This window comes from Rhopalosiphum maidis, chromosome 4 (assembly GCF_003676215.2).
Source record: "Rhopalosiphum maidis isolate BTI-1 chromosome 4, ASM367621v3, whole genome shotgun sequence".
NCBI classification, from domain to species: domain Eukaryota; kingdom Metazoa; phylum Arthropoda; class Insecta; order Hemiptera; family Aphididae; genus Rhopalosiphum; species Rhopalosiphum maidis.
In genome coordinates this window covers 15,557,573-15,665,643 of record NC_040880.1, presented here as the reverse complement: position 1 = coordinate 15,665,643, position 108,071 = coordinate 15,557,573, and the positions used below count along the sequence as shown (strand labels likewise).

Genomic DNA, 108,071 nt, shown 5'->3' with positions numbered 1-108,071 from the left:
TTGATTCAATTCAGATGTATACTTGAAATGAATATTTTTTCGTTCAGTATTTTTAAATAGCAACACTATGGTAGATACATTGTCAGTGTTAAATTATTCCAATATTCAGATGTACCTAAACTTAACTATACACACGTTCGAGGTCTCGAGGATTATAATATAGTTGGTTATCCGGAGAAAAAACACATTTACCTATAACCTACTATAAGTCCATGGATGGTTTTAGGTTTAGAGCAGAGCGATAAATGAACTAGATTTACTAGGCAGATATTGAGGCATGTGTTGGTTTATTTGTGTTAACCTTCACTTTTTGAAGTAGTAAAATTGCTTCAATATTATTTCTGGTACTTAGCAGATTAAATTTAGTTTATATTTTAGGGTGGAATGGAAATTTAAAATGAAAAATTTTAATCCTTTTTTTGACGATTGAAGAAAACTAAAAAAAAATCACGGAAACAGAAAAATGTATGTAATTTACAATTGTTGACAAAAACTTATACAATATTTTTTTGTGATTTAAAAACGAATAACTGTGGATACTTTTGCTTGAAGTTTTGACAAAAGTGGATACCTACATGGCACACGAAAAATAATGATTACCACTCAACAATCTATTTTTGATATTTTAATTTGATTTAAACAGTATTATGAAAGTCATGAAAATATTCCACCATAATTTAAATTATTATTTCCTATGTACACAATGAAATGTTCAAAATTTTAGAACCAATGTCTAATTTAAAGCTGTTTATAAGCATTTTAAATGTTGAAATATTTTTAACTCAGTAAAAAAACTTAAAAATTAACAAACAAGATCCCATATAACTTTTTCTTTTAGCAGCTTAAAAATATTGGCGATACATTGGCACATTTTTTTTTGAATACCTATTTATTGAAATGTAAATTGTATTATATAATATTGTATATACTGTTAACTCTGGCCTGCAGTCTTCAATAATTTTTTTTGCTATCTCCAGTAAAAAATCCTCCCAACAACACCACTGGATTATAAGCAATACAAATAGACACACACATACACGACTACATGACATACATATTATACGTATATACAACAATTCAATAATATTTCTATATTAGTATTGGTTGCATTGCAAACACTACGTTTAAAAAATAAATATTATAATTAATATTATTATTGTAGTCTGTAACAATATATAATGGAAATAAGTTATTCATATTGCAATATCGTATTATCGTTTCTATTACGTGATCGAATATACTCAATAGCTGTAGGTCATTTACCTACCCATTAAATATTATTGATTATATATTTTATAATAACTATTACCGCCCCATATATCAATATATAAATATAATTATTCATTAATTACCATAATTATATCTATTGGGTTTTAATTGTTTATTTATAATATTTTATAATAATTATTAAAATTGCATTATATATTGTTTGAGCAGTATGATTTTATCTCGAGTAGGTATAAAATATTACTATAATAGGTATACTTCTTATTACCATCAGCTAATCTTACTATCACCGCGGGAATATTTATTTAATACCACAATAGTACGGTGTGCGTAGGTAATTTTTTGTCGTCCGCAGATACATACGAAGCTCAAACTTGCTTGGCTCAAACCTTAACCTCTTCGATATAAAATCATCGTACCGTCTATAACAAATAATACTTTATACATCTATATTATTTATTTAATCGAATTTAAAAGTACAAAAGTAATAACAATAATTCAATAATATGTCTGTCAATGCAACAATAAACAGTGGAGATTCGCGGTTAGATTCGCCGGAGTCCGATTTGATTTGTCTGGATCGTGTCAAAACCGAAATACCTGTGATCGGCTTGGGTTGCGAATACTTCACGAGGCTCATTGCCAGTCTCAAGGTGAGTTTAACACGGCTGTGGTTACATTTTATTATAATATGATATTAGTCGTATCTCGTATGTATCTAATATCGTCTTTCAGTTAGGTGAATTTTCGAGGGTGGTTATGGAGAATCCCGGAGTGTTCCGATAGAAATCACGGAGATCTTTTTGAAACCCACATTTTGGTTACAAAATAATATATAGATCGTATACATATTATATTATCATTTTATTCATATTTTTATTTTATCGCTGATTATTTAGGAATAATAATTTTTTTTGTTAGTTTTTAAAATTATACATGTAGACTTGAGAAAAGGAATTTATTATTATTAATGATATTTTTATCTATGCAATTTTGTATGATACCAAGTCGTGACTCGCGGCACAATTTTATTTTGAGATTCGGAGAACATTCTCCGGTTCTTGCAGCTAACATATTTATAAGCGAACTTTTGGTGATTTATGAGTGAAGACTGATAGTAGTGATTTAAACCAATCATCACTACGTGTCTTTGTCTTCTATACAGTTTTTATATATTGGAGATTAAAAAAGATAGTAAGCTTATGAGTTATGACATAAATTGGATTTTTTAGCAGAACTATTTTCCATCCATATGGGATTGAGAATTGTAAAATAAAAATACTTTTTATACTCCCATATTCTATACTCAGCTATTGTTCTCGATGGCGAATGATGAAAATTCTTATTAAAGAGGGAAGTTAGAAGATTAAAGGATTTTGCATGTTGAGCAGCTCCTTGAAAAAGTCATTATGTGCAGAGCTATTATGACAATTGTCGTATCAATGTATCATACTATATTATATACTTAAATTATATAATCGCTATGGTTTTATGTTATGTGTTATCCGACTACCGTATTGCAGGAGTCCTCCGCTGTTGTCGAATGGAGTTTGAACAAAGCCACCATTGGCGTGGATAATGTTGTCAAATTTCCGTACGTCAAAGACCAATTGTTGGCCATCGACCGGTTGCTGTGTTCGTCGTTGGACTTAACCGAACTTTCATTACCCGTGTTGACTAGAACGCCACAAGAAGTATTATACCTATTTCGATTCAATATATTATTTTATTAATCAATAACCTATGTGTTTCTTAATTACATTTTTAGATAAATTCAATTTCAAATCATGGATTTTTATTATTTTTATATTTTATTTTTAACCCACATTCATCGATTGTTACATAATACCACTTTTGTATAACCTACATAAATTATCAAAAGAAATCGATAAAAATATATGGCAAGATAAAAATGACAACGCGTGCCTTTGAGTAATTAATAAAAATAAATTTGTTTGAAAAACGCATGTCTAATATCTAATAAGTAAATTTAAATAGGTATAGTAGCTTTTGTTAACAATTAAAATTAAATGAAAAGTAAATATTTCATAGTGTTTGCTTGTGGTATACTATACCTACTTTAGTTAATTAAAGTTGTGTTAAAAATAAAACGCCACCACTTAGGTATCCGTGATTACTAATCATTATAGTCATCTGATTATAAAAATAATTAAAAATAACATAGGTGTAACGAATCGTTAAAGTTTTTATGAATTAAGTATACAATTTGAAATTTTATATAGATAATAGATATTTATTTATGAAATATAGATTGTGCATACTTAAAATACTTCAAGTCTGATTTTATAGATTTAATATAAAATCTAATCTTGATGTGAAACTGTAACTAAATATGGCTTTCGATACCAATACCTATTAATTATTGTATGCGAGTGAAAAGTATAAAATGTATTCTTTAAATAATGTACATTATTATACATGGTATTAAATATATCATATATTTATGTATTTGTTGCATTTAAAAATAAGAGTTAAAAAAAATTAATTAAAATAATAGTGATTGATTATTAAATTATAATATTTGTAAATACAAATTTCAGATATATGATGACAGTATAGAATACGTGATTGGAATAGTAACACCGATTACCAACTGGGTTGACTCGGAGCTTCTGCCATCAGCAGAGTATTATGTCAATCAATATTTGCCGGAATTGGATCCTGATCAAAAAATAAGTAAATGTTTGATAATCATTTTAAGTAAAATATTGTCTTTGCAGTTTGCATGTAAATACATATAATTAACAGATAAAAAACAATTAAAATATAAATCTTTATGTTTAAAAATTATAGTTAGGCATTCAAAATACCTTTTTAAAACAATTCTGAAGTGTTTATTATATGAAAAGGTAATGCCTAAGATATATACATTCCATCAGTCATTAAAATATACCTATTTTGTTTAAAATATGAATAATAATTTACTTATAGGTATTAGGTACCTATATATATACATATATGTGTGTATTGTTTATATGCCATGTAGATCGATCGTAGAGCACGTGTTGGAGCATATAAAATCGGTAATGATTGATGTAACAGAATTTATTTTTCATGCTTAAAAGACATTAGTACAACCGTGAAACAAGGTTGTAAATTGATTTTATGTGGCCCTAGGCGCAAATCGGATAGGTACAATACTATATAATTAATTAATATCTAGTCGATATTGTATACATTGTCTACTGCAAGATAATATTTTTTACCAATTTCGTACCTAACCTAAAGATATATTCATAATAATATTAATAATATTTAATTATCTAAAACCGGATTAAGGTTCTAAAATAAAGTCATTTGTCATTTACGAGAATGTAATAATTTTTATCAAAAAATGAATATCCATTTTAGCCAGTAAAATTATTTTTACTTGTATTAGCGATATATATAGAGTTATGTTTTGTAGTAATTTTATTTATTAATTATTGACTGTATCAATATCTTTTTAAAATTAATGTTTATTTTTAATTATTGATTATGTAAGTATATTATATATGATTTTATTTTATTATTTAAATTAATACTGTACAATGTATATTACTATAAAATATATAAATTAATTTGTCTATACGGATATACCTAAACCTATTCTAACTTATTCACCCCTAAACTATATTTTTGGTAAAATAAACACTCGCCCAAACGTTATTTATAACTATTCAACCAAAAAGATCACATTTGGATCGATTTAGCTAAATAGTTTATGCCCAAAATATTTATAGGAAAATAAGAACATTTGAAATTCACATTTAATGCCTATAAGGCTTTATTATATTTTTTAAAAATACGTAGGCTCATTAGGTTACAAATTTATTTAAATGTTAATAGAGTAATATCCTATATTCCTATAAGGCTATAAAACTGTCTTGTTTATATTACAATTTATAACTTGTAGAAATGTAGATAGTAATGTTTTATAATGGAATTTCGAGATTTATATGATTTTTAAATTATTGTAATTACTTAGATTATTTCTCTCTGTTTATGTGTTTTAGTTTACTTATTATAATATTGCAATTTTTTTTTAGTTCTTTGTTTTTGAAATATAACAGCCAAAATAACAAGTAAAATAGTGTAAAAAATAAAATAATTGATGCAATTATGTTGTTTTTATTAGTTTAAAAAATGTCATTTAAAATTTATTAAATTTTTGAAATAAATATTTTGGCGTCATAGAATTAATGCTTATTTTGTCTCCTCTTTAATCTGACCTGGTAGCAAGCACCTAATAAAATAATGGTTAATTTATACAAGCTAACACTATACATATTTTTATATCTCTTACGTTTATTTTTATTTTATCGAATACTAATTGAAGTGTATAAATGTCTTTAGAGCTTATGAATAGTGAAAAGGGCCCAAGAGCATGTCAATTACCCGCGAAGCTTGCTCGTCGCATCAAACAACACGCTTACGCCGAACCAAAATATTTGGGGAGCCTAATGTACAGTTTATATGGAGAATCAATTTTGCTGGCGAAAATAGTAAGTAAAATATTAGTTAGTAGTAGGCAATACCAAACTATTTCTTCATAACGACATTGAAAGATGTTTCATTGGTTATTATTCTAAAATTTTAATTATACCTATTATGTTTCAAACTCTTATTTAATGAAATAAATATAATAGATACCTATAGAATATACATTTATTATGAAACTAACTCATATTAATATCACATATTAACTACACTGTTAATAAAAGTAGAAGTAAAAAATTGATTAAATAAAAAACATTGTTGATAATCGAGGAATAGTTATATTAGACGATGGATTGTATTGTATTTTTAAGCTAAAGTCTTATAAGTTATAAGTAATAGGTGAACGGTTTCAAACACTAGAATAAAAAGTTTAATATGATCGAATGTTTAGGCAAAACAATAGACAAAGAATTTAATGTTTGTGCGATTTTACTATCTGCCTAAGCGTTTACCTAAATGTCAAATGCCTATTTTAAGTTCTAACTATTTATTATTTTATATTTTTTATAAACTGTTCATACTCAACCCAAATTTCATAGTTTGTTTTTGAACCAAAGTTGTTGCCAAAGACGTTTTGTCAGATCTGGAAGAAACTCGGCGATGGCGTGACACCAGTTGAGGTAGCTAATAGCTTATTGTTGGTGGAAATGGGCTGTTTACGACTTAGAGAAGGTGCATCTTTACTTATCAAGATGGTAGAAATCACTGAGCAAATGGCCAAGTATTACATTGAAATGTTTATACGATATGTGTACGAAAAAAAAATTGTAAGTATGAATAATATATAATAATAATATTATGTAATACTATATAAGGTAAAACTCTCCCGATTTTTAAAAATAGTAAACTCTCTCGATGGTAAACTCTCACGGATCAACATTATGATTAGCGGTAGAAAATATGTTATATTATTCTATATTTTTGAATTAGTATTCATAAATCCAAATGCAGTTGGAAACGTTTATGTATTCACATTAGCTGCAATAATGCCTCCACAAAATAAAAAATGTGAAGAATTTGCTTCGTACTTAGTTAATACGTATATTGGTATATTGATGAAGATGCATCATATCTCCCAATAATATGGGTTTCAGCATTAGTAAATTTAAAAATAAATTCTATTTTGAATTTGAAATATTTTATTCGAATTAAAGTTAATGATTGAATTTTCGAAATTAATAAATTAAAATTATAACTAATATGTAAAAACAACAATCATTATTGTATAATTTTGGATTTTGACTGCAATTACAATAATATTCCCTTCATAATATTAATATTAAATAATTTTTAATATTGTTTCATTTGTAGATTTTTTATTTTTTCATTGATTTATGAATAAAATTACAGTTAACTTTAAAAGAAATAACAGTAAAGGTACCTATAATGTTAATTATTTAAAATTTATTCATATTTGAATGATGTATTTATTTTTTATAGTAAAACTGGGGTAGGTAACGGTAATTATACAAAAATGTTATGTATAAATTGTAAGTTTATCGATTTTTTTTTCAGTTATATAATATTCAAACTATCATAATAACGTTGTTCATGCGGTAGGTATATCGTCATTTACGCGATAGGAATACTTATAGTTTTCACTGACCCTTATATGAATATCAATATGCAATAAATAATAATAGGTAGTGTATGACTGTCACTAAATACCTATTGGCTAATATTGTATTACTTCTGTATTAATGTGGCCAATATGGATGTATAATACTAGAATGTATTATATGTAAATAGTAAATAGTAAATATATAATATTATATTTAAATTATGTCGATAGTGTATAATATTACAATATGTATTTTTTTAAACTCAAATACCTACATTTCAGAAATAATTTAAATATCAATTTAATTTCCACAGTTACACCATAGTAAGCCCGAATTAAGACTTTCGGAGGCCCAGGTGCCAATACATATGGTTGTGGGTCCCCCATAACAATTCTTTACAATTATACAAGTATATAATAAAACACATTTAAACATTTTTATTTAAGTATGATAACGATTAATGAAGATAAAACATATTATTTTTTATTAACATACATATTTTTAAATAAAATGAAGTAAAGTATAAAGGGTTTTGATTTTTAACGTATGCCTAAAGTCCCTCATGTATACCACTCATGTTAGAAGCGTTGTCATAAGATTTACCACGACAATTTTTTATATCAAGTCCATTATTTTTCAGAAATTCACATAAGATATTAAAAATGAATTCTCCTTTATGAGTAGTTACTGGTGTCAGATTAAACAATCACTCATAAACTTTAGATAAAATACAATATCTGAGTACTATATAGCCATTTGATCAATTTTTGTATCTGGGATAGAGTCCATAATTATAGAGAAGTATTTTATCTGTTTAATTTCTTCTTCTATAAAGTTAAACACGTTCGACGGGTGACGGGCCCCATCGCCCATTAGTTCAAACAAGAAAAAAATAAAAATAAAAATATTCTTGTAGGTATTATAAAAAATACAAATTATCACTCAATATAATTTTAAGCCGAGAAGATTATGATGGGCCCTTTACTCACGTTGGCCCGGGGACATGCCCCCCCCCCTTAATCCGGGCTTGACCATAAGTCAATATAGTAATACTTTCTTTGATAGATAACGTTAGCTTCTGATTGAAATGTATTTTAGTACAAAATGCCCAATACAACAAAATTATAATTCACATGTTTTGATTAGTAGATTATAATATAAATTATTATACATAGAATAATTTTGATAATTTTAGAATATTGATCAGAAATAATATTATATTGATGTTAGTTTTCAATGATCATATATCTAAAACAATATGTTCTTGTAATTATAGCATGTGGTCAACAACCTATCGAATGTAGTACATCCTGAAATGAAAAAACAGAAAAAAAATTCGGAAACCTATATGTCTCAGCCTGAAAACGTGGAAACTAAAACAATAAATGAGAATACAAACAATGATGAACATTCAAGATCTCAAAACTTAATAGATTAGGATAGCTTAATAGTTCAAACTTTACGTACACGAGCTATTTTAGCTGTTCCCGTTTTTATTATTAATTATTATTATAGTTATAATTTATTTTATATTTTACTAATTTTCCTTTTAAATTTTGTTCCCATTTTTATTTTTGAATTTTAAGTTTTAAATGAAAAAAATGCATCAATTATTATATAAACTTTAGTTTTTTTTTTTTTTTAATTAACAAGGAATTAAAAAAAAAAATGAATTATATTGTAGGTATAATATAATTGATGGGTGTACCTATGCTCAGGCATGTGAATTTATACTTTTTCTCAGTCATTAAATTCGTTTTTGAATTATTATTATTTCGTTGTTCATTTTTATTACTTGTTATAAAATATATTTGTTTCGTGTAATCGTCTTTATTCACATATTACTTTTTTATATTTAGGTACCTACTAAAATTAAATTAATTAAAAATAAAAATAATTTCCTATCTAGTGATACACAAAATCATATAAAATTCATGATGTTTACATTTTGCTATAGGTCAATAGATACTTATGTTTGATAATTATACGTATAAAATATAACGACGATGATAAATAATAATAATGTACAAACGATTAATACTACATCAGTCGATGATGTAACTCGATATATTTGCTGTAACGTATTGCAATAATTATATATATTAAAATAAGTGTATATAGGTATGTAACCTACATTATACTTATGAGTATTGTTGTTTCATTACAGTAAATATTTTTAGTATATATATATATTATATACTTATACACTAAGTCAAAAATGTGTTGTACCTAGTGGCTGCTCTCATTTATTAATAAATAAATGAAATACCACATTCAAAAGTCAACATTTGAGATTTGAAAATTTATCTCATTGTACCTATATTATAGTATTGCTTAAAATAAAATAATAAATGCAATTGAAAATACAGTCATTATTGATGTGTCAATATTTTTTATATTAGTTTATTCATCATTCATTAAGCATATTATGTGCTAAAATGTAGGTGTACAAACTGAAAAAATAGTATATATAGATACATTTACGATTTACCTCATAGTATATTATAATTAAATAACAATAACTGTATAGTATATATCATTATATAACATTGAGGATAGATTGCACGAAACAGGTATATAAATAAATAATAATGCTCTTGGACAACATTTAATAGTGCATTATTATGTATCGAATATTTACTCTGTTGTATCTTATTATTGAGTGTCAAAAAAATTTGTATACACCTATAAATTATAAATTTAGTCACTTTATTGAACAAAAAAAAAATTGTTCTTAAATATAGTTTATATAATATAATAGTATATATATATAACGAGTACTATATAGTTTATAGTTTATCGACATAACATCTGACGGTTAAACGTTTCGCCAATCTATCCGTATGATATTATTATGCCTATTAAATGAGGAACATTTGGTCTTACAAGAATACAAAATGAAAAATATAAACATATTATTATATTATAACAAGTAGTATATTCATTTTATTTATATATAGGTATGTCGTATATAAGTGTGTGTGTACGTGTTGCTCGAACTGTGCTCTGCAGAGGAGGGGAGGTGGCTTCAGGTGGCTTAGCCCCTCAAATGAAATTGTAGTATGTACTTCCGTGGACCATGATGTAAATGGTAATCGGTGTGCAAGGGGCCATTTTAGACGTTTCCCCAAATAACATAAAAAAAAAATGCAACAATATGCCTGCCTAATGTGTCTTGTACAAGTTTGTGCACACGCACGCGTATGTGTATGTGTGTGTACCTACGTGTATGCGAGCGTGTAGCATTGTATCATTGTATATAATATACGATTGTAAAATAGTGAATATATTTAATTATGATGTATAATAATGGATATTATTCGTGTATATAAAATTATTAAATTAAACGGTATTAATTTCTATAAGCAATATACCTATGAGTATTGTATAAGTACAGCGATAAATTAATATAGCTGAGGCCCGAGGGAAATCTTAAGTACAGAAGTTTAGAATTAAAGCTTGTTTCCAGTCTCCCGTAGGCGAATTAAATAATAATAATAAAAAAAAAATCAAGACACGTCAATATATTATCATGATATATTCCGGGTTCGTTTAGAGGGGCTAAAATTCTTATAAAAACAAAACAGCTAAGGGTTACACACACGTGTAACGCCGGTCGGTCAGAAATGACGTATGTTCAACATACATAAAATCATAAAATAGTATATTATCAGATTATTGTACAAATATTAACTCCAATAGAGTATGATAGATTATATTATAAAGTGTTCTATACCATTAGAATATTGAATAGAGTAAATGGTATCTCTAATAGTGATATTGACTGACTAGTGTTTTTTTCATTTACAATAATTATATAATCGTAATAGTAATAAATAATAATAATAATAGTAATAATATAATGTTATTCGATTATAACAACACGATATCTAATTACAGACGAAATATACATTACATATAATAGGTATTATATGTTAACAGTGAACGTTTAAAACTATAATCAAAAAAAAAAAAAAACAACTTATAGTTAATGCAAAATCCTTTGGTATATAAAATTATGTTATACTTAGAGAGACGAGTGAGAATCCGAGGACACACATGAAGAGGAGGACGAGGATGAGGAGACGAAAAGTTAATTTTTTGGAAAAATTATTTTGTTTTTCTGCGAACAGATCAGATACTGCGTTGGACATAGTTGCCGGGGAAAGTGCCGAAGCATCCTGTCCGTTTACTCGATCCCACGTACCATCCGTCGTCGCATTTTTCCATCACGAACACTACGTCACCTTCTCTAAGTTCCAATTCGTCACTGTTCTGTGGCTTATAATTGTATAACGCCCTATAACTGTCATCATCTCGAGTGATAAATTGTTCATTTTGTAATATAATATTATATTATAAAAATTTAAAATCAAATATTGTAATGGTTAATTCAAATTTTCACTGTGATAAATTTGGTTTCGTAAATTTGATTTAATGTCAAATTAGTCAAAAATTCACATCCATCACATGTACACATTAGTCACAATATAATACATAATATTATAATGATTTATATACAATATACATGCTGCTATAGTAATAAGCCTATATGCATCGTTATGAATTAGTATGATGTTGTTTTTGTAGTCAAAATAATATATTAAATTAATATAAATACTGTTATTGAAGTAAACGTAGATTATGACTTGTAAGTTATGAGTATGAAAGATAGTGTCAAATAGATATTTCAGTATAAAATAATGAAATACACATTACACATATTATTTGATAAATTACTGTTATAATATAAACATCTTTATTTTTGCATACGGTCTCTGTTTTCATTAGATAAAGCCTAAATGTAGCATAATTTTATGAGTATGCTTTGGATTGCTGTATAAATAAATTAAATAAGACTTCGTCAGACATTATTTAGTATTCCACTTGTAAATCATGGATTTTGTTACAGCGTTAAAATAATTTACTTATTTCGTATTAAAAATTGATTGTTCATTTTTATTATGTATTTGTGTTCTAAAACCACAACTTAAAATATATTAAATTAAATGTAAGTAAAATATTGTATTCATTATTTTTGTTCAACCACGTTACTATACCAATGAACAAGATGTGCTACGTCGTTAAATAACCGTACATACGAGTACGTAGTGTTCTGTATAGTGCACTACACTGCTAAATATACAAACATATTATATAAAACAAATTATACATTTAAACAATTAATTTAGAATGAACGATGATTGTGTACTTTTTTTTTGTTTACAACGTACCTAACCTTGCATATTTTTACTGTGAACTCATGCTTTACAGTTTTATTTAAAAATTTATATTTTAACTTATTTCTTAATTATTGTTTTATTTAATTTTTAATTATTTTTTTTTGTCCAAAATGGTAATACGTATAACTTCTACGTTAAAAGTCGATTTTTTTCTTTTTGACTTTTAAAAATAATTTATTAACATATAAAAATAAAAATTATACAACATTATACATTATACTACGACACAAATTAAAATAGGATTGATCTTTAGATGCTAACACAATAACTAATTATCTGATTTGTGTACCTGTATTTTGGAATGTCGTATCCTATATTATCGATTGCGATAATAAGGTATGGTATTATAAAAATTTGTGACATTTTTTATAAGGATTTTCGAACATACTTATTATATTTAAATCTACATTACTTAGTAGATATTCTTAAATAATAAAACAAATCGTTGACTGCTTGAATATTATTTTATTTATTTATTATACTACCTACTTATAGCAATTTCAATTTCTTTATCTATATTTTTAATTTACCGTGACCGAATGAGTGCGAGCAACGTGTAAATGCAACAAATTTGATTTGAGTAATTACTAATTTGACACGCAACCAAATGTATGCGATCAATTATTGACTGTAGGTATACCTACCCACATAACAATTTGACCATAGATTGTACTGATTATCTTTATCAGCTCACGCGAGAGTTTGTATTTTCACTGATAACAATATAATTGTGATTTTTTTTACAATAAGGAAAAGGAAAAATACGATTTTTATCATAATTGTAATAAAATACTTTCTTCTACAGTTCTATACAATTATGTAGATAACATTAGAGTTTTTAGACTGAAGTACACGATTGGATCTGTAGAAACGCATAATAAAATATTTAAAATGAAATATTGTTTCTGACTGGTTTGAATATTTAATGATAAAAAAAAAATGATTACTTATCTATTATTTGATCGTGCCATATAATTATAAACTATTATAAGAGGCGAGCTCTTTTAGTGATTGTCATGCAGAACAATTATCTCTATAATTGGTTATTAGGTATATAATATATTATTTGTTATTTTATAACTGTTAAGCTATTATTTATAAAAATAAAAAATAAACGTTCCTAACAAGTAACCGAGTATGATATATATTTTTTATATATACAAATAATGATATTATTGTTGAAATAAATGAATTAATTGACATGCATCTACATTGTATGAAAACTGTATTCGTTTACTTACGGCATGGGTTCTGAATGTACGTCAACGTGTAGAGTTTCATTTATGTTATTTGCTTGTTTCTTCGTTTGAGTCCCGGAACTTCTTGTCGGCTACAATCAATATCATCGACAATAAGTTTCCCTAACTTCATAAAGTATAACAATTTTTTTTTGGTTTAGACGATTTGATACCATAGAAGAATAGCTATCCGGTTGATACATGTGCTGCGTTTTCGGCGGGTTACTGGTAATGAGAGAATGCGATGCAGGAGACGCCACGGGCTTGAACGACTCACTCGTCGACGAGTCTGAAAACAAAACGAACCGATTCGTTTAAGATTAACATAGAATACGACGTACACTCGTCTTAGGTACCGATAAGTATCGGAATTATTGGATGGGCAAACGCATATATTACGCGCAAATAATAATGATAATAATATTAATTACTTGGGTGATCGCCTGGTTCCACTAAGACTGTGACGTAAGATATAGGGAAAATTCCCTTTTTGCTTCCGATTCTGCCTTCGTACCAGTTGTTGTCAACACGCCTAGTCAGGACAACCAGTTCTCCTGAAGATGAAAATAATACATATAGATACATTATAATATAATTTTAAATAATGCGTATGTCTGTCTTAACGAATTCATTCCAAATCGAATAAGGAGTGGTCCATACAACAAGTGAGACTTGCTGTAGTGTTCAGCGTTCATTGAACGCTAAACGTCATCGTAATCACTAATTACCCGTCACTGTCAAATGTTATTTGCTTGCAATTCATTATTTTTTTTTTATTATTACTACTATTATTATAATGTATAAAATTATATCTATGAAGTGCAAATCTTTTAATCACATTTTGATTTTTACCTTTAACCAAAGATAATTCCATGTTGGTCTGTGCAACAAAATTGAATTTTGCCCTTGCTTGGCCTTCATAAGGTCTGTGCGGTGTTGTCCTGATGCCATCGTACGGAATTACCTGCCAAAAATATAAAATGTTACACTCTTGTGCATTTTGGTTGCTGCGTGAGCTTTGTGGACCGGAAAACGGAATTTTTGAACGATATAATGCGCACCTCGACATAGTTGAAAGGGAACAATCCAACCATAGCGTTGTGCTCCCCCTCGTACCAATTCTTGTCAATCTGTTTCCGGACGAATATGATGTCACCTTTCCGGAACGACAGTTCTCTATACACAGAAATTAAAATATAAATAAAATAGGTAGGTACTAGTATTATTAAAATTTATATGTATACCTACTTTAATTTTATGAGCTATAATATACTAATATATCTATATTCGGTTATACACGGTTAGGAACAGCGTAATGGGATATATACTATTAATAATGTATTATTACCTGGACGTTTGGCCAACAAAGTTGTATAAAGCTCTTGCTACGAGCTTTGGTTCTGGAGTACGACTTCTTGGCGGCTGTGGACTTTCGTCAACGAAATCGTCGTAGCGGTTTAACGGGATGGGAGATTTTTGAGAAGGCCTAAAAAAATATGATTTTTTTTTAAATTTTACTTCGATATTATTGTCTCGTTATATGACTAACAATAAGTTGTCTGCGTGTCTCCTATTCGACATGTCTTGAAGTTCTTGAAGGTACTTTCTTCGTCTTTCTTCTTGGTAGATCCTTCTCATAGCTTCTGCTTGTTTGTTAGCTAATTCTTCTTCTGTCCATTCTTCTTTAATTTCGTTCCGCACCGGACGTCGATATTGTAGTGTTACCTCCGACTCTGCATATTTGTGTGGTGAATCTAAAAGTATTTTTATAGTATTATTTAAAACAATAGCGTTAGCGTTCAACTAAAATTGTGTTATAGTATAGGTAATTCTTTACATACTATAGTATTGCATTTTCAATGAAGCCCGATAATGCACAAATATTTTGTTGCAACGAAAAGTCGGTTATTGCACAGACAGTCCCCCTCTATATATGTCAGTTAAAATTAGGAATCAAATACCATAGGGAACGATCGAAATACTGAACAATGAAAATAACGATGACAAAATCAACAATGAACACAATGAATTGCGTGCGGTAATTTTCATTCTTTACTTCCCTTCACTCGCCAACCCTAATATTTATGGTAGCCAGTTTGTACTATCAAAAATATGCCAATGTTTCGATAAAACCATAATGTAAAAAAAAATATATATATACATCTTTTCATAGTAATACGTTGGTTTTGTTGTATTTTTTTCCAGCAGCATCGAATATATTTATATATATAGATATATACTATTAAAAGACCTTCAGTCTAGAGAATATTCGAACACGTGCTACCAGTGAATGGAAGATCAATGTAACACGGGTCGTTAAACATGTCCAAACGGCAATATAATTATCGGTTTCTCTTCTTTTGACAATAGGCTCTAGCGAAACATGTTTCATTTTTTTTTGCATTTACGAGAAAGCTACGCAACTAGAAAATAAACTATTTGTTTGACTTATATTTTCTGCAACGCTTCTCAGAAGATTTCTGAGCAAAATTAAAAATAGACACGATTTCTGGTCAAAATAGCCAGATGCCAATAGATTTGCGTCGGTTCGAGGGCAGCATGTAAAATATTGGGTAATCAGTTATAATAATTTTTATTATAATCGTGATTGACGTGATATTACATCACTAGATTTATTATAAAGTTTATCATTTTCTAAGGTTTATTCAATTTTTTCTAACGATAAATAATTTATGATTAGAGGGAAAAATGACTATGTATTGAATAATTGGATAAATGGATAATTAATATTATGCAAGTTCGCGATTGCTTATCATGATACTTTCTCCATTGTCGAATTAATAATTTACATACAACAGATTGAAAGCGATACATTCGATTGGAAATCCATAAAATTAGCTGTCATCAGAAAGATTTCTTTTATTAGTAAAAATTGTAGTAGATACTTCTTGTGTATAAAGATTAAATTTAGAAAAATTCTCAAACAAAAAAAAGTAAATGTAGTTAAGAAAGTTGCATTCTTCACGAAGATAGAGTAAAATATTTCACAATTTTGAGTTCGTAAAATGGAAAACCGAGAACAAATTTAGACGTCGTTCTAAAAATATTGATATGTCGAAACAAAATTGATTTTAAGTTGTTTTTTTGAGCCCCGCATGTATATTATACGTTTAAGAGCTGCAGTCGGTCGTTTTCTTTGATCAACCAGCTGCTACTGATTAAACAACACCACACTTTTTCCATTATTTACACGGACATTGACAATTTACTACGTATATGCGAGCTTGAACATGTTGCTTGTAATTTATAATACAACGCGTTTGTGAGAGTGAGGCTCGTAAAAGTAGACCTACAGGTTTTTATTTTATTTTACGAGGCAATTCTTTATTTCCCGGGGACCTTATTCGAAAACCTAATTTTATTATCGAAGGGGTTGAGTTAAAGACACAAACAAAGCGGAGATAGGGTTGAAAGTGCACTATAATCTAATTTAATATCGGCGCCTGGACGCGTGACCTTAAGACAGAAAAAAGGGTTGGTGTCACAATAGTGAACAGCATGAGAAGGGGGAGTATTATATGATGGTATATTGTATATATACGGTTGAAGTTTTTTTCCCGTGGGCGGAACAAAACCGTTTGACCTATAATGTCCTCGAGCTTGTATTTCTATCTGGAAACAATATTAAATATGTATTTACCAGGCGCGTTTAAATATACCTGCGATTAGACTATGCTCGATTGTATTTCATAATATGGTGAAGCGCGCAGATGTATAACTCGGATAGTCATTACTCCGACCTTATTATATCAACAAAACATGAGGCAGACAAGCGTCCGAATGTTAACGGTTCGTATATTTTATAGATTATATCTAATTTTTTAATGAAACGGAAAATTATTATAGATGAAATCAACCGTGGAAAAAATTATGTTCAAGGTAAATGGTTTGTGACTCGTCAGATATATTATTTCATACTATTTTTTTTCAAATACATTTGTATGCGGAAAAAAAGTACCCATATCTGTATAACCGTACAGTATATTTAAATAGTATACAGAATACTTATGTTTAAAACTATAAAGTATAACGTTTAATATGAAAATACATCTAAAATACCATTATTATTATTATAGCTTATTAACAATCATCAAATTGACAGCAGTAATAGCTAATAGGTAATAGGTGCTGCTATTAAAAGTTAATCCTAATGATATTTCCAAAAAAACGCCTACATTTCAAGTGGGTGGAGGTCTAAGTTTTTTTTGTACAATGCTAAATGAAGTGATTTTTTATTTCAGCAAAACGTTTTTGCTCTGTGAATAGAATTCATTGTGATTTATGATGGTACATTAGTATATTTATATGGTTGATGACCAATGTTTTGTAAATAACATAATATATAATACACAGCGAAAATACGTATAAATAAAATTGTCATAAATAATTATAACAACACATTTTGGTACTGGCAAATTATGCGATCTACCTACAACTATAGATTTTTAATCTATTGTAAGTATTCTTCACACGATTTTCTAATTATGTATATTATACTATGATGTTTATAATTTAGTATAAAGTTTGATATTGACATAATATCTACTTCTCATTGAAGATCGCTAAAGGTTTATGAATATGATAGTCGATATTAAACGGTCATCGATTTAATATAGATCGAAATTCACAAGAAATTAAATATAATTATTGTATACTTTAGTCTTAATTTATTAATCAAGCATTTAAGAGAGTTCTAAATTTAGCGTGCAATTTAGGAATTATGTAATATGTGAGTTATGTAATAAATGTAGGTGTTATAAGTTATAATAATGATAATATATTGGTTTTATGAGTTAACATGAATCTTTGAAATCATCTCGAGGACACCTTAAGATCAAATTCTATTTACATTATAACATTTTCTAAATTTAAAATACATATTTTAACAAAAAACATATGGTAGATCACACACTTTATTAACAAATTGGCGGTAAAACGCAATAGTTACTTACATTGTAGCTAAATAAAAATAATTAGAAATTTTTTGAAAAATATAATTTTTAAAAAAACTAGGGTTGTAAGAAATTAATTACAATTACGCAAATACAAATAGTGAATATTTTGGTTATTATGTGTTTTGAAAGTATCATATAATTTTTAATTTATAATAAATGTATGTTTTAATATTGTATCCGTTAATGCAAGTAATAGTAATACATAAACGTATACGATATCATTACATCACGCATTTGAAAAATTATGGATATTTCAGTTATAAAGTTATTCGTAGAAAAAATGTGTATTTTAAATAATACAATATGTTTAATTAGTCTTAAAAACCTACATAATATGAACAAATTATTTGAATGAAAAAACATACGTTATAATAACCGATATTATATTTACAACAAATATACCAGTAATTGCACTGTCTTCGTCATTAAGCTAGGCCATAAATTATAAATTGACCTCCAAAACCATTTAAACTCTGTCCTCTTGTATTCGTGTAAGAACTTTTAGCTCATTTACATTTTTATTCATCTGTAAATTAGCTTTATTGCTAATAGTAGATAGGTACTAAATTAGTACTTACAGTCACCGTTGACAACAATCCTCCTTAAACTGACTGTTCTAGCTGGCAACAAGAGCGGTTTTTTCATATCATCGCCAGCCATAACACCCAAAACTCGAATTTATTACGAGATTATCGTACGGAGGGTGGCGACGATAAGTTTAAACGCGCATTGACCCAACTCAACCCATGACCGAACAAACAGCACCATCCGAAGCCGAATATACACTACCACATGTTCAGCGGCAAAACAATCGAAATGGAACAGACCGAGCTACAGGCGAACGCAGCGCTCTCGTCTGGTAGTTGCCGTTTGTAGTTAGTATATTATGATCGGGGTCAATAACGTGGAAGAATGTGACAATAATGTATTCACTCACCCGTGGTATACAATAATATATAGGTACAGGAATTTGGGTGTTTTGAATCCTATCTGGATTTTATTATAGTAGCCTTGAACCTTGCCAAGGTTAATTCGTGTACGTTAGTGGTTTGTTTTTTTTGAAATGCCGCGAAATGGAGCGTAGGTACTTTTCAATACTACTTTCAATTTCTTCGAGAGTTGGCTTATTAATTTGGTTGCATGAAATGAAACTGTCGGTCAAATTAAATACGGATGGTCATTATAATTATTTAAATATCATTTAACTTCACGATAATAACATTATATTAGTTAATATATACAGTCGATATTCTGAATTTAATTTATTGAAGAGCGGTTATTTAGAAGAGATATATACGATGTATATTATATTATACCTATTATTGTATAAGCCGTTGGGTGGTCTTTGTATTTTATAAAATAATCAACATCTATTCTATTATTATACTATATGAACACTATTTTTTATCAGTAAATTTTAACCAACTATAATAATATACAATTATAATTAACATTTTAAAGATGAAATAATAAAGTCGTGAAATACTTAATTATTTCTAGTTTATACTTAGAAACGCGTAAAATAATACTTATAAAATATATACTATACAGTATACCTATATTCTTCATTTAAAGGTTATCTATAGTTAATTATTTGGACTTAGTTTTGTTTTCAATAAAAAATAACCAGATTTACGCTCTTATTATAAAATATTAAAATGTATGTGCATTTTTAAGGTTATTGTGGATAGTTTTATAAAAATTTGCACCTTTAAATTTAACAATTGATGGTTTTGGTGGTAATGTTGGCAGCTGGGTCCATATACCATTCCAAGATGGTGTCCACCTATACTTGGGCTTATGAGCTTCCGGATTATATGGTTGACTTAAAAATCCATCGTGTTTTGATTGTTTCAGAATAGAAGGATGATGATGTTTTTTGTTGTATCTGACTGGTGATGCAGATTTAGGCCTTATTTTTGGTTTAGTAAAAGGTTCTGGTTCTGGATATTTATGTGCCATCCAATCGCAGTCTAAAAATGGTATCATTTTCCTTGCTTCTCTCAAGTCAGGAGTAGAAGTATAAAATTGACCCAACATAAATGCTCTATTTCTGTTTTCAAACATGATCCTTATTCTTTCTACTTCACCTTTAGTTAACTTGTCTTGAAGACTAGCCAGTTTACTAATAACATTTATACGGGGCATAAGTCTATTATCTGGCCTCAATGGATATTTGGGCACTGGACTTTTGCACCGTTCGTATTTTGTTTTCAGATTTTGCACATCGCCGTATTCATGATATCTAATAATATTCCTGTTGAGTTCTGGGTCACTCTTGTATCTTTTTAAAGTATTTGATTCCATTGGAGTATGTAAAAATCGAAGATCATCGAAGCTTTCAAATTTTCTACAAAGCTTTCTAACAAATCCATTTTTTATGAATTTTGAATACTCGGAGCAGCGATCTGGCGATGGAGATAATACTTTTCGCATACAATCTCTTTCTCCGAAAATGCATTTCATAGATGAAAAACTTTGAGATGAATGTAAATTTGTTTTCTTTGCACCAAGGTGTATAACTGTAGAAGCAGATGAGCTGGATTCACTAACATTTGTGCCATTTGCCCAATCAGAAATCATTTTTTTCTTGTCTTCATTATCAGCCAAAACTAATAAATAGTTTTTTTCATAATTCTTTGTAATATATTCTTCTTCAGATACATCTATGGAGTAACATGTTCTCGGTGAAACACTTTCTGGAATATTTTCCTTACATTTTACTGCTGCAATAGCTCCTAGAGTTTCTTTGGGTATTACTACATTACCTGAATGTTTTTTTTGTTTTTTTTCTAACACTTCATTACTAATATTTTTTGAAATTTTTTTTTTTTCATTTTCACTTAAACACACTGATCCAATTGAATCAGCTTTTCTTAGTACTTCTCCTTTATCTTTTTTCCTAGAGGGCCCCATTGAACTCGATCTTACATACAATGATGAACTGATTTCAGATTTCTTTACCCTGCCATTTACTTCAATTTCGTAATCATCTTTTAATTTAGTTCTCTGTATAGTTCTTGGTATCCTTTCTCCTTTCATGTCAGATATTGTACTATATACTTCATTAAGTTGTGTCTTGAGTCGATTCAATTGTTCCATAGAAAGACTGCTCCATATTCGGCAACCAATATTAGAAGGACTTCTAGAACTTGATCTTCTGGGTATGTGTGTATAATTGTTTTCCCTCTCTTCTGATACAGGACGACCTCTTTTTGATGATGTAATGTGTTTTAATGAAGCAGCTACATCTTGAACTGAAGTTCCTCTCCATAATGGTCTGTAAACGTTAACTTCTGGTTTACAATAAGTATCAATCCCTATAGCATGAAATTTTCGTTTTAAATCAACCACTGAAGTTTCTTTATTTCTCAAGCCACGATCTAAATTCCCTTTCCAACGTATTTCTTCGGGATCTTTTGTCTTGTATAACACATCTTTTGACTTCTGAACATCTTCAAGTTTTGCATGCAGTGATTTTATTTCATTTTCAGCTCTTTCCTTAACCCGAACGGTCTTCCACTTATCATAATCCACCAGATCTCCACGTGTTCTAACTTTATTACTCGCATTTTCTGCAGTTTTTTCTAATTCTCCCAATCTTTCCAAACTACAATAAAAATTATGTAATTCTTTAAAGCGTTCGGATTTCTTACTCGAGTGTCTTAACTCTCTTACATAGGTTTGATATTCATAATCGACTGCAGCATTTTTAACTCTCTCCATAGGTTCTTCAGCACTTTTAGACCGTTGACATCGGCGGATACCAGTTACACTTTCAATCAATTTTACTGGTGCTTGGAAACTTCTGATACGACGAGAAGATGGAGACCGCGACGGTGGTTCACTGGCACTTCTGCCTTTTAAAAAATCAACACTTTCATCTCCAAACTGATCCCATTCTGTTACACCAGAAGATTGATATTTATCAAAAGATTTAAATTTAGATTCAGACACAGGCTTTTTGCTTGATAAATATATGTCTATTTTGCTACTTTTACGACATACATTAGATTTTTCTTTATCCTTGATTGGACTTATTTTAGGAATTTGTTTCTTCTTTTCATCAGTCAAAAGTAATTGTTGAAAAAATTCTTCTCCAAACTGATTTTGTTTTTCATTATTTTTCATATCTTTTTCGCTTTTTAAACTCGATTTCACCGAGGTTTTGACAATTTCAATTTTTTTTGTTTGTCGTTTTCCGCTATTTGTTTTTACTAAATTACTTTTTAGTACCTTTTCTTTTGAAATTGTTTTCTGAGCTGTCTTAGAAACAGGGATGCTTTTAGCTGGAGTTGATAATGATTTTGTTTTTTTAGATAAAGATGATTCTGAAGAATTTGTTGACGAAGTACTAGACCTTGGAAGCACTTTTCCTTTTGTTGATACAGCAACTGTAACTTTAGGGAATTTCTCTTTTTCTTTTTTTAGGTCATTAGTGTACATTTTTGTAGAACTTTTTAAACTTGAGCTTTTTGATCTTTTCTCTGTTTCAGGTTTTGATTTACGAACTTTTAATTCGACATTTGATTCTATATCAACGCCTTTAGTCCATCGCTCAAGTCTAGAGTTTTTACGAGATGACTCTCGCCGAGGAGGAGTAGGAGGTGATCCAGTAGAACTTGCTGATGATTTAGCTGTTCTTTTAAAGTTTGAAAAAACTGGGTAACAAGTGACTTTCTTCCAAGGGTGATGAATTACTTCATTATCAAATTTCATTATTTGGATTTTAGTTAAATGAGACGTGATTGGCAAATACTCCAACTCCAAATCTACAGATCAAATTTGATATTTTAAAAATATTATCCAGATGCTTCATGTTTGTGCAGTACAAGCCAATCTGGTAGATAATTGCTATTTTGTCAGCCCGTTATTAAATATTGCATTGCACTTATCAAAATATTTCAGTGCTTCCATTAATTTTCACAGAATTTCCCAAAAAGTAGACCGTGCATCATTATTTAGTGCAACCAAAAATTATATTTGTTATGATCATTACTTATTAATTTAAGTGGTTGGTGAATTTCTTTATTTTAATTAAAGAAATTTTTTATAAATAGTTAATACCATAAGTGTGAATGTATTTATTATATTATTTTAAAAAGTGCATAACATCACCACTCGTAGTATAATTTTAATATTTATATTTTTAATTTGAAGAGTAACAATTATTTTTTTTTGATATTCATTTTTTTTTACATTAGTATGCTATCAATTAGTTAATTATTGTGCATTAAGTTTTTTAGGATATTATTTTAATTATCTCATATTTAAGTAGTAAAAACTTAGTACCGACGTATTATTATTTATTATGAAGTACTACCTATTGTAATTAACGTGTCCAGAATTCAAGAATAAAATAATAATAATGATGATAACTTTTAGAATATTTTCATTTTTCGATGTATTTTTTACGTAACATGAATATATGATATACATATATATAAATATTTTCCAATAAAAATATTCTAAAATAATAACAGAATCAATAATTTTAGGATTTAAATACAAATTTTAACTTATGGCCAAATATAGTACTAAAATTTATATTTATATTTTATATATATATCATTGAATCTATGCTTTTTTCAAATGAAATGTCGTCATGTTGATAAATAATTGCGTAGTTAGTTAATACTGTATTAATGTGCGCATTGGTGATTTATATAGAATAAATTAAACTTATTTTATTTTTTTATAATGATATAATAATCCAACCTTTTGGTCGTTCAGGAAAAGTTTTTCGTAAGCCCTGAAATGGTACTTCTCCCCCATTTTGAATTACTTTATATGCACTTTTTTGTTCGGTAGGTGAAAGGCATTGAGATTGATTTTCTTGCCTTTTAAATATTAATGTGGAATCGCTATCATATCCAGATTCTTTTAAAGCTCTAAAAACATAACCACTAATTAAAATGTATCAATCTATTATAAACTATATTTATTTGATTATATTAGTTTACTCACTGAGCCAGATTCGATTTTTTTGACGACGTCCGATTTTGAGTAGGAGGGATTTTATGTTTAGAATCCTGGTAATTAAGAGAAAATATTTACATTTGTATTTTAATGCCAAACAAAAAAGCTTTGGCTCACCCCGTCAAAAGTATTCATAACCTCATCCCACCACTGTCTTGTTTCTTTCTCGGCTATCGAAGAATGTCCTGGTTCATAGTTTTCGATTGGTCTTGGTTGATTCTTGTATCTGTCTTGACCACATTTTACAGGAGATACTCTTAAATTGTAAACATATTTACAATAAAAATATACAATTGTAATTATCACAGAAATTTATGCTTACGATCTTCTCATGGAAACATTTCTCGTGTATTCGTCATCTAAATTTTGAAACGATCTATTTTCACCGAAATCTGATTCATACCCTTTTTCTGGTTCTGATGAATACCCATCACCTTTTCTAATTTTAGGTCCTAAAAAAAAAAAAAATAAGATCTTTATTTTTTAATAATAAAATTATAAATGTATAGTATTGCAATATCTAGAATTATAATATAATTAATACGAGTAAGTATACGAAGAAAGTTACAACAAATAGTGTATACACACCTATTGGCTTTTACCTATATATTTTTAAAATAAATAATAAATGCTATACGACATGGTTAATGATGCACGAACTTTTACAATAAAATGCAACAACCTTGATAGTCTATTAATATGTCATGTTAGTTTTAGTATACTTACACTAAATATTTAATTAATATTAGTTTAAGTATCGATTTTAAATCAAAGTAAGTTATAGTAGTTAAACAAAATAGTATTTTAACATTGTAGATACGGTTTTAATAGTTATACTAGAAAACCTTAAATAAACAAATGCAAAATAGAAAATTGAAGCAAAAATAATTGATTTTAAAAACTGATATTGTTGTTAATCATAAGTCAAGCTAAGCATTTTTCAATATAGACATCTACTGAATAAAAAACTGTAGTTGTATAGATTTATCACCTCGCGATAATGTTTTGTATCGTACTGTTACCCCTTCATCTGTAATATTGTCAAATTACAGTTATAAGAATATTCTACTATTAAATAAAATGTGTATTTTTTTTAAACTATAATAATAAATAATAATTTAATGAATTTAAAAAATTAAATTTTACATAATGTATTATATAAACTAAAAAACTAAATTTATGGTTTCAATATAAAATACTTGCCATCAGATTGAAACTTATGTAAAGACTCATACATCTGCTTGTACCATTTTGGTTGATTTGGCTCTTTAATTTCCTAAAAAATATAATAATAAAACTATTAATTAAATATTAACGTTATAATTAAATAACAATTTAAGGATCTAGGATAAAATAAATATAAAATGTTTGAACATAAAATTAAATATGATCTTAATTTGTTTCTATTCTAAAATAGAAAATATATAAAAAAATATTTTTTATCAACATAACGTTTTATTTAGTGGTAAAAAAACCACTTAACTTAACTTTTAATTCTAAATAAATTATTATTGGGTAACTTTTATAATTTAAAAATAGACATTACGAAGTAATAATTTGTATTGAATTCAGATTTAGTTTTCAGATAGACTAGATGTAAACTCCCGAACTAAAGAACTTTTATTAAGTCAGAAACTAATGACTTTACATTGTAAACAAAATTTAATATTTAACACACCGATCTTAATACAATTGGAACTCCTTCTTTAGTTGTCGGACCGATACCTTCGTACTTTTTTGGGCTGATTTCCACCATTTTTTTTTGCTTTTTCTCGTCCGACTGCAGACTATCATACTCACGCCTTGAAGCATATTCTAAACATATATCAAAAAAATCAATTATAAAGTCGAATAACAATATAGAACTTGTGTTTTTACGAATCAAGGTAATGAACATTTATAAAACTTTAGAATAAAATGAACATACGTGTTGCATATTTAAGTAGGTATAGTGCACTTTTCGACACTCATACGATAAACGAGTCTTATTTTAATAACTTAATCACGTGTTCATACGAATGATAAACGTTTTGAATTATCCAGAGTTACAATGTCATTCGAGCCACTAACACGTGCATGATGTGTAGCATTATCGTTCATTTTGAGTGTTAAAACGTCAAATTTTTAAGTTTCCGAAATCTTTATATAGTATTAAACCCACTAATTTCTACCTCTCCCAAAATGTATATTAATTAATATATTAAACTATAAATAAAATGTAAAAAAATATTGTAATAATTTATTGTGAATTTTTTTTTTTTTATATGTACTTACTTATTTCTTGAGTTTCAACATTACGTTTGACAGTAGAGCCTCTTGTTTTATTTTCTTTGTCCATACTATATTCTTCTGAGTTGAGGTATGCAGAGCCTTTCGGTAACTGTCCTTCTGTAAATACAAATATCAATAATTATTATCATACATCTCTTGATATAAATATAATTTCTCGATGTTCACGCCTATGATGATGTAAAAAGATTAAACTAATTATACAAATTTGCTTCTTATATCATAAAAATTATTAAATTATTTGTGTGATTATATAATCAAATAGAAAATTATTGAACATAAATTAATAATTATTCATTAAAAGTTATATATGCACAAGTGTGGTGAAATATAAAATGAAAAAGAATATATAGTTAAATAAGTACTTGTTATCATAGATTCATAAATAAAAATATTTTTACATAACATTGATTAATATTCATAGTTAAGTCTATCGTAAAATATTATGATCTATAATTTATATATATTATATAATTAATATTATAGTTAAATTTATAATATAAGTACACTGTAAGCTTTTTAAATGTAAAATGTAATGTTTAATTGACCAATAAAAATAATATTTTAACGATAATTATTATTTTGATCATTGATGATTTTAATAAGTAAAACCGTAATATGTAAGTTTGTATTTTAATATAATATTTTAAAAACTGTTTTCAATATTTTCCGTTTGGAAAAATTATTTTCATGCATTGAATTCAATAAACCATCAATAACTGAAGATGAATTGTAATCGTAACCAATTTAGTGTGGGAATTTTCTTAAATTGTATTGCACTACATTTTAGGTGTTTATTGAATTATTAAATAAAAATAAATGAAGAATAGAATTAAAATAATAAGTTTAGGTAGTAGCCAATAAGAAATTAAATTTACTTAACTGTTTAGAAAAAGTATGCATTTTATCCAAAATTTTGTGCTCCAGTGCTATTTTGAAAATGCAATTGAAATTTATAATTTAAGTGATCAATAACTAATGATGCAGTATAATTACACGTAGCAGCATCTACGTATGTACATACTATGAAATATGAAATCCTATATAGATATTAGCCATTAAGTACCTACTTACTAGTCATATCCTAGCATATTAACATACTAACATACAAAAAAGAATTAAAACAAACAATATGATATATATGACGTAATATATACTGCAAAGAACATTCTAAAACAACACACAGCCTATTTTTAAATATTTACTATCGTCTGTTGATTATCAAAATGATAATAAAATATTATATTTTAATCTGATTTTTACGTATTCAATATTTTATATATCTAATTTTAACTTAAACAATATTAAAAAGTTGAACACTACTAACAGTAATAATATGTGTAACAATGAAAGATATTTGGAAAACAATTTAATCACAAACATTTGTTTGTGTTATCGTTATAACTCATAAGTATTATTATTAAAACATTGATTTAATATAGGTTTTATATGTTATACCTCTTGCTTTCTGAAGGAGCGTAACAGTAGGGCTTTGAACTCTTGGAAGTCTCCTGTCCGTGCTATGAACATTTTCATCGCCTTCCACCAAAATTGTGATTAAGTTAAGTGCCAAGTGCAAAACAATAATGTATAAAATACTCAAAATATTCAAATATTTTATGTTTCTTACCTTGTATTTTCGACGGTAATGGAGGAGGAGGAGGTGGTAGTGGAGAGCTCAATACAGGTAAATCAACTGGTGGTTTTGGAGGTATCTGTAATACGTTAATGTTTTTTTAACGCTTATCTTTGTTAATTAATAAGGTAATTAGATTAGTACTTTTTTAATATCTTCATTGATTATTTTTCGAGATAACGTTGGTGATTCGAACCTGACTGGTTTGTAAGATTTTCTTTCAGGTGTCGGGCTGGAGTTGGGTGTCCATATTGGAGGTAGTTCGGTCTGTGGCTGGTTTTTTTCTACTTTTCTTGAGATATTTTCTAAGTCCAATGATCTATGCTTTAGTTCTGGCGACCAGACACCTGAACAAATACAATCATTTTTATTATCGATTCGATGAGGTCTTAGGGCTAACACCAACAATGAAATTAATTCTAACAAGTCACACACAACACACATGCTTTAGTTTTGTATAACGTTATAATATAACTAGTCAATGATGGACTTTTTCTTGTTAAATAAGACTATTCAACCGTGTACAAACATTTAACATTTAAGGCATTATACATAATACTAAATTGCTTGACTATAAAGTTACACTCGATGTAGGTATTAACATTAAAACATATGTTTTTTCATATACGCCGAACTTGAATGATTGGTTAACAGCCCACAGGTGTGTTTTAATTATTATTTGTGTTCTAAAATAATGTTGTTTTTTAAATATTTGTACATTGACAAATTTTATAAGTTAGCATGATATGAATAGTATGAAATGTATATGATTTCAATCATAATTCATTATTAGTTGTACAATAATATATTAATCGCAAGTTGTAGGTATAAATATATGATTAAATGTAATTTTCAGGATCAATAACAGTTATTATTCACAGTAAATAAGGTAATATATAAATATATATCTAAGTATAACTTAACTAATTATTTAATTAACGCAATATTATTTAATACATTGACTTTTTTTTTTAATATAAATGCATACAATAAACTCAAATGCTAAATATAGTTTACTTCACATTACACGCGTTAGCAATTAAATTAACGAAAATACCACTTCAATAATATCAAATAAACTACAATATTAAATACACATAATATACACAAACGAGTCAAACGTTAGGTAATTTAGTAATTAAGTAAGTATTATATACGAATATACGTATACATTTTAAAATGTTTTCTCATATATAAATACAATATAAGCCTTGAGCAAAAATCATAATAATAATGCTTGTATTAGTAATATTATTATGTTTTTGTGGTATAAATGGTTTATTCACAAAAATAGTATATAGTTTCGAAAAAAATAAGCCATTTACTTATGACATTTTCAGTATATCTATTTATAATTAAAATTAAAATTATTTTCATAATTTTATTAATACATCAAAAGTTTTAATATATTACGCATTAGTGATATATCACAAACTTAATAGAGTGAATTACAAAGTTAACGTTTAGAAAATCATAACTGTAACAGTGAAGCGTAACAGTTATTGATAGTATACAATAGCCAATAGATGTATATATCACACGATATTATAATATGTATTGGTAGCCTGATAACATTTATATATATAAACACCCACGCCGCACATAGGTGCACGTTGCACATAATACTGCAATCTAGAGCCAAAAAGCACACGAGGCGAAAAAAATGATTCACACTCAGACGAATGGACAGATTAAAGACTGAAAAAAGAAACACATATTGGCAAATGGTCAAACTCGTCTGTGCCAGATGGTGAAGTATATTATATTAAAAACAAATATATCTACTTATAAGACGAGCCTGTGTAATAATGAAATAATATTAATTATTATCACATGAGATATTTTTTATATGTTTACTTTGTAATGGGGTCAAAAATAATTTGGTAATGTCGTTTGGCCTTTGAAAAAAAAAATCAATTTATATATAAACGGAAGTTGAAGTAACGAAATTTATTATTGATAGTTTGATTTCCTGGCACTGGTTGGATTTTAGCAACCATAATACATTTTTTCAATGGTTTAATACATATTTTATGTAATTTATTCTTATACAATTTTAAAACAGAGGAAATAACTAATATGAAATGTATTTAGAATTATGTAATTATGTGTGACAAATTGAATCTTCAAAAATGCAGTTCTTAATCGCCTATAAAAATAGCTACTACAGAAATATAATATGTTTACATTAATATTTTAACTAACGAAAAGCAATTATGTTTGAATTATATTTATAGAGAGTAGAAATCATATTAAATGGTTTTGAATGAAAAAATTACTATAATAATAGGTAATCATTTTCAATAATTATTTAAACCTTAATATTATTTAATATTTCAATCAATATTATAAAATATCAATAAATGTTGAAATAATATTATGTTTAGGTACAAAAATTTCATCAAAAAGCAATTTATTACATTAATGATTTTCTAAATTCCATTAAAATTGGGTTCTATCCCATCGAAAGTTAACATAACTCAACAGTTTATTTTTTTCATAAATAGAATAATATCTTAATAAAATTCCAATTAAAAATATAGAAAAATAATTTTAATGTAATTTGTACATAAAAAATAAAACATGTTATTTGTTTTATTTTAACGATAAATATAAATTATATTTGTATTTAAAATATATTAATACCATAACAATCATTATGTTTTAATGATATAATATTATATATTATGATATTAATTACAAATACATTTATTTTTATAGATAAGTAAAACGGCAAACAGTCTAGGCAAATTGACTTACACCATATTATAAATATTTTCATGTTTTATTCTACCTACAATTTATATTATGGTTTATGTTCTAAAATATAAAATATATTATGTAAAAAGAATAGATGATTTATGTACATTGATAATATGTGACTTAGACAATTCTAAATAATTTAAAACTCTATAAAGGTTCATTTTTCCAAATATGTAATTTTATGGAAAATTTACACTACTGTAAATTTAGGTAATATGTTACTTACTAACAAATAACCTACGTACTAGTTTTTGATGCATTATATTAAAAAAACCAATTAAATAACTAAATCAATGACTGGTTATAATATTTAAATTTAGTACCTAAGTTATTATTTGTCTGTATTAAAAAAATAACCAACTATAAAATATTAAAACGATTATTTTAACAATTATTATATCTACTCGTTAAAATTATTAATAGAAACAATCATTATTCCCAACGATATTTAGGAATAGAAACCTAACGTACTTATTTGTTATTAGATAAATTTCGTAATTTTATATATTTTAATGAATTTGTTTGATAATTTTTTATAACACATTGCGGTACACTTATTTTAAAATATCATACAATCATAGTATTAATAGTATAGGTTGAACCTATAATATAAACCTATTCATAATATATTGATTATTTTAATCACAATATTTTAGGTTAGAAATTAAAGTTTTAATTCAAATTAAAATCGTGATATTGATTAAGTACGTATTAATTTAATATTTTTGTTTTTTCTTTTCGATAATAAACTGAATCAATGAAATAGCATACCTGCTTTTTTAGTGTCAGCTCTAAATTGTGGACTTATTTTGCTTTTATTTCGCATCATATAATCATTAATTCATATAAAATAACTAAAAATTATTTTAAAACACAGTAGATATTTGAGTGCAAAAAACACCGGAAACGAAACTTAACGGTATGCGACGAACGTTTTTGCCACGCGCGCGATTCGGCGTCGGTTTGAATAGTGTGCGCGATACTGCTTTTTTTTTAAATACCGCGGGAAATCTGTTAGAGTATTGTCGGGTGGGAGTAAAAATGAACATAAAAATATACTGTATAAATAAAAATAATAAAAAAAAAAATATTGGCTAATGATCTTTGAAACTCAACGGTGGCCGACTTTCAGGCGGCACCTGTTTTATTATTAGATTTACCGGAGGCTTAATGTAAAATTTTGTTTTTCGCTTTTTTACATAATATTTATACACCGTATGAATACGATTATTTTTGGGCAAACTAATGTAATTGAATTCTATTAAAATTATTCTTTTAAAAATCGGGGGTTAAAATAGGTAATATATAGTTAGTACTTTCGTGTAGTCTATACTCGATTCTCTATAATATACGACTTAAACAACCATACAACCATTTCAACATTAAACATAATTCATCATATTTATCTACCTATGTTTTTAATGTATATACTCACTATAATATTGTTATGCTATCATTAATAATTACTCAATTATAGAAAACAAATACTTAATTAAAATTAAAGTATATAGTACCATAATGATAAGCATTAAGGAAAATCAATATCATTTATAACTAAGTTTTTTAAACCTTAAGAGATTTTATTATAACAGATTAAATTTATAAGTAAGTGTGAATATGTTTTACATATTTTTTAGAATAGTAAGTAAATTAAAATATAATTTACAAATACATATAGTAATTTATGTAGTCATAAAATAAGTAAGTACCTATTTAGAAATTATTTCAGTATTAGTATTGCTATTATACATTTATATTAATTATAGTTAGTTATAATGATTATATATTAGTTAATATTAACCATAAAATTTTGGTATAAATATGTACAGGTATAATTATAATATTGTTCTTCAATAATATTTTAATAATTTAAATTGTATTATTAATACTTCATTTTTTAAACTCTACTGATTAGAATATTTTTGTTTACTGGATGATTTTGCACTGTATTTTATATTTTGATTACATGATCATAATTATTTTTTTTGTAGAATATTTACAATTTCAACTAACGATATTACCTATTATTATATTTCAGTTTCTTGTCATAATTGTTAATAATAATATATAGGTTATAGGTACTTGTCACATTTTTTTTTTATCATAAAATACAATCAATATTTAGAAAATTTAGTCTGTAAAATATAATCTATTTTACATTAAATACTCATACTAAATAGTACATACTATATAAAATGGTTTCTTTTTTATAGATTATTAATAGTTTTGTAAAATTATACATTTTGTAAAATTGATATATTTTATGAAAATTAATTTAAAATATATTTATTACTTCGAATAATCAAGTAACCAATTTATTATTTTAGTGAATTAACATTATCTAATGTTTATTTGGACTAATCACAAAACGCTACGAGTACATGCGCACAGACTTAATGCAAAACATTGTGCATGCATGTAAGCATATTATACGTATATCAACCAACCTATATTTTTTCTAGTCAAAAATCCACCAAAAACTTGATCTATTTCCTCTAGAAGTGAACAATCAGATATCCTTCGTTTAGATGTTTTGTTATTTATTCTGACTAAATTTAAAAAAACCAAGTTTTAAACAAAATAATATTATATACCTATCGTTATTAAATTGCTTTAATACAATAAAAGTACCTACATATAATATTAATTTGTGACGTTTAAATTTACTGTATAAACTAACCATATTATTTAATCACTTTTATTATACTTTAAAGTTTAAAACTATATTTCACACGTTTAAAAGTTTATTTTGCTATTCCACCGTATGCAGAAAAATCGTGTAAGGTTTCGTCTCACCTCTTTCTACTCTGTTTTAATTATAGAATCAGAATTTGGTCTGTCCAGTCGTCCAACGTGTCGTATACCATTTATAAAAATAGTGCCACAAAGTTTGTTAGTGAGTGAGTGCGTGCGCGCGCGCGCGCGCGCGCGTGTGTGTGTGTGTGTGTGTGTGTGTGTGTGTAAAAGTGTATGCGTGTGGGGTGTTCGTACGCATGTATAGTGTATACATGTCTTGAACAAATTGTATCGGCATACACAACTGACAACTTTACTATACGTCTATGAAAACAAAAATCACTGTAAGACGTTCAGAACGATGGACATTTGCAGCTTATTTTAGAAATTTCTTCTGCTGATTCGTATCGAAGTAACGTAATTAGACTTGGCCACACTGCAAAAACCGTGTTAGTAAAACAAAATAAAACAAAAACGTACACACACTCTCAATCCACTTGACTCACCATTCATGTGCACTTCTTCGATGCAAACTTCTTCTTCCGGTACAATGTCCACCAAGTGCTTTGGATAATATTCATCCTTCACTTCTATATGCACATCCGCCTCGACACCTAACTTATCCAACCTCTCACGAGCTTTGGTTACAAACTCTGCATCAATATCATTAAATGATTGCAGAGTACCTGATGACAACGGTCTACTGGCCTTTGTTATTCTAATAACTTTATTTTGAAGTCGATTTTCTCTTTCTTTCACTTTTTCCATGTACTCTGCGTACATGAGCTCCCTCGTGTGGTTGTCGGGAAACGACAGCGTGTCCATAAACGTAGGCATTGGTGACGGTCGATCGATGACTGATCGATTAAGTTGTTGCTCTTTTTGGATTACATCCAATAATCTAGATCGAGTTTCTCGATACTTGCGCAAAGACACTAGACATTCAGCATCAGACAATGGTTCGTCACTAGTACCGCACATTCGACACGCTTCGTCAAAAACTTCGGAACTATACGACTTCGAAGGCGATTGTGATTGAGATTTGTTATAACTTAATATATCTACTATGGGTGTTAAATCTTGACGTGGTGATAAATTTGGACTTCTTGTTCTATTAAGAAATTTTTTGTGCAGGTCAATAATTTCAGACGTTTTGGAAAAAGAGGACGGAACGTGACACGATTTCGATTGACTAGGCGATAAGCACAACGACTTTGATGATTCGCCATCAGACAGAGTGAAACTTACCCAATCAGTGTCAACGTCAGCATCGGAAGCTATTGAAACACATCTAGAAGTTGTTTCTGATGATTGTATTTCTTCGTAATCATCCGTATCGTCCTGAAGTAATCTAGCTATTTGTTTTAATTTATCGTGAATGGAAACTTTATTTTGTCTGCGTAGTTTGTGTTTATGGTCGTATGCTTTACATTGTTTTATTGTACTATCATCTGAAGACTCTACTTCGTGTTCCATGTTCTCTTGATGATTATTAAAAACATTTTTTGGAAATTTATTATCTTTTTTCATCCTTAGTTGACTTGAAAGTTTAGGTGAATCAGAATAATTAATATGTTGACTTTTTGTATTTAAAACATCCAAATTATTCATTTTTTGATCTTTACAATCAACTTCAATACAGTTTTTTTGAAAGTATATAGTCGTATCTTCACATGATTCTGTATCGAGTAATGTATTAGTAATGAATTGATTTTTTCCACCATTATTACCATTTACAACTATACTATAATTATTTATTATTTTTTCGTGTTGTATTGGACTTTTGTTAACATTTACATCTTTTAACGTATAATCGTCTTTATGTTTTTCATTAGTTAAATTATTTTTATTTAAAAAACTACATATTCCCCTGTCAATACGTTCATTATTTTCTAAATTATGTAAAGTTAATGTGTTTTTTAACGGTTCAAGTGTTTCTAAATCAATTACATATTCGTTTTCAGTAGTAACAATATCTGCAAACCTGAGAATCTCCGATTCTCTGACTAAAGACGGAGATTCTAGTCTTTCAAGCTGACATTCTGAAGCGTTAGTTTTATTTTCATTCACTTCTGAAATATTTTCTAACTCATTATTATATTTTTCGTCGACATCTGAACCCTGGTCTTCGGGTAATTTCTTGAAATTATTCTCGTTTCTAATTTTTTCAGAGCTTTCCCAAGTTTCCTTTTTTGGATCATCATCACTTGCACTTGTTTCCTCTTTAATAACATCTAAGTGGCAAAAGTCTGGAATAATTTGACAATATTCTGGTACCGAAGGTGTGATTTTTTCAACTCTGACTACTACTTGAATTGGTAATCCAGCTTGTTGACGTGTTTTTAAATCAGCTATTAAGAGCGCTTCATTATGTTTGATCCATTCTAATTCATCAAATCGAGAATCTGAATTTTCCGGTATTATTTGTATTTTTGGATTTTCTGTTATTTGTGTTATCTCTTGAGCCTGTTCAATTATTTTATTTGGTAAAGTCTTTGGATGTTGACCGTTTAATTTTTCGGGAGAATCTGCGCGTTTCTTTTTCCTTCTACGCTTTCGTATTCTTTTACCTATAGGCAATATTATATATTCTATCTTTTTTTTTACACTTATGTTGTGCTACGAGATTAATTTTATGTTTGATGCTTAAAAGTTATGAACTATTTACTATATAACTATGTTATAAAATAAAAAATAAAATTATGTTAATAGTGTCGTTTTAAAAATATTTAACTAGGTACATTTGAATAAAATTAAAAATACACTCCCACTATTGAAGTTACTTGCATTCAATTCTATTAGGTATTGTGTTAGTATATAATTATAATATATTATTAAATAACATTTTATAAAAATTTTTTTACTCACTTTTTTTATTCGGCGTTTCTGTTTCCGTCGATTTTGGTCTTACACTTTTATCTGCACCTGCTTTAGTTTCTGCAATAATAATAGTCCAGAATTTATTTATATAGATAGCTATATCAGTGTAGATGAACGCAACAAAATTTTAAAAAATATTCGTAATACATCTAACAAACAATATAGAACTTTATTTAACGGTTAGTGAGGTATGTTTGTTCAACAGTGTTCAGCATCATCGACTGACTGTGGTAGATTCGCTGCGTGAGCACAGATTGGATGGGGCACACCCGCCGAATAGAGGAAGTAACATATAGCATCAAAAACCGGAGATGGGTTAACACACACGGATTCATTATTTACAACTCACACACGTACAATAGTCATTAATTTATGTACGCGTGTTTTTGTTGGTAACACATGTGCACAATGAAAAGGATGACAGACGAATAGACACAGGTCAACGGAACTGTGCATATGGGGTGGTTAATATATGTATACCTAATGCGTATATATATTTTATTGGATCAAATATCCTATTATTACAGCTGTATACTATTAATACAATGTAATGTTAGTTAAAGTTTAACAGTTAAACCATAAAATATTCTAAAAGTTTTATAAGTAAGAGAAATATAGTGATTATAACCATGTACAAGATCTAACTATAATATGACTATTATATGGTCTCATGTTTAATTTGTATAAAACAAATTTTAAAATGATTTAGGTACTAAATATTAAGGTTAGGTATGAGATAAGGTAAAGTTTGTTATCAGTACTCTTAATCATTCAATGGTCGACTGACACTTATTTCGTTTTATGATTAAGTTACAAATATATAACATCGTACATAATTTTATTGTTTACTTTATAAACACAACAAAAAAATGTCTTAGAAAAAATTAAAAACAAATAGCTTTTTTTATTTTCAGTTTAATAATGCAAAAATAGATAGTTTAAATTTAAATAAAAACGAATTACATTACACATTTGCTTACCTATTTTATATTTAGAACTTGTATATTATTTACTATTGAGACTAATCGTCCAATTATGGACAGGATGGGTGTAGTTCCTGTGGGTGGAGTGACGTGCAAAGCCTATTTTTGTATAATCAAGCTCACGAATAAACAATATTATGAATTCTTTAATTAAAAGTACAAATTAAATTTAAATATGATTTGATGAAGGTTCTGTAGTATAAACTAATCAGCAATTAATGACATTTTTATAATTTACAAGATATAGGCGTATGAACTTAAAGAGCCTATATTCTATATTATAATATATTCTACTAAAAAATATAATATAATACAATATACAAAGTATACATCCTATATTAATACTACAAACACATACTTTAAATTTTTGTAGCAAAAATACTATTTATCATTTGGGTAAAACAAATATTATCAAAAAGTGATTTTTAATTTCTTCAGAAACTATTTATTTACTCTTATTTACATTTATTTTCAAATTAAAATTTACCTCGTAACTTTTAAATTTAATATTATTTCATAAATGTTATTTATTTTATTTAAAAATAAATATAATAATTTATACATATTACAGTAGTCCACTATTTCACTATAAAAACTAAAAACCATTAAGCGCCTAATATACCTTTTTTGTTTTTTTATTCGATCGTTTAAAAAAGTTAATAATAATCATTATATAGATTGTTATAAATTAGTATTAATTATAATTTATAACCATATTATTAATAAGATTTTAAAACATTACTTTTTTTTAATTTATTATTTTTATATAAACTTCAATTTACGGGTTTACAAGACAAAAATATTCAACTATAGAAGATAATATATTATATTTTTTTAATGAACATTCAGTGTAAGAGCCTTATAATAAATCTGTTGTAAAAAAGTTTAAATATTTGATTTAAACAAAATAAATAGTATTTAAATTTAAAAATGTATGCAACTATTAACGTTAGATATGAATTGCTGTGTTTATTTCGACCAATATGTAAAATACTTCTATATAATAAGTTTAAAAACAATTTGAAAAGATTTTGAGGTTAATATTGAAGGCTTATGGTAATTTTTTTTATTTAGTTACATTTAAAATCTATTTCTTACCTATTTTCGCTTTTAGCTTATTAGGTCTATGGTATTTGTCTTTTAATCTCGATTTTGTACTTTTGTACTCAGGTATTGTAGTATTATTTAAATTGACAGGACATAAAAAATAAAAATGATCAATACACCAATATCTAAATGTGAATCGCATGTTAACGTATATTATCAAAGAACACAAGACACTAATGTAAACTGTTCACTTTCATCGGTAAAGATTATCTGAAGGCATACGATAGTGCTTGAGAAATAGTACTTCGGTGGGGTGCAGTTACGGTCGACTGAACCGTCGATAATACACTAAAAGACTTGTTGAAAAAGCAGCTACATTGATATAAGATGGCCGATTTTTTTCTCAAGTACCGAATACTTTAAAGACACGTTTATGGCCTACATTTGTATACATAATACTATATGGGCCAAAAAACCAAAAAAAAAAAAAATATTATATATTCTATACTATACTAAATTGCCATTAAAAGAGAATATAAAATACCTATATAATTTAATATAATTAAAATGAGTGATAATATTTTATAATAATTACAGTAAATTGTTGTTATAATTTTTATTGAATTCTATAATTAAATTAAGTTTTTCAATAAAAAAAAAAGAGATTAATATTATAATATCAAAATAAATATATCTATTGTATGGAAATCTTCATTATTACAATTATTATTAATTGCATTCATTATTTTAGTACTTAATTTATTTTGTACATAATTAAAACTTCGATACATCAAATATTATAAATTGAATGTACTATATAGTATATATTTTTAATTTAATTAAATATTTTAAATTGCATTATTTAATAGTTAGTTAAAATTTATAAACTATGTTCAATTAATATAATTTAAAAAAAATAATAAATATACTTTTTTATTTTTGAAGTTGAGATATGTCATAATTTCCAGTAGTTTTATTTTTAATTTAAATTTATCTATAGTAGAAAAAAATGTGAAAAAGTAGGTAAAGTTTTCTATTTATAAAAGCTTATTAAAAAAATATATGAACTAAATAGAATGAGATCACGTATAATCAAGTGAAATTGTGAAAGGGTATAGTTTTTTTAGTATTAGAGAAAAATCAATTAGTAAGATATTAGTTAGGCGTGTTAAATTGCAAATAATAATAACTTAGGAAAAAATCTTACCAGCTTCATGTTTTTGATCGTTCTTTTCGATACTGGACTTTGATTGCCTGTAAATAATAACAATTATCATTACAAACTACCCAAAGATTTGTAATTAAAATTAATATACAACTAAAGAAATACATTATTTTTAGTATAGGTAACGTTGCTATTTCCTATATTATAAAGTATTTTATATCCTATAGTCTGAGACTATAACAATAAAATATATTATATTACACAAAAATATAATTTGTACAATATTTAATTCAATGTCAAATACATTAATTGTTAGGTTTAAAATATGTCATGGGCTTTTTTAACACGCATATGTATATTATTTTAATGCGATAAAGAATGATGATATTTTATACATGAAAAAAGCCTATGGCGAAGTGTACAAAAAAGTAATCACTGCACCGTATATCCTCGTTTCCAATCAGATTTTAACAAGGTACATACTATAATGCTGTGAATGTGTTATAAGTTATAACACATAACGACCAATTGATTGAAATATTTTTTATATATTCTTATTATGGAAAACAAAGGTTGTTCTTACATTCAAACTAAATAAAAATCATGTTTTTAATAGTAAAATATATTAAGCTTTGACCCGTTTGATTTAATTTCAATTTAAATAAATATATAATAATAAAATAACTGCCATTACCGTAACACAGATTAAAATTAATTTTAAATGTTAAGTATAAAAAAGTTGACTGCAAAATTGAATGAAATAATCTATAACTTAAAACGGAACAAGATGTAAAAACAAAAATGTTTCTATTATGGTAATTTTTTTTGATAGCTAGATAATTTATCAAATTTTTTACGATGTGTTATTCTGTTAATATGTTTTAGTTATTTATCATTTAAATTATTATAATATCAATTATATTTCGTAATAAAATTTTTTTGTGGCAATAAATATTAATAATATACATCAACATGTAAAATAATTGGCCCAAATAGTAAATATTTTGATGTATATATGGAGAGGATCCTCCACTTTGAAGCTTTGACCATCGTATAATATCCACGTCTTTTTTTCAACATTAAAGATACTTAAGTCCACCAAAAAAAATCAACAATTTGTGCCATTATCTACAGAAGTATAATAACTATTTTTATATGTTATATGCAAATTAAATCTGGTCGTTTCATTGTATTAATTTTACAATCATAGTAAAACATTAATTGTATAGGTATTAAAAAAATAATTTATATCACTTGTAATTAAATTATGATTTTATTTTTATACATATATTTGTATTATGACGTGTCTAAAAATACAAAAACATGAAGCACACCCTACAAATCAGTGGTATGTCTAATCAATAATATTCACTACTTGGGTGCCTGGATTTGACTAACATTTAGTAATAAAAAAAATAGCAGGTACATAAAACAAAAATATCGGTAAGGCCTTCCTTACTATTCAACCTTTTTTTTATTTGGGCCACAATTTAAATTAATAGAAGGGAAAAATTAAAAATTAATTTATATATTGTGTATAGCATTTGATAATTTATTATAAATAAATTAAATATTTATTTTAAATTAGTGTGCATTTCAATATTGATATATTTTTTCACCGTTTTGGATATCTAAATTTGTAGTTGCTCCATTATACTACTCTTTACAAGTCGTTAAAATTCTATTTTGTCATTCTTTACATATTTCATCTTTGAAAATGAAGTTTCACATAGATATGTTGATGTGAACATTGTTAGTAAAAGATGGGCACATTTTTATATTGTCTTGTATTTTACGTACGATACACACATTGATTATTTTATGATAACTTAAACTTATAATATTAATTTTTAAAGTTATATTGTTTTATTAATTCGATGAGTTTTGTTTAAGCCGCATAAAAATAATTGGCGGCCCGCAGTTTGAGTATCGCTATTCTACGGTGTCATGTGTGTAACAGTCATGGAGTAACGTTAAAGCCAAAGGAAGAACCTTAAGGTATAAATATATTTATCTTTAATGTGCTTATATAATATACCTACTGTTTACATCATTACATAATGAATGTTTATTTATATTTTATTATATACCTTATTAGTTATTTCTTAGTTACATAAACATAACATTTGTATCACATAAGTTGTGATATATATTTGTTATTTCGTCTTCACTCGCTCCTAAATTTAATTTGAAAAATGCTGTCTAATTAACGGGTTATTTATAAGTACCAATACCCGTAAAAAATACATAATATAATAAAAAGATAACAGTATAACATAGAATATATTATATACACTATACGAGTATATAGGTACAAATTAATTACCTATTCATAAAATATCCATTTTAACATAGTCAAATACAAATTATTATTAAAAAATATAAAATGCATAAGTATTGTAAGGTGTATAATATCAAAAATTCATACATAACAATATTATATGTATCTAAAAATTATAATGAACCAATATCTGTATTAAAACTAATAATAATTTGAATTATTTGTTATTAGATAACTGAAAACTCAATTCATTAAGTATATAAACAATTTTAAAATGATTTAATACAATATAATACGTAATTAATCATAATTTACTATACATTCACAAAAGTCAAAAATACTTTTATGTAATACATGCGTAATTTAATAAATATTAAAAAAACCAATAGTTGATTAATGTTAAATAAAGAGTAGTAAATGTTTATTAATAGTATATGTGCTGTAGAACAACTATAGTAAATAATAAGTAAAATTAAATTTTTTTTGCCTATAATATGTAAATTTCAGTTGATTTCAAAATTAAGTGTCATGTGTAGCGTCAAAAAGGCGTGTCTTACCGAAGCATCGAGATTTATCATGATTATTATAGTGATTTTATTGTAATGTACAGGATGGGCGTGAGGTTAACAGTCCAGAACATATACAAGTATACTTGGTCGACACCCAAAATATATTTATTTATTTTTTGAATTTAACTTGCTAAATTATTGTTGCAAAATAATTCAGCTATTGACATATTACATAATAAAAAAATAGACTAAAATAAACGTAATGCATGATTTTTACTCAAAAGTCTAAAATACTAGTTATTTATTTATATTATTTATTCTAATATTGAACTAATATAATTCACACTAGTACCAATATTAAAAACCAACTCTCAAAACATAATACTTTAAAAAAAAAAATGTTTAAACGTATATTTATAGGTAAGTAGTTTTTAATTTTTAGTCAAAATCTATGTTTTAAATTCAAACATTGTATACTTAAATTTTTAAAATGTCTTTAGTAATGATAAAAGCGTGTATAGAGGTGAGTTATATTATAACATAATGAACCACGTTAAAAAAAATATAACTAGACAGTTTTTTAAATATTAAAAGATAATGTAGTTAAAAACTTAATTGTTTTAGAAAAATAAAAATATTTAATAGATGGTTTTATTAAATAGTATAAAAATGGTTACATCTTACATATATATTATCTTGATTCTCGATAACTATGTTTAAAAGTAAAATGTATTGTATTATTGTATTTTTCAGGCGCAAAATGTTTTTTTCATATATTATGTCAACAATTCTAAAACAGATCTCCCATCTTCTAATAATAATGATATATAAAACAGTAAAATAATGAATAAAAATTTCAAAATTTTAAGTTATTCTTAACAAATAATAATAATTTGTATTTAGTGAGGTACCTATATTTTATTTATTTTATTTTCATGTTAAAATTGTATTACTTATTTATTTATTTTTTCTGATAAATTATATCTTGCAGCTTAATCTATAAAAGCAATGTAACTTAAACTTCTAATTTTTAACAAAAGTTATATCTTATATAGAAGCACTTATTATAAGCAGTCTAATAGAAGGAGTTAAGGAAAATTATCAACAAGTAATAAATGATGGGAAAAGAACACGAGAACTTTTGATATTTTAACAATGTTGAAAAGATGATGCATTCTATACTGTGGTATGATAAAAAAAACAATATTTCATAGAAAATAAACGTGGCATAATAACTTTTCAATCATTATTTAAGCAGAAATAGAAACTGGTTCAAAAATTTATAGTGACGAATAGATATCCTACGCCTATTTAAATGGATACTAGTCACTAGGCCACGGATATATACACCAGACAGTGAATCACCAATAAAACTACACACATATGTATTATAAATAAAATAAAATCAAAGTTTTGTGGCAATAATAATATTATGTAAAATTGAACTAATGATAGTGTTTCTAATTTGCAGCTCTTTCTGAGCCATGGACTCTAATCAATAATCAGCTTCAAAAAGAATGATAGCGTTACTTATACCCTTATACGATCTTTGAAAAATATCTTTGAGACCTTTATTTGACATTTTTATTATAAGGAAGCTTACATTTAAGTCAGTGGCGTCCCTAAACCCTTTTATAAGGGGGGAGTGAACTTTATAATATAATAATTTATATATACAAGTTGATTCTTTTATCATTAAACACTCATTATTTCAAAAAGTGTTGACTTTTTTCAAGTTTTTTTTTCAAAATGTTTAGTTTCATGCTTTTTTAAAATCATATAATATTTTTATTTTTTTCACTCTTATATTTAATAGTAAAATCACTATCAACTTTTGATTTTCAAATGGCAACCTATATTTAAAATGTACTAAATTAATAGGACTATTTTTTTTTTTTTTTTTTATAAATTTTAACGTTCAATATATTATTTTTTATTTAACCGTTAGTGAGTTATAGCTGCTCAAATGTGGGTGGTTTGAGGTTTTTAGGTGTTTGTCCTACAGGTTATTACGGCTGTAAGGCGTTGGTAACTACAAGTACAAAGTTCATCACTGCGTCAATAGTCGATAACGAGTTTATTATACATGACTATAAGATATGAAAAAAAGTATTATAAAAACCGAAAACCACCCAACATTGAAAAGCTATATCTTGCTAAAAAATTAACGAAAAGTAATAATTTAAACATTAAAATTCATGAGAAAAAATAACCCTATTAATTTAGTACATTATATAGGTTGCTATTTGAAAATTAAAATTTGATAGCGGTTTTACTATTAAATAAATTAGTGAAAAAAATAAAAATTTCATACAATTTGAAAAACGTAAAATAAAAATTTTGAAAAAAGTCAATACTTATTTAACGAAATAATAAATGTTTAATGATAAAAAATCACTCTGTATACATATAAACACACAAATTAGTAGGTAGGTGATATAAATTACGAAAATTTGAATGAAAATAAGGCTATGGAAAAGGCGATTATTCCATTCACCTCTCTCCCTGAGGACGTCTCTGATTTTGATGGTACCTAACATATTGAACTACAAACCAAAACTATTTATTTCAATTGTATATTATACTAACCGATAAATGCCTATAGTTAACTTATCTCCAGAATTTCTAATTAATGCTTGGGCTTCATTAGATGTGAGATGATCAACAGACGCAGAATTTATTGATTCGATTAAAAATCCTTCTCGTACACCAGATTTTGCCGCTTTCCCTGCATTATTAACCTGAAAAATAATAATTAAAATTATTTAACCATACCTTTTTTTTATGCACAAAATTAAATAATTACAAATTGATAATTGTATTTTATTATTTTTGAATGCATAAAATTTACATAATGTAGTGTAATTAAAATAATTTACTATGTTGCATGTTAAATATCATGTTAATATTTAAATTATATTATACTTTTAGTTATTCTCACAGATTATATTTACATTAATATTAACTAATCTGTAACATGGCTAATTAAACCAATAAATGATCTAGTAAAAATAATTAAAATTTCTAAAGTACTTAGACTGTTGTATATTAATGTAAATGTTATAATTATGTACCCTATAAGTTATTTGGATACTGGGTAAAAAAATTTATTGAGTATAATATTTATTATAGAATTTGTAATTTAGAAATAAATAAATAAAATTCAAGTTATGAAATTATTATTTAACTTGTTCCTTTTTGTTTCGAAATTTGAGCATCACGTGTGTATTTTCTGTCTTCAGCAAACACACAATAGTAAGTCGTTATTCAATTTACTAACGTTATTCAATAAATAATAATACAACAATGAAAAAAAATACAGTTAATTCTAAATACGTATAATGTGATCAATTTGTATAACTGTAATGGAAGACAGAACGGAATTGAAAGTATGTAGCTATTATAGTATAAGCTGTCATAAAATGATTGGATATCATAATCAATGTTATGAAATTTGACAGATCTCTGGAAACGCCCTCATTTCTACAACCTTCAAAGAATAATTGAATCTATACATTTTTAAATTCATAAAATACTTATAACAAACTATTTTTTTATAGGTTTAAATTCTATGTTAAAATATAAGTATTGGTTATACTTTGGTAGAACCGCAGGAATGAATGTTTATTTTAACAACTATGTCTATGTGTAACAGTGTAACAGTTAAAATAATAAATTAACAAATTTAAACTCGTTATTATAACTAATTACTTGTTTAAACAATTATAGCTTTATAGCTTTTTTTGCCATTCATTAATACATAACAAAGACCGTATAGTGTAACTGTAGTATTTAAATGATAGTGTAACATATGCATACAGTATACGACAAAAGTATCAACTAACAACTATTTCAACCTTCTCTTTTCGTTTTAGTTACAAATATGTAAGAAATAAAAATAATTGATGCCTATCTATGATTAAAAAAAACAATTATAAACCACTCTAAACAGTCATACGTATCTAATATCTACAATAATAATATATTATAATACAATAAAATAACATTTTAAATAAAATAATATATTTAGTTTAAACAGTTAACTAACAAAATCTTTAAGTTGTTTTTTGTTAAGTTCATAATTTTCTTATTCAACATTTTTTTATTTATAATTCAACTGTACCAACTTATTACGTTGCATTATAAGTGATTAATATAAGAGTTCTTTTTATATTTTATTTATCTTAAAGAGCAAAGACAATTCTGACAATCTATTAAAAATAATTAAATACATAATATATTGTATATACTATTCAGATGAAAATTAAAATATAATACATTATAACTAAATTACAATTTGTATACGTTGCTAAATATTGTACGTTTGAACTACGTACGCTACAGATAATTTTCAACGAATTACATTTAAATTCAAATATACAATACCTTAACATATTCCTTTACAAAATGTATAATTACTTAAGCACTGGTATAAACGGCAATTTAATTGAAGAATTATTAATACTTTAAGTCTAAAAGCATTTGCTGAGAAAGAATTATCACTATTTTGAGAAAATAAAAAATGTCATAAATTTCGATCAGGGATTAGGTCTTTTAAGAGAAGCAATAATATACAATTCCATCCAGTGAATTTTTCTGTATTTTTAATACCTTTAAGTAACATTGTTTATTTGTACAAAATCATTAGTATTCAAAAGTTTTTTATAAAAAAAGGCATCAACTATAACCAAGCGTGGATCTAGAAATGAAATAAGATGGCTAGATGAAAAAAATTACTTTAAGTACATAAAAACTAGGCATCAAGTTTAAATTTTAATAGTGAATACATTTTGCATATTAAACTCAAGTAATGATAACATATTATTATATAGTGCCATAAATATAAGATATAAGGCGTAACAGATAGACTTGACCAAAAAAAAAAAAACTATGCTAATTAAATGTATGACAAAAATTGTTAATATTATATGATGAGTAAATAATTTAAGAAATATTTTCATGTCAGAAATTTTTTTTTTTTTTGCGCAAAGCACATATTTTTTTCAGTTGTATTATATATATTTGATTGTTAAAATAATATCAACGTTATCGCAATACTATTATTTCGTGAATTAGAACTACAGAATCATGATCATATTATATTTTTCTTAATCAAATTATACCTACCTTTTTTTTAAAAAAATTCTTACATACTTAATATTATTTAACAAGAGTATTTACGATTTGTTTCTAAGCCATGAAATTAATTTTAAGATTGGAAAAAAAACAAATAAACTATTTTTTTATGGTTTCGACTTTGACAATTCCGCTAACTTTTACCCAGTGCCTCTGTATAATGCTATATAAAAATAACAATACCTTATTTTTATTTTGAGTTGCTAAAATGTTAGCCAGTAACACGTCTCTGAACCTTCTAGCTGAATAATGGAAATGCACGTGAGCATCGGATACCGTTTCGACAAGCATTTAAAATATGTATAATAATAATCAAAAATATATAAGTATTATATTATGTACACAATCACGCCACTATATAAAAATGTACTGATATATATTAATCATATTGAAACGCGATGCAATAATAATAATAATAAGTCTTTATTTAACGGACGAAGACAAATTATAAAAATAGTAGGCTTAGATCGATCTTATTATTATAAGGATATTATGATGACAATATTATTATTATTATATTTTAACAATCGAGTAAAATCGGAAAAGTCAAAAAACACTACAGCTGCGTCGTAGGTATATACAGCGGTAATCGTGAAGAAATACTGATGATGTTTAGATAATAAATATTTTGCGTCGGACAGAATATTCTTATTATCATCTATGGTGGGTCGAGCGTAAAATGGCAGAAGAAATAGGAAGGAAGGAAGAATAAAAAGAAAACCAATGATAGCAGTGGTCGCAGCATCTTAACAGCGGTATGTAATAAGAATGGTATAAGAATGGATTATTTGGGCAAATGAACCGTAATGGAATGCGACCGGCAGGCCTTGAACACCATAAAATAATAATAATATAATATAATCATATATTAAGTGTGGAGGGACTAGACTGTGGCCAGTATCAGGTATACTATCCGCGGAGGCATAGACGAAGACATTACTGAGAATTGTTTGCAGTTTTCGGTTTTTTTTCGATACAAATAATTATTAACTATCGCGTGAGGTGTGATCGGAATGTCTATAATATGTGGGACATTGTATAAAACATATACCAATTATATCTAATATATCATTATTATTTACATAATAACATACGATAAGTATAATTTTAATTTACCGTATTGCACACCAGAACTGCAGCCATGCACTCGATTAGTATGTAATGGACGATATTATAAAAACTACGTGTGTGTGTATACAATTCTTTGTCGACTAATATCGCAGTGAAAGCCATAGATACATATATTATAGTCATGCACTCATAGAACACGAACACGCCAACGCTGCAGGATGTTCAGTAATATTATAATACTAAGCCGGTGATATAATTATAGAGACTTAGAATTAAATTAAACGGTTTAATTTTCACATTAACTGCACTTTTTACTTTTTAGTTATTTTGAACTTTATATAGTAATGATTAAATGTATATGTTTTTATGGTTGTACATAGAACGTAAGTTTTTTAAGATCCATAAAAATAGTAAATCTTTAAACGAGTCCATTAAAGTAATAAAGTATCCTTGATTTAATAAGCGCTATTCATCAGTATTGTTTTTATTGTTTAACGGAATAAGAATAATAACTATTTTATTTAAATAAATCTAAAGTTATCAAAAAATCTTTACGAATCCCTTTAAAAACTGTAATGAATGACCAGTAAACAAAATAAAATAAATATGTATGTAAAGCTGTAGCACAACAAGTGTAACTTAGCGAAAATACAAACTCGTAAATTATAAAATTTATATTTGTAATAATAATATTAACAAACACAATATACAACAAACCAAATAATTAAAATAATCATTTTAATATTTTATGTTATGACTTACGTTTTTGAAGTTTATAAGTTCATTGATATGCATAGTGTAAGTCATTTTTCTGGCTTTTTTTTTATTAAATATGAGTACTGAGTGGTACTAAAACTTTATATTATTTTTAAAAAGTATTTATTAATAATTTGTTCATGCCTCAATCTTCAGTAACTTATAACACCATCATATTCTTAATCTGCAAATTAAACTCGTTAAAATTTTGTTTATGAAAACATTTTCCTACTAAATTAATTAAATAAATCTAAATAAATAATCTATTATTATTTAATAGAAAATTCAGCACAAAAATTAGAAAATAAAATAATTAGTGTAGACTAAACACTTAGTTTGGTTTTCATTCTATTATTTTTATACTCAGTGGTAGTTGTATAAATAATATTATAATATATTCTTGATAATTTTAGTGGTTTTAGTTATAACATTACTAATAGATTTAAAGACGTTAAATATCACACTTCTAATACAATTTATAAGAATAGAAATTTCAAAATAAATTGCGTACGTAATTTTTATATTAATGCACATACTACAGAATTCTATGGACTAACTATATTATTCTACAATCTTACGTGACGTACATAATTTTCTCGCACAAATCTATTTTTAGTATGTTAAAATACGAAGACCTTCGCTTTGAATGTAGTTAGAAAAATATATATTCAATAGATGCGTAAATAAACCAGTATATTTACTATTTTATTATGAAAGATTTACTATCATAGTATAATATAGATATTATAAATGTTTTTTTTTATATCAAATTGCGTGATTTGTAAATAGTAAATCGTCACTAATCATTATTTTCTTAGATATCTATTATATATATTATTTTTTTGTAAATTAACTGAATCAAGAATTGTTGATACACATATATATTATATACAATATATAACATTACAGGACTCTTACCCTTTTATTTTTAAACAATACAATTAGATTAGATCAAAATTAAATTTTTGGAATTTTTAAATGTTCATAAAAAGATCGTATTTTTCAAATGTTTGAGATATTTTCTACTTATTACTTATGGAAGTATCCTACAAACTTTTATTGTTTAAAAGAAAATCCCCAATTTCTACTGTAAATTGTTTAGTAGGTAGCTTAAATTCGTGTCTATCAAAATCAAAATTTGAACTGATATTTTTTAAGTTATTTAATTTTGTGTAATAGAGATAAAAGGTCTATGAATTTTAAAATTTTAGCATTAATACTATTAAATATATATTTATAATTTGTAAAAAGGTTCCAAGTATAATAAATAATAAATATCAAGTAATTCATATAATTACAATTTTTATAAATAACTTTTAAGGACTTTTAGCCTTATCTTATGAGTACTAAGTACATGTTAATAACTGAAAAACTGCTTGTTCAAATTTTGTAATAGGTAAATTAACTTGTTAGAAAAATTATCCATTAAATTAGTTTTAATAGAAAAGGGGAGGAGACATCATTTGAAAAACAGAAGTTTGTATTATAACAGGACACTCCTTAAGTAGTTTAATCAATCTCAATAATTTGAAAATATGGTCTTGAAATATATTTAATAATTATCAAAGGAAAAAATGAAGGTGAACACTGAACATGCTTATCATCGTAAATTATTTTGTATTTCTGTACTTATAGTCTTTACATAAAATGTGTATTTACATAAATGTCTTACATGAATATCTGAAAATTTCATATACAACAGTACTTATATACACTATCATGCGTACAACTATTATACACAGATGTAACCAGTTCATCATAGCTGTTAAATTAGATAAAAAATAATAATAATCGTATAATACATTTATACGGTTGATTAAAATACAGCTAGGATTTGACTGCATGGTTTTGAGAATTGTATCACGGTTTCATATACGCACGATTAATATTTAACAATTTCAATACAGCAATACCATCATATTATTGTCCATTGATATTATACAATTATATTAACTCTTATTTTAAGAATTAAATAATATTTCTTATAACATAAAACTTGGAACTGACAATTTTATTTCTGGGTATAACTGATACCAATAATAGCATAAAAATAATAAATATACACACAAAGATAATAATTGTAATACGAAAAATATTAATATGTCTTTGATATCTGACATAATATTATAATCTTTTCATAAATATAATTAAACCTAATATAACAACTACCATAATGTAGTGTGTGAGAGAAGCACAATAAATACAGTGCTAAATTCTATGTACTTACCTTGCAATATAGATGAAATTTAAGGTTATTGGTTAAACTTTTTCTCATTATCATTAATATAATAATAAATAATGACTGTAGGTTTCGGAAGGAAGTTGATGGTTTAAAAAACTTAAATTAATGATTAAAAATAAAATGAAAATTTAAATTAGTCTATACATTTTTTTTTAAAAATGCTATCGTAAAAATTTAAGTCATAAAAATATAATGATGACAAATATATTTTTTTTAATTAATTCAATTTTATAGACCATACGCTTATATTCAATATTTAAATAATAATATGTTTCTATTTAAAGTGTTAATTTATATTTATTTGTTATGTTTAAAAAATCCAAATAATTATTTTTAAAATCGAATTTAAATTGTAATAATATATTTTATTATAAAATTCAAAATGATTCATCAACGAAAAAACTTCATGATTTTTCTTTAAATTTAGTAGAAATTGATTAAAAATTAAATCAAATTACAAATAAATACCATTATTTAAAGATCAGAGAATGCAAAAAAAAAAAAAATTATTGAGATTTATATGCTACATATTTTTAGATAAGAAAGCATAATAATTAAAGACGTTTTAAATTAAAAGTTAAGAGCTTCTTAATTTAATAGTAATATAGATCAACTCATAATGTACAAATATTTTCAACTAATATATAATTTATTCAATTAAATAATTTTTTAAGCAGTTTATTCTAATTAATTTTATAATATGCTGCCTTCATATTATATATTAAAAAAATATTATGGAATATGAAATCATAAATGTACATATATTTTTATTCAAAAATGTAAAATTTAAAAATTGCAAATATAACATTAGCAAAAATATTTCATTCTTTCAAAAATATTTTTACTTTCTTGTTTTTTAATCAAGTATGGTAATTGAAATGAAAAAAGTCTGAATTTTTAAAACTTCAAGAATTTGTGTTAAATAGGAAAATGATAAAAATGTAACTTAATTGTAATGAGTAGGTGGATAATTAAACTAGCTTTAACATAAAATATTAATGAGAGAGATTCGATATTACATCCAAGTGATTAACGATTTGAATTCACAAAAACGTCGGCGTGAACAGTCCCAAAATTTCTATTTTTTAACTTTTCTCCAAAACTATTATAGCTAAAAAGTTGGTTGAAAGCTCATTAAAAATGGATTATCAAGTAGATACTAAATGAAATGTGAGATTGAAAATTTTCAAAAAAAATTATTTAATTTTTCACAGTTAAAAAAATAGTTATTTTTTGCTAGGTTTTCATTTAGCGTGATAGATTACCGAAACTGGTGAATGGATTTTGTTATTTAGAGTCTTGTTAGATTCACATTGGCTAAGAAAAGTGTTGTGAAAATTTTCAGGACTTTATCTTCAATTGTTAACTCACTATAAAGTTATATAAAACTGAAAACATAAAAAACGCCCCAATAAAATGTGTTTTAATTTTTTTGAAGCTCTGTAGTGAATTAACTATAAAAGATAAAGTTCTCAAAATCTTCAATGCACTTCTCCTAGCCAATGTGAATCTAACAAGACCCCAAACAACAAAATCCGCTCTCCGGTTTCGGAGATCTATCTTACTAAATGAAAATGAAAATAAAATATATATTGCATACTTACAATTAATAAATTTCTAGAGATTGAAAATCTAGAAAATTTATATGCCGATCACTGACTTGACAAGCGTTTTTTTAAGGACATTCAATTATGTAAAGAAAAATATTAAACATTAATACTTTCGATATTATTGAACGTTTTGCGCTTAAATAATCACCCTTCATATACTTATTAATCATATTATTATTGATTATAATATACTTTATATAATGTTATTTTGTATAAAGAAATCAGTTTTGTAATATTAGATTATTACTGCCTAAAAATACATGCATAATCAGAATGCTACGAGTGTTATGAGATATTGTGTATATTGTAGATTGTACCCATTTATATCAAAAACGGTTAAATTTTGTTATTATGTTTTTTTTTAAATCATATTTACTATCAACTATCCATAATAATAAAACTTTATTTATTGGTTACGTTTCGTGCGAATATTGCTTAAAAACAAGTGACGCTAATTTAATTAAAACTATTACATGCTTATTCGTAAATACAAAAAGTTCTTAACATATTTCATAGAATTAGAGAAATGAGAAGACATTTGGAACTGATCAATTGTAATAAACATTTTTTTTTTTACTACGAGACTGCATGTAGAGAACAACTATATTACAAGCTTACACAATTTTAATCAGTAAGAGACAAACAATTGTTTATTAGGACAAAAATGATGATGATGGTGACAAGAAAGGGGCGGAAATATAACTGAAAATCTCGAGTGCCCACGGGCCACGTGTTTATCATCAAAAATTCATGACGTCGCATCTTTTCAAAACGAATATTATATACACGCTTGAATGCAGAACACACGATAGTTTTCTGCGACAATATCTTTCGTTTTGTCAGTACTCCAATGTCGATACGGCGGCAGCGCATCGCACAAGTGAAATATTTTCTCCGTGTGCTATTTATACTAGGTACGACAAGCTCTTTCTATATAATAATATACGATCTTAACCTATCCCCGAACGCGCGCGGGCGTTCGTAATTTTACCACACTCGATACACTAAATGAAAACTTGGCCCAAAGCCAACGTATATATTATTATGGGGTATTCGAAGCAGTAATGTCGTAGCGAAGTCAGACACTATATACAAACATAGGTGATAATAGACAGGGGTTTGAATGGTTTGATCCCCCAGCCGCATTTAAAAGCCCCCTCGAAAATGTTTTAGAAAGAAATTAAATTATGTATAACAAATTAAAGAAGATTAAAAAATATATACTATATATAGCAGTTTATACTAGAACATATATATCTATATACATCACACTTACTAAAATTCGGAGAACTATATTGCTTATAAAATACATCAAGTCAAATAAGTTACGATTTCGTGGTCGCATTTGGGACCACGTTCGTTATTGTTAATCGTTCATCAATCGTCATTGGGAGCTTTTTTTTTTAATCACGTGGATCTCCCTAATCTTCCTAATGGTTTGTTTACTAGAATATTAATAATTAATGATTTGTTTTGACGGATTAGGAAGTGTTTGATTGATTATTATATATTATAATAATATAACATGATTAATCTCAAATCTGTCGACAATTAGTTCTCATAGCAGACTCATCTGTTAACTAACGATAATATTATTATAAGTATACCAAAATACTTAAGTACTAGGTACAAAGACACTTAAGCAATAGCCAATATGTATCTAGTACGCAGGAAGTAAACTTAAATGAAAAATGAAATATAATTTTACGTTACAAATTTTTAGAAAAAATAGAACGGGAAATATTCAAACGTTAACCTATATTTCAACAACTAATTATGCATAATATTTTTAGCTCTGTTTTATTTTTAGTTTGCTAAATATTTTTTTTTTTAATTGGACATAACGTAATACAAACAAAATGTCAAATAAATTATAGTATTCAATAATAAATAACATTTTTAAAATATAAAGATAATTTAATGCACTTATATTCTAATGGTAATAAACGTTTTCTTTCAAAATTAAATTAAGTTATAGTTCTATTTTATTCAATATTGTTTAAACTCTTTTATCAGTTATTTATCTAATAATCTAGCTCATACTTTAATACACAACTATTTAAAAATACAATTAATATTAATGTATTTGGGCCTAAACATATTTGTTGTACGTCACACAAACAATTGGGCATATTTTAGCCAATATATAACTAATATAATTTTTAAATACAAATTATTTGATTTGTCATATATATAGTAAGTTACTATTTGAATTACAGTCTATGATATACATTTTACTTTAAAATGTAACTTTATTTTATAGGGATACGACGGGGAAGGTGACATATTATATATATTTCTTTTTTTATATTAATTTATAAGTATGACTATACCTTCATAATTTTAAACATTTAAACTCGAATAACCAATACATGACAGTGGCGTACTTAGACCTAACATTGGGGGGGGGGAGTTAAGGTGTTACAAGTACTAGAAATTTTAGTTTTCTCATAATAGGTTAAAATCCAAAAATTTCGGGGATTTATCCCCCCCTGTTAATATGCCACTGGTATATGAAGACTAAAATTAATTTACAGTAGCTTTAGTTTGATATAAAATAAAAAGTTTGGTGTTAATAGATTATGAACTAGTGATTAATATATTATAGACTAGAAAAAATTAAAAATTAGTATATTACCCTTGATATTTTCAATGGTGATCCTGTATTTTTTCCACCAGTCATTCGAAATCCCCACGGTGGTCCTTCGTTCAAAACAATTACTTTATCCGACATCCTGTAACAATAGATTTTTATATTAAAGTATATAAATTTAAAATGTATTTATTCAATGCATTCAAATATGCAATAGCCAATAAAGCTATATTGAACTAATACAAATAAACTTAGGTACAATGAAAAAGTGTAGTTATTTAAATATCGGTGTACTTATGCATTTATCATTTATATATAAATTATTTGTATTTATTAATAATATAATATGTTGCGTATAACCGTACTTACAATATATTTTATTATCATAACATATAGACACATAGAACCTACTTTTTATAATAAATTATTTCATTTATTTTTATTTTTAAATATTCAACTATAACAATCAATTAAAAATGTTAAGTTAGATAATTAAGGTTAAAAGTTATGGGTAGATACATCATTTGACAATAAAATAATCACGTCGTATGTAATTAGTTCTATAGTTACAAAATTAGTAATTAGATAGTGTATAAATAGAATAGTAATATAGTTAACTCTAGAATTAAAAAAAAAAAATAATTCATTTTTTAGCATATCTTTATAATCATGAAAGAACATTTTTTTATAATCAAATTGTATTCTTTATTAATTAAAATTAAAATCCCAAAATTGATTTACATAATTTTACTGTAGATCTATTTAAATTAAACCTATAATTTACCGATAGTTTTGTTTTTTCTAGACGTCACCAAATTCCAAGACAATTAAACAATAGAATCAAAATAACAATTTTAAAACTAATAACTAATAAATGATTTTAAAAAGATTTACGCAGGTGTTCGGTGGGTGAAAAACTGCAAAGAATGATCATATCTACATTTTATCCCGGAAATATTTCATTTCTGCGTAAAAATTAAAAAATTAAAAGACAACATTTTAACAGAAACTATCAATAAATAGGTATTTTTGTTACGGGTTATTTTTATACCGTTTATCAAATCGCTAAACTTTTTATTTTATTTATGAGCCAAACTACATAGCAGTTTTTAAACATAGACTTATAGATCAAATAGCGCTATCTGTCCGGTTTTATAGCGACTTTTTGGGAAAAAATTTCTACAGAACCACTTATTGACCATATATTATATTAAAATCCATGTTGTTTACATTTTTTGTTAATTTTTACGGACGGAAGTACACTTAGATTAGCTAAAATACTAAATATATAATAATCAAAATTTAATTTTTTGTTTATAGAAGAGTTTCGCGTTTAGTGTATACTTTATATTTTACATACCCCAGAAACGGTGTTGAACTCTAGGTATAACTATATAAGTGGTATCGAAATAAACTATTTTAACTTAAATATATATGTAAAAATGTTGAAATTTAATATATCTATTAATAATTATAGTATACGGTAAACATTTCCTTATATTATATTAATAAAAATTATTATAAAATGCTTAAACTTTAAAGTTTAGCTAGTTATTGTTATCAAATTAAATAATATTGATCATTCTTAAAATTAAAATAAGAAGTGTTAAAAAAAAATATATTGTAATTTATTATTTTTTTTTTCTATATTAGTTTAATTCCCTTTCATTTTAATATATTTGGGGTATATATGTTATATTATATAGGGTATATTATTAATTTATAACTAAGATTTTTTTAAATAAGATTATAATACATATTAAACCCTATTCATATAATCATAATATTAGTATGTGTTATAATTCAGTATTATAATGTATGGAACAATAAAATAAGTATAATTATAATGAATCAAACATTAATTTTGTTTTATTCTTGCTATTATTTTTTAGTTTTCCTTGAATATTTTTTTATATTTTACGAATGTACCAACTAATAAGAGTTTAATTTGGCAAGTACACAAGTACAGTAGACTCACGGATATAAGGTTCAGTTGCTTATTAGATTCAAAATCGTCTGGAACAGTCCGGACGTATCAAAATACATTAAAAAAAAATCGGTTATAAAACTCAAATTCCGTAAAATAAATAGTAAAAAATAAACTTTTTTGGTTATAATTTAGAAATAAATTAGTATTAAAAAATTAAATAATATTCGTGCTGATTATTTCTAGTTTTTGTTGGTACCTTATAACATATAACAATTTTTATCGCAGATAAAAGTTCACATTTATCGCAACGATTATGGTTATTATATTTTCGGAATATTAGAACAAAATAAAAAACAAACTAAAATTACAAATTTTTTTTCAAAAATAATTTTTCAAAATAAATAATAAATACATTATACATACATCCTTTATAATTTTTATAATATTTTTATATATAATATTTACCTATTATAATTTTAGTTTTTTTTTTATCAGGATTATTAAATTTATTCAATAATAAGTATGTAATATGTAATATATGTTAAAATATTAAAATTAAAGCAAAATATGTAGTAAAATAAAATTTATAAATACGTAATTAATTTTTTTTTCCACTTCGCCTATAAGATTCATTTGGTTATAAGTCTCACTTTGTGCTGGTCCCAGAGTGAGTCTTATAAGTGGTGTCTACTGTATTACAATATTTAGGTAACAAATACAAAATATTTTACTATTAAAAATATATAACTCATGTATAAATTAAAACAACATAGATAAATAATTATTAATATTAATCAATTTACGTAATTGTTTTGCTCCGAAGGTTGAGTAGTTTTTTGCTGCTAAAGTCAGACAATTTAAATTCATTTACACTGATAATACATATAGTAGGTACAATTAATGAAATGTAGTTAGGTACATTATAAATAATAGATTGTAAAAATTATACACATCAATGTGTATAAAAATATTGTATATTGTATATTTATAGGTATATAACTATTATTAAAATAATATAAATTATTTTTCTTTTAATAGTGTTTCATATTTATTTTATATTTAAGAATACACATATTATGGTGAATTTAAAAAGAAATTGTCAAGAATTATTAAACATAATTTATTTTGATAGACATCGTAAATGAGTAGCTGATATATATATATATTGTTTTAATGAAATAATTTATATTTTTAATAAATATTAATAATATTAATATTTTTAATTTTTAATAATTTATATTTCATTGTACGTAATATATTTTTGTATTATTATTAGCTTTTAAGTTCTTAAAACATAGAATTTAATGCAAGTAGGTATTCAACAAAATAATACATTTTGCATTAAAGTTTAATATATAAAACAATGTGACCTTTGAAAATTGTGTCACTGACCTTTACCACCAGAGTCCCCAGATACAAGACATTAAATAGTTCCGAAAAATTATCAAGTTGATATATGTCTAAATAATATAAAATAGTACCTACTGTGCTATAACACATTCAAAACATCTAAATTATCTAATCCTTTCTTAAATTATAAATAAGAAATTATTAGATAAGGAATGGAACTTGAATTTAATAGCTTAATAGATATCTAAATTTGATGATAAAAATCAATAATCAATAGTTTAATGTTTAATATTCCATAAAATGCCATTAGTTAAATCGTAGTTAATGTTAATATATTAAAAACATAAAATGCATAACATTAATATTCTATTTTGATTTTAATCTTAAAATTCACTTTTTTACATAAGTTAGAACTGCCTTATTAGATAGTGTTGGCGTGTTGCCGCATTTGTATTGAACAATTTTAACAGTTAAAAATATGTTGTACAATTAAACATTCATCATAATATAGATTAAGCGGTTAAAACTTAAAACTTAAAAATATGTATAAGCTAACAAACTTTAAACGGATTTTATTTTTTTAATTTTATTTGATAACTGAAAAGGATCCAGTTATTTTCCTTGTAAATTTTAATTTTTAAAATATAAAATTGTAACTATAATATGTTGTATTATCTTATACGATAGATATCAACATACATGTTTACAAGTTTATTAAAGATTCTATAAATATTTAACTATGAGTAATAATAAATTCTTTGATTTTGATTTTAATATTTCGTGTTGTTCTCCAAAATAAAATAATTTGTTTTTTGAAAAGTTAAATGTATAATAAATTAATAAATAGTTCATTTTTATTTGTTATGTTAATTTTAATTTGTCATTAGAGGAGTGTTAATAATATACTCTTAAATTAAATAAAAATAATATTATGTTTTGTAACGTACGCCGTTAAGAGGACGCCATACCCACATGCATTGTCTTTGTCTTATTAACGTACATTATAACAAATTTTCGTTCAGCAGAATACATTTTGTGATGTTAGCTTTAATATTAAAGTAAATTTACCTATCATCAAATTTAAAGATAAGACTATTATCTAGACAATTACGTATGCTTTTATTGATATTATTATTTTAAAGTGAGTTATAGCTATGTACAATTTTACAACTTTAAAATGTTCATAACTCACTTTAAAATGATAATATCAATAAAAGCATATGTCATTGTCTAGATAATATTCTTACCTTTAAATTTGATTATAAGTAAACTTACTCCAATATTAAAGCTAACATCACAAAATGTATTCTTCTGAACGAAAATTTGTTATGATGTACGTTAGTAAGACAAAGACAACACATGCGGGTATAGCGTCCTCTTAAGTGTTTGAATATCACCATTAATGCTATCTACATGGATTTTTTTTCGGAGAGATTTTTATTATACTATTATTGTTTCATATTTTCATTTAAATAATATAAGTATTAAATGTTCAATCATTTCTTTGTGAATTTCATTATTTTTATCTATGTAACTAATTTAATTAATGTATGAATTTACTAAAAAAGATAACTGAGCATCAGATTTTTATCCCAAAAAATAGAAAATGTATAGACTTATAAATTTAAAAAAAAAACAATAATTTATAATACATATATATACATATAAATATATAGGTACTGTCTTATATTTACAATAAAAAATAAAATGACTAATCTTAAATGATTATTAAAAAGTCAACTAATACTTTTTAATAATTAACAGTTTTTTTAATAATACATTTAATAGGTTTTCAATACTTTGTTCATAGTTTTAATGTACTACTTTGGTAACTATCATAGAAATAAAAAGTTCACTTTTCAAATATATTATACTACACAAAATCTTTACTAAATAAGTAATTACTAATTGTTTAAATTTAAGGTTTGTTTATTAAAATACTTAAACATTTATTTAGTTTGATTTTGAATCCCTTAACGATATATTGATGTAGATATATACAATACTAATAATAATGAACACGTTTTGGATTTTTATTGTATTATAAAACAGGTTAGAATGTTTTAATATAGTTTTACATAACTATTACTTATCTACCATGAATATTAAAATAAAAAATATAAATACATATGTGTGTACTCATACTGTGTTGTATATAATATACTTATTTACAATTTACTATATTATATAAAACTAGCGGGTGGTGACCTATAAGATAACAGATCTATCAGAACGCAGTCTTTCTTCGAAATATCATCATTTATATGAACACTGTACAAGCATCCTGTTTAAATTTTAGTTAATTAAAGAATAAATATTGTAAAATTATATTGTTTACTGCAACGAATTCGAACTCTGTTAAACTATATAATATAATAGAGTGAGTGTGTATTTTCATCATTGAATGAAATATAATTAATCTGACTTTGCTTATGATTAGACATATTTTGTTGAAAACATGCAGCGTATATTATATTTTATTTAAAAAAAATATATATATATCAAATATTCTACCTACACTGACCTATAACAATATTATAATAACCTACAATTGGCAGAATTGATTAAAAAAAACCATGTATTATATACATTTAAATACAACTTTTAATGCATTAATGCAGTAAACGGTTTTAACTATATTATTAGAGTAAATCATGTATTATGAAACATAAAATGTATAATGCATGCATAAATTTATGCATATATTTTACGAAATTAGGAACAATATAACAATAATGCTCGTTGGCATTTCGTAAAAAGACAAAATTGTATCTTTATTTTTTAGTAAATTGTGTATCTGTATTTATTTATAAAACATTTGGTATGCCTATAAGTTAAAAGTTATAATACACGTATTTCATAACGAAGTCCGAAGGTATCATATTCATAGAGAAATCTAGTAGAGTGGTTCCAATTAGATTCTCTGCAGACCCCAGGGTACTCGTTAGTCGTTTATTATGCCGAGCACACCACTACGTATACGAGGGAAATAATCCGTCGACCTGACGACGGAGGAAAAGATACCAACATTACCAACGACGGACCAGTGGATGACTTGGAAAAACTTGGTAAGGAATATAGTAGCTCAACTAAATGTTCAGATATTTTAGCGTACCCCTACATTTTTTTTTTAATATAAGATGATACTTTGTTTGGGATTTCTCATAACATAACAATAAATATTTTTTTTTTATAAAAAATAATAAAATAAACACAATATATGTGAGTAATGAGTAATGTACTAAAGTATGTACAATACGATATCTGGTGACTGGTGTAGACATAATATAGTAGTATAGAATGATGATTATGTAATAATGAAGTTCAATAATTGGGTATAAGATGATAACTGATAAGTAACCATGGTTGTAGATAGATCTACAGCCTTGTATTTTGTAACCACGTTAAAAGACAGGACGGCAATGTTATAAATGAAAAATATTTTCATTTAAAACGTATATTTATCAAATAAAAATTAAAAAATTATTAACTATTAATGTTAAATATATTTTGTTGATGTAGGTTAGTTTAAGAAAGGCATCTGCCGCGGTGTTAGCTTAGTCCTTACGTGTTTCTTAAAATTATAATATAAACAGAATAGAATTTGGGACTGATTTTAGATATTTTTTTTTTTTACAAACAAATATACGTACATAATATATATTATTATAAATAATTAACATAATACAAATTTGTAAATTATACATAAATTAATAATCTATTTAAAAAAAAATACCAGTATTATTTCAATAATTGCTTACAAAAGTCAACCATCTATATGTATGCTCTGCCATGATTGAAACTCTTAAAGTATAAGACGTAAGTAATAGGTAAGAGTATTAAGTTATGAAATGATTGTTGGTTTTTGTGGTAATATATCTTAAGGTATAATAAGGGAGGAGGAGACGAAGTTTTTCGTGGATATTCTACGTATATATTAATTATATTTTTTGTGCCATCAAAGAGAAGATACCTATACTATTAAATTTTCAAGTCGAAAACTACAATGGTCCAATCGTTGTAATTGTATTATTATATTATTATGCTATTGTATACATACACTTGCGGTGAACCGATTACGCGATCGCCACCGTCTCCGTCGTCTTCGTCCCGGTATTATTATGCCACTGCCGTGATATTCTACACATCCACGTTTATAAATTTTGGAAGTAGAGTTGCGCTCTGGTCGTATTATGTGACTGTAACTAAACTTGTACGTACGCAAGTACGACGCGGCACAGCTCCGTTTGGCGCACAAGTCACGCGCGCGTACACGGCAGTAAGGCCGGCGGACCGCGTTTCTTTGGGACCCGGTGCCAGAAAGCTGCGGCGACGGTCTGCCGATCGTTGGCGGGAAGGGCGGGCGGTTGACGCGCGCCGCACAGCTGCTGACTCGACGGCGCCTCCGCGCGGCCGGCCGGTCGCCCCCTCCGAGACGATGTGCTAGTCGTCGTCGTCGTCACCACCGCCGCCATCGCCGCTGTCGGATTTTAAAGGGTTGACACCGGCGAATTTGTGTGTAGCGGATACCCCACCGCGAGACCTAGGTCGGGTTAAACACACGACGCGACAGGGTCAGCACGTATTTTACGTTCTATTCCAAGTGATAGCTAGCCGTACTATATTTCCTATAAGTGATAGCGAATAATAAATTCTGCAACAATACTTCCTATAATATGTACTATATACCATTGTGTATTGTATAGAACACGTTGCTAAAAAGTTTGTTTAAAACATGAACTAGTTCGGTGAACTAATTTTCTCCAAATGGACTTGTTTGGTCCAAGTTCATCAGTAAACTGACTTAAATAAACAGTTTCAATTTTATAAAACCAACTCGTTTTCACTCATCGATTCACCACAATAATTCTATTAAATGTCATGTTATGACATATTATTAGTTAAGTCAGTACCTTTATATATTTACTGCAACTATATAACCCACACATAAATTATTTTTCAATAATCATGCAATACTGAGGAAGTAAATGTAAAAATGGTTTAACTCATTTACCTATAATAACTATTATAAATGATAATATATATTTGAATATAACACTTTTTCATAAAAAAATAAATGTTTTTATAATAATTATATGGATATTTAAAAGTTAATTCCTATTTTGACATATTATTATCTTTGAAGCAAAATTAACTATTATATTAAAGTTTCTCCAAATTATGTTTGGAGTATAAATTAAAATAAGCACGAAATAATTTAAATTAAACAAAATAGTCATAAATTGTTATTGTAAACCAATAATAATTGGTTTGAGTATTATTTTTTTCTTTTTGAACACAGTAGGTCATTGTATGATCAAAGTAGAAATTAAAAAGTGTATTTTATAAATTTCAATTAATATATATCTTTTAAGTATTTTTATTTTTAAGGACTTATTATATAGGTATTATATTTATAGATTTATAGTTAAATTAATTGTGTGTACTGAGGATAATAATTCTTAATAATAGTTTCACATCAAAATAAATTAGATCTACCCAATATTAGTTTAATACCCTGCACTTTTTTATTCTTTGATAATTCCCAAAAATTATAAAATAAATGCTAATATATTAATATTAATTAATAATTACTATAATCTTCAAATTATGATTTATTCGTAAAAACATTTTTCATCAATTTAAGGTAAAAAAGGTAGCCTCATTTGAAAAAAAATGTAAATTTCCACAGCTCACATAACACTGTACAAATTATAAACAAATTAAAAATAAGTATTTTAAAATGTTGTTTTTAAGTATACTTAAAAATTCTAAAATTCAAGTTTGAATTAATTCATTAATAAAAGAAAATAAACGGGTTGAGTATTCCTAATGAATCGTCTATACCTTGTGTTAATAGGCACTGTAATATGTATAATGTACAATACTTACACATAAGACATAAATATTAATATTCATCTATTTTTTTACGAACAAGTATATAATGACGTCTCATTGACACTTTATTCCGATGATGAACATTTTTTCAAGTGTCTTGATGTAATATAGTATCTTTTTTCATGGACTCTGAACGCTATACAATCGAATGGATTATAATGGGTTATCTGTTTTACATCCGATAAACATGTATATCAGTAAATCGGATATCGAAAAAAAAGCGGTACAGCCCAGTTCTATAAATTAAAAATACGCCCATTAAAACTATGTTTGTATATTATATACAAACATATGTAATTATACATATAGCGTAAAATAGACGCCTGCGGTAGATGAGAAAAAAAACCGTTTAACGGTTAGGTATTTGTTTCATACCATCCGTACATAACATAACCTACAGTATTGAAATGTAGTTGTGTTGTGTTTCGTGTTTCCCTTACCTTTCAAAATTGTCCACAGTTCTTGTTTTTGTTTTTGTTTTTTTTTACATCGTAACGTTATTTATTATCTAGTTAGTTACACGATTTGTAGATAAACATAATATTTAATATAGGTACGTTGAAAAAATTTCGCCCGCTAACTATCGTACCCAAATTACATAACTCTTAACTATGCTGTACAACATATTACACTTGGTCATAATATACTCTTAATCTTAAATAAACATCTTATGTGCATTGCACAACTATGGTATGACTGGTATGAGTTATTACTAGTATATACTTAAGTTACCTTGTTACCTAAGTATATCTCGTTTTATTCACGAAATTATCAATATTACGATGATTATTATACGCAGTGTTTTATGAACGTAAAGCAGCGCATTATTGATATTATATTATAACTGAACAATGAACTTATTGACGAAAAAGAAAACGAAAGTACCGTTTTAAAAATAAAATATACATTTTTAATTATTTAGTGTCTTATATATTATTTTCCAAAAGATTTATAAGCTGTCAATTACAATTATAGTGGTTAAAAATTAGAAGTTACATACAATTATAAAATTATACACCTATGCTTATTATACTAGTTATGTACTATGTAGTGACTAGTGTGAAACAAAAAATATATTACGTTCGTGTATAACTGCAGTATAATATATTTGACACGTTCGATCGATATCAATAAAGTAAACCAGCCACTCTCCCTTCGGTTCAACTGCCCTTGACCATCGTAATTTTTAAATCGTTTGTTTATACACTAAACCATTTCATACGTTCCTGCTTCTTAGCTCTATTTTGGAATTTAAGTCAGTTCATTGTACAGAAGCGTTTTAACACATTTTTATTTGTTTATATTATTCAACAAAATATTATGAACAAATAATTTAACACAGCTTTGTTTTTATTAACAAACATCATAATGCGCATTTGTATAGGTTCGTACATAAACATAATAATACATGGGTCATAAATCATAATATATATCAATCGTTTTACAACCCTACAAGAGTTGTTGATCAATGTTCATTATTATTTGTATTTATTTCAGAATGACACATATATAATGTGATTATTTTATTGTTTATTTATAATTGCATAGTAATTATATTTTACATAATAGTATGTATTAGAAACATACATTATTATTAATACATCTCTTATCATTAATAAAAGGATTCCACAAATCGCAAATGGCAAAATTCCATTCATTTTTTAATAATATTTTGAATGAAATTCAAAAAATAACTAATAAATATATTCATTTTACTCTGAAAGTCGTAAAAACACCTAAAAAACGAATAACTATAAAATATAATTATATAAATGTCATAAATCCTAAGTGTCAAGTCATAAAAAGAAAATAATCATATTTTTAATTTGCAGTTATCGTATTTTAGTTTTAAAATACTTATTTCGTGTTATAACTTATAAGTACTATAACTTATAAATTATAATAAATCGCATAGGTTATATTATTTAGTATTCACATAAGAATGTAAATATAACAAAAGTCTATAAAATCTAGTCTTAATTTACAATATATTTTATTTCGATATATATTGACTGTTTATGATATATCAATCTGAATTACTATATTTAATATTTAAATTACCAATGCCTTAACGTAAGCTAATAGTTCGTCACTCAAGAGTCGAGATAGTTTCTGATTTTTATACGATTATGATTTATGAGCGAACTAAGTAATATATTGGTGCCTGGTGATTTTATCGTTTTATATTATTTACAATTATTATTATTATATAGGTACCTAACATTATATAGACCAAACGATTTATCATTTATCAAACACCAGTTTCAAATGGTCTATACGCCCAAATCCCACCGATGAAGATTTGTCTTCTATTACAATAAAATTGTAATCGATAAATATTGTTTAACATTCAGTTTATAGATATTATAATAATTGGTGAATAATCAGATTTAGAGTGAATACAATTTTTTTTTGAAGAAGAAGAAGAACATGATTTGTTCTCAATGTACTTCTGCATATTATAGAATACATTACAAAAACTTTAAAAAAAAATAAAAAATATATTTAATAATATCGGTGGGTATATAAAAATATTATATCATATTAGCTTACCTTCGACGTTAAATGTTATGTTATTATAAAATAATATAATTTATGGACACGGCAGCTACACACGCGACGCTAGAGATCGATGCGGACAAATAGTGAAATGACTATAAATGTATCACCTATATTATGATAGACGGGAAGTTTATACAAATTTAACTAATTATAATTATCTTAAAACTGGTCAATGTGCGAGAAAGTATTTTAGTATATTTTTTTAACGATTACCGATCGTATATTCGTATAATATAATAATTTTATATATATATTTATATAAAAACAATTATTATATATTATAAGTATTATTTATTTTATTTTTTAATTATCAATAATTGCAACTTAATACTGCCTAGACATCAGCACTTAACCTCATATACCTGTAATCTCCATTCTCCACTATTATTGGCTTACCTACCTAAAATTCACATTCTCATTTTATATAAGTAGTAAAAATTTAAAGATCAAGTAATTATGTATATTTTTATTTTCTACCTATATATTTGTATACATTATTTATTAGTCATTAAAAACAAAACTTACAACTTCTTATCTGCTGGCTTATGATGAAAATATATTTATTAAATTAATTTTTCAACTATATAAATATTACGTAAAAATATTATTTTTAAATGCAATGGATACATAATTATAAATAAATACAAAAACATCATATTTTTTAGTTCTTTGATTATTTATTTTTAAAAGTCAATATTTGTACTAGTGCATTAAATAGTTTTCATACACAGGTGTACAATTTACATCTTCATCTCGTCTCAATGATATTATTAACGACGACGTGATCCAGAACGTTTACTAGAAAAATGATTGTACTTAAATAAAACTGAACATATAACCTAACTTATTTTAAAAAACAATAATGTAAATCTTGTTTTGATTAACATTTAATTTTTAAGTTTATGTAATTATTTGTAGTGTATACAACAGTACGAACAATCTTACCACTTTTGCATTTTCATCTTGTAAAAACAAAAAGAAACAAATGTAGATTTATTGCATTTACATTTACAACATTTTCCACGTAATACTGGTGTTCTATTTCGAGTCATTTTTAAATTCACTGGAAGAATCCATCCAGTTTTATGACCACATTTTACACAAAATGTTATCCTGTATCTTGACATAGTCAAATCCTAAAGGAGTAAAATTTATCGTAATAGGTACATACACAGTCTTTAACTATTTACAATAAATACTCACGTTTATAGTAAAAAAAAACTTTTTTTTATGTAAAATTGACGGGTATCAAAATATTTTAAATTGTACACGTATTTTAAGTAAAATCAACAATGAACTAGCAATAATGTGTATTTACAGTCCAAATAATTCAATAATGAAAAAATGTAACGTTTATCTTTGAAAGTGGCCAGTGCATATATATACATATATTATATATTATATGAAGATTTAATAATATAATCTGCGATGGTCAGTAGCTTTATTATTATTATTATTATTTAATTATAACAATAATATAATTTTAATTTTATGATTTAAATTGTTGTGCTTACTCATTATTCATTGTTCAATATGGTATGAACCGCAGACGGTAAATAATATTAATAATAATAAAGTCAGATAGTTAAATATTATATTTATAATTTATGTATATATTTAAATACAGGATGACTAGGAATTAAGATGAGTTAGGGTATACTACAAGCATTGTAGAAGAGTAGAAGAATAAGTGAACAAGTAAAAAGTAATAAGTATACTTAGTAGTTAGTACTCACCTATACTTTATGGTTTTAAATTAAAACTTCACCTATTGTTGATATTATTATTGTATTCTTATTTTTTTATAATACTCAACAGTTACACATATAGTGATTAGCGGCGTATACAAATATTTCTATGCGGTTAAGATTTAACATGTTTTAATTATTGTTTTTACGTGTGTATAAATATATTCGATTAAAATTGGTGATGACATTTACCTACTAATGTACTAATATTATACAATTATATTACATTATTACGACCGGGCGTGACTAGCAGAAGGTTCCTACATACTTTAATATTAACATACATTAAATTAGTATCTGAAGATTATAATCATAATAGAAATCAAAACATAACATTTATGTTAATTAAAAGTTATTTTACTTTATTATTCTGTTTCTAATGTTTCTATAATACAAGTTCAGTTTTCGGTACTTCAAAATCGATTTTAAACGTACCTGTACCGTGTAGTTTGGAATGATTTCCAGGAAGAATAATTATTATTTCAATAATTAAAAAATAAAAAACTATTGGCGATTTCGCGTTTTGATCAATGAGGTAATCGTCCACGGTCGGCGAGAGTAGTCATCCCCTCCGACTACTCTCGCCGACCGTGAACGGTTCCCTCTTTGCTCATAACACGAAATCGCCAATACTTTATTTAAATTTTAAATAACTCTATAATAATGTAACTCATTTGAATTAAATATCATTATACCATTATACATTACTGTTAATAGTATTATAGCTAGATTTTGTAAATATTCTTATATTACAACATGCAGGGGCGTATTCAGAAATGTCTTAAGAAGGGAGGGCACAAACAAAAAGTTCAAATTTGTGTACATGAAGCGTAGAGTTGTAAAATATCTCATATAATAAAAATAAGTATAAAATACGGTGAATGGGAGGACACAGGCCCCATGAACCCGTTTCTTAAATACGCCCCTGACAACGTGTTATATTTTTCTTTATACTTGAAATAAATATATAACAATTTAATTTTTTCTTTAGATCTCTATTAATCGTATTTATTTTTTACTTATAGCGTTCGTACAAATTTTTGAAAATGTATTTGTGGTATATTTTCCACAAAAGTCAAATGGTAGGAATCATTTGGATATTTAGTGCATAAAATATTAGTAAGCAAAATTCGTATATCGATTATTAGATAAATAGGACATCGATTCTGGTGATGTCAATTTTGTAAATATCTTTATTACTTAAGAGTCGATAATCAAGCAATTAGTCACATTAGATATCAACATCAAGATCGAAATCTAGACCTAGATCTTAATAATTGATAACTGACACGTGTGTCTATAATAATATTACATTTTACATGTATAATATATTATAATGTACTTACATTACATTATAATTATAATATATATGGGTCAACATTTAGTTGAATTTTTTTTTTGGCGGGGACTAAATATTGTAATTTTAGCCTTCAGATGCCTTTCTCCGATTCCCCCCCCCCCCCATGATTATATATGTTATGTAACCTATAGGTTGTAAGATAAATAAAAAAACATTATTAGCAATAATTATTTATCGAACATTTAATCATCTTAATTCATTTTTACACTTTCGGTAATCCACCAGTTATACGGTTTTCAATTCCGCATTCATTTCTGCCTCTTCGGATTTTAAACATGCCTCCCATTCCCCAAGAAGTACCCCATGTATTAGCGCATAACCAGTAATCTATTCCGTCGTCTTCACCCCATCCCATTATTTTAACAGCGTGATCGCCTTTGAATCCACCAGTCGTATACTGATATATCCCTAAACATATAAATATAAATTAAATATTATGTATATTAAATTATCATGGATATATGCAATAGACAAAGACAGTGGTAACCGCAAGTTAGTCGTAAATCCGATAATAGTTACTAATAGGTATCTATGTGTACTACTATACTGATTAAGAACTTACCTCCTTTATAGTATATAAAATCTTCATAGACTTTCATTGCAGCAACAACAGGTCCATTTTTATATATATCATTCATAATTATTTCCGGTTTTGGTTTAACAGAATACACTTTAGTAGCTATTAAATAAAAAATAATAACCCAGCAATAATATATTGATAATTTATTACACATAATTAAAATTCAATATATTTAATATTTACCATAGTACAGATCTGATGATAATGGAATATCATAGTTAGAATTAGTACACTGATTTTTAAAACATTGGGGAGTTTCTTCATTTTCCTTTGAGCAGGAGTTCGAATTTCTTGGACAAGGAAATATGCTATAAGGCTGACATCCCTAAATTAAAGCATTTTTAAAGAAATAAGTACTTAGGTAAGTAAAAAAATCTTTATTAAAATAATTTATGACACTAACCTCATTAGAATTGTATTCACCTCCTGTGCATAACCCGTTTTTCTTTATGTACTTCCATGCTTTTTCTGGATGCCCGCCGTTACATCCGTTACCACATTTACCATCGCAACACGAATTTATATACTCGCCAGATAAGACTGTATTGATATTCATGTTCGAGGTGATACATAGACGGTCACTAAATGCAGAAGCGGTTGATAGGGCCTACATGTATATAATGTGTTACATACTTACATAAATTATAAATATTTATTGTGCGATGGCTGATTGAACTTTTTTATAGTCATTAGAAAGCAAATCATAAAATGTAATAAAACCCCTCACCCAACAAGATCCGAAGATCCGCAATTTGATTGGTCTCTGATTGAAGCAACCGATTTACATTCAGACCATGTTTGTGTGACATCATAACTATCCGGCAGAGGTTGAGAATCAATGGATAAATCGTATGTATGAAGAGTGTCTTTTTCACTTAGTTCATTCCATGGTAGAACTCCCATGAGATGTGAAAGTGAAACGTTAGTCAAAAAACTTGGATGGAAATTTATTCCGGCCTTAAATAAAATATTAAAATCAATACAGAATATAAATGTAATATGTATAATATCATCATAAGGTAGTATACCTACTTTTGTGCAATATGCATAAATCTAAAAATTTTTAATACATGCTCGTTTTATCTTGGAGATTTTGTAGAACCCTATTATAGACAGATGTAAGTTACGTACTCGAATATTTTCAACTGGTTATAAGTGACACTAAAATTATTTAACTATATAGCTACAAGATATAATATACTTTGAAAATTTTTAACTATAGTTATAATCTAGTTATAGTTACAATTCGGTAGTAGGTACTTAGTTACAATATACTAAATTATTTATGATAATTTTTTCAAGAACCTAATAACGTTACCATGTAGCCCTGTAGGTATAGATAAACAGTTAATAGCTATCTATTCTGCTGTGCTAAGCGAAAACAGGATAACTCAATTTTTCGTAAAAATATGAAAAGAGGCCATCTTAAAATTAAATTTAAAATAAGAAAATATGCGGTAAGTTCATCAAATTTGATGTTTTCTGAGAAAAAACACGGTAAATCCAAATACTAAGCAAAAACTCGGTATATCACATGAAAAAGAATGGAGCTACTGTTTGAGATTATGTTCATTCGTTAAAAAAAAGGTATGTACGTGACATAAACTTAAGTCACATTTTATAAATTAAAAACAATGATTATTTGATATATTATTTTGCAATTTACTAAACTGATAAACTGATATTGTTAAGAATATGGTCTCGACATGACCATCAATGTATTTATCCTTATAATTTATTAACATGATAATACGATCAAACGCTTAATTTAAAAATGTTAAATATTATTGTAATATAATACAACTACAGTTGTCTCACTGTAAGTCGTTTATCATTATTCATTATAATTCATTAATTTATATATGCATATGTACATGATTTTACTAAAGACATTGCGGAAAACTGTTTTTAAGTTAGTTAAAATATGTCTTACCTTCCATGAGTGATTTGGAATGCTATTCACTAGTTGTATGATATGACTGAGTTTAAATAAAGGTGTACAGCTAATAATATTAAAATATAAAATAAAACCTACAATAACCTGCTTGTAACCAATAAACATTGTAAAGAAGTAATTATTTCAATTTGTGTACAAAATTCAACTGTCAAGTATAAAATGACCGAATTTCATTACGAAAGGTATATATGAATTGATATATCTGCATTGAGTATTACACTCGATGATGTTATGATTTTTTTATTATGATAATATAAATAATATTATACACTTGGCCGTTGGATAAGAAACCACCTGTAGGAAATATTTTATAATTTGTTGAAAGATAATGTTAATATTTTATATTAACTATTTATTGATCGTCAAGTAATTGAAATAAGTGCTTTAATATTTGTTTATGTAATTCACAATAATTAAAAGATATAATACATAATGCGTAATTAATTAGATAAAAATATAGTAGTGTTTTAAAATAATAACTTTCCTAAGTTATTGACATTAGTCAGTACTTATTCTGCTGAAGTAATTGAATATAATGAATCATTAAGTTAATACGGCTACAGCGATTGCAAGTTGCACTCGATCCGCGATGAGCCGTGTCCAAGGTATATACAAATAAATAGAAATTCTTCAACATAAATAATAAATAAGTACTTGGTGATGTTTTGTCTTCGTATTATAAAATTATAATCATGTATCTATAATCAAATGTATAGTGTATATTGTACATAATATCCAAAAAAAAAAATAATTTAAATGGAATTGTCTTGTAGATTTTAATCAAAAACTCTTTAGCATTTTTTTCAGAATTCACAAGTAATTATAATACTTTTTGGAATTTGTATTCATTAGAATGACCTCTTGTTTATCAAATTTTAAAATAAATAATCCAGCGGATTTATTTTATTATATTTTACATTTTTAACAATAACTGTGTTATTCGATTATTTAACATTAAGATTTGAGTCAAGGATTTACAATGTTTATGTCTACATAGATCCTTCGCTAATTCATTTTTTTTAGTTTAACCATAAGGTTTGCTTAAAATTAGCATAGTTTGAAAATAATTTTTAATAAACTTAACTTTTAATAACTATTATTAGTAGTAACTTGATTTTTCTATTTCTTTTATTGTAAAAAAAAATAGTAGTCCAATTTATGAATTGAAAATCGATACTCATTTGTTGAATATGAATATCATAGAAAATGGCAGTAAAAGTGATAGTTGATTTAATGTGTATTTTTATACATAACTCAATGATAAAATAATTTTACTATGTTTTTGTTGTATACAATTAATTAAAAACTATTAAATTTCAATAATGATAAATTATTTGTGTAGTTGAAATAATAATATAAACATTATTATAATGGAAAGAAAAACAAACTCAAATGTTGAATTAGATAAATAAAATATTTATAATACAACTATCTGGTTCAGTAACCTCTTCTAAAGCTTGCATCACCATTATTTCTTCTAAAACCTCGTCCTATAAATAAATAAATAAAAAGATTTCTTAGATTATTATTTCTTAAAATTAATTTAAAAACGAGCTTAATTTTAATAGTGTTGTATTTTATGTATAATGTTATATTATATTATACTTAATTAATCATTAATGCTCAATCAGTAAAAAATATACCAGACATAAATAATTATAAAATAAATATTTTATTGGTACGGAATTATGAGTATTATGTTTAGTGTCTACTAGTTATTAGTAGTATAATATTTTAAATTTAAAAATAAAAATATTAATAAGTATTTTAATGTATCTGGTTTATATGTGGGTTTAATGATTAACAGTGGTCAGTACCGTTAGTGGTTAAAAGTTCTGAACAAAAAACACTTCTAGAGGTGAATGGAGTACTCATATGAAGAATATGAATATCATGGTCCATGATCCATTGGCATACTATACTAATAATGTACAAAAGAAATATTTATTAATGGCTGAGAAAGCACTGAAGTTAGTGAGTACCTCCTGTAAATACTAAATGTGTCGTCTCGGTTGACTCCGAAGTAAGAAATTAGATAAAAATAAAACAAAATTCGTATTTTACAACGCTATCTAGTGACAAAATTAATATTCAATTTAAATGTATTTAAATATTCAAAACAAAACTGTAACATTTTTAAGTTATATTATTATTAATAATTTATAATAATAAGACATTATTTATGTTGTGACATTGCAATATCTAAGTATAATTTATAATACTAGTCAATTTTACTAATTTTACTTTAAAGAATATAAAAGTATAATCATAAAAAAATCGAAGAAATATATTTATGATAAAATTTAATAATAGCTCAGAATTACGTATGATAATCTGGTGGCGTTGCTTCATTTTATAATTGACTTTGACGAACAAAAGTAATTTACTCTTCTATATAATAATATATCATAAGAAGATTCAAGATTGTAGGTATTTATCACTTCATATAACTTGATATATCATATAAGCCATGACTAAATAGGTGCTATAATCTAATACTCTAATTAGTCAATCTATTTAGTCATGATAAAAGTTATGGTTGAAAAAATTAAAAAATATAATTTTTAAATTTAGTATGCATAATTTCATAATATATTCCATATAATATAACTCATTATTTAACGTATATTGTATATTTGAATATATTATATTACCTACCTCATTTATTACTCTGACATAATGTAACTTATGTAACAGACTAACAGGTAGTAGATATTCAGTGCAAGGTGCAAGTATAGAACATAATATTATTTGTTTATTTAGATGGTAATAAACTAATAACGAAATGAAGAGCAAAAAATACAGAATTTATTAGATACAATATTATAAATTGAGATGTACCTCCTTCAAAGAACATAATATTATTGATTATTTTAGTTCTAAAGAAAAAAATAGTATACCATATGATTTAAGTATAGACCACGGACTAATATACACTATAGATATAAAATATAATAGATAAAAAATATTAATAGATAACATATTATGTACTACGATTATAAAGAAGTTCTATATAGTCAACTTATGTACTTAATTTTCAGACAAGAAAAAAACATTTGTAGACTTATACCACGGACTAAGATATACAGGACTGGAAACGGATTATTATTAGTAGAACCCAAATGTTTTCATGTGGTACAGTATGGACACTTAGCGCCATCTATTAAGTGGAATTAAATACCTACTCAATACTCAGCATTTAACTAAAATAGTGTTCTATGATAGTATGAATACCAAAATAATTTTTATTATAATTATTATTTATTATTCTTTGTTTTATTTTCAACATATTCATATTCATTTATAGCCTTTTGTTTCACTTCACCTCAAAACAAGGAATTAAAATTATAATACATATATACTTCTATGTCATTCATAACTTAGAAGTACAGCTTTTTTTTCAAAATTTCAATTTTTTCACCTCTTTGTGAAACATGTTTATTATTTAAAACAGAAGGTAGGTCATTAATAGTGATTGTATGTATGTTTGGTTCTAATATTTTATAATTTCCTGTTTTTGGATGCTTAAGTAATGAATAAACAGATATCATTTTGTAAATCTGTAGAAATGTAGGCATGGTGGAGTGTTAATTAGGACCAGTAGATCAGCAGGAACTGCACAATTTAACATGTTTTTCGTTTGAACTCTTACACAAAATCACAGAACATTGACGAGGCATTTTTAAAATTAATTTTAAACTTTTAAAACTTTGAATAGTTTAAAATTAAAATAATACGAATTCATGTTTTTTACTATTGTATTCTTTGTTTATTTATTTTGAAAATATAAAATACCTGTTTTACAACAATTATTTATATTTTTCATTTACTATAGTACTATAATTATGTTACAGATACAATTTATCTCACTATGCTTTCATTGTACCAAGTTAAGTATCAAATTAATTGGGTTTTCTTTTAAGCAGAAAATCTATAGTTTTCATCAAGGAAGGGGAACTATCTAGTTAGCATCTAGTTTACAAATTATTAAAGATAACAGTAACACATAATTTTTTTTTAAGATTCATAATACTTTCAGTTATGGTATAAAAATATCAAACCACAAGTAAATAGTGGCTCGAAATGCTCGGATTACAATAAAAATACAAAATAGTAATAGCTGCTATTTATATTTGCTATTGTGAAATAGCAAATAGTATTAGCTATACACATTACCACGATTAACAATAATACTGGTTACACATCGAAATTGCAAAACGCGACTCAAAATGCACGATTGTAAATGTACTGACTAGTAGCACTAGCCAGTCATCTTCTCAACTTATTTTAACCGCGTAGATTTATCAACTATAAAAACTTAGTATCTACTAAGTACTATAATTAGTAATTAGTATCTACTATTTACTATTAATATTAAAACAGTATTATTCATTAACTTTAAGATACTTTAAGTCAATAAACAACACGATGACTTGTTGTATAAAAAGGCCCCACGAAGTTTCCAAAATAATATTTGGAATACCTAAAGATGAAGAAGAAAAAAAATGGGAAGTAACTTTAGGTGTAGTGTTTAAAAAATCAAATCAGGTTCAAATCACTTTTATAAAGAAGACATAAATAGTGCATGGACGTTAGATTCCACAAACCCTTTAACAGTAAGCTATTATGTCTAATTTAAATAATTTTTTGTTTATAGGTACCTAATAAAATATCAATAAAGATTATGTTTATTCTATAACACAACCAAAATTTATTTTAATAATAAAACAATAAAAAATTGATATGGTTAATATTAGTTTCTTATTCTTAGGTTTACTTGAAGAGATGACAACTAAAAAAAGGAGCATTACCATTTATATATCTTATAAAAAAATAGAAAGTGATAATATAGAGGTTTGTTAATTTGTAATGTAATAATTTATAGTAGTACCTATGTAATATTTAATTGAGTATGTTTGGTGTATTGTTTATATAACAGGATGATCCAATTGATCCATATTATAGTGATTTACCAATATAATTGTCAAAGAGACAAAAAGTATGTTAAGTTCAAGCATATAGTAAAACAATATAATACAAGCCAAATTGCAATATAAGATAGGTACCTATTTTAAAAATAAAATGTACCAAATTTTTCTTAAGATTGAACTTATTGATGATCACAAATTATTATTCCAACATATATTTCATAACATACTTCTGTGAAATTGCCAAGTAATTGGTTTTCTAATATTGAAATTTTGAAAAATGAATATATAAAATGTTTTCACACATTAAGTAATTTAAGATCAGATCTAATAAGATACATTGAAAAACAACTATTTTTATCAAATGGTTTGTTAATAGGTTTAAATACTCCAAAGCAATTTTATTTAAATGATTATTAAATTGTATTATATTTCTAGACTAATATTATTTTACTATTAAATGGAAAACAAATATCACCACTGGAAATAGATGATACATTTAAAGAAATTGATACTTTAAATAACTTTCAAATACTTTTAGATAAAGTTATTATAATAAAATATTGCTAAGGAGCTGTAATTGCAAATCAAAATGCTAACATTAGAGCATCATTTGGTGCCCAGTACGTGAAGTCCCAGAGCGGAAAGGCGGAGAAATCCACTGGGGTCTGTCAATTTAGGGGCTCTAAATTGAAATTATAAATTTGTGATATTATGGTAAATTGGCTGTCTGTCATGCTCATGCATTCTATTATTTTAATTTTGTATCCGCTATAATCAATAATCATATAATATGAATATGATTCTTTATATACCTAGTGTTACATAATTCAGTTATCAGTTTAGTGTGCTGGCATTGTTGTCAATAAGTATTTTGAGTATTTTCTCTTTTGTGAGAAGTTTTTAAGTTCAAAATGATTCTTAGTCAATCTTTGGATATACTCTAGTTATATTTTTGGAATCATGTGTATAAAGATCTTCATAAACTTTCCATTTTATAAATGACTTTGTTGGGTGAATCTAAAACAAACAAATAAAAAGTGTATTTAACTAATTTTATTACTTAAGTATTATTATAATAGGTTTAAAGGTACCTTTAATGCTTTTTTTGTATACAACCTATTTCTGATGGTCTTCATCAAATGAAGGGCATCTGAAAATACATAGACACTGCATTGGTTATCAAAAGGATTTTCAAAACTATTTTTAAAATTGTGGCTTTTTGCACTTATGCCCAACCAGCTCCACATATTCCTATTTGTAGTTGCTCCATCACTTGTCATCCTCATTACTTGAATTCTAGCATTCTCAAGTAATAAGATTGATTTTACAACTATTTTAACCAAATCTATACCTACAAATAAATTTAAAAAATATATATATAATATCTAACCTTTTTCTTAAATATAAACCTTTTATTAAACCATTTGAAACAAACACTGCTATTGGCATATGGACATTATCTGCTAAACTTTGAATCATTAGTACTAACACATGGTTAGCCTTATGATTTTCTCTAGACTCAAAGCCTTCACCAAAATCTTCTTGTCCGAGATATGTTAGTGTTCTAGTGTTGACACTTATGCTCTCCCTAAGAAATATCTCGTCGAACACTAATATTACCTTTTTTTGATGATCAGTTTTATTGTAAAATTTTTTCTTGAGTAATCCAAAGAACGAAAACGGTACTTGTGCGTTATCGCGACTCCTTTAATTTCGAACACATTTTATTTTACACAACATATTTTTAATACGTTTATAATAATACAAAACTACCCTAAACTAAAAGTCAATGTATTTATTGTTAATATAATAATATTAATAATATGTCAAATATAATAAAATAAAATATGTGATAATATAATATATGTCAAATTTATACGTCAAAAATTACGAGTAAAATTTATAAAATAAAATAAAATTTAGTAAAAATTTAAAAATCGATTTGTGGTGGCTATTGTTTTGCAATACTATTAAGTAAAACGTTGAATTTGTATTCATTATGATTAGTAATTACTCCATATAAATTCCGCCGAGTAGGATTCTAAATGGTGTCTCGCTGTACCTCTATAACGTTTGTTTCTCCATTTCGCCGATCCCCAAAGTCTTTCTATTCCTTGTGTGTGAGCATGTGTATTTGAGGATCAACGAAACAACGAAATTATAAGAATGATTCACTGTAAAATGCTGATAACCATTATCTTGTATTGCGTTATATGCCTGCCAGCAATCAGAGTAAATTATCGTCCCTTCTCTATGTGTTGATGTATTTTTGACATAAAAGTAGCAGAAGACCGATCAGGAACTTCTACTAAAAATACCTCTTTTATTTCACGACATATTCCGCCAAAAATCCATTGCTAGGGGAGTACTCTTCCACAATTATTTTTACGTTTAGTGAACAAACTTTCGTCAATTTCCACTATTTTTCCTTTTCCTCCAATTTTCTTTTTCTCTCAAACTTATAACACATACTTCCCGTAAATAATTATTCCAATCATTTAGTGTATTATTACTAAGTTTTAAGTGTTTTTCACAAAATTTCACTGAAGTCATTTCCTTTGTTCAACAAAACATAAAACGTAAAGCTTGCAAAAATGATATGCGACTATTCACAAGCCAATTGGCAACACGCATGTTAACTTTGTGTTGACAACTTTTCACATTGCACTTCCAAAATATTTGTTTTCCAAAATAGAGTTTCGCTTTGTGACCGTTCAAACAGATTCGTTTGTGTGGTAAAATGCCTTTTTCTTGAAAAAAAGCTACAGCGTCTTTTTCCGTAGTTGGTAAGTTCCACAGATCCATTATCAAATAATCGTAACTGTACAACAAGTTATTACTACTATACCAGCGTAGTTGTGACTAAATGTCTAAGTGTCCTAAAAGTTACCCAGCCAGTCTATAAAAATTACGATAAGTGCGATTGTAATGCGTATAAAATAGTGTCGCTATAACCCATAATATGAGGGGTAGTCGCGATAACGCACAAGTACTCAAAGAACTCATCATCAAAACCACAACCAACTTTAATAGCCAATAAGTGATTTCTCAGTGTATTTACACAAGGTAAGGGCGAAATTTTTTGTTCTAACAAAAATTTATAACCACAAGGAAAGAAATTTACAAATTAAAAATAAATACCTATTTAAGAAACTTAATTTCTCCTGATACCTTATTTGAAATAGCAAACACAACATCATCCAATTTTCACTATCACTATTTAGGTTTTTAACTTTAGCAGCAGCATTATTTTTTTAATTAATTCAGATTGTTCATTTGATATATTTAACCTCTCAAAAATTGCATTTAACTCTTTGTCTCCAAATGCATTCATTTCATTTTTTACTTTATTTAATTGATTTTCTAGTTGAATGATTTTTCTACTAGCCCGAAAATGTCTTTTTTTTATGATTGCTTTGGCCTTTTGAGTATTTGTACAATTTTTTTTTTATTTGGTGAAAAATAAACTCTGGTGTTTTCTTCTTTTTTAAGTTTTGTACATTTTCTCTGAATAGATAAAATGTCAAACGCTTACACCATGAATATACAATACTAAAATAAAACAATTTGTTAATATAATAAGCTATAAAACAAAACTATTTTTTTTATTAATTGTATTAATTTATGTTAAAAGTAATTTGATTATTCTTGTCAGATTTTTTAATAATTGTTGAGCAATTACTATGTCACCATTGGCCACTGGACTTTTGACAGGGGCGGACTGGGAGTATATCAGCCCAGGTGGAGATGAAATATACCGGCCCAAAAGTATAATAATAATAATATCTTTTTTATCATAAGTGTAAATATGGTGATGTTGTCGCGCTTTCCCCTCCAACTAAAAAAACATGCGAGTTTCCCAATTTTTTCTAATTTGAATATTGTAGCCCCACCTAAATAATAGTATTAGTTATATTTTTAGCTCTAATAATTATGCCTACGTTATTGTTTGTAATATAAAATAAATGATAATTCCAAAATAAAAAAAAAAATAATAATGAAAAAAAAATACGTTAACAATTTATTATTAAGGAACAACATAATAATGTCACAACCACACCATTAATTTTTTCATATTCATGTTCCTATAATTAATTAACAATAAATAGGTACAATTATGAATAATGAATATAAATAAAATGTTATGAAAATGTAAATTAATTATAATAAATAATTCCAAATATTGTTGTTGCAAAAATACTAACTTACCGTATAAGAATAAAGATATTATTATTAAAATCATTGTGTGTTTGATAATGATTTTTGAGAGCTTTGTTATTAAAAAAACATTTTTATAACGTGGCAGGTTTTTGTAGTTTCATTTAATGTATTTATTTTTTCTTTCCGGTTCTTTAGCAGCCCCTCCTGATCGTTTCTTTACATTTTTGGTTGTATCGATTTCCAAATTTTATTAGTGTATAAACAAAAATTATAATATGTAGTCGACTATATAACTAGTATATTATTCAGTATCCACACACCACACGTATTTGTGTGTATGTGTATTGGCTGTTGGGTGACGGCGGATACATAAATAATATTACAATCATTAGATACATAGGCGCAAATTGGTTCAATTTGGCGGGAAGGCTTAAGCCCTGACAATTTATAAATTTGTGGGTACGAATGTTAAACCACGATTATTATTAGTATCTACAAAATGTAACACAAAGGTATTTTTAAGTACCAATATAAGTATATTATATCTATATTATTCCCTAAATATTTAAATAAAAATATCTAACATGTTAAACATTAATACATATATGTTTTATTGTTTTATTTAATATATATGATATAAAAGTATAGAAAGTCTTATATCGCGGTTTCGTAGCCGTTTTCTGCCTATAGACCGTTGGGTAACCAGTATTATCTTTAATCGTGACATTACACAGAATATAACATTATATACATAATATTTCGGGCAGTGCATTGATAAGAAAAATCTTTTTTTTATTGAGATTGATAAACCTTATCACCAGTCAATAACTAATTATTTTGTACTTTAGTATTTTGCCCATAATCTGAATAATATCGTCAAGACGTCGACCTTGTGGCCTTGTTCCCTATCCCGGAGGACACTTCAAGTTCATAATAATTATTATAACAAATAAATATTATTATTGACCAGTGACAATTATTACTCTACTCATCAATAATAACTGGCCACTGGCACAGTAATCAATTAAATACACCGTTATATAGTTAGGTAATATCGTTGAAAAACCTTATTTCCTCAATCATGTCTGTCGTTTACAAAGCTGTAATTTCAACAGTTGACAAAGTTGTACCGCGGAGCTTGAGGCCACTATGGGAACATCCAGCGGGTAACATATATATTTTTTACTATAATTGACCTATTCAGTCTAAATTCACATAAGAAATGTTATGACATAATCACTAGTCACTATGTTTTATTTTTGCAGGTCCAAAGACTATTTTCTTTTGGGCACCTGCATTTAAATGGGTAATAATGATTAGTGGTTTTTAAATTTAATCATTTTGATTGTAATAATATGCATTTCTAGGGTTTAGTTATTGCTGGCATTGGAGATATTACCCGTCCAGCAGAAAAAATTAGTATATCTCAATGCTCAGCATTAGCTGCTACTGGTGTTGTGTGGTCACGATATTCGCTCGTCATCATACCGAAAAACTGGAGCTTATTTAGTGTTAATGTTTTTGTGGGTGCTACAAATATATATCACTTGGTCAGAGCTTTCATGTAAGTTTTAAATATACATATCATAATGTCTATAATAATTATAACTTGTTATTTTTAATGGATATTAAATGTTCTTATTTGTAAGCTATTAAAAGATTCTTAGTTTAAGTTTTCACTTATTACAATAATATTAACATATGTATTATTATTTGAAAATGAAAAAATGTAAATATTTTTATAAATTTATATTTATTTATTATATTTTCTAAAATAAGTTACAATATTTAAATTATTGTCTAATGCATTTTAGTGCATTAAATAACTTAGTTGAATAGTTGTAGGAATTATTTACATACCAATATTAAATTAATGTTTCAGATACCAGCAAGAACAAAAGAAAAGCATTGGAAAATGGCAGTAAAAGTGATAGTTGATTTAATGTGTATTTTTATACATAACTCAATGATAAAATAATTTTACTATGTTTTTGTTGTATACAATTAATTAAAAACTATTAAATTTCAATAATGATAAATTATTTGTTTAGTTGAAATAATAATATAAACATTATTATAATGGAAAGAAAAACAAACTCAAATGTTGAATTAGATAAATAAAATATTTATAATACAACTATCTGGTTCAGTAACCTCTTCTAAAGCTTGCATCACCATTATTTCTTCTAAAACCTCGTCCTATAAATAAATAAATAAAAAGATTTCTTAGATTATTATTTCTTAAAATTAATTTAAAAACGAGCTTAATTTTAATAGTGTTGTGTTTTATGTATAATGTTATATTATATTATACTTAATTAATCATTAATGCTCAATCAGTAAAAAATATACCAGACATAAATAATTATAAAATAAATATTTTATTGGTACGGAATTATGAGTATTATGTTTAGTGTCTACTAGTTATTAGTAGTATAATATTTTAAATTTTAAAATAAAAATATTAATAAGTATTTTAATGTATCTGGTTTATATGTGGGTTTAATGATTAACAGTGGTCAGTACCGTTAGTGGTTAAAAGTTCTGAACAAAAAACACTTCTAGAGGTGAATGGAGTATAAATATATAAAAAAAATGTAATTAAATACATGATTAAAACATATCATAAAACCTAACTAAAATTATAAAATGTTAAATACCTCTTACAAAACGACCACCTCTTTGGTTATATCCACCACCAAATGAGGAAGACCTTCCACGGTAACCTCTTCCTTGATTAAAACCTCCTCTACCGCCTCTTTGAAAATTATTATAACTTGAATAGGAACTATCCATATGTTGAACTTTACCATATGAAGTATCACAACTTTCATTAGATGTTTGGTTAAACTGTCTTTTGTAATTTGGTCTATCACTATATTTAAAAAAACTGAATATATTTTATTTAATTAATAAATTTAAAATGTTTATACTTACCCTTGATCAAACGATATTGGCGAAAGATTGTATCTACCACAATTAAAATTACATAGTTCTTTTAGAATATTTATAAGCTTAATATCTGTTTCACTTAACGTTGTAATTGATTCAGGATTTTCAGATACATGTACAATTATACTTTCAATAGCTGGTCTTAAAGCTACAATAGCAGAAGCAGCCTTAACATCCATGTTTAAAGTTATCCTATAAAGTACAAAATAATTCATAGCTTTATTAAATAATATACTTTAAATTCATTATATTGAACATTATATTTTTCTCAGAGAAATTTATATCAACATTTTTTTTCTTTATTTATTTGATTCCCTTTTTTAGTTGACCACCGTCCACCATAACATACCAGTTATCTAATTGAACAAATCCTTTTGTATATTCAATTTTGCGAGCACCAAACAATAGAAGATGAATAGGAGTTACCATGGTCATTTGCTTGCAAGATACGGCTCTTGTACGTACCTGAAGTAGAAAAAAATGATTTTATACATATTTTATACTTTTCTACATAAATTATTATTTTAATTCCTTAAATTCATTAAATGTAAGCCATAACATATTTTCAATAGCTAAAAGACACATACTATTGACAATAATGAGTTGAATCATAATTTATTTTTTTATTTATTATGTTAAACGCCAAACAACAATTGAAAAATATACATACATGTAAATTATTATTACAATATAAAATTAAAAATATATGTGAGTCACACAAAGTAGAATAAATAGATTATTAAAAATGATACTTAAGATTAAGCTATAGTTAAAGCATAATGGTATGATACCATGTAATTAAAGTGTTAACAAAAAGAAAAGAATAATGTTTAGTGGATTCCCAAGTTTCTTATTAGAGTAACACAAACGAGCAGCTATTTATTATACTATATTATTTTAGGTAATTGAATTTTATCAAAGTTAATTTAAACTATAATGTATCATATCTTACCTTCTCTGCAAATACAAAGAATGGTGATGGGAAAGAACCTGCCATGACATTATTACAATTAACAGAAGTCTTATGAATAAGTGCAGCCTTTCCTTCTGTTGTGTAAACCTAAACATAAACAGAATACATATTAATATATTTAATTAGATTAAATATTCACATTATCATATGATTCTAATTCTAACTGATAAAGTAAATAAATTGAATGGAATAAAATTACTATAATTTACTGTGTATAGCGATATATTATTTACAATGACATCAAAAAGTCACAAATAATAAGTATAAGAACTCAAAATATTTTATTCTTAATTTTAAATCCAACTAAATTTACACTTAAACTTAATTCTAAATCAGAAAACACCAGATATGTATAGTTTTAAAAACACAATCATCAATATAAAATAATATTGGAAAAGAGGTGCACATGTTAAAACAGTCACTGTCTGAGGGCTTCTAAAAAGAAATTAGCAAATTCAACAAACTCAATAAAAATAATAAGTTTTTTTTTCAGAAGTTTCAATTCCAAAACTTAAACAATTTCTATATTGATGAATAATATTATTTTAATGATTAAATTTTTGTTTAAATATATAAAAATTAACCTTTCGTTTTTCTTTATGATAACACACATTAGGATAAAATCCCATTGTTAAAATGGCAGATACTACATCTAATATTGGATCGTCGTACATTCCAGTTTTTCCAAAATCAAATCTCTGTCTTTCAAAACATATTTCAGGAAATCCAATCTTGATAAATAGATCTTTTAATTGTTCCTGGTGGTTGAATGAAGTTTAAATATTATAAATGTACAGATATTGTTTTAAATATATCAAATAACTTGAAATAGTAAAAATAGGTACCGTAACATCAGCTGTTGTAGTCAATGATGGTTGTGATAACATTTTACGTTCACAGTATTCTGTTGTATCAATATTACGATAAATTAAAGATTGCCATTGATGGAAAGCATTTAGTACAGTCAAATGATCAGAACAACGGTTACCAGAAAAAGCACGCTGTGCAGGTGTCATTCTATGATCTATAAACATAAATATTTATAAGAATATATAGATTTGAAACAAATTATTCAACATATATAAAATTAATTACCAAACACAAATATATCTGTCATATTTGAACAGATAGCAGCTATAATAGCTAAAGCATCACCTAGCATTAAGATATTTCCTAGCACCATCATGCGACCAATCTGTGGTTCAATTGGTAATTTTGCTAAAATACGACCAAGTGGAGTCAACTCTTCATTTATTCCAAGACACTTCATCTCTAAAAATTTTGAACATAATAAATAAATAGAAATAAAACTATAATAAATTACTCAGAAACATTTATGTAATAAAAAGTTTTTTACATAAGTTTTTAAGTAATCAATAAATAAAAACATAAATCATATTTTAAGTAATTCAAATTGCTGCTTTACTATGATATTCAAATAAAATACAGTTCCTCATTATAATTTGTTATGTGCCATTTTGTCGTATGCGCTTTAATCAGCAACATTGCAACTGCAATATACGCTCTATTGTTTGATTGCACTCTACCGTGTTTTATCATTGCTACTTGACAACTATATTTAGATTTTAAACAATAAATTCTCGTAAAAGATGATATAGATACAAATGGTTTTAATGATGAACAAAAATTCTTATAAATAAGTAATATATTATAATAATTTGTCATCATCTCGCCATCAATTTCATTATCATTAATAATCATATATACCTATATAAATAATTAGAAAAAATAAAATAAATAAATATTAAAATACTTTTACCATGTCTCTCAGAAATATGTTAAATTTGTTGATAATAAAGATATAAATTGGGTAGTAGAGCGCATGTGACAAGATAGCCTTTGTTATATTTGCAATCTAAATCGAAGAATTACATTATTCAACCCAATGTAGATCTTCATACTTTATTTAAAGTATATTTTAGAAACACAATTAACCAGTAAAACCAAATTATTTGTTTTATTGATTAATTTAGTTTGCATTTAAGAACCAATAATTTTCTTTTTATTTATTTGAACATCACAGTAGCAGCATTTTACCTTTAAGCATCACTTGGGCTTCAATAACAGCGTCAATAGGAGGAGGTTCAATAGCCTTACTAAGAAATTGCCCAATATCTCCAAGTCTTAACAACTTAATAGATAAAGCTATTTCATGTAAAGGTGTACGGAAAATTTCTGGTGTTATATGATCATCCATTTTATCATAACGAGCCTTTAAAATTTAGTATTTAAAATAAAAAATTAAACCATAAAAAGTATAAATATAATAAAAAGTACCAGAATTTGTATATTATTAAATTAATCAAATTAATGAGCATGTAATTAAAATTTATTTAAATCTCCCCATAACAGAAATGTTTAACAATTATAGTTTTTTATAACTAAATTTATAACAATGTTTATATGTCATGATATAATTTTATTTTATTTTTAATTGTATTCAATTACTATAATTTTTGTTTAGGACATATAAAATTATTTATTTGAAATTAGTTATTTTCTTTTTAATAACCTTTGATTACCTTTGAGCATAAGTGAAAACAAAAACCATCTTTAACACGGCCTGCTCGACCTTTTCTTTGCTGCATATTTGTCTTAGATGCCCAAACTGTAGCATAATGAGTCATATTATTATGTGTAGTAAATAATTTTATCTTAGCTTTGCCATAATTAATAACAAATACTACATCATTAATAGTTATTGATGTTTCAGCTATATTTGTAGATAGAATCACCTGGAAAATATTAAAAATTTTAAAAAGAATTAGATTATTTACAACTAGTTTAAATATTGGCTTTCAAATATTTTAATTTTCTATATTATTATTTATTTCTAAAATAAAACTAAATCAGTTTTAAAATCAAACTATATAACTATCCTTAGAGTTTCAATATACACATGTATCATAATTTTGAATATTGTATCCTACTGTCATGAAAAAATGTTTTGGTAACTAATTATACCTAAATTAGCATTCTAGTAAAATCACATATTGTTTTGATAAATTATAAAATAATCAAATAAATTATTTCTAGATTGACTGATAAAATTTATTTTTAAATTATTTTACCAGCTTGGCAACAATAATTATTGACAAATACAATTATATGTGTATTATATTCCAATTCCTTCTCATAATATTTTTAGTATCACTAATAGCTATTTGTTAATTGATAATTTTTTCGGTTACTCATTCAAATTTAGAACATTAAATTAGATTTTAAAAATCATACAAAAATATATTAGGCTAGGTTAGCATCCCTTAGTGTTGTACTATATTTTAAATGCTCTTATCAATTTAATAGTGCTTTAACATACTAACTACTAACAATAAATTGCATTTATAATAATGAAAAATTAAATTTTATACAACAATAATCAATTACTAGACTAAATTTCAGATCTTTTCAAGAACGGTACTATATTCAAGATTAATTTTAAATATAACAGTTGAAATTAATATGTCAAGAAACTAGTCACAATACAATTAAAATATAAACATTTTAAACATGTTTTATTTTTTTTACCTTACGTACTCCAGATGGTACAGGTTCAAAGACTCTACGTTGATCTGCACAAGGAAGCTGTGAATGCAGTGGCAATATACAAAATTTTGAAGACGCTAAACAAGAAAAAAATAAGTATTTTATATCGAGAGTAAATAATTTCACATACCAAAAGATTGTTGCTGAGTTAAATATTTTTGCAACGCAAAAATTAAATTCCAACCGGGTAAAAATATTAGAACTGCTCCAGGCGTATTCATCTCTACTTCAATATATTTTAATAATGCCTAAAGTATGATTTATATTAACTATTATTATCATAACTATTGTTAGCTAAGAATCGTATTTACTTCAATAATTTCAAAATCAACATCTTTTTCACTAATCATTGCCACTTTAGATCTAACATCAGGAGGATAGTCATCAGATACAAGTAAATTACAATTTTCCTCATGATCTTGTGCAGCAATAACAGATTCTTCATCTTTATCTTTATTCTTGCGTTTTCTTATATCTGGAGTTGGCTGATAGTTTAACATTTGAACAATATCTTCGAGAAAATATTCTGAAAATGAAATAGATATAAACATTAAGTTTTAATGAATATCATAAATTCATAAATAACTAATAAGTGATTTACCTTTCACGGGATAGCATCTCCCTTCTACATCAATGACTGGACAACAATTAAAGTATTTAGAAAACATATCAGTATTTATAGTAGCGGACATAAAAATAACTCTTAGGTCAGGATAGTTATATATCATATCTCTGAGTACAACCATAAGGAAGTCACTATTTACATCACGCTCATGTATTTCATCAACAATTATATGTGATATACCACGCATGCCATTTTCCAATTTACGCAATAATACACCTAAATAATTTTTATTAAATTAGTTAATTACAATTAAATATAAAAATGTATATAAAAAAAATATATTCACCGACTGTACAGAACAAAATTGCTCCATAAGGTCTTGGAAATATGCTGTCAAACCTAACACTATAACCAACACTTAAACCTATATCTTCTTTTCTTTCAAAAGCCACTCTATCAGCAACAGAAATGGCTGATATTTTTCTAGGTTGTGTACAGATTATATTGCAGTTTGCCCCTTGGTTATTTTTTAGGTATTCATCCAGTATAAATTGACAAACCTAAAATATCAAATTATGTATAGTGTAGCCTATAGATAATATTACATAGAGTTAAATACATGAAAACAAAAAATGTTCAAGCAAAAATCAAACTAACCTGAGTAGTTTTACCACAACCAGTACTCCCTTGAATAATAACTATTGAGTTTTTTTTTATTAAATCTAATATATCATTTTTCTTAAAAAATACTGGAAGTTGGCTACGCATTAAAATACTTTCTTTTAAATCTTTTGAGGTATTTAATTTTGAAGTATAATCTTTACTTAGTTCTTCACTTAATTGATCTAAAGTAGCCTGTAAATATCAGTATGTATTTTAACAAAATGATTAACATATTTCCCAACTAAATACTAATTCTTATAATATCTTACTACTTCATTACTATTATCATTATTTTTTGCTTACTATGTCATTATTTTATAATAAAAATTATAAAATATATATAATATATACAGAATATAAATACAAATTAATAATGCTAAGTAACAATTTTTAAAACTAAATGTTTGAAAAACATAAGCAGGAGGGTTCCAGGTGTGCCTGGGCACCCCTGACATGTGATTGGGGCCCTAAAATTTAAGTCCTATAGCATATATATGGGTCCGTATTTTAACTAATGTTACTAGAATGAAAAATTATATTTTTTCTAAAATATGTTGTAAAAATTATGTTTTGAGATAAAAAAATAATACAACTTAAAATATTTTAAATTTGCGTGGTAAAACTTATTATGATTATAATAGCTAGATGTTATTGACTACAAAAATAAAAATAATAAATTAAATATATTGCAATTATCATGAAAATAGATTTTAAATCCGACTATCTATAATAAAATATTAAATAACTTGGTACTAGTAATACTACTGATTAATATGTGATATAATTTAAATAATGTTTATTCAGGCATTATAATTTATTAAAATATGTACATATCTTGTTAAGAGAGGGCCCAAATTCAGAAAAGGGCCTGAAAAAATTGTAGGCACCCCTGAAATTCAGGTCTGCGTACGCCTATGTTGAAAAATATTAAACATTTTAAATTATAACTTACAGTTGCTAAAGGACCTTCATCAATATTTATAGCCAACCAAGGATTCCAATTTGGTTGAGGTGGTGACCATGGAATAACTCCTGTTAATCTAATTGGCTTTGACTCATTAAATTCCGCAAGTACTTGATTAGAAATTAATGAAATTGTAGTTTCAGGTTCAATAACAGTATCATTCTTCAAACAATAAACATACACAAATAATAAATACAAATTGTTTTAAGCTATGTAATTTACCTTAATCACAGGTTCAATATTAAACTCTTGCAGTATATCATAAACTTTGTTTAATACCGAAGGATCAACATTAACTTCATACGGTTCTACTATGTTTAAAACCGTCTTTTTTAAAGATCCTGAGAATGGTTCAATAACACCTAAATGGTATAATTGACGAATCAAGGAAAGTGCACAACTTTTAGATGCCGATTGTTTGTTTGAACCACTTTCATGAGCAGTTATACCTAAACCAAATAATATTTTAAATAATAGTTATACAAAAAAAGGTTATTATATTTTTAAGCAATAATTTACTTCTTCCAAGTTTGGCAACAAATATTGACATTTCAGCAACAAAACTTCTGAAAAATAGATATACAATATTAGTTTGTATACTAGCTTCTTAATTATTTAAAATAATAAGAGAGTAGTAAAGTAGATAACTGCTTTGATATACAATCAGTTTCAAATGTACCACATCATTGAGTAAGTCACCTATAGTTAATGTATTAAATTTGAATTCAATGATAAACCATTGTATACAAATACAATAAATAACTATTTTGAGGTCTAACTTTTTGATTACCAAACAATTATTTTGATAATAAAGTAAAAATTTTAGTAATAGTTTGTATTCTTTTCCCGATTATTCAAAAAAATACTAAGAAATTCAGTTAGAAAACAAAAGTTAACACACCAAAGTACAAACTAGATCCAATATGTTACTACAAACAAATTGATAATCAAAACAGTTTTCTTACCAGTGACATTATGTGTGAAAAGAAAACAATTATTTTTAAATAAATACATTTCTCAGCTCAAAATCGAAATTAAGAAATTTGAGAATAAAAACACAAAATCTTTTGAAAATGTGCATTCAGAGAATTGAATTTTAGCATTAAACATATATTTTAAATCATCTAAGTTTTGTAGAGCTACTGTATTATATTATATTTTCTTGTAGATACAAAACTGTCTTAAAATAGTATAACGCAATGTAAACCATTAGTCCCAAATTAAAGTTGAGTAACCTAAACATTGTATAGGTAGTCACGTTAATTAATAATTACCATTTATTTTATACAACAAAAATGTGTTCATAATATTTTGATAGTATTAGTATTATCATTAATTATAAATACAAGTAGTACAGGTACTTATAGTATTTATAATCAATGGTATTATCAATGTTATTTGTACTTTATTCAATACAAAATAATTTATTACATAACAATTTTATTTATTTTTTAAGAACATTCATTAGCCAAAATCTTTTAACTAAATTAAAGAATAAATATTTTTATTCATATAAACATTAAACCACATTAATATAAATTATAGGAAATATATAATAATAGTATATTACTTACTTTCCCATGAAACTATATTTGTAATCAATGTTTTTTAACTTATTAGACTGAATAAATTGATTTAAACGTGATTTAGCATTATCAATTGTCCAATTACCATGTACAGCAGCATTTACATCTAAATTTTCTGCCTATTAATATAATTAAAAAATATTAAAATATTAACAAATAGTTATAATTCAAAGTATAAAGGATTTTACCTCTTCAACTTTATTTTCATCGTTTAAAAAATCTTTAAACTGAAAATCTGTTTTGCCAATTGGTCGATAAGCCTCACCGAGCATATTGGGAGTTTGGCCTTGTTGGTACACAGATTTTGGTGGCATATTATTCATTAATCTTTGAGATGAATTAACTATTGAATTATTTGAAGCAGGTCCAGCAATAAAGTTCTAATAAAGCCCATATTTAAGTATAGTAACAATACATTTTACAAGTAATATTAATGAACTTACAGATGGTAAAGAATCAGTAGATACTAATCCTTGCCGTGTCAAGTATAAGAGATAGTCTTTTGATGCATTTCCTTGAGCATCTTTTTTATTAGTTGAATTTCCTACACCTACATAATTATGTCCACTAACAGTGACTTCACATATAAACCGTAGATTAAACTTTGTACCTAGAATACAATATTCAATGTTTCTAAATTTGTTAATTAATTGTTGGTTATCATACTCTAGTCAAATTACAAAAAGAAATGTTATAAAAATCATCTCATCCATATACAAAAATGATTGCAAAATATTATGTGTTTATATTTTACACAAAATAGCAAATAGAAAAATCATAACATTCATGTTATTAGATTGAACACTTTTTACGTATTCAAATTATTAACGAATATTACACATAAAATGTTAAAAAAAAGTTAATAAACTTTACCCGCTTGTTTTGTTTCAAACTGTGGTTCCAAACTATTTTTAGCACACCATTCATGTAAAAAAGCTTTTGGATTAGCCATTATTTGTTACTAGCAGAAGACGGATATCCTTTTAGATAATTGTGCCTTATAACTATGAAATAACTAATAGTATACCTAACAAATAACAAATGAAAATTTCGGATGATTATAATATTATATGCATTGATTAAATACTTAACATATTTGTAATTATCATCAATATTAATAATGTTATATTATTATTATTATGTTAATAAACAAAATTGTTAAATTTTTAGTTGTGTTATTTTGTTGCCATAGTACGATGATAGTGAATAGTGATAACACTGATAACTGTTAACTATTGTTTAAACATATATAATAAAAAATCTTTATTATCTATGCGTTTATACCATAGAGACACATAATGTAATACATTATACGTCTATAGTTAAGCCATGCAATTTAAAGTTTTAAAATGCCTATACATGGATTATTGTACTTTTGACGCCGCATGAATTCAACCAAATACCTGTCTAAATTATGTAACGATCCGTACTTTTTTGTTGCACCATTTATAAATTTAAAATTGTGAAAAATTGATAATACACAGATAATGCGGTTATATTTTTTAATTTTTTTTAAAAATATATTGTAAATCATTTTTTTAATAATACTGATGTAATTGTACTTTTGAATAAAATTGAAACAAAGAATTTATATTTTATCTAGGTAATTATCTAAGTGAGTTCCCTGTAAATTATGGAGGGATGTATTTTATGAAAATAGTGTACATCCAAAACTATTTTTAATCCATCATATTAATGTTGTTAATTTGGTTGTCTAATAGATTTCCCCTTAATAAATGCTTGGACAGAGCTAGTTATCATTTTAATTATTGTGTGATACTATCACAGTGATAGAATTTACTGTAGAATAATAAATATATATACGTAATGATAATATAACCCAAAATACTTAACATATCAATGTATTATTTATAGGTACGTGTACATCGGTGATACTTCTATAGTAAGAAATTAGATTATATGGTCCTAGGGATAATATTCAATTTCCGCAAATTAATAGCATGAAACCGAAAATGTCTCTCAGCAGTCTCAGCTATGTGTAACCATTTTTGTTAAATAATAACACTGTATTCCTTCTTGAATAATATATTATTATTAGCGCAGCAAGGCTGTTATCTAGTGGTGTGTTGTATTGTTGTAAGATGCCTCCCAAAGTCCTAACGGAAAACGGGTCACTTAAATAATTCACAGTATAGCCAAGATCACAGCCATAAATAATATGATCTAAGAGCTAAGACCGAGGATCATTCAGTGGCTATAATCAAAAATGTCGCCTTTAATACACGCTTAGTTCAATCGATGTATGATCTTATTTTATGATGTAGATGACCATAAATAAAAAAAAAAAGGTGATAAATATAAAACCACTAGATAGCGCTTCATTTAAACTTTTTTTAAATTATAATTAATTAGTTTATTACTGTTGAATAATATAAAATAATTATAATTTAAATGTATAAAATCTTAAAATGTGCTATGCCTTTTATAATGATGGTACAACATAAATTATGACATTAAATTAAAATAAGAATATTGTTGTAATGATTTAGTAATTTAGACAATTTAGTATACAGTGTCCCGTGAGGATTTATTCATTGCAATATCTCCTGAAGTAATGGAGATATTATAATTATGTTTTTTTAAAACTCACAGGGTCAGGGACAAAGACTACAAGTGTTTCATATATTAATTTAATTTAAAATTTTCGTAAAAAAAGTTTAAAAAAATAATTATTTATGCACTTATATGGTATTAAATAATTAACTATTTTTTTCTAAACTAAAAATAATATTAAAAATCACGATTAATAAAATGTTGAAACACTTGAAACGTTAACATTTTCAGAAAAATTAACACCACAAAATAACTATCTTCGATTTTTTAAAAATAATTTAATAAAAATTAATAATTTTTTTTTTTTTTGGAACATTTTCACCAAAATATTAAATTAAAATATGAACTACTTGTCGTCCTTATCTCCATGAGTCTTGTAAAAAAAAAACAGAATTATGGTATCTCCATTATTTCAGAGAATATTGAAATGAGTAAATCCTCACGGAACACCTGTATATTATTCAATGATTTCAATGTCAAATCGTCAGATGTCTAGATAGAAAATTTTTACTTAGTTATTTAAAGCTGAAACACAACAATTGTCATTTATCGAAGCCAAAGCTGAATATAATTTAAATACCGACAGTATTTAGTTATATATCTATTACTTATACTGAAATAAAACGGTTAATTGTTTAAAACTAAAAATTAAAATAATCACTTTAAAAGGTTATTAATTTACCTAAAATTAGGTATTAGTATATTTGCATAATACATATTATAATATATTTATAAATTAATAAATAATAAAGTAAAATAATAAAAGATACCATATCTGTACATTTTAATTATATTGTGTGATGATTTGTGGTCAATAACCAATGTAACACGCCGCATTTTATTAAGACATTAGGTTAATAATTTATATTATTTTTATTTAAACACTAATTAAACATTTTTAATTGTTTACATTTTTTAATTTATAGGCATAAGTACCCATGACCATATTAACATTATAATAACAAAAAAAAAAAAATGTTTGCGAATTAATATTATAGAGAACATTGGTATACTTTTAAAATAAAATAAGCCATAAGTGCTTAAATAATTTAGAAATGTACTTGAAGCCTAAAGGACTTTTTAAATAGAAAAAATTGCTTTTATAATTATATATCTACTTGCCAGTTTTAATTTCAAGTATGTAATTTAACTTTAATATTATAACAGACGCTACTAATAAGTGGAATTAGATGGGTAGGTACTCTTTTGAAGATTTTTGAAATACACAATATTTTGTTTTAAATTTTCTAAGACGTGTTAATTACAATATAAAAGTAGACTATGCAACCAAAAATGAATTTTATTTTAAAATAATATCGATAATAATATGTACCTTAATAGGTACCTATCTATAATTAAATAATAATTAAATATTATGCAATATGCCTTTTAATACCTCAATTAAGTTTGATTTTGAGAAAACAACTTTGAGTGATTCACAAATCATAAATTAAAATATAAGATATCAATAATTTAAAGTTATAATTAATTGCGAATACCCCATTGCCAATAGGCTACATTTATCCAAATTATTGTTTTTATTAATCTAAATCACTAAATAATTTTTCTGTTCTAAATAGTCGATCGCCAATCATTAATTGTGTGCAAGTTGCAGTGAATCGGTAAATATAAATTCATGCTACTCATGCTTATTATACGAATACGGACGAAGAAATGCCTATATATTTTTCATGTTATTACTTTTATCTGCGTTTATTAAACATTTTATAGTTTCACGCAGCCATTGGTAAATCTAATTTTTCATAATGTAAGATAACAATATTATAATGATATATGACTGACTGTTATCGCCGTTAAAATGTTATGCTATGAATCTATAAATTTTGTATAGGTATGTTATTGAGTAATGATCAATGGGTAGCTTATTAGCTGAATATTAAACTAATAAAGTAACTACTATAGTAAGTTTAGATATGGTTTGGTGTTAGGTGCTTTTTGCTTACTGTACCTGTAGTATAATATGACTATATAGTTACTGGCGTGTACAAAGTGTACAACTTGAACTCTGTATGATAACATTTATTATTATAAATGCTTACCTACCCGCGTAGCTAATACTTCCCAGTTAGGCACATTATAACGATATGTCGATATAGATGCAGCTATAGACCTATGGTATAGTCACTATAATATGTGTTACGATTAAAATAATATTCGTCAATTCTGTTTTTAACTGCTACAAAGCACTTTTTTGTCGTCGCTGCCCCCAAATTAACAAACGACCGTGATAATTATAATCTATGCTCAAATTACATACATTTTACAGACGTAAAACTTAATTCCATGGTTAGGTACCGACGTACCTACCGTACGCGGTTCTATATAGGTATATAATACAATTAATGTCCATTGCAGTCTACGATGTTTAATAGTACACTGCAAGTTCTAATTCAATCGAAAATATAATATACGTAATAATAGGTTGACATTGTGATAAACAAAAATATGCATTATAATTTATATTATTATAATATTATTGTATACCTAAGGAGCTCGTCGCTTACTACTCTGACTGCAACGTAAATCTAAACACGTTTTCCCGCGATCGATATTTTAGTAGTAAGTATACACTATATGTCTATAATCTATATAGTATTATACCCATAGGCACACGTCATAATAATGTACGCTTAATTTGGAATGGATAAACATCATAGAGGTATATTATAAAATACATTTTAGGTTTTTATATAATATTTATAGAACTGTGGAAGTCGGATAATCACAACAATATTTGAATAAATATGAAATCGTCGTTAAATTAAGTATTCTTCAAGCGTGGTGGTTTGAATTTCGATTTTCGTTAATCGTTTAAGCCACCCACCTTACATTTTTACAACCGTATATATTAATACAAGCCGTATTACTATTTGTTTTCGCGTGGCTCGCGTGCTATATTAACATCGTTAAGATATATACTCGATGATGACAATAATGATTGAAAATAATAATATATCATATAATTTCCTTATTGGAAATAAGGACTACAAAAGAACCAAAATTCTAAAAAATTTAATGTTTGAAAAAAGTTTCGGCGTTTTTCGTAACCAAATATGTGTTACATGGATAAGTGGTAAGTATAATGAGGGCCACACACTCACGCATCAAAAATATATGTATATGAAGATGTGCTATACTCCCAAAAAAAAACCCTGAATGTCTTATTGTTTTTGATGATTGGTGAACGGTTCTTAACGTGCTTACAGGTAAAGAAATTTTTCAAATAAACATAATTTCTACATAGTATTGTTATTATTTATCGTACAAAATTATAAACACGAATACACGTTCTGTGTCTTTATAAAAATTCAACCTATGGACATTGTATCCCCCGCCAAAAAAAATAATAAAAGTTCTATTTAGTCGTCGGCGATAGCTTCAGCGCGGAATGCCGATTTGAAATTGCGTGTAGCATATTAATATAAAACAACGTGAAATTGAACCCCCTCCGGGCCACCCCCGTCGATAATACGAAACCCACAACGATCATTGTTGTTAATATATACTCTGTGTGCTAATATGACAGTATATATATATATAGACTACAATAATATATGTAATATGTATGTATGTATGTATGTATGCGCTGTCATGTGTACTGTGTATTTACTTGCCACCCATGATTTAATCTATAATGAAAGTCACATCGACATCGTATAAGTATATAGGATATAATATGTATGTGCGTACCTAGAATGCACGTAAATAGGTACCATAACTAATAATAATATTTGGAAGTTGAAGTCCTATAAAAATGTAAATATATATATAAAATCTAAAAATTCCCTTTTTTAAGTCATTATAATTATAATTATACTTTTCCTATAGTTAATTTTAATGCATTACTTTCAATGTGTTCATTATATTTTACATTAAATAATAAAATGCAACAAAATAAGTTTAGCATAGTATTATTAATATTATTTGTATGAAGAAGTCTATTAATATTTAGTTATTTGTTAGGTTTATATTTAAAAAGTACAAATATTTTTTCAAATGAATAAGAATTAAAACTTAACTAAAATTACCTATTTGGTTTTGAAATTATTATAATGCAACATATTGAATCATAAACGAAAAAAGTCGTGTTATAGTAAGTTAATAAATGAAAATCAAATTTCGAATAATGCTGCAAATTATAATAAGCTATTTAGATTCGTGTGTTATTATTAAAATAAATTTTCAGTTCGAAAAGTATCGTCTTAGATGATGTAAAAATAATAAAAAAAAAAACAATTATAAAGCCATCAACTTCAGCCTTATAACTATATAGTTGCAGCTTGCAGCATCATCCGTATTCCGTATAGTGTTGTTCAATCGCGCAGCGAGGTGATGACCGTCCACAACTATGTATTATATTCGTTTTTACTTTTTACAACACGTCCGTAATAATAATAATAACATATTACGACGTGATGATACAGTTCCATATACGTCAAGGATGACAAACCTATGTCACGCGTGACACAGAGTGATACGCCAATTTAAATATAATTCATAATTTTTACTTCATTTTCTAAAAAAATTACCGAGAATTTAAAATTATTTTAAACTTATTATTGTAATATATAGTAAGATATTATTAACGTTATGTCATAATCAACTTAATCTGTACTTTCCATTTTCTAATCTGGTAAAATTAAATACTTACAACAAATAAAATCATGTTTATATGTTTTAATTAATTATTTTTTAAGCAAAAAGAAGGTCTGAAAAGTTTTTGACACACGAGGCAAATAAAATTAAACCAAACATTTTGATTTGGCACGCAGTTATCAAAAGGTTCGCCCTATATCCCTGATATACATCGTAAATAACATTATTAAACGCGGTATACATGTTCCATGTATCTGCAGGGGACGCTGCGAACGTTCTCGGAATAGTCCATCGTAAATCGCCCGAACGCCTCAATATAATACATGTGTAGTGTATTATATTATTTATATGTATACAACGCGCATGTATGGTGTGTATACAATAACGCATATAATATATACTTATACACACAATGATATCTGATGCTTATATATATTATAAAAAATATATTTTACGTGTTCGCCACTCCCACCCTTATCCGCATGACTCGTGTAGGCGGATTTGGGGTCCGAGTTCGGTGGAGCGAAAAAGTAGTGAGTCGGCGACAACCTATATATGTACCTTACACGGTGACGCGGTATGTACACCTAATATTATTATAGTATATATAAGAGCTCGAAGCCGTATATTTTTTCCTTTTAAACCACGACGATAAATTCGAGTCTTTTTCGAGACTTAGATGCGGTTTAACCTGCGCTTATTCCCCCGTTGTGATGACATTATAATACATAGTATTACGTATATATACCGCGTAAATCCAACGGCTGATACCGTTTTCGCACGGGAAACTAAAAGCTCGTCTTAAGAGGACGTATCGTTATAAATATCCCCACATCTTATTAACGCATAACATAGTAAATTTTATGTTCAGAAGAATCATCTGTTTTATTATTTTATTTTTAATATTAGAGTAAATTGATTTATCATAAAATTTAAAGATTAAAATATTATCTGGAGTACCTCCATAGGTTTTTGTAATATTTTGTAATCTTGAAGAAAGTTATGAGCACTGTAAATTGTTAAATTTTTTTGTAAATTTTAAAACGCTTACAATTTATATCTGAATTAAAATATAGTAAAAATCATTGAGGTCCCCTAGAATCTAGATACTGATCTCACCTTTAAATTTGATAATAAAAAATGCACTCTGGCATTAAAATAAACTGAGTAAAATGTAAATTTTCGGTATTATGTATTATTATAGTAAGACTGGGCAATGCACGTGGTAAAACGTCCTCTTAAATCACCGCAGATGCCTACCAGCTTGATACCATTACGAGTAATACAACTATACAACACGCTGATACCCATGTGGTACTGTGCTCATATTTCATAATATTATTGTAAATTTGTAATAATTCGCAGGATATGATATGAATATAATTTATGCACTGCAGTACACAACTGCACCGCCGCGGTCCAACATGAGCTGTTATCGCGATTTTTGTGTAGGAAAAAAAGTCGGTACCGCTCTTTGAGCGAGATTAAGTAAGTCCGGACATAATAATAATAAATAACACATATTTATATTATATGCGCGCATACAACAATTGTCAATGTAATACATAACAGGTAGCACCGCGACGGAATCTCCTTTTTTACAACAATAATAATATTAATATACATAATATAAATACATATAATATTATAATAATATGTGCGCTGACGATGGGTCACGGATGCAGTGGAGTGGACCATACACACACACATATATATATATATATATATTATATTACCCTGTCGTACCGCACGTTAACAATCCGTGAAATGTTATACGGAGCGTTCGCGGGCGCGTGAGTGTATAATCGCACTACACGTATATTATACGCCTATAATGCGTTATTATTATACTCATTATATTATGTGCACGGTGCACATACGCACTCGTCCACAGCCTTTTTCGCAGCAAACCATAAGGAAATATCAATGGTATATATATATTTAACTTAATTATTATACAGGTATAATACCGCATGCACCATGCGGTGCGATTTCATTATGATATACCTATTTTATAATAATTATTATAACACTGGACATTGTTGTTGTCGTATATAAGTAATATAAAAATATATAACACCCTATAGTACACGTACAACGCCCAGTGGCGCAACCATTTGTGGAGGGGGTATGGGTTACAAACTGAACCTTAATTTTTTTTCTCTTTAACGTTATAGTCAGCCGCACTATATTATATTGTGTAAAAAAAAAACTAAACCCAATGAATATATGATCATGTATGTACGAATGTTATTGCATTTATTCAAATATAATTACAAGCCCCCCTCACAAACCTACGGTGATTTATGTTATTGTTGGAGTGTTGGACCCTCCCTTTCATTATGTATACCGTTATTATTATAGTTGTATATTATATACATTATACAATAATATGTTCCCGCCAAAATTAAGCGTCCTCGTTGAGATAAGAAAACGTCTATAGAATGGAAATCGGTTAATTGCTTACTGTATCGTGCGGTCGTTTTAATGTTTTATAAAAATAAGATACGTATTGCAGATACTAGCCATTAGCCAATTACTGAGAATAATACCTATGTCTTTTTTTCATTAAAAATAGAGCGTTTATAAATTTGTTTGTGTATAATAAGCAATTAATATGATACATGTGATATGGAAATTTACATGATGAGGAGGGAGGCTGTCCAGTGACAGAACCCTCAAGACGTACCTTTTTATGTCAAGAAACGGCAGTTTTTGACTTGTGTTTATTCGTATGTCAGAACTGTATACTTAATATTATATTAATAGTTTTAAAAAAGAATACGATTTCGAATCCTACACGCGGATAATGTATAATACGATGAAAGAATTTTTCCCAACCCGCCATAATACGATATAGTCAATATAGTGTAGACTATAGAGTATAGCGAAAAAAATAACATTTAATTTTATATATTGATATACATCGTAACGCACACGGCACATCACGTACTTGTATTGCTATTGCTATGCATATACACGTATATACTTCGACACTTCGTACACTTATGCTTATATAGTTATATCAACTTTGTATAACTGAAGACCGAAGACCATTATATTATTATAGGTATAATACATATAAATTATTATTTCCTCATATAGATTTAAGGTAGGTAAAGTTAGGTACGCACATTGTGTATACTGTTTTTTCTTTAACGCAACAATTATGTATGTATATATAGGTATATAGCTATATAGGTATTATGTGCAGCCGTCGCTAAGTGTCGGTTGTTTGGTGGTACATGGACAAAATGCAATAACGTTTAATATATATATGATACCAAATACTGGGTCAAATAATTATCATTACTGTAATACGTAACCGTCATAGTCCATCAATTTTCGAATATGTTTATCATGTAAATGTGTATTTTAAATTCAACATTGTACGTACTACGTAATATTATAAATATTATATTATTAATTATTATTATGATAATATCATCTACACCATGTCACTACATGCGACAGAATCGATCGTTTGCCGTTAATTTGTTTTTAATGATTATTTACGTATATTTTTGCAACTGATTTCCACACGACATTTTAAAATTAAAATTAAAATTAAATGTAAAATGCATTAGAATAAATATTATAATAAATATGATAATAATTATGATTATAACAATAAATAAAAAATACGAATCCAATAATTGTTGAGTGAAATGTTTATATTTTCATTAAACTTCTATCCAAATGTGTGTATTTGCTTTATAGATTATAGTAATAATATCCATATTCATAACGAAAGTTGAAAGCTGAATATAAACTGATGTGTTAAAAATATTTAATTATTTTTCATACCCTATACACAAGTTATAACTATATATATATAATTGTGTATTAATTTACACAATCACAATCTGATCACAACTAGTAATACAAACGTTTGCCAAGTCTGGTCGCCGCAAACGAAACGTGCTTTTTGCTATTTAGGTTAGGTTCCTAGTATACAAAATGATATACATACCTATACCAGCAGACCGGTATATTTTGATATCTATTTTTCAAAATGAGTACAAACGTTTGACAACTGTTCCATGTCACATACATCATGATCCACGGTGACATGATGGTATATAATTTAAATGATTTAACAGTAAGTGAGTACCAGTAATCAGTAGGTTTATACTAAATATATTTAAGTTCTAAACCTAGTATAAATTATTTTTTTTATATAAGTATACATTATATAAAATAACAAGTTTTACATTTTTACATTGTGTTTATATTTCACAAGAAAATTTTTAATTTATTGTTAAAAAAACTATGTATAATATTATAATAATTTTCGTTACATTGTAAACGTCAAACTAATACGTTAAAGATTTATTATTAGAAAATTTAATATTTAAGAACAATTTTATCATGTACCTATAGTTATTATTAAGATTGTGTATTTAATATACTAAAAAACCATGAAGTATGCGCGGACTTATGTACTAAAACATAGAGAAATGGTATGAACTAATCCTACTTGTAAATTAGTGATTATAATATACAGTATACACAATAAATTTCAAAATGAGAAAAATAAACTTTAATTATTTAGTTCAAAAATTCACAATTGTATACGTTATACCGTTAAATGGTATCGTTTTGATAATATACAATACATATAGTATGCGTTATAAATTAAAATTGTTAATAAACCAATATAGTATGTGTATAAATGGAACAAATAAATAAATAAATGATAAATTTATGAAGAAATTCTTTCTGAATTTGGAATCAATTCATATTCAAAATAATTAAATCCACAGCTTAATCAGTAGGATATCAAAAAATAAATAATGACTATTGTAATACATTTATATCGTGCTTTTTATTTGTAAGATATCTACTTACAATTTACGAGTAAGATTTCATGAAAATGTGATTTTAGTAACTAAAAATCTAAGTTCAAAACAATTTAATGCCAATAGTGTTTAAACTTTTTGGTATTGGTATCAATGGTATCATTATTGAATATCATATCCATGGAGGAATAAATCTATATACCTACAATCTACATAGAAAGTAATTAAGTAACAAGTATACTTACTACAAAATAATTTAACTGTAATATTGAAATGCTCCATTTTAAAGTGTTATGACCATTCTAAAAACAGAAATGCTAATAAATTACTTCTAATTTAATATTTTCAACTAAAACTTTTATTTTACCTAACTATTCTTAAGTAAATATATATATATGTACCTATACATATTAATATATCAATATATTATGTTTGCGTTGACAACGCATTCATTTACCAACAAATTATTTATGAAGTGTATCCATCAACATGTTATTATTTGTACAAATGTGCAAAAAAAAATAAGTATTATATGTTTTAGAACAAATAATAATAATAATATTTACTTTCGTTAATTTATCATCGTTATACTTTGTTTATAATAAGTTATAGTTTATCACTACAACATTAAGACTGGTCGGAAAGTAGGCACCAAATAATAACTTAACAATTAATGTTATATACAAATATTATAGTCTAAGTGACTTAGTAAAACAATATAACAAATAATTATCGAGACTTAATTATAGTATAACTTATAAATAGTATAATCAAAAATCAAAATACAATGTGCACAAAAAACCATTAGAATATGAATACCTAAATAGGTATAGACGTATAGAAACCAACAATTACAGTGTATACATTAATATGCCAGATTACTACGAAATATAATTATATTTATAAATTTAGATGGCCTAGCTATTACCTTCAAGCATAAATGAAAAACCTGCAAATTTTCAGATGCATTTTTTCATATAGATAAGACTTTAGCCGATTCTATTTACAAAATAACAATATCATTAAGATTTATATTTTAAAATTGTTTTATAGTTTTTACATTGTGATTGTATATACAACATAAAATTGCGTTTGCGTTGTCCGAATATAATCGAAATAACATAAAAGTGATTGATTTGGAAAATAAAAAAGAAGGACTTGAAACAAATCGGCATATAGGTATACTTTACTTGCATGATTGCATTCAATCTATAACCTGGATTGGACCAGGGGTGGGGGCTTTGCTTCCTACATTCTACACCACTCATATGAAGGGGATACGCTATCCATCATAACTCCTTTACATCACTCCTCAATAGCAATAAATATGTAAAGCATATTTGACAAATTGTGTATAACAATAACATAATTCAATCTATAAAATATAAATTGCATACAATAAAAGTACTATTTTATATTTTGAAGTAACTGACAACTGTTAACTGTTAAGAATTTATGCTAACGTTTATAACAAAACTAGATTTTAATTTTTAATATACAACAATTATATAACTTCGGCATATTCTTTAACTCTTAATGGTTATTTTAGTTTTTTTCGTTTAAGAAATAAAAAGACCTTATTAGCATGTGTTGACATCATACTTGATAATCATATTATATTTATGCATAACAACGTATTTTACATTCAAAATAATCATCCTACTTTGTTATTATTATTATTATATAGAGTTATATGAGAATGACCTATCATCTAATTTAAAGGTAAGCATTTTATTCAAGGCTCAACATAGGCTTTTTAGTATTTTAATGTTAAAGCAAGTTATAAGTACTTATTTTAAAAATTACAATGCGGTAAAATAAAAAAATAAAAACATGTGTAAGAGTTCTTATATTATGACAATATTTATTATTCTTGCATCACCTCAATTTTATGCTTAGACTCTGATAA

The 108,071-nt window shown here is 26.1% G+C and overlaps 6 protein-coding genes across 15 annotated transcripts; 2 read left to right on the top strand and 4 right to left on the bottom strand.

Moving 5' to 3' along the window:
• The first annotated feature begins 1,595 nt into the window (after window positions 1–1,595).
• Window positions 1,596–8,727, top strand: LOC113548287. The gene is made up of 6 exons (XM_026949093.1): window positions 1,596–1,880; window positions 2,751–2,921; window positions 3,789–3,924; window positions 5,584–5,732; window positions 6,267–6,494; window positions 8,566–8,727. Exons 1-6 carry the CDS (start codon window positions 1,734–1,736, stop codon window positions 8,725–8,727), a joined length of 993 nt encoding a protein of 330 aa, XP_026804894.1. The 5' UTR covers window positions 1,596–1,733.
• A 937-nt stretch (window positions 8,728–9,664) lies between these two features.
• LOC113548641 lies at window positions 9,665–64,044 on the bottom strand. 10 transcript variants are annotated; one of them, XM_026949616.1, is made up of 27 exons: window positions 63,763–64,044; window positions 56,468–56,564; window positions 45,604–45,755; window positions 40,267–40,313; window positions 37,018–37,086; window positions 34,656–36,719; window positions 33,861–33,962; window positions 28,795–28,997; window positions 28,645–28,729; window positions 28,473–28,553; window positions 27,000–27,113; window positions 26,404–26,540; window positions 25,929–26,001; window positions 25,717–25,755; window positions 25,048–25,177; window positions 24,843–24,981; window positions 24,714–24,778; window positions 24,465–24,637; window positions 20,456–23,518; window positions 15,320–15,524; window positions 15,119–15,256; window positions 14,832–14,946; window positions 14,623–14,734; window positions 14,202–14,324; window positions 13,944–14,059; window positions 13,774–13,862; window positions 9,665–11,595 (listed from the first exon to the last, which is right to left on the bottom strand). In XM_026949616.1, exons 2-27 carry the CDS (start codon window positions 56,561–56,563, stop codon window positions 11,424–11,426), a joined length of 7,902 nt encoding a protein of 2,633 aa, XP_026805417.1. In that variant the 5' UTR covers window position 56,564; window positions 63,763–64,044; the 3' UTR covers window positions 9,665–11,423. The 10 variants fall into 10 exon arrangements, with proteins under 10 accessions (XP_026805417.1, XP_026805419.1, XP_026805422.1 ...); XM_026949618.1 differs by lacking the exon at window positions 63,763–64,044 and adding an exon at window positions 49,984–50,161; XM_026949621.1 differs by lacking the exons at window positions 56,468–56,564; window positions 63,763–64,044 and adding an exon at window positions 49,267–49,308.
• Window positions 64,045–71,427: 7,383 nt separating this feature from the next.
• On the bottom strand, window positions 71,428–73,974 carry LOC113549020 (cathepsin B-like cysteine proteinase 4). The gene is given in 7 exon segments (XM_026950161.1): window positions 71,428–71,678; window positions 71,833–71,949; window positions 72,034–72,175; window positions 72,254–72,457; window positions 72,578–72,595; window positions 72,598–72,807; window positions 73,784–73,974. Coding segments are annotated over 7 exon segments (1,026 nt in total). The 5' UTR covers window positions 73,913–73,974; the 3' UTR covers window positions 71,428–71,472.
• Window positions 73,975–79,367: 5,393 nt separating this feature from the next.
• On the bottom strand, window positions 79,368–80,480 carry LOC113549739. The gene is made up of 3 exons (XM_026951193.1): window positions 80,148–80,480; window positions 79,830–80,089; window positions 79,368–79,755 (listed from the first exon to the last, which is right to left on the bottom strand). Exons 1-3 carry the CDS (start codon window positions 80,215–80,217, stop codon window positions 79,657–79,659), a joined length of 429 nt encoding a protein of 142 aa, XP_026806994.1. The 5' UTR covers window positions 80,218–80,480; the 3' UTR covers window positions 79,368–79,656.
• A 3,267-nt stretch (window positions 80,481–83,747) lies between these two features.
• On the top strand, window positions 83,748–84,941 carry LOC113552697 (mitochondrial pyruvate carrier 2-like). The gene is given in 5 exon segments (XM_026955547.1): window positions 83,748–84,065; window positions 84,165–84,205; window positions 84,267–84,463; window positions 84,782–84,800; window positions 84,802–84,941. Coding segments are annotated over 5 exon segments (378 nt in total). The 5' UTR covers window positions 83,748–83,980; the 3' UTR covers window positions 84,838–84,941.
• LOC113552689 (dosage compensation regulator) lies at window positions 84,890–95,288 on the bottom strand. Its single transcript, XM_026955534.1, has 23 exons — window positions 95,043–95,288; window positions 94,613–94,779; window positions 94,358–94,549; window positions 94,158–94,288; window positions 93,103–93,149; window positions 92,806–93,032; window positions 92,572–92,745; window positions 91,614–91,811; window positions 91,303–91,516; window positions 90,993–91,232; window positions 90,703–90,917; window positions 90,522–90,639; window positions 90,374–90,468; window positions 89,368–89,580; window positions 88,883–89,057; window positions 87,920–88,096; window positions 87,670–87,848; window positions 87,409–87,582; window positions 86,804–86,911; window positions 86,201–86,316; window positions 85,837–86,043; window positions 85,560–85,774; window positions 84,890–85,098 (listed from the first exon to the last, which is right to left on the bottom strand). The coding sequence occupies exons 1-23, from the start codon at window positions 95,119–95,121 to the stop codon at window positions 85,046–85,048; spliced, it is 3,714 nt and encodes a 1,237-aa protein (XP_026811335.1). The 5' UTR covers window positions 95,122–95,288; the 3' UTR covers window positions 84,890–85,045.
• Window positions 95,289–108,071: the final 12,783 nt, after the last annotated feature.

Bases quoted from the DNA above. Each gene is read 5' to 3' on its own strand.
- LOC113549739 (XM_026951193.1), bottom strand. From the start codon at position 80,217: ATGATTCAAAGTTTAGCAGATAATGTCCATATGCCAATAGCAGTGTTT. The intron at 80,090-80,147 runs GTTTATATTTAA...ATTTATTTGTAG, and splicing joins TTCAAATGGTTTAATAAAAG to GTATAGATTTGGTTAAAATA. The intron at 79,756-79,829 runs GTACCTTTAAAC...TGTTTGTTTTAG, and splicing joins ATACAAAAAAAGCATTAAAG to ATTCACCCAACAAAGTCATT.
- LOC113548287 (XM_026949093.1), top strand. From the start codon at position 1,734: ATGTCTGTCAATGCAACAATAAACAGTGGAGATTCGCGGTTAGATTCG. The intron at 2,922-3,788 runs GTATTATACCTA...TACAAATTTCAG, and splicing joins TGACTAGAACGCCACAAGAA to ATATATGATGACAGTATAGA. The intron at 6,495-8,565 runs GTAAGTATGAAT...TTGTAATTATAG, and splicing joins ATGTGTACGAAAAAAAAATT to CATGTGGTCAACAACCTATC.
- LOC113552689 (XM_026955534.1), bottom strand. From the start codon at position 95,121: ATGGCTAATCCAAAAGCTTTTTTACATGAATGGTGTGCTAAAAATAGT. The intron at 90,640-90,702 runs GTAAATACGATT...ATCATACTTTAG, and splicing joins TTGATTTTGAAATTATTGAA to GCATTATTAAAATATATTGA. The intron at 88,097-88,882 runs GTAAAATGCTGC...CAAAATTTTTAG, and splicing joins AGCCCAAGTGATGCTTAAAG to AGATGAAGTGTCTTGGAATA.
- LOC113548641 (XM_026949615.1), bottom strand. From the start codon at position 48,441: ATGCTTGTCGAAACGGTATCCGATGCTCACGTGCATTTCCATTATTCA. The intron at 28,554-28,644 runs GTAAGAAACATA...TTTTGGTGGAAG, and splicing joins ATTACCGTCGAAAATACAAG to GCGATGAAAATGTTCATAGC. The intron at 27,114-28,472 runs GTATAACATATA...TTGTATTTACAG, and splicing joins GCTCCTTCAGAAAGCAAGAG to AAGGACAGTTACCGAAAGGC.